The sequence below is a fragment of the Parasteatoda tepidariorum genome, chromosome X1, assembly GCF_043381705.1.
Source record: "Parasteatoda tepidariorum isolate YZ-2023 chromosome X1, CAS_Ptep_4.0, whole genome shotgun sequence".
In the NCBI taxonomy this organism is placed as follows: domain Eukaryota; kingdom Metazoa; phylum Arthropoda; class Arachnida; order Araneae; family Theridiidae; genus Parasteatoda; species Parasteatoda tepidariorum.
The window spans coordinates 65,980,424-66,124,602 of NC_092214.1; the positions used below are offsets into that span (position 1 = coordinate 65,980,424).

Genomic DNA, 144,179 nt, shown 5'->3' on the forward strand with positions numbered 1-144,179 from the left:
TCCTTTCCCCTTGTTATATTATGTTTATTAAAAATATTGGGAAAAGAAATAATTAACAGTCATCTAACTCCAGGACTGGATTACCCACCAGGCCAGACTAGGCCATGGCCTGGGGCCCCCAATGATTAGGGGTCCCCTTAAAAAAATTTTTTTGAAAATAAATTTTAAAAAATTAAGAAAAAACAATGATTTAAAAAAAATCAATTTCAAATATATATTAATAAAATACGATAATTTCTTTCAGTTCTAATTTAACAAAATAAAGTAAAATTTAATTTATTATTATTTACTTCAATTTTAAATATGCTTTTTTAAATGAAAAGATATATAAATACTTTTATATTTGAATAAATAAAAAATATACGAGAAAAAAAATTTAAGCTAAGGGCCCCTAAAATCTGAATGGCCTAGGGCCCCGCGTACGCTTAATCTGGCCCTGTCTTAACTCCTATCATCACAGTGCGCTATTTAAACTAAACTAAATCAAAAAGCATGGTAGAGTATAAAAGCTATTAAAACTCTATTTGATAAAGGGCAATGCCTTCAAAGTCTGAACAACATCATCAAAGAAATGGCGAAGTTAATCATTATTCTGATGAAAAGTAAAGAAATTTTACGGCGATTCTTCATAAAAGGAAAATATGACATGGAAACCATTTTTCTTTTAAAATTTACTTTTCAGCGTTGTATTTTTACTAAGTGTGGGTAATAAATACTATAATTTTGAGATCAGAATTTTTTGGAAACCGTTACTATAGCAAACAGAAAGATCATCAAATAAGTGACTTACAATTTTGTTGTTAATTCTCGTTTCTTTTTTTCTTTTTTAATATTTTTTTAATCAGAAATGTCTACCATGCAAATATGTTTCTTTTTCAAGATTTTTTTTTTTAGCGTAACTTTAGTGTGTCTAAACGGCAAATCAAGTTTTTTTTTTTTTAATGTTTTTATGCTGTTTGCGAATAAAATAGTGGAGCGACAGTATAATTCTAACATGACTGAGACACAACTTGCAAGTTAAAATGTGACATTTGTCTTCAAGAAAGAGAGAGAGAGAAAGGTACATCTCCCAAAATCACTTAAAAGTTGAAATTTACAAATAAATAATGCGAAAAAAATTATTTTGTAAGTCATGTGGAAGGTGTTATTGAGCGCCTAAGTTGGAAAGATGATTAGTCACCTTGTTTATAATTAATGATACGATTGGTAGCACCGTGAACTGGGCATACTTTGGTAACTCCTTGAAAATGAGTTTGGGAGACAGAAAACAGTCATTTATTGCCCTTTGAGAGCTCTGTAAGAAATCAGGGTTGTTATGGCAATATTGAGGCTCACATTTTTAAATTTAGTGATAGTTTATCAGTGTGAAAATAATTAATCTGTAAAACGAATATTGAGTAAGCAAGCAGTAACTATGATCTGCGAAGCGCATAGTAATAGTTAAATTTCCAAATTATTTCTATTTGTGATTTATATACTAACCATTCATTAGAACGATATGATTTACGAACTTTCTTTTACTATTTTGTTAGTCAATGCCATGATTCACAGGAAAACTGAGATTTTACTTGGGTCACCACTCACTAATTGTGCATGAAGGCTTCTAAGTATTTAAATATAATATTTACAGCCACCTTGTTTTTACTTTTGCAGAGTACTAATGTGTAAAAATACTGTGGTCAATACACTTTCCCTCCCCCAACCATTGATAATTACCAGAGTAATCACTGTTGTTTAGAGAATAAAGGCATACAGATTAGCAGTTTGTGATCTACTAACAGTTAAAATTTACCTAAAATATACTAAACAAAAATTCTTCGTAGACTGACGAAGTATCTTAATTCGTCGAAATCTCAAAGTTATTGGAATGTATTATTTTTGTTTAAAAAACCCATTAAAAGAAACTATTATATGCAAAATTAGTATTAAAAAGTCATTCTTTTAGGAAAATAATTTGCTTTAAAAACTATGATAGTTAAATTTGATCCTTTCATCATTAATTCATGGTATCATATGCTAAGTAAACAGTTCGTTTTAACATTAGTTTTCCCGCTAAAAAGTTATTTATACTAGAACAATTTGAAAAAGAAAACTAAAAACTATAATTTTAAAGATCTAACTGTAATGAGTATGATGTTTTGAAAAGAAGAGTAAGGGAAGTGATACACTTCACGCTTTTTTAAAAAAATGTAGTAAAGAAAGTCCGTAGAACAAATACGAAACTTTAGAGAGAAATTATCTCCACACTGTGACCTCCTCTGTGAAGACTCGGTCACAGACTTCAAGTCATAATTACAACAAGTAATTTTATGAATGTAATAATAAAGTAATAAAGATTAATAAAAATATGTAATTATAATTCATATTTAAAGTCTACGTTCCTATTTATTTCGCCTCAAGCTGACTACTTCATCAGATTGTCTTTTATCTAACTCCGGACAAGCCATGACTGCTGCGCATTTGGACACGTACTCTGCACTTAAAGACTTTGACTGTATTGTTAAGAAGTACTGGAGAGCTAGAAGCGTAATGATCTGATAGTCAATGACTGGCATTTGTTTAATAATAATATTTTAAGTTTAAATATATTTTATAAAATAATAATAAATAAAAAACTGTTCTCAAGTTTATTTTTGTTATTTTTACCCCAGCTGAGGTCACATTTATAAGAAGTTGACACTTTAAAAGTAGTTTTTAACAGGGGCAAAAATCAACCTGGTTACCGGATTAACTTTGGCCACCATGGCAATGGTTTGGCTCATTTACTGAATGGCTCGTTCACTGAAAGAAAAAGCAATGGAAATTTGTTTATACGCCACAGACCAATTCTTTAAGCCAAGTTAAATCAAGAATTTTTTTTTTCTCTCTAAATTAAGATTTTCTTACTAAAAATTTAAAAGTAACAGAAGTAACTTTAGATGACTATAATATAAATGGGTAGGTTTCAAAAGGTGGTGGTATAACACAGATCTTAACTTTAAACTCTGATAACACTGAAGTTTAAATTTAATTCAGAATTAAATTTTTTGAGTTCATTTATAGTTCAGTTTAATGATTTGATTCAAATTATTGCAAAAGTTTTCTATATATACCTTAAAATTAAACCCAAAGGCCCAATGTTAACTAAGCCAAAGTAACAACATTTTTTTATGTATATATTTTCAAATAAAAATATAAAGTTTGAATAGGACGGTCACTCGAATAATATTCTTAACAAATTGCAAACGATAAGTTATATTTTTTTGTGAGAAGAATTTTAAAGTATTTTGTTACTTTTTTAAGAAATATTTCTGCAAAAAAATGCCATTTTCCTTCACTTGAAATACAGCAGGGTAGTCCAAATCATGTAACGTACGCAATGACGATAGTTTTTTCATAAATTTATTAGGTAATCTGATATCCTAAAATTTAATAAAAAGAGTTACTATAGTGCTAATTTTATTCAAATGGATATGTATTGCATAAGTAGAGAATATTTAGTGCATATAATACAAACATCTATGGAATTCAAAATTAGCTGCTGTTAATGTTCTTACCTTTTGAGAAGTAGTCAAATGTTAATACAGTGTGTCCCACTGAAATAATGACATCTTAATTTTAAGCCATAATTGGACCCAAAGAAAACCAATGAGAATGAAGCATATATATTACGATTATCTATACTTAATACATATTTCCAAGGAGAAACTCACTTCCGGCTTTACCTCGACGGGAAAAAATTGCATGAGTAAAAAGTGAGCCGCCGAAATAAAACTACTTCTGGTTTGAGCGAAAATATCCGCCATTTATGAGTTAAAATATATGATGTTGCATACCATTTACCGATCCCTGAAAGGCATTATTATCAATATTATTTCAGATTTCAATGTTGGCAGCTTTAATTTTGCAACAGATTGAAGTTGTTTCTGTTTTGTATAAACAGCCATACTGAGGATATTCCCTCAGGTTTTCTTGAGGCTCGAGGTCATGGGACCCGACTAGTAACCTATAATCGAAAAACCATACCCAAGGAAAGTTTGCTACGTGGAGTCGTAAAACTACTAGAAAATCCAACAATTTTATCTGCATAAGATGGAGAGCATTGTTGAACCAGGATTCAACATGCTGTAATTTGGAGATAATTTATATTTCTCTTTTCATCCAATGTTTTTTTTTTTTACATATCGTACAAACAATTTACGATTTAAAAAAGTTAAATATTATCCCATGTTGAAAGCTATAAAAAAGAAAGTATATATATATAGATATGTATATATTACAATGCTGTATAATATACATTCGTAATACATTATTTTGTATTACAAATGTACATTATACAGCAAGGATGATGCTCATTAATTGCGTGGGAAGACTTCAACTATGATGGTAAGTTTGACATAGCTCCTTCCCAGGTCACCAATCCTTAAAAAATTCTAGAAACCCTATTAGTGCCATTTGCAAAGAGAATTGGCGGCCCAACTCAGATTCATAAACTGTTTCAAAAAAATGATTGGCCTGCCCATTCCCCTGACCTAAATACACAAGAAAACGTGGGGAAGGGGTGACCGCAATCCTCAGTAGAGCTGTATGTACCAAAAAGGAGCAGTTTTAGTCCTTGGAAGAGTAAAAAGCAGACATTACTGAAGCCTAGGATAATAATGTTGCAAGTGCCCTCCAGGGTTTAGTAAATGGTATGCAACATCTTATATTTCAAGTTATGTATAAACGTGGCGAATGTTTCGGTTATAATCACACTTATATAATCGAGTAGATTTATTTAGACAATTCAATTTTTTTAAGTATAGCAGAAAGTGAGTTACTCCTTGTGAATATGTATTTGTATATAGACTTTCTTAATATACCTGTAAGGTTTTCATTGTTTTTATTTGCGCTCAGTTCATAAAATAAAGGTGGCTTTCTTTCTAAGGAACACACTGTAGTAAATACTTTCTCCACCACTTGTAATTTTTGTTTTCACCCAGTTCTCTGTTAATTTAAGTTTAAAATTGTCTGTAACCCAATTAATAAGCATATACTATCCCTGAAAATGATGTTAAATAATAATAATGCTGCAAATGAAACTACCAAAAACAGACGCATGCTTTATTCTCGTTGTCTAGCTCTATTTTCTTATTTAGCACCAAGCTTACCTATTCTTAATTTGGATATATTAATTATGTTTAACAACATGCATTTAAGCCGATTTGAGTCGAATGGACTCCTGAAAAGTAAGTGCCCAGAACTCCTTAAGTTAAGTTGTTGATCCACTCCTGAATATTAGGAATAAAAGCTTCAACTTTCGTTGATTTATACATTTCATTTTTCTAGAATTAAAAAGACGCAAGAAACTGATTTATAAACTTATGTCAATTTCAGATACATATTTAGAAGTTCAAAATTCTTTTACGCATGAATTTCTTGTTGAGGTACCCCAACAATAATGATTACTAAACAATTTCCCTTTGAGACTCCAGGTTACACCCTAAACTGAACCTATACAGAATTCTACTGAAATCTAATACAGACCATATATTATGAAGGCCCAAAGAATAAGTAAAAATTGAATTTGCTGATTTAAAAAAAAAAAAATCGATATTGTCCTAAAATATTATTTTTAATTGTTTGCCTTGAAATTAAAAAAAAAATAATAAATGACACTAAGAAGAAAAAAAAATACTCAACTTTATACATAAAATGCCTACTTTAATCCACAGTGGGTCCCTGACTCTTTTTTTTCGCAAGATACCTCTTTCAAAATGATTGGAAGCGATTTTTTTTCCACCTAAGAAATTTATTTCTAGAAATTTAAGATTTCCATATTTTTCTCACCCTGTATATTTGGAACCATTCTGGGTAACTGAATATGTCTAGACATGGTAATCAGTGCTTTTTCTTTTTTTCAATTCTATAACTGCTATTTCATTTAATAGACCAAAATACACACGGAATTCCAAATGGAGGTAGAATATATATTTTTTTTTCATAAAAAGAATCAATGTGAATAAAATATTGGTAGTAGGTTTTGAAAACTCTTAAGGATAATTGAAATTCGCAAACTTATTTAATTTTATAGTCTTAATATGTGAACATAATAATACACTGGTATTATAATTTATTTTTTTTACAATTAATGAAGTTGGAAATTGCAATATTGCTCTATTAAGGATTGTACAAATTCAGTATTTTTTTAAATATCCTTTATATTTAAGAAAAAATAGCTATTTAACGAAATACATAGCTTTTTCTCTGTCTGAACATATAAATACGTAATATTTTTAAGACATAAAAAGCATCATGCAATATCGCTTTCAAACGGTAAAATAATTCTGATGATTTTTTTTTAAAAAATATTTTTAAAATCCATGACAAACAATGAAGTTGCTTTTGATATCAGGAAAAAACGTTCCCATTTAATAGCTATTTTTTTTAGCGTAATCTGTTGGTTTAAATTTAACGATTTATAAAGAGTATATGTTTGAAAGCAAAATGTACAAATAAATAGACAATTTGTAGCCTTAAATAAAAATTATTATTATTTATCACAAACTATATATTTTTATTATACATGTGTGGTAAATAATATCAATGTTTTTTTTAAATGATTCTTAGTGGACATTTTGTCGGAGATGATAGGTTTTGTTGGGAACGTTTTTTCATGGACTCAATCAACGAAGAGTTAGGAAAATGTGGAAAATTAAATTAGTAAACTGACTTTTAGGCAGTGACTAAAACACCGGTGGACAAAATTAGGAGATGGAAAACGTTTTCCCAAATAACTCGAAAAAAAACTTGAGAGAAATAAACAGCTTTAATTGTCTGGCAAAAATGCGTAGAAAACAACAACTAAAATGCAATTCAGCATTACAAACAAATTAACTAATAAATTATTTCACTATTAGCCGTTTAGCATCAGTAATGGTCAAACTATTAGCCTTTTAGCATCAGTAATGGTCATGAGTCCAGAGAAATCCAATATTCAGATTTAAATGGCAGTGAAAATGTGGCTAACATGGTGTGACACACAGCAAGCGCAACGAGTAACCATGTAGTTAAGAAGTGAATTTAAGAGTGCTAGTGGAAGTCACTGACCGGTGACTGAGCGGTAGCGTTTCGCGCTGTCGTGCCACAGGTCCCTGGTTCGATCCTCGGGCCGGGCAAGGTTGACTCAGCCTTTCATCCCTTCTGTAAGTAGATAAATGAGTACTAAGCATGCTTGGGAACTAAACACTGGGGGGTTCCGCGTTCGGCTGACCACCTGACCGGAACAACTACTCCTTCACCCCAAAGCCCAAGAAAACTGAGATGGGCACAGTAGGCCTTGGCCCTCTATGAGCTGTCGCGCCACTGAGTTTAGTTTTTAGTGGAAGTCACTTCCACTTTTCCTTAAGAGCAGTTTTTTACTCTTGAATGATTCTGGGAGGAGGCTGACGTAGTGCAACTGTCCTCCCAAGAGCATTCCAAGTAAGTTCAATAGGATTAAGGTCAGGAGATCTGGCTGATCAATCCATTCGAAAAATATCCTCCCTTTCCAGACAGTCATTAACCAGCCGGACCCTATATGCTCTTGCACTGCCGTCCAGAACAATGAGCTGAGGGCCAGTAGCACCCCTGAAAATTCCCACGTAGGGCTCTAGGATCTCTTGCCTATAACTCTCCGCATTTAGTGAACCATTGTTAAACACATGGTGCGGAGTGCGGGTATCTTGCATGATCCCTGCCCAAATCATCACTCCTTTACCACCATATATGTCCCTTTCCATGATATTGCTAGGATGGTATCTGGTTCTATGTTCCCTCCATATACGAAGACTAGCTGAGAATCAGACAGTAGACTGAATCTGGACTCATCTGTGAAGAGGACACTTGCCCATAGAAGCTGTTTCCAATGTTGATGTTGTATGCATTATTTTAAACGCTCTAGTGCTTGGCTGCAAGTACCAAATACCGATCATCATTCACCGTTGTGGTTCTCGGAAAATCTTGTCTTGGTTTTCTGGAAACAGTCCCACTTACTTCATGCCTACCGACGGTTCTCCACTTATACCGCCATCTAAGCGATGTGTTCTCACATAACATACAGCAAGACTATTCAAGAGAGGTAATAAAAGAAAACTACTGCAATGTAGAGTGGAATTAGCTGAGCAGCACTTTTATACCTCCTACTGGCGTAGAACCGCTCACACGAATACGAAAACCTATCTCAACGTCACCAGCTTTACAATGACATTATATGGCACCCAAATACGCCAATTTTGTATAATGTTTTAACAGAAATGTGGGTAAATCTCTAAATTTTGTCCAACAATGTATTTTTGATAGTAAATGTTTGAAAAATGTACAGATAAAACAAAATATTTTAAATGACTTTCAAATAGAGAAATGAGTTTTATAGAAAAGTTTTTGAAGAATATGTAAGTAAAATGAAATATTCAAATCACCCGTCAATTGATGAGGTAATTTTGAAGAGTGCTTGAAGATAGGTGATTTTAATTTTGATAAAGAGTGTTAGAAGAATGCGCAAATAAAACAAAATATTCAAACTAACGTTAATTTTGATTAAGAGTATTTGAAGTTTGTGTAGTAAAAACAAAATACTGGCTGTTGTATATTTTACAGTTACGGATAACTGAAAATCTAAGTTTTGAGTTAAAAAGAGAAAATATTATGATTTGAAAAGTAAAAAAAAATCTTAGATGTCAATTAAAAATGATTTTTATGTTAACAAAACAGTTTGTATTTTGTTAATGTAATAGGGTAAATATTTTTTTATTTTTGAAATTGTAAATGAGAACAATGGAAACATTTTTGAGCCATCACTGAAGAAATGCACAGGGAAATCGCGAAAAACATAAAAGGCTTTGCCTGAAAAAGAACACAATAATATCACATACATATTACCGTACTTTCATACAGTTTAATTTGTTTTTATCAAAGACCACATAATTGTTATTGCCTATAAGTCCAAGAATGGAACTGATATGTTTGCAGGTGGTTTTAAAATACGAGTTAGAAAAAGAAACAAAGGAATTTGAATAGCATTTCTTTTCTTTAATTTCAAGTTAATGGTTCGGATTAGAGAATACTAAAATGTGACCACCATTTAAGACTGGTATCTTTAAAAACATTGTAAAACATAACATAAACAACATATAATATATAAATAACTATAAAAGTAATAAAATGCATGATAATTAAATATACATCATTTACAAGTAGGCTGATGCTACCCAGAGCAATAAATACGACAATCACAAGAATAATTTAAAACATATAGTTGCAGAAACTGAAACAAATACATAAAAAAATAGACATGGAATAAAATGACTAGTATTAATCAAGTTTACAACAAAACTTTCTACGCCATATTTTGAAGCTCTTAAATATAGTAGTAAAATTAAAACAAGCTCAAAATGACTAGAAATAAATTATGGAAAACGAATAGTTGTTTTAAACAAATTATCAGAGGTACCCACACTACATTTGCACTTATTATGCACTTTTGGCGCTTTATTAAGAGAAAACGCCATCATGTTCTTAAATGGAATTAAATTGTTCACAGCAATTGAACAACACACATTTAAGGTAGTCTTCATCAACTTTTCTAGACAGTTTATTAATATATTTTTTAAAAAAATAATGGAATTTAATATTGAACAAATTATTATTTTTCTGATACTAGGAATGGCTATTGCTACATTGTTTATAAAGCTTGACATGGTACATTAATATGTCTATAACTATATTGCTCAAGTTCTTTGTTTAGATGCCGCGTTTTCTTTATAAAAAAAAAAAGAAACTTTGAGAGTAATACGACTGAGTTGATTAAAAGAAGGGGATATTGTGCTTTTTTTATTAACACATTCGTATGAACATAAATCAACTTACCAAAAATGTAAAATTTTATTCAAGTTAGCAAGATTATTTATAAGATGGGTATGATAAATTAAGCTATGTACGATAAGATACTTGCTTAATTTGTAAAGTTACCTGTTCTACATTAGAATCAAATTCTTAAATAATGTGCTAAAATTGTTCTTAAAATATCAAAAAAACATACACCTTATTTAAATAAAATGATAATCTTTTCTAATTAAAAACGCTAATTGTTAACATTATATAATGAGCATATCAGATGATTTATGTTGATACGTCTCACTCTTGTGAAATATATGAAATATTTTCAGAATTTCTCTCTCCCTCTAAGATTTTCATTAGATTCAACTAAGGAAATAAATAAAAAACTTTTTCCAGAAACTTTAGCGCTGTTTAGTTTCTGATATTTTCCTAGACATACAAGACTATAGCTATTGCTTTCAGGAAAGTATACAAATTTATTAATTATACTGTACATGCTAAAAATATTGTACATATAGAAAAAAAAATCCTATATTTTTCGAAATATTTCGTTCATATCAGTTCATATATTTTTCGAAAAAATAATAGTTTTTATTTATTGCTGTCTTAAAAGCAGTTAAATTCTCCAATTAATTCAAAAACTTGGTGTTGCTTTGTTGAATGATGATTTTGTAAGTCGGTCTCAGATAACGTTACTGACTTATGTAAAATACGATTGTTGGCGACCGGTATTAAAAACATTGTGCGATACAACACTTTAAAATACACATTTAAGGAATTTTACGTGTACTAGTAGTAAGTTAAGATGAAAATACACGTGATTTCCAAATTTTAAAAAAAAATATTCAAGTAGTCATATTACGACAAATTTGGTTGTATTAAATATTTTCAGTGTTGGTTAACAATGAAAAAAAAGTTTCAGGGTTTATAAGTTCTTTTCTGTTCTAAGATTTACTTTTTATTGTCACTGCTTCATACAAAATGTAACTAGTGCAACACCGTTGAACACAAAATGGAAAACAATGAAGAGTTTAAATTGCTATTCAGTATTTCGCATAAAGTCATAAAAAAAAATTCTTTTTTAGCACAACTATGCAAAAAGTATATTTAAGTTGAACAAACAAAAATATTTTTCAACATTTTTTACAGCAGTGTAAGTACCTCTTTTTTATATAAATTCTAAATACAAAAAAGTAAAATAAATAGAAATGAAATACAACTTCAAAACATGGTAAAAATTAACATTTAAAATAACACAGACAAACTAGGACCACCTGGTCGCGAAAATTACAACATCGAATTTCCAGATAAAAAAAAATCAGTAGAGAATTCTCCCCCATTTCATTTTAAAGATTTTTTTCAAATAAATAGTTCCCTTTCTTGTACTTCTCGTAAATACATATTTACCACAATTCATTCTGACAACATTTTGTTGATCAGAAAACACACGTTGACATATGTACATACAAAAAAATAAGTAAAAATGTGACAATCTTTTCATACAATTGAGCGAAATTCTACAAAATACTCGTTTGCCACGCTTGAAGTGTGAGGAGTTAAAAAAAGTTCTGCGGTGAATTTCCCTTTCTAAGCAACTCTTCTTGGCTTCTTATGTAATTCTTCACCATTTCTTAATGACATGTGCTTCGCAGATCATTCAAGAAAAAAATAACAACTATATATTAACTATTCGAATTATAGATTCTTAACCTAACTATTCGAGAAAAATGGCATTTATTATGGTTTTCATCTGGTTTTGATTTAATTAAAAATTCTGTAATTTTCTCGTTAATATAATTATCTATCTTCCTTGAAATTTTCACGATTATTCTTAATTCTTTTGTTATCTATGCTAATCTTGTAGATAGATTGCTGAATAGGATAATAAAAAAAAAGGAAACTGGAGACAAAAAAGCGCTAGATCTTTATCATATAGTTAAACAAATTTAGTTGATAAACAATAATTTCTCGCCTTTTGGAGAAATGATGTTTAATATTTTAAAAAATCATGAGCATAATTGCCAAATTAACAGTCTGTCAAAGCACACGTCTACATAAGGTGTCATTCAAAGTAATATATTTTTTTTGTGTTTTACAAAAGTAAGTAGATTGTCAAAGGCCTGTAGTGAATGGAAACCAAGAAAACAAATTTGTTTCTCACATTTACATATGTATAAACACAAATATTTACAATATGCATATACTTCTGTAAAAACTAGAAGCATAAAAAACTCTAGCTTGATATAGACAAAGCCTTTAGCGCAATGTGCACAAATTTCACATCTACGTTGACATTGAAGTGTACTTTGGGATTGCGCTAAATGTTACTCAACTTTCAACTATACAAAGATATATTGCTTTAGGGTGGTACCATTGAATTGTCAGAGTGCTCTTTTTTTTTCAACCGTAGTAGCCTACACGAAGAGTTTTTTAAACACCTTTTAACTATGCTTCTTCATAGGATTAACCGTTAAATAACATTCATGGAATTGCTTCTATTTAAACTTATGGTCGAGAACATTTATTACATTTAAGCAAATTAAAAACCTTATTTTTGCATCAAAATAAACTACTAGAATTAATTTTTTACTATAAATATTTATTATTAACATACGCATTTAAAAAGAAGGTGTCTTAAAAATATCCAATTCTACTAAAAACAAGTTTAAAATAATAATTTTACTATTTATTAGCTATTTTTAGAAAGTAAAATTAAAATTTTGAATATTTCAGCCATGTTTTGAGGTTAATTGATTTCAGAAATGATTGAATAATTCAGAAACGAAGTCTTTTTGAGGATAGTTAATACACAGTGGTTAATAAATTAACTCCAATTTATGAATAGAAATATGCGAAAAACATTTGTGTCAGCTGTTTTTAAGTCAGAATAGTGCGCGAGGACTTATGTACGGAATATATATTTAGAGACATATAAAAATATGTGGCTCTTTCTTTCCTTTTGACGATTTAGAGAGACTTCAATAGAAGCACTTCGTTCAAGTGCAAATACAAAGAATAGTGTCATAAATATCTACAAAATGTCTCATGCTTGAAAATGGATACAAGCCTCTATTTAGTGCTTGCAAAGTTTCTTATTTATCAAAAAAGGTTTTAACGTTAATGCTAGAAAGATAGCAAATAAACTTAGTTAAATGCCTTAAGCTATCAGTGAAATAATGTTTTTAAGGTTTCGCTTCACTTGATTCATTATCATATCTCTTTATTTTTGTACATTTAATAGAGTAAAAATAAAACAAAATAAAGTGAACTTAGTTCAAGTTAGATAAAAGCTTTTAAAAAACTCCATATTCTCGAAATTTTTGGGAATCTATTATATTATTGCTTACACTTTGGGTAAGAAATAAACGCTAGCAGTTACCATGATCTTTTCAACTGATCAACACATTTTAATTTTTGAAAATTTTGGCACATAGTGATATAGTTCAGTTCTGCTGTAACACTTCTTATGATCATTTCCTTCTGACTCGAAAATCTAACTTCTGTGCTTAAAGTCCCGTGCTTTGTCGTGTTTAAAAAAATAAAAATAATAACAATACAGCATAAAGAAACAATATTTGTTGATTAGGTTAATGCGTAATGATGAAGACTAGCTAACATATCACTTACGAATTTTTAAAAAAGATGATACAGGTTATGAAAAGATGATAGCGCATATTAAAAAAATGCAAATTTTAAAATAGAAAAATAAGTATGATGCAACAGAAAAGATCAATCCATTTTTCTATAAAAATATTTTTAAAATGATAAGCAATACATATTAAAACGACTTTTAACACAAAGTAATGACTACAATAATAGCTGCACAAATCTGAAATAAAATAATACATAAAAAATAAGCTCTAATAATAAACAGAATTGGTCTCTAACTGACACAATTTAAAAGCATTTCATAGTTTATGGATATGATAATTATGACAGTAGACAAATCGTTAAATCTTGTTTTTAAATGGCTAAGGAAAAGCATATTTTAACAGTATGAAATTTAGAGTTATCCAGGCACCTCATTTATAATTTTTAACTGTGAGAGTATATCTTTAGACAACAAAATCTATCACAGTCTATCAATTGACTAGATACTAATTTGTAACAAGAAATTAGGATAAATTATTTTGTAATAAAACATGGAATGTTTATCAATTATTTACTTTATCAAATAAATCACACACACTCTCTCTCTCATTAGCTCAAAAATAAATAACATTCTCAACTTTACATGGAATAAAAAAATACTGGAAAAGATTAATGTCATTTTTATTCCTAGTAAACACCACTTCTTATTTATAGTAAATTGTTTGATAGATTGTGAATTAATAATAAATAGTTAAGTTAATTTAAATATGATTGTGGCTGTTAAGTTTATTTTTTTTAAAGTTGTGTCTCAATTACGTTTCTTTTAATGCTAATTAAATAATTATATTAGTAAAAGCAAAGATACAATTGTATAACATAGGATATAAAATATTAAGGCTGTCACTTAAAGCTTGTAAAAATCATCTTTTCTTCAATCTGTCTTCTTACATAGATCTCTTAATCTTATCTTATCTCTTAATCTTATAAGTTGACTAAGAGCTCTCTGAAATCATGATTTCCGAGCGTTAAAGGGGGGTTTTTAGAGCAACTTAATACATTTAATAAAGTAAAAAGTAACCAGAAAATGGTCCAAAAGTAATCGTTATTGTTCTAACTAGGAAGCAAGTTTCGAACCTATTTATGAGTTTTTGAAATGAGAAGAGAACTGTTAAACTTCGTGGCATTAAAACAAAATGTAAATGGCTTTGAAAATATCCTTAAAATTTTGAAAAGTCTTTTAGAGGATTAAATAAATGCAAGCAAGATATTCAAAATTTCAAGCGAAATGCAGGTTGTCAGCACTCGTAATTTAAGACGTTGATATTAAACTGTAATTATATCGTAAAAGTGCGATTCTATAACGCTGATAAATCATGAAATTTACCAATTAAATAACACGTTTCGGTCGTGAATTTTTAAAATTTAGACTATATCTTTGACTTAAATAAAGCATGAAATTAAGTAGGATGGAATAAACATTCAAAATATTACTTCTTGCTTTGACAATCGATTACTGTTACAGAATGAAGTTAATATGTCATAAATGAAAAAGGGATTGAGTCAGTTAATTCACTGTGAAACAAGTCAATTAAATGGAAAATATTATCTGGTGAAGGTTTCTGAACACATCTTAAAAATTTTATTAAATGTACTTTTCAGAAAAATAGAAAGCTCATTTTTTTCACTATAAACAAAAAATAAATAAATAAATAAATCAAAGATAATTCAAATGAGTTTTTTGATGAGAGAAATGCTGTTAGTTTTGCTTTTATAAGTTTAGGTATCAACTGTCGTCCAGCGTGACGTCATCTATGGACGGCCGACTTTTAACTATAAACGCTGGAAAATCTAATATTGATGTATGTCCATTTGAATAATTTATTGCGATATCTTTACCATTTATTATTATCTATATTAGGCGGCAATTGTTAACAATTTACTAATTATATATCAGTTGTTGAAGAATTATTGCGAACGTTCTCTATTTGATACATTTTTCTTCCTCTATAGAACGGCACAATGACGTCATAACTCATGTATATTACAGCTAATTCCTAAAATATCTATCACACAGTCGAAGGCTCTTTATTCCATAATATTTGAGAACGTATTTACTTTACTATAGTGCCTCTTTTTAGTAAATACAGTTACTTTGCATAAATATATCCATTTTGAGAGCAATTTATATAAATTAATAACAGTAAGTAAAGTGAACAAGGTTAACAACGCTTTTAATAAAAAAGTAAATTTTTGTCAAATTTCAGCGAATTCATTAAAACTTAAAAGTACAGATTGTAAAAAATTGAATTTTGGAATGCATTAATATAAACCGGTCATTCGCGAGAAATTTTAGGATAAAGATTTAATTTTTTTTTGGCAAAGTGCACTAACCACCTTGCAAAAATGATAGTGTATCTTAGTTGATTATATACAATGTTATCACGAAGTGCTATTGTCTATTTTATTGCATAGTTCTTGTGAAAGCTGCAGCCATTCTGCAACGAGAATGCAAATAAGACCTTGTTCACTTTGACAGACACAGATGAGCAATGGTATGTTTAGGCTTAGCAACAAAGTGAACTTAGCCACATATACACATATGAATTTTCTACTTAGACTCCAGATGAGTCTAGGTTGTGCTTGGACAGGTGGAGTTCATCAACTCAATAAATAGAAAAGTCATCTTGTAAATTATACAAGATATTATTTCACAATGCTTTTTTCAATGCCAAAGAACTCTAAGGCACAAATTGAAAATTTCGATGTAGGCACCTATGAAGAATGCCAACAGAGTGAGTTTCAGACTTTACTACATCTTTTGTAAATTGACATTTTAAATCGAAAGTCTAATGTTGTTAAAACAGAGATAGTTTAACAGTATGTTAAAATTTATGTTTTATCGGTTTACTTCATTTTTTCTTTTTATAAATTCGCTAGTGAGATCCTACAAATTTATTCGTTATTCTGCACAGATCATGGCTATCGTAAATAAAAATCTAGTTGTTTACAAGAAGTAAATAAAAGTAATTCATTTAAAAGAATCCAAATAAATAATTATTTCCTACTGATAATGACTAATGAGTAACGTCTATGAATGAGCTAGAGCTACGTATAATTTTATATTTATGAAGAGTATAGGTTAGAACAACCTTTTTCTGCAAAAATATTGTATTTATAGCTATACACAAAAATAAAATTTGTTCTATCGAACAATCTTAAACTCAATTAATTGAATTTTGTACAAGAAAAATATACATGGAAGCTTTCTAATATTCAGTGGCTAGATAGTTTATAGTTAGAAATCTCTGATAAAAATAAAACTGAGCAAAAGTTTTCAATTTACAAGTTGGATGGCCTTTAGAGTTCTTTCGCTTAAACACTGATCATTGGTCGTACAATTTATTTCTGAAGCGAAATTGTCAGATCCATTTTCCTTAAAAGTTCATTCATACAAAAAAGAAATTCACCCAATATTTTTTTCACATACCCCGACAGCCAGCATTAAACCCCTTTGGTTACGAAGTTGTGACAATAGTTGTTAGAATAGTCGGTTTGCTGTCGGGACTCGTCGCGTCGCTGCTGTTATTGGTGGTTGAGCTATTCTTTGTAGCAGTTGGTGTATTGCCACATTTATCTACTTCTTCCTGCCATTTGTCCTGAGATCGTCGCCGAGCGTTCATGAAAAAATTACCCACAGTGCTGAGTTCTAGTCCTAATTGTTGAGAAATAGTAATTTGCATTTCTTTTGAAGGACGCTTTGTCTCTTTAAAGATCGCTTGTAATGTCCGCCTTTGAAGATCAGTAAAAACAAGTCGAGGCTTCTTAGGTGTATTTTGTGATTTAGCTTGTTGCTGGTCTTCTTTCCGCTTGCATGCTATAAGAAAAAAAAAGAACAACAAATTAGATGCGTAAAAGTATACAAATGTGTGAAAAAGAAAAGCAACTAGTGTTTTAGTTAACTCATTAGTGTTTTTAAACTCATTTTTACATTGACGTATTAATTTTCTTACAGCAAAAATCATGCCTGGCACATCTGATAATGAATCGAAATATAGAATAATGTTTTACGAAAAATAAAAACTGAGTGTAATTATTTGATTATTAAAGGGTACCATGGAGACTACTCGCTAGTAATCAAAAAATTATGTATAATTATATTTAATTCAAAATTTAAAATAATTTGAAAGGAAACCATATTTTTCTAATTGTCAACTGTGAACAATTACAGAACTGTTTTAAAACATAATTCAATCATTATTTTAATAAAAAAGAAACACAAGATTCAGAATATGTAGGCATTCAAATTGAGGTTTTAAAATACTACTTTCTGAGTTTTCACTCTTTTCGAAAAAAATTGTAGAATTATTTTAATGCATAATATTCTAGCTGCATACAGAATTGCTTTGATGCAAAAAGGTTTTATCTCTTCGAAAGAAAAAGGTAAAAAAAATGACATTTTACGGGGAGTGAAGAACAACGCCCAATCCGTGCTCTCTAATAAAGGTGTGATGAATAGGTTAAACATATTGAAAAGGCATTATGCAAAAATAGATGTCGGTGCTGTTGTCAAATTCTTTACCTTATAATAAAATATGGAAAGAAGAGCTGAACTGTTGATGCCTATTTTGAGCAAGATGTTTTCTTCCTTTTAACAATTTTGAAACTTCTTCTCACGTACTACTTTTTCCCCCTTAAGAATTTCAAATGATGTTATCGAAAGAATTAAGTAAATGTAATCAACTTTTAATAAACAGGGATGAGAGTAGTCAGAAAGTAAAAAAGAGGAAATCCAAAAAACAAAAAAAAGAAAGAAAAGAAGAAAAAAAATATATATACATATATATAGAAACAAAAATTTGNTCCCTGAATAAATTAGTAAATATTGTACAAAATTAAGAGAATATTTCATACAAATTCATGAATTTTAAGTCTGTAATAAGTAAGTTAAAAAACAAAAGTAAGTTAAGTTAAAAACAAAAAAACAAATTCGAAATTTGTATGCAAGCATCTCTTTCTGTTTAAGTAAAAGTCTGGAAGGGATGCACCTTTCTAAATGAGACATCAGTTAGCACTTTTATCCGCAATCAAATTTCGCAAATTAACAATATAGTCCACTATTGCTCCGGCAACCCCATTTTCGCGCAGTGTGATTCTTTTATTTAAACCTTGATCGTGTTTCTAAGTATCGATTTTATTATATTTAAAAAAAATTAACGAAAAAATAATAATTAACAATAGCCATAATAGGAAAAGTTTATCAGATAGCACTCACATCTTTATTAAACAAGATATTTGATCGGTTAAAACAAAAAGAGCTTGTATTTGAAATTATTTAACCACAGTTATACAGACAGCTAGCGTTTCTTAAGGGACTATTCTACTTAGAAATAATAGTTTGTGCTAAATATTAGTTTGTGACCCTTAATTTTTTCACTTCAGTTTTTACAAAGATTCTAAAAATACGTATAAAGAGCTGTTAATCAGAACACGCAGTATAAAACGCCTCAAAGCTTCACATGACCAAATACACAGCTACAACCAAAACTACAAAGATGTATTTTTGAATCTAATGTATGAAAGTTTTTTTTATGAGGCAATATGTTGGTAGTGCAAGACAGAAAAACTTAAAATGTATCCTTATACGGGATCAGACATTTTCAGTTCGCAAATAATTAAGTAAATTTTATCAATATTTTTAGTAGGTACCAGGATTAACTTGTTGGGTAATCACAAAAATGTTTATAATAATAGAATTTCTAGTTAAACATGATCATGATTTTAAGAACTTAAGCTTTTAGAAAATAACAGCTGTTTTAAAATTTCCTAAAAAGACAATACGGAGTTGTTTAAGACAGCGAGAAAGGTAAAAAAAACACGCAGAAAGCTACGTAAATAAGAATAACGCTAAGTTGTTTACCTTTTGCAAGCAAACTATAATAAAGGAGTAAATAAAATCAATATTATTGATTTTTACTCTCAAGTAAACTCATGTCACCACATTTGCCTATCACTATGGAATCTGCTGAACAAAACATTATTTCAAAATAAACAAATTAGTTTTCTCCCCACAAATTAGGTACTGGTTATGGTCAGGACTCCAAGAATTTGAAAAATGTAGGTAGACAGCAAAAATTTCTGGTAGCAAGTAAAAATAGGAAAAATATTGGCATTTCCCCGTTTCAATTTTTTCCCCCTGCCAAATTAGAAATTTTGTTGAATACATCCATGCATAAAAATCCAATGTTATAATTTCGAAACGCTATTACAAATGAATGAAATACTTATTACAACATAATAAAATATTATAAAATTTTTTGAAAGAAATTATTAAATATTGTGTTTTTACAATTAAATATGTATATCATCCGAGAATTTGTGATTACGCTTAATAAGGTCCATTATAGAGAAAGTGTTTGCAGAGGGTTTTTAAGGCAAAATTATAAATTGAGATGTAACTTAGTCAAAATTTCCTAGTTCGTGTAATCGAAGAATTTCGAAAAAAACATTTACATTCCAAATTTTTTTAATACGATATTATTACAAAACTCAGGATCAGAAATTTGAGGTATATGTGACAGTGCGAAGATAAGGAAAAACAGAATTTTTCTCCGATAATTGTTGAAAAAAAGGGCGAGAACGAGAAATAAAATATAGCAAGAGATCAACTCTGTCCGATTTTTCATATCATTGAAAGTTGTCTGAAAACAAAAACGGAAATTTCCGAATCCTAATTAACGTAGAATGGAGCAAAAGAAGGAAAATATCATCCGAGAAACTAGCAAACTCCAAAAACAGAAACTAGCAAAACAATTCTATAAGAGTAATGCTAAATTCATCTCTTTCAGGATTATTTTGCGAACCCTAATGTGTTTACTCTTTTTTTCAGTTTTTCAAGGAATTTAAAAATACATATTAAGGGTGGTCCTTACGGAACACCCTGTATAATTGTTAAGCAAAATGTTACAGACTACATGCAATCTATCACTCCCTTGATATTCCCAATCCTGCCTCTCTCAATAATAATTCGCCAGAATTTGCAGGAGTTTTTGTTTTTTGACCCATAATATGCATATTTTTGTACTTCAATTTAGACAAGGATTTATAAAATATATATTAAAGGTGACAATTATGGAAAAACCTGGCATAAATAGTTTGATATAAAATCTTGGCAGATTGATTAAAAAGAATCAGAAAGTAAATCTGAATTAAATAATGCAAACAGATGATTTATTTAAAAGGCTCATAAAAAGTAGGCATAAATAAATTCTTAAACTTAATGATTGCAGAAATATTGCAGGAACTATGAGATAAAAACATTTTCTTTCTATCATATTAAAATCTGGAAATTGATTAATGAAAAGTTAGTAAGGATCACTACTTATGTCTATTTTTATTTGGGAAATCATTTTTAATCATTTCTGTAGACTTAAATTCTACATATCTCTTAACACTATTTACAGAAAATATTTCATGCGTATAGTTGCATACCAGCCCCTTCTACACTGTTAGAATTTTCTTCCTAAAATTATGGTAAAATTACCGGCAGCAGTCTGTCTACCTAATTAATAGAAAGTTTACGGTAAAGCATATTTTTACCTTTAAGATTTTGAAACTGTTTATAACTAGTAAGGTAAAAAAACATGAATGCAAAACTATACGTTTTTTTAACCATTTACAACCAGCATGGATTCGAAACCATAAAAGAGAAATTTAGCTGGGTATGAAGATATATAAGCAGCTTTATAGTGCTGCCATCAATGTGTGAATGAGAGTAATAGCCCTAATTAAGGATTGCAGGACAGGTAACTTTTCACGTGTTGAAAATGGATGAATGAAAATGGAATTAAATAAACTGTTATTTAACTATTTTTTTCCAGAATTTTCTAACAGTGTAATTCATTCGTAGTTAACTGACATTTTATATAAATGTTTGAAAATAAAAGGTAATTTAGCGTGAAATATCACATTTTTTTAAACAGATTTGAACCATTTTTAAAAGACATGGCATATAAATTTATAATAGTTATGTTTGTCTTAATGATTTTCTGATGGTAAATTGATTATTGATGGAACAATTTATGAATTCTCAATATCAGTAGGTAACTGGGAAATTTATTACAAAAAATCCTAACATAAAACGTTATTTCTAAAAAAAGCAAGTTAGGTTTTACCTCTTTTTTAAGAGATTTTTTAAGGAGAGGATTTAATTTCAGTTCTACATAATATAAAGTCAATCAGGACTACATAATGAGAAACTTGTCGCACTCTCTTTTTAGTCTATAATTAAAAAATAGTATGAAATATATAATTTAAATTACCAAGAAGAAAAATCAACCTGATAATTTTATTTATGGTGTTAAAACAAAAATATCTCTTAAAATTCAGTTAAATATTTTCAAAAACATTTCTAGGAGTGGAATTCCGAGGGAAGTGACATCTGAAGAACTCATGATATCGAGCCTAAGAACATTTTTGGTAATACAAATTTGTTAAAGACTTTGTGCATAAAAGATGAAATTTGATTTATTATAAATCTTAAATCTATAAAAAATAAGAATGGATTCTTGATCCAATGAAAAAGAAATCCAATATCATTTCTTGTAATTTTGGTTTTCCTTACATGTTTTGTTTCCATAAATAATTATTTTATAATGTTGTTTACTATTGTTAATACATTCTAAGTTTAATCTGACGATTCAAACACTAAAGCATTGAGCTAGTTTGGATGCAGACGAAACATCCGCCACGTGCTCTTGTTATGGTTCAGCACCGATATTGATTTAAAAATCACTAGCTGACGTCATTCAAATGACTCGCATCAAAGTTTCTTAGCCCTTCGGCCCGCCTGGCTTGATTAAAACAACACTGTGAAAGAATTCACTTTTAGGCCAAAAAGTTTTAATGCAAATAAATGATCCCAGATCTTTTTCTTCATAAAAAATTGTCAGCACGCCATCAGTAAATTTTCAATAGAATAATTAATGTTATAGTTAAAATTCTAAACCGAGTTTCTAAATCTAATAACCTTCCATGGATTTAAGTGTTAAGGTGTCAAACTTTTATGATAGTTATTTAGTCTTCTCTAAAGATATAATATTATTTTTTTTAAATGAAAGTAATTTTTTAAGCCTTCTGCTTTATCGACGAAATTTTTTTTCTTCATATTTTGCTATCCATAGAAATGAAAATCTCCAAGCAACAATCTTTTGCAACTTCGACATATAGTACTATTATGATTATACAGGATATTTCGAAATCAGCACCTTTAAGATATATATAATTGTAGAATATTTAGAAAAATAAAGTAAAAAGTACACACAGTAGAGGTCACGAACTAGTAAACTAATATTATTAATTTTTAATGAGGAAAAACAAAAATAATATTAAAATTTAACAAACAGCTATCGTCAGTAATCGCAATCAAGTTAAGATTCATAATCATCAAAACCAGTATTTTTGCAGTAGTATAATGAAAGGTCGCCTACTGTTTCATCCTGCAAATAAACTGGTTTTGATAGTTTTGATCCTAGCTTTACTGTGATTACTAGTCATAATTCCTCAGATTTTGTTCACTTTTCCCCCTTATGAACAATATAAGGCAAATAACAAACATTCACGTAATAAGAGTGTTTCAGTTGAGCATATTAATGTTTATGAGAAAAATTATTTTCTAAAAATGTTATTATTATCGTATGAAAATGTTACACTGTAAAAACAATGCTATTTTGAAACCAAATCAAAATAATTATTAGATAACTTTATTCTTTTATAAGTTAGACTTAAGAAGAAAAAAAAGCCTTCCCTCCCTAAAAATGCTATAAGAATAACAATTGGAACAAAATAATAATAATAATAAATAAATAAAAAAACATACTGCAGAAAGGAAATAAGTTTGAAAATGATAATTTTAAACAAGTGACAACTTTTCGATGTCTTGAACGTATCCTTTTTTAAGTTACATTTAAAAATAAATTAATTGCTCACTATGAAACACTCCGGATCAAATTACGGTAAAAAATAACAGCACCATGAGTGCTGGATCTTTTTACCATAAAATAAATTTTTACCGGACCATGTTACGGAACAAAAACACTGATATACCCCAATTTTTACAGTAATAATTACAGTAAAATCACTGAATCACTCTAATTAAATAAATATTACTGTGAAAAATACGGATAATATTTTACGGTAAAAATAGATTTTACGCATGATGCACCCAAAGAGCCGGTACTTTATAACGTCATTTAATATGGAATTTTTTTCGGGGTAACATGTTATGTAGCCCGAATTCTGTATAAAACCCAAATAAATATGAAAGTTTTTTTTTCTATAAAAAAGAAGGAAAAAAAAAGAAAAGAAAAAAGATTAAAAAAAAAAGATTAAATTTATATTTTTCTTGAACTATATTAAATTTTAATTGCTTAAATTTAGACTATTATTACCATTTTGTTCACTAAATATAGGTTATTTAACTTCCTCTATTTTGTTCAGTCGATCCTGTTTTCGACCTTCTACCCCGGATTTTGACACTTTGACTCACACGTTTGGAGCGTCATAAATATTCAGTCTGAACTTCAAATGTTTAAAGTATACTGTAAAACAAATCTGGTTAAATTACTTATATAGTAACCATATTTCTGGTTAAAAAAATATAATATTGGGAATAAAACCAAAATTTAAGGTTTTTAAACCACTCATTTGGTAATTTTTCCGTTTGCATGACTGTTTACTGGAAATTCTAGTATGTTCAAAATTATAGTTCCTTATACACCTTTAGTAAAAATGCAAAACTGAAAAGTAAATACAACCGAAAAAATGATTTTTAGGTCATGTTCTAAAATATCATGATAAAATTACCAAATTTTATCACGTTTATTATCAAACAGCATGGAAACAAAACAATATTTTATTGCTAATTTTACCATAGTCATTACCATAGTCATTATTAGTCATTACCATAGCGTTTTGGTAAAATGTACAGTGCTTTTTGGTGTTTCCCTAGAGCCAGAGACAAGGTAAATAATATTATATTCAGGTATTTTTGACCATACTTTCATTTTCAGTGTATAATAATAATAATAATAATAAAATTTTTTTTAATACACTTCAATAAAAGCTTACAATATTCTTAATATATTCTAATATTTCAGTAATATTGTTTTTTAGAAAAATTCTTTTTATATAGGATTATATCTAAATAAGACAATAAACTTCAAAACATCACATGGAGTGAAAATGAAACCTAAGCTAATATGTTCTACCTAACTTGCATTAAAAATATACTTGAAACTGTTATACATAATTATTTATTATACATAAATCAAGATAAGAAAACTTACCCGGTTTCACTTAATTTATTTTTGTTTGAATAAATGCTAATACTGTTGTAGCCTCATTCCCAACCAAAGCAGTTTTATTTGAAAGTAATTAAACTTATCATCAAGAAAACTTCATGAATTGTCACTCACTAAATTAGATAATTTTTAGTACATAGTGAAATGTAATCAGAGGTTCCCAAATCGGTTTCGACGGAGCCCTAACTTTATAAATAAAGTTTAAAGTAACTGTGTACGTTATAACCTCGATAAAAGACTATACATATTTAAAATATTTAATTATGGGAATGAACATTTTTCATCTTTTTATCCTTAATAATCTTAAATTAGATTTTATGTCTGACAGCTAAATTTGCAATCCTTGCGCTATATGTAGTTTAGTAATGAATTTTTTTCTGATGTATATGCATAATTTCTGGAACATTTTACTAATTTAATTGAACCATTGACAACCTTACTTAATGACGACAATCTTATATAAATGAAACTTTTTTATAACTAAAAACGTATGACATAAAACAAGAGGCATTTCCTATTTGGAAGATTAAAACTAATTCAGTATATTTGAAATAAAACAATTCGTTAAAAATGTGTTGATGCGGAACTTCAGCACATTAATCTGTCTTATCATTTTAAGATAAGTGATATAATAGTGTAAAAATTAACTAACACAATATAAATAAATATTTTTAAATTAATAACTTATTTAAGATTTCTTTTATACAATAAATCAACACATTCAAATTTAGAAATTCTGATCTTAATTCCGTATTAAGCATTACATTTAAGATCAAAAGATAATTTACACATCACATCAACATTCTTAACTCCTAAAGATATTCCAATGGGTTTAATTAAGAAAGGGTATACGACAGATTTAGAACAAAAATGAAATTCCAGACTTCAACTGAGCACTGTTATGACAGAAAATTAAAAATTTTTGACAAGCTTTATAAAGAAGAGTTCCGCAATTTCATGTCGTCATGGCAACGCCACTGTAAAAAGGATGTGCGACTTCGCGCAACTGAAATTGTCCAAAGAGTGTTCATGAAATTGAGTCATAAATCTTGCAATTTTAGAAGTAATATTGCTCGAAAAGTCAAACCTTAAAGAAGGAGAAAAAAGATTGAATATTTGAAGTTAAGAACGCAAGCAACAATAGCCAGTTTCGGAAAATATCAAGCAAATTAAAAACTCAGTGATGTCAATCTCTGAGGAAAACTGTTAAATTAAAATTAAGCTGAATAATTAGTTTTTGAATTGAGATGATTACAAAGGATTGTTGAATCATTTAATTGTTACGTAAAATCAAAGTTTATAAATTTTGAGTTTCGATAAATTAAAATTCCAAAGCAAAAATTATATTCCTTATTATATAGTTTAATTAACGTGATATAGTTCTGAACTTCTTCAGTAAATATATAGTTCTGAAACAAATTAAGATTTACGCAAACTTTTAAAGAAACCACGTCTCTTGATTTAAGTACCAAAAATATAAATGTTCAAAAATTAAAATATCGATTTTTGTTTATTTATAAATAAGAAATAAACTAGAATATTGATTTAAAAATCTAATGTACTATACTAGTATTATCGAGAGAGTATTAAATTTTTTTCTTTAAAATCTAAAATGAAAGTCACGAGTGAATGCCAAAACTAAAAATAATGATTTGCCATAGTACTAAAAACTATTTTAAAACTGAACAATATAATAACTTGAATTCGTCATGGGCTATTTTAATAACAATAACTAATAATAAATTTTGATAAAGATTCGTCTCCATTACATAAAATTTTAAAATGGGATATCGAGCGCAACTATAAATAGGAACAGGACAAGTTTATTTATTTAACAATTGGAGAGAAACAAAGAAATGATTGTGAGCAATAAGTATTTCTGATTAGCAATATGTAAAACATTCTTCACAAAAATATTAGAATATTTCAACTTTAATTCTTATGATTATATTAAATTATAAACAAAGTAAAAAATAAAAAAAACCTAAAAATAAATAATAAGTAAGTAATGAAATAAATAACAATTCGCATTTGCTCTGATTAATTGCACCCTTTTGATTCAAAAAAATTTACTTATTATTTTCTCGAACAAAATTTATACTTTAAACCCAAGTATAAATATAAATAATATAGATCCAATTTCCTCATAATTTAATTAAATAAACTCAAACAAACGTAGTTCCATTAAAATGTAGCACTATTTAAGTAATTTTTTTCAACGATTTTTTTCAAAGAAGAACAAAAACGTGTCGCTGTCACGTGACATTTCCTCCCCCCAATTTATTATATGTAAAATACAGAGTAGACACAGAAAATATAAGTCTCAATACCATACCATAAAGCTTAATTTGAACTCATACACACACAAAAAAAAAAAAAAAAAAAAAAAAAAAAAAAAAAAATTATGTACCATATTGAAGGTAAACACATCCACCTTTAAGTCCAATTCTTCCCACAGTTTAAAATACGAGTCTGCGTAAGTACTGCTTGAATGTTTACGTAAAATGGTGACTCCTGTAACACGTTTTGTGCTCTGTAAATTGCTAAGAGTGAATCTGTAATTTCAGTTCAACGTCTCAAAGTGAGTTTCACTTAAAGTTTAATTGTGATACTCCATGAAGCTAAAACATCTACCGAAATCATCTAATTATATACGTTCCGCCGCAAAACATTAAAAAATTTTATATTTTTAAGAAAAACTCAGTTAGTTTACATACAATTAGATGCATGATTTGTTCTAATTAAACTGTTGAAATATGCCACTAAAACTGGGATCATTCTTTTATCGACACCCTGTATTCGGTCTTATTTAATGTGGCTAGGTATAGTTGATTCGGGTATGTAGCGGCATCTTTGTGTAATATTCTTATAAATCTTTAAGTATATGTAGAGGTTAATAGCTTTAAAATTTAATACTGTCAAACTAATCATGGCAAAGTTTTGGGATTTTAAGGGAATTATCTGTAACAATTGATACATTCATCATCTCTTCGAATGCTTTCTCATTTATTACGGTCATTCAATCATATATATATATATATATANGTTTAATAAATTCAATTTAGTAGATTTTTATCCACCACTATTTCTAAATAATTCGTAGGCTTATATAATCTACCACTTTATAGTAGTTATGTCATGGTATACCTTTTAAAAAGCAAGCAAAAATAGTCAAATATTTGCAAAATTTAGTTTGTAGTTATTTACCGTTTTTTTAAAAATTATTTTGGCGTGGCCGGAGCAGTTGGCATCTCTGTATATATATATATATAGTTATTACCTTGCATACCCTTTTTTTTAAATTTAAAGATATTAAAGAAAATTCTATACAATCTGGTCACACGTAAGACAAAGAAAAAAAAACAGTCCCTTTTATTTTATTGTAAAGTATTGCAATGAAGAGCAATACAAATTCTAGACAATACTTAATATTTAAAACATTCAGTATGTATGTATAGAGGAATATGCAACATACATAATCTTGGTCGATTTGCTTTTGCGTGTAAAACGGGGAATTTTATTCTTCGCCAGCCGAAGGTATCATCAAGATTTTAATATATAATATTGCTAATATTGAAATTGCATACCACTTATTTTAGTATAATTAATATTTCATATTAAGTAAAAAAATTTTTTTTATCTCATGCTTGTCTCAGGAAAATTAACGTTGTAAGTTTGAGTGTGAGGGACAAAATCAAAAAGTTGTATTTCAATTAATAATGAATTTGTCACGACACAAGTTTAGACCCTTCGAAAACATTTCTCTTTTAATAAAAAAATAATAACATTCGGTGATGATCTACTAAGTGATAATCTGTTAAGCTCTTTTAGTGATAATCTGTAAATAGTTTTAAAAGTAGCTGATAAGTCCAAAGATTCACCACGGCATGTTAGGTCTCGTCTAGAAAAGGAGTAAATGGTGAATCAAGGTTATCAACTTCAAAAGATAGCTACATACCTTCAGATCAATCTAATATTAGCATCTACATAATTTATTTCTTTGTTTAAGTTTTACCCTAATGATAATAACATAACATTTTCTAACATTTGAATCCCTTTTTAAGTAAAAAGATATTTTATTCTTTGAATGATCCCATCTCTTCTTTTTCTTTAATATCTCCCTTCCAACATGACACGCACTCCCAACTTCAAGTTAACTCTTTAAGCCATTAAAGCACGGTCAGCCATTGGGGTTTCTCCCATCTTTTCATATGTGGTAGAGCATTGTCCTAGTTTCTGATACTATTTGTATCCTGTCGGTAACCATGGCAACCTTCCACGCCTAGTGACCGCCCCTCTCCCATCTGGTGCTGAGCAAAAGACACTCAGGATAGCGTGTTAGTGGAGGTTCTAAATAAATTCACGCTCTTCTGACACTGAGAAATGCAGCAGCGTATATCATTCATTACTGAATTTTTGGAAAGGATCATTTTTAAGTCTTGCGGCAAAGAGTTAATTTCTAAGTTGCGGCCTTTATTAGTGTTAAGCAACACCTTCTTTCGCAATGTGCGATCATTCACGAATAAAATAGCGTTAGAAAAAGTGGATAGCATTTTCGGGTTTAATGATATGCGAGTTTATAAACATGGTACCTTGAAGTATGAAAAAGAAAGTTATTTAGCGACAGAACTACTGTATTATAAGCAGCAGCATGAAAACTGCAAGTATTACTAGATTATAATTATTAGATAAGTCGAATATAATTTAAGTATTATAATATAATGGTAGTACTTAAGCATGCTAAAAAATAAGCTTAAAAAAGAAAGAAAACCTTATTTAATGATAAAATATTTCCAGCTATACATTTTACGAGTATTAATAATAATTCCATTAAGCATGCACGTTTTCACGGTGTAAACATTCTTATTTTGCGCTTGTGATATGAGTTATAATATATTATGAATTTTAAAAGCAACCTTTGTATTGGTCTGTTTAATTTTTTTTTATATCTAAATAAAAAAAAAGGAAGCTATAGAATGCTGAAACATCGGTATAAAATATGAGCTTGGAATTCAGATTATGAAATCAAGATAATGAAAGATAATAAACATTAAAAAACAAAAGCTTTGAGTAAAAAAATAGATTTTGGTTCGACTTTAGTTCATATTTTCTTAATTACCCATAACGAATCTGAATTTTTTAATAATACTAAGTTATAATGGTTCACATATATTCATAATTAATCACATATAATCATATTATAAAATCATTCGTTACTCAACATAAAATTAGAAGACGATTTAAAAAGAAAATAATGATTTAATCATTTCTTAAATCAATTGAGCAACGTTTAAAATATCAAACTTATTCAATTTTAACAATAACAGAACCAGCTGTAAAATTATGAAAATTTATGCCTTTTCTTAGTTTGATTGAGAAAATTCGAAACTTTTTTGATTATTTTATCGAATACTATGTTCAAATATTTATTTTACAAGTAGTCTTTTGCGGGATGTTTACTTAAATAAGTGTAAGTCACTCTTGGAGTCAGACCCCCCATTTTAAGAACCCTTAGCTTATACATCTCAGCCAGAGTAATTTTTCAATTCCTGACATCTTAGTGATGTTTTATTATATGCTTTACATTGATGAAGCGGAAGAGCACTTTAACTATGAACAGTCTATCATTACAGATATTTGGTGCTAGTATTATAGTCTGTGTGAGTTTAAAAGAAAATACGAATTAATCAGGTACCTTCGGGGTTAATCGTTTTAAAGGATAAACGTTGCCGAAAAGAAAAAAACTTTTAATATTGTAAACATAAAACACAAAATCAACATTTAATGTTTTGGATTAGGTTGAATTGTAGGAATTGTTAAAACAAATAATAATAAACAAGGTTTTCTTCAATGACTGTAGTTAATATATATTTTTAGAAACTTTGGCAAAACTGAAAAACAAAAAAAAAGAAAACTCAATGGTCAAAGATTAGTATTTATTTATGCGACAGAAACGGTATCGAAATATAAAAATAAATCAATATTGAAGAAGACCTATATCAAAACGGAAAAAGTGGTGTGTACAAAATATCAAAACCAGTTTGGTTACCGGAAAAAAACAGATATGAGATGAAGACGAGTATTAGACAACTTCCACGTTTCAACCGTCAATCAAACAGGCTTGGATGTTTCGTACACCATCCTTCCTTAATACTAATTTGTCCGATTTCGATAGCGTTATTATTCCATCCATACCTCAACATCAATTTGTAACCCAAATTGCTGTACTTTTTTTATTTCATTTTGACAAGGAATCTAAAATTATATATTACGGATGATCATCACGGAAAACTGTTTTCTCATTTAAATTATATGAGCAGATTTTCCATGGAAAAAATATTTCCATGGTAAATGTCCAGCTAAGACAATAACAAATATAATAAATTACAGAAGACTAATTAATGCTTTTAAGTTAAGTTAAACAAGACAAAGAGACATATCAATAGATAGTAATAAAATACTAGATACAGGTAATTTACTGTTTCATTATTTATTTATTCATTTTTTCATTTTCTTATGAAAATGCTGGGTCATTGGACCAAAAACTTTAACTTTAGCCCACTAAAGAAACATTTTATTGACAAGCATTAAGTTCCGTAAAATAATAAAAAAATATAGAAATAAAAAAGTGACATTGAGAAAAAACAAGATAGTTAAAATATCAAATTAGGATATTGCAGAAATGGAAGGGGGTGCATAGTAATCTCAAAAGAACGCTGTTACGAAAATGTTTTGCAGACATAAAGGAGTACATCGGAGACTTCAGAAAATTATTTTTTTTTTTACTGAAGATATAATTGCTTTGGAAAAAAAAACTATCTTTCACTAAAGCACACGATTTGGAAAGCGAACATTATAGCTAAAGCTCAAAAGATTTTGATGAGATTACTAGAGATTAAGACGAACTAATATAAAGCCCCATACAGAGGGCTGTCACCAAAATGTAACCAAGCAAGATGGTCACTTAGAATGCTTTTAGTGTTATTTGTTATCAGTGTTGTGTTACTTGTTATTAAGGAGTTGGTGCTTTAACTTCACTATTTTGAAAGCTCTTTCTTTTATTTTCACATAAAAAGTGTAAATATTTCATTATATTTAAACAACAATTAGTAGTATAATTATTTGCTGCTGACCTCTCTATTACGTTCGATTGCCCCTTAAAATGATGTCTGCTTGTGTGCTTAAAATTGCTAATTAATACGTTTTAGATGCAAGACCACAAGTTTTTTAATAGTTTCATGCATTTCAAATATGTCATATTTTTCAACGTACTCGGTAGGCCATAAATTGATTGCATTTTTTAAATGTTAGGATTAGAATTTGAAGAGTACAGTGCGCAAAATAAAAGCGAAACACCAGAATCTAAAAATCGGTACTAGGATGCAATATTTAGTATTAAATATGATAATTAATTATAGCAGGCGGTAAATGAAGTCAAGAAATCAGACACTGAAATCATACTTTCTCGTAATAAACTTTTTTTTTTTTGGCCACAGATTCAGATTTTTGACCCTTAAAATACATAGGGTTGGCCGCAATCTGTAAAAAGTGGCTCAAATAGTTAAGCCAGAAAAGCGATCGGAGGCTTGGTATCCTTAAATACTAATTTCTATTTGTGTATTTCTCATTTCTTCTGGAAATATTTGAATCAAATTACTATTTCTCTGAATTATAAAACGTTTATCTAAAGATAATTCAATCGAAAAAAAAATTTTTTTTCTGTAAATGACAACAAAATTCTGAAAGAAATTGGTCAAATAGTGTCTGAACAAATAATTAAAATAGTCGTATTTCAAAAACTTGATTTTATTCGAGAGACATATTCAAAACATACCATTCTTTTTTTTCCATTTAATATAACATTGCTTAACAATATATAAAACTTTGTAAACTTCTTAATACAAAAATGTTTTTCATCATTATTAAGTTAAAAAATAAATAATGATAAAAAAAGTTTTTTTTATAAATTTTTTTTTTAAAGCATGGAGCTATCTTTGAATAAACGTGATAGACAATCATGTGCTTAACTTAGCCTTCCGAAATATGTAGTTCAGAACAAAATTAATTCATAAATGCAAATGGATAAATTTTGGTTTTTAGAACTTTTTACATAATGTGGGAGAATATTTTAGTGTATTTCTACACATTTTGGTCATGAAACAAAATTTATAAAACTTAAATATACGCCATAAGACAGTTTTAATGGTTACTTAAGGAATTTCTAGCTTGGTTTATAATTTTCCATTGCATTTAAAAAGTCTGACCATCTAGAGTAAAAACAAATACACTTTTGCGTGGACAATCTTTGAGAAGCCATTGAAATAAAAAAAATAAATCTTCAAAAACTGTTTCTTAAGTGAGAAAAATGTATAAAATTTTGTTCAACATACTGGACGCTGGGTCTTTGAAAGTTTAAATAAGGAATACTGATTATCTTGCTTACAACTGAAATTGAATTAAATTTACCAAGCATTTATAATAGTTAATATCTAAAAGAAATGAAGGTTTATTTTACACAATCAAATATATAACAAACTCATAGGCGAGAGTAGATTGGCTAATTTTTTGTTTTGTTTTTGTAATTTTTTCCTATCAATTTGTTTTAAATTTTATTATTTTTACTTTACTTACTTGGCATGAAAAAGTCATGAAAATTGGATTAGAAAATGCCTAGGGTAATAATAAAAAATAGAAACTAGGTCCTTTCAATCCCACCCATATGCTGAAGGTTATGAATGGTGATTATACACATCTACATTATCAGGTGATATATACATATGTGATATGTGATATATACACATCTACATAATCAGGGTAAAGGAGGTCCATTCATAACCATAGCAAGTGGGTCATTCAGACCCACCTATACTTCGTATATACTATATTAATACTTCTTATATATTAATTTGCAGGAAAAAAAATAATACTCAAACAAAACTTAACACTCATGAAAAAGGTTTTAGTTTTTGGGAGCAATACCCGACACTCATATTATGTCGGAATTTTTCGCTTTAAAAACAGCTGGCTTCTTCGAATAATTGAAAAACTCGCTTTAAAATGCTAATTTTCAATCTAAAACCGGAAAAGTCTCCAACTTTTTACTTTATCCCAGTTTCTAAGTAATAGCAGAATTTTTATTACAAATAAATAAATAATTTAGAGACCTGTAAAAGTAAACAATTCTTTTGGACTTCAATTCACACTTACATTAAAAACTCATACTTTTTCCAGGGCTCAAAATAATTACTGTGATTAAAGTTGCCCTTTGTGACAATAAATATTTCTTTATCAGTATAATTTTCTTGGTAATTCTTTAGAAACTCGACCGATGAATTTTTAACTAGCTAAAAAAGAAATGCTTTCACCTTCATTTTTATATTTTCTAAACATTTAACTTAACGTAATTGTATAAAATGCTTGAAATAATTTATTATTTTAAAAATACATATTTACAATGCATAAAACATATAATTAAGCATAATAATATTAATGAATATTACGAAAATTATTAGCTTAGTATTGGAATAGTTATTAACTTCGCCTTTCGTTGAGGTTGCATGTTAAATCCTCAAGAAAAGAAGATTTTATAAACAAAGGAATGATTAAAAACATTTAGCACCTTTGTGTAAATGTTTGATAAATAGAAAGATGAAAAATATTGTTCAAGACTGCCTGTAATCAACGTAAATAATTTACTCACAAATAGGATGTATTACAAAAGTGTTTGTAGTAAGCATTTGGAACTTAATAATAAACTAAACAAAACACTTAATTGAAAATGTTTTATTTAAATATAAAAAACACTTAGTTAGGAAATTATTTTGAAAACTAATATATTGTGTTTAACTTAACTACATAAATAACATTTAAATTGTTCCAAAATCGCATTCAATTTCAAAAATGTTTCACTAAATCTGATAAAAATGTTATTTTATTTTTAGATGGATTACAAATAATCAAATTTAACACAACTGTTGATTTTTTAGTAATATAAAAGAGAAATTATGTTAGGAAAAGTTTCTCGCAGTGTTTGTAATGCGATTTCGTAATGATACTTAGCTTCAATTTCTCAGGGTAAAAATAATAATTAATCTTTTACTCAATTCTTATATTAGAAAGAAAAAACAATGCCGGGGAAGTAAAACGGAGAAAGTCTAGACTTAAATTATTACTGTAATAGAAATGTCAAGTTGAAAAATGATAGTCGGAATCATGGAACATAATGTTCATATCCTAAAGATGATTATTTGAACAACAATTGTCGGAAAATCAAATCTAAATTTCTTAATTCTGTCATTTTCGCAATACTGCATTAAATCTTTCTCGGATAATTATAGTAGATCACAGATGAATATTTTTTCTAAAGTTTTTGTACTTGGATTTCACAAAGCCACAATTCAACGTTATGTCATTATCAGCATACTTAGAAAAAAGTTCCAATTGGAAAATCTGAAAGTTACGAAAGTAAAGACTTGAATTAATTATGTGCAAGATTAAATCAAATCATTTACTTTATCGAAAAATTAAAAAAAAAAAANATTCCTTCATGGTGTTGCATTTTCTACAAACAGCAGTTTACTTGGATTTCACAAAGCCACAATTCAACGTTATGTCATTATCAGCATACTTAGAAAAAAGTTCCAATTGAAAAATCTGTACGAAAGTAAAGACTTGAAAGACTTGATAAAGAGACGAATTACGAAAGTAAAGACTTGAATTAATTATGTGCAAGATTAAATCAAATCATTTACTTTATCGAAAAATTTAAAAAAAAATATATATATAAAAAATTGCAATAAATTAAAAAAATAATAATAAATAATATACTTTGATAATAATAAATAATGATATAATAATGAATAATAATAATAAATTTAAAAAAAGATTTTTATTTTTCTCGATAAAGATTATGAGAAAGAGAATTTTAATCAGGAAATTGATGCGTCTTTGAAATCTGTATGCACTGATGATGTTATGCTATATTCAATTTAAGTATCAAATTTACAAATCAAAAATACACTCGATTTATGAAAATCTTCAGAAATTTAATACTAAGTACTTAATCATATTTTACTATTTGCTGAAATAATACTTAAAACTGATATTTTATCAAAATTTCACAAAATAAAGAAACAGAATAATAATTTTAAAAAGAAGACGGAGTTAAGAAAGTTTGTGTCTCATTTATATTATTAGATGTGTCACTTAAGATTTAAAACCACATCCCTTAAACTGATTTCGTGAATATAGAACTTAAAATAATCAGAAATGTTTCTATTTACAAAGCTAGGTATTATGAGTATTAAACATAAAAGTTAAAAAGCAAAAAAGAAAAAAAAAATGCACATTACTACATAATGTCACAAGCAATATAGTCATCTTCACATATATTTTTGAGTCCATCTGGGAATTTTAATGGTCAAATTTGTAAATGATGTTACAATTTGTAATCATGAACCTAAATATTATATTTTCATTAAAAAAAAATATATTGTTCAGATTTAAGGGTTCGTATGCATAGTATTTTTTAGTACTTTAGTTTCAAAGCCACTCTTTTTTGCAACCACTCGTAAAATAATATTAAAATCGCACATTGGGGTGACTGTGTCCAAATTTCAGCACGTTATTTGGCATGAAATTGAGCATCACATATCGACGGTACTTTTCCTTTTTTTTTTTTATCATTTAACTTAATAATAAACATTAGAAATAACGAATACAAAAAAATGCATCCTGATTTCAAACCTGAATAGAGAGATTAAAAATTCAAACATCTCGTTTGATGCACGGATGTTTGCAAAACAAGTTTTGCAAATTAAAAAAAAAAATGTAAGCTTGAAGGAAAAATGAAAAAATTACAGTAAAAAAAAAGAATATGACAAAAAAGTAAACGTAGACATAAGTCATTTAAAAAGAAAAAAAATAGGACAAAAGTAAAAGTGGGTAAAAGTTTGAAGTGGTATAAGTTAACAGTTTGAAAGAAAAAAAAACATTTGTATTTTTTCTTAAGTTTTAGATTTTTTATTCGAAAAAAAAGTATCATATCTGAACTAAGATCAAACAAAATTTATGAAATCCCTTGCTCGACAAACAAAATCCCTCGAAAGAACTTCTTTTTTTCATTTACAATTGAATTATATAATATTTTGTCCACTTCTTTCTCAGCATTCAGCTTTCAAAGACGGTATATATATATATTTTTTATAATAAATAGAGTCGATATCTATGAATTATTTTCATTTTAAAGAAACAATGCAGCAAATTTCTAATCAGCTTTCAATCAAATAAAATTGTTATAATAAAACTTTTGCAATCTTTCATATTCTTCTCAAAAAATATATCCATTAAGTATTAATTTGTTTTTTTTTTACCTCTAAGACTAATAATTTTATAAACTATAATAAGGGTTAATTGATCTAATTCTTTTCTTTCATTTTTTACTACTCGTTTTATTCTATAGAATTTTTCTATCATCTGGACAGGATTATTTTCTTGGAGATGAATATATTTATTAACGCTTGTCAAGATTTTTAAAATGATTTTAATGAAAATCTTTATATAGAAACATGAAAAAAAAACTTATACACTTAAAAAACTAATTCATATAAAAATAAATGCAGATATTAAATACTTATGACACCTGTAAAGTTAATTTATTGAATTAAGAAAATTGAATGTGGTTTACCGGTTGTAAACTTTTTACTGATAAATCTGATTTGTTGGGTGGCTAATCAATCAGTCTGCTTTGCGTTTCAAATTTTTATTTCCAACGTAAACTGTTTTTGTGTTGTGCTTGTTATGATTTTATCTTTAACGGTTTATTTTATCTTTATAAAACAAAACAAAAAATCTAACGGTATGATATGAAATGCAAACTGAATCAGAATTTTCGTTAACACTCTTAATAATAATAATATTTTAATACTTTTTATAATCATACTTTTCATATTTCTTAATAATACTTAATATAGTGAGGCATGGGGAATTTCATAAAAAAGAAAGATTTGAGAATGATCAGTGAATAACAGATGTGCCACGATGATGCGGAATTTATTTTTTAAAAGTGATGCGATTTAACTGAGAAAAATGCCACATTACGTTTAGCTAAATGAATTTGTGTACAACATATTAATCACATCAAACATCAATTAAACTTTCAACATGACTTAACGACTTAAGTTTTTTCTTTCCCACCACTGTTTAGGAAGGTTTTTGTAGCGTTACTATAATGTTTTCTGCAGTTAAAGTTAAATTATTTTTTTTAAATAAAATGTTGCTTACATAACAATTTAAATTCGAACATTAAATTCTTTTTTAAGCTGAGATGTGTGAAATTAAATCACTTTTGAGTTATATCCCTCGTAATGTTTTAATAAAAAGGTATAAAACACACAATTTCAAATAAATAAAAAAAGCTGAGAAAATATTGAAATAAGAAATTAATTATTTTTACGGTCAACCACTTTGGGAAACATCGATGCAGAAAACGAAAATTAATTTATGATTTTTGAACTTTTTTAAAATAACTTTTAATGACGTAAAACTTAAAATCCATTTATAGATTAGGAATTTGCCCGGAATACTTAATGGAGGGAAATACCACAGATAAATGTATTAATGCAAGATACGTTGCTTCATATACTGTATGTTATCGCAATAAAAATTATCTAATAATATTAACAGATTTTTTCTTATTAATTTGGTTCAATCTGGGTAGAACTAGAAAAAGTTAATAATCCCACATTAAAAGCCCGTAATTGCTATCAACACATTTCAAAGATTTAAGCAATATCTACAGCTTCCGATTCCACAATCACTTAGTATTACTCGCATGTAGCTGATATTTGAATGCTTAACATACACCATTAAAGTAGGGGACTGATCAGGACCCGGGCCCCGCAAAGAATTTGTAAGGGAAGTTCGACATTGCAATTAAGAATCTAAAACATTGATGTAGTACTCTGAATTCGTTAACTGTATTGCATTTAAGTATAGTATCTAAATTCCAGCTCCCACCCTGGTCAACCTCTCGAAATATCGAAGAAAAATGACTTAAAAAACTTATATGGAACAATTTGTGATTCTACGACTACTTTCCAGCTTGATTATAAAAAGAATTTATTTATTTTATATAGAATTAATTGAAGTTTATTATAAATCTTCAAAAAGTATTTCACGACAGTAATATGTATATTATATATAATTCAGAAAAAGACATATTTCACTGATAGCACAAAAGCGTTTTATTGAACTTTTTATGTAAATCTGTCGATATAATCTGCGGATATAATTAGTACATAATCTGCGGATATAATTAGTACATAATCTGTTGACTTTAAAAAACTTCTTCAGGATCGTTACAAGTTCAATGGACAGGTTGATTTTGGCATCACTGCATCCAATTTTGAATTTAATTTTGTACACTAACGGGAATTACCAATTTTTTTATCATAAGTTCTTAAAAAAATATTCCTTTATTTCGTAGGCTTTTTTCTTTGTAAAACTCCAGCCAGCATACAGGCTTAGCGTAAATTAATAAAAAATTGTTGTGAATGTTCTTTAAATTCAAGAAAATCATTTATTTATGATATTTTTTAATGAAAAAGTTTATATAATAATGAAGAAATGAATATTAATGCATAGATATGCTTAATGGTCTAACATTTTTAACTATTGAATTAAATTTAAAATTTCAATATTTTTAAATGAACTGTTAATCCAAAGGTCCCCACACAACCACGAATGGTATGGTTTTAACAAATATTATGAGGGATGCCCCGAATAGTGATTTTGGCTTTTTTTAGTCCCCGAATAATTAATTTTCAATTAAAAAATATCATTTTATTTCTAATGGTAATACGCAAAATAAATCTGAAGTAATTTCGAACCATATAATAAAATATTTCATTTATTTAAATTAGAAAGCATATCAATAAAGAGACATGCATTTTGCGGCTTGTTCTTTTCATTATAATTTTTTACGTAGTTTTTAAACAGAGGCTTAACGTAGTAGTAATCTTAATAACTTAACTTAAACTTTATAGTTTTGAAATTATTATGAGCAGTAAAAATGCAAAACTTTTTTTTTTAGGAAAAACAAACTTTAAAACAGTTTCTTTCTTATTTACTTTTAATCATCTGTATAAGTTCAAACATAAATTTAAAAAAAAAACAACAAAAAATGGAGCAATCTTCAATTGAAAGGATTTTTATGTATTCATAAGACAAATCATACCAGATACTTTTTATTTCAGTTAAGTCATTAAGAGAAAAACGTTTTCTTCTTTTTCGTTAACTCTTTCAAGCTCAGTGTCCCCATACGTTATTCATACAGTTAGAATACGGATTAAGTGATAGTTATTCCAAAAATTCTTGCTTTTTTCTTTTTAAAAAAAAATAAAACTATGCTTTTATAGAATTTAAAAAGCGAGTTGATGCTGCATTTTTCATATAAGAGCAGATGATTTCATATAAGGGCCACCTATGAAAAGACTAGCCCAGAGTTCTCACTATGTCTCTGTACTTAAAGTCAAGCTTACAAATAGAAATTTCTCAATGGTTTTGTCCATTAAATCCAAAACCATCATCAGCTGATTGTTGAAACAGGTCTTTGGTTCTGTTTTTAAAAAAAATCATGTCACAAATGTATATAAATTAACAGATTCACATAAATATCATTTTTCTAATCGCTAAAAATTCAGGTAATCAGTTTTTGTCAAAACTGATAATTTCTCAGCCATTACATTTGTTTTGCTTTGTGCTGCATTCTCAAAAACGGTTTTATTTTAATATTTAATTAATTTATTTATTTGTACAACCATTTATTTTCATGAGAATTGCATTTTAAGAGGATCTGCAACTTAAAGCAATTTCGTTTACAGACATATATTTTAATCGTAAATTGAAGATTTTCGTGATCTTTTTCTTCTTTGTTTGGTTACATACTATCATTTAAAAAATACCATCATTTTTTAAATTTGAAAGACCACTTTTCGTGTCTTTCAATTGTTCTTCTGCAGTTTTTTTACAGTTAATAAAATAATTTATTTCGCATTAAGCACTTCAAAAAAAAAACACAAATAAGTAGCGAACCAGAATTGCTAAATAAACAACAGTACAGAACTATTTTTTATTAAATATGCTTAGTTGTCTAGAATCAATGGAAGGTTATATCTTCTCTTTTTAATTTTTCTGAAATTCAATACCTCTAATTTTTTACCCCAAATTTTTTATGAAATTTTTCAAAATTTTTGCGAAATAAAAAATAGAATTAATTGCTTAAGTATTAAGATAAAATAAAATATATGTTTAAAATTTTTTAATTACAAACCTAGTAGCAAAATCTCTGCATTGAACTACAGCACCATTGAAAGGTTTTAAGCTTTATCTACAGAGAGCAAGCAATAAAATATTTGTGTTCAATTGTCGTACTTTATAGGTTCGGAATTAGTCAAGAATGTCTAATATTTCAGCAAAGTACATTGTATATAACTGGACTACTAAAATAAAACAAAATGAAGCGTAATTATTACAGAGGCAGAAAGCGTACAAATTATGACGATGACAGACAAGCTGTAAATACAAACAGATGAATTTTTTTCAGTTTAACTTAAGTTTGTCAGAAATTTGTTTTAAAATGTTTTGCTGTTTGCCAATCTATAATAAATCTGCGGCGCTCGTCACAGTGCGCTAGTTCCAGGATTACAAAATTTCAAAGGACTTTGATATATATCTTGAATTTTGGTAAAGTGCGAATATAGAGAAAAATGAATCGGTAAAGAGGCTAAATACCAAATAAATACTTCCCTCGGTGCTTCTCTAAATATTACAAGAATAAAAAACAAACAACACACTTTTTGAAAGTCTCAGTCATAATTGTCATAATGTGCTAACACAATAAAAACCATCTTCAACGAAAGGCAATACAAATCAGGGTTCGCAAAGGTGGGCCCAGATCAAAAAAACCAGTGAGTTTTTTTCAGATTGGGGCCACTTAAAAAAAACTAGTCTTTACACCCACCAAGTTTTTATTTTTTTATTTCCAACCAATTTCTTTTCAATTATTAAACCAAATTATTCTTTGAAATAATCAACTTATTGTTGTATAAATTTAAATTAAGAGACTTTTTATACAAAATTATAATAAACGAATGAGCTAAATACGTTAAAAGGACTGATTAAAATACATCAACGGATACATATATTCAATATTTCAAAATGAATATGATTTTTAGACAAAGAATGTAGAAAAAAAATTTTCAGTTAAAAAAAATCTGCACTGAGTTTGTAAAAAGATTAGATCAAAACAGCTCCATTTTATAATAAGGTCTCTATTATAGACTGTATTTGTTTCCGTCTACTGTACCCTTTGCAAAAAAAATCCATATTTAAAGATAAAATTAGAATATTGAACCCAGATTTTGGAAGGAAAAAAAAACCCACCATAATTTAGAATACCAGTTGAAAGCCATAACACCTCATCTAATAATTTAATTATTCACTGCTTCTCCTATGACAACTGTAATAGAAAGAATATTTTCTGATTTTAGATTAGTTTAGTTAAAACTGTGAAATCTCTGAGAAACTAAATAGTTTTTGTCACATTTAAATAATTCATGAAATTGTCATGATACTTGAGATTAAATTTACATTTTACATTTAAAAGAGTACCAAAAATGAAGAATGATTAAAAGAGTACACTAATCTTAGTTTCGTTTGCTAATATTTTATTTGATAAAAATTTTGTCAATTACATAAGAAAGATTAAATTATGTAGTGAGCATATAATTATTTATTAATAAAACGTGAATGCATATTATTGTATATATTGGTTGTTCGTGATATGTTCATTAAAATCTGAAATTATATATTTGGAATGCTTAGAAAACAAATGCTTTTTTTTTTTTTTTAAATTTTCATTCATTTCAAAAGCGAAATAAAGATAAAAGTTGATAATAATTTGTGCTTTGTAATGCATGAAGAATTCATGCATTGAAAAATACAGATACGGGGTACTAGGCAATTGCGGATACCCGGTACAACTTTAATTCATAATATTGATATAATTTTAGTAAATAAAAAATCTATCCAAGACACTTTAAGTGGATGTTTTTTTTCTTTAGAAGTGTATAGAATTTTACATGTTTGTCCATTAACAGTTATAGTCCCCCACTTGCATTAAAAATTTCCTTAACATTTATAAAGAAACTTTTTTAGTTTTAAAATAAAAAATAAAGGAGCAGTTTAACAAACATATTATAAATTTATAAAAAAAAAAAATTAATTATTAATTCTTTGATTATAAACAATATGAAATGAAAGATATAACTTCCACAATTTTTTTATATTGAATTTCAATTATAACCTAACTTTTATGGCAACATCAAAGTGAGAAATTTTTTTAAACAAAAATTAGTTACTGATAGTCAAGTTAGAAAAACAATGTTTGCTTATTTTTGACACACCATAATTTAATGGCATTATAAAGCTTTTAACATTCAAAGTATTGACATTCAGATTATTGAAAGTAATTTTTTTCTTCATGCTGAAAAACGGTAAATAATATCCATCCAGCAGTCACAAAGAGTTGTTTTTCAAACTTAATTAAATTTATTTTCGTTAGATTTTGAAGAAGAGTAATTCTTCAGAATGAAAGTAATTTTTTTTACCGAAAAAAGATAAATTATTTTAAAACAGATCAATACTTCTTTATTTTTATTGCAATAAAGATCAATGTTCCTGTTAGAAATTTAAAAGGAATTAATTGAACTAACGTTTTATGAAAGTTAACCACTTAATTCAGCTAATGAGAAGCATTGAGCTAAGCAACATTGTGCCAAACTGTAAACACAGGCTTTGAACTAAATTAATTCCTTTTCAAGGTTTTGTGTAACTTGGTAGAAAAAAAACGGGTTTCATTATTTATCCTCAACATGCTTGCATAAAAATCTCATTCACAAGTTGTCAACGACTTCTGGACTTCAAGAGGGAAATAAAGGTTGTGTAAATTTTCAGCGATCTGAAATGTGTAGAATTGCTAGAAGCGTCGAACTTTAATAAGATATTTCAGGAAATTGCCAAATCTGTGCACCTCGGGCATTTAATCAGCTGTTACAAGGAAAGAATTCGTTATTTGAATTGCGAATGCTACTTTAAAATCTCAACTTTATCGGGGTTGACGACCCAGTCTAATAAATTTGACAAATTTATTAGTCTTATAAATGTGAAAGACTCAAACGTGTACACAGAGAAACATTTTAAAATTTTAGACATTAGAAAAGACATACAATTTTTCCTATTTAAATTATAATTTTTTGACCCCTAAATTGTTAGTCATAATGACTTCAAGTATCTTAAATTTATTCATTAAAAGCTGGAATTTTATAGCACTTTCCATCTTTACTTTATAGTTAAACAACAACTACAAATATCTATAAAGAAATAAAAAACTAATCTGTGGAAATGAAAATTAATGCAATTGTAATTAATTCATTAACTGGAAGTTGTTATCAGTTGGAAAATATTATAGCCCTTAATTTAAAGGAATTATCTATTGACAAATAAGAAAGTTCTAACAATTGTAATTATTTAAAGCTATATAGAAGAAATCACATTAAGAAAAATTTAAATATCTTGGTTTGGCTGCCAAAAAGTTGAAAAGTATCAAAAACGAATTATTTTTGTTTCGATGTAATCGTTAGTTAAAATATAGTAAAATGCTCCTATAACAGAGAGCTTAAAATAATCATGTACTTACAAATCAAGCACACAGTAAGGAGAATAGGAAATTAGTTCTAAAAATATTCAATTTTTCCAAAAAAACTCATTTTCACATAATTTTTAATAGTATTCTGAAAAATCTGAGACGAGTCAATAATGAGTTTATAGTGTATTATGATATTTATCGAACATAGTAAATTGCGACGTCGAAATAAAATAAAACATAAAGTTGCAGGAGACTAGTTCCAACTGAAGAATGCTAAATCTTACCAACCATTTTTGATGTAAGACTAATATATATTTATGCTTTATTCAGTAATTTATTAGTCAATCGTTAAAAACTAAATTGCATTGTTGAGAAATCAATAAAACAGTGAAATATTTATTCAGAGAAATAATTAGACTTTTTAGTTAAACTTAAATGCTAATTCATATAGTTATCGTATCGAGGCTTCAAAATATTAAACGTAATTATTTTAATAACAGTAAATAAGATTGAAATTTTGCATTGAATTAATAAATATTTCTTCACTTTTGGAATTATACAATAGCTATTTTGTCACAAAGAAGCCTGTATTAAAATGCAAAGAAACCTGTAATTAAAACGATGTAAAGTGACTTTTAATAAAATAAATTTCGTGTGTAAATCATACTTATTTAAATGTTTCTAACAAGAGGGTTGAAATGTGTGGGTGTGCATATATATAATACATATTTTTTTTACTATAATTTCCATGCAACGAAAAACGTTTATGACAAAAAATATTATTAGATGAAGACAAATTTGTTACATTGTCAAGTCTTTTCACTAACCAGTAATTTTTTGAAATGGCGGACCCAATTGGAATCCAAGGAATATTCATAGTCAAGGCTCTTGAAATACGGTCACCCGGTCGCCATTGGTGACAAAAATTTTGAGTGACGACAATAAGCTTAATTATTAAATTATGACCTAAAATTTTTTATACTTTAATATTTATATTAAAAAAATTGGCCAAAGAATTTAGCTCGGACGTTATTTTTTTGCCGTTCTCGCACATGTTTTCAACAAACACAGCACTATCGCGTATTTCTTATTCGCGTATTCGTGTTAAAAAAAACAAGAATTTTAAAAAATCATGTAGAAATTCATGGAAATAACTGTGAAATTGTGATCGAAAACCTTGAATCTACATGAAATTGGTGCAAAATCGAACTAACGTGATCGAAAATTGAAAAGTGATTACTCATATGTGCAATTAGAGATTCATGAGTCGTTATAGTTTCGTTTTAAAATTACTGAAAAGTTCATGGGTATAACCGAAAAAGTTATTAAAAAAGCATGAGTATTCACGACGAAATTGGCGCAAATCGAACGCTCGTGTCATAAAGTTATTCAAATGAGCGATTTGAAATTTACCTGCGTAATAATATCCGAATAAAGGTATCGGGATTTCAAAAACAATGTCTATTTTTTTTTTTACAATAATTTCTGTGTAACTACATGGATTACTCATACGCATGACTCGAAATCCTTGAGACGTATTAGTTCTGTATTAAAAATATCAGAATTTTAAAAATTATACAGAAATCCATAGTTATATGCTCCAAGCAAGTGGTTAGAAAAACAATGTGAATTCACGACAAAATCGGCACAATTCGAACGAGAGTATCAAAAAATCCTGACTCAAATGCGTTATTTAATGTATCATATAATACGTTCTTAAAAACAATCAGGATTTCAGAAAACCATGTAAAAACCAGTAACAATAATTGTTGAAAAACCACATGGATTTAGAAAATCGAACTTGTAAAGAGGTGATCAATTAAATGCGTTATTCCAAATTACCGTGGCGCATTCATTTCATATCGTAAGAAAAAAATGGAAAAAGGCTTTCAATTTTTAATTTTATTTTATCGAAATTATATGTAATAAGAAGAAAAATTTGTTTTTACCCACGGCAATAACGTTAGTTTTATGTGAGGTTCGTGACTTATGAATTTTCCTTAAAAAATTTTTGGGTCCCGCGAAGTCGGAAGTTTTGCCGAAGTAGCGTTTCAATTTATAAATTTGCATAAGAAAAAAACAATCCGTGTAATGAACTTTAATACGCGCAATTACAAATTACCAGATAATAGACACATTTAACAGTAAAAACATAATACTTTGAAATTACTTAGAATATTTATTATAAATTCTAAAAATTTGTATTATTTTGGAATTTCTATTTTTAAAAAATTAAAACATTTTATATTGTAATAAGTATTTCATGAATAATAAGCATTCCAAATATTTGGTTTTATGCATAGATGTATTCCACAAAATTTCAAGGAGGAAAGAAAAGCTAAAAACGGGGGAGGTACTAGCTACCTGAAATTTCTGCTGTCTACTAACATTTTTCATATGCATGGAGACCTTATGATATTTATCTTAATTGTTATACTGATGATATTTAAGCGATTGGATCTTTCCAAATAAAAAAGTTTATGCGTTTATGTATACACACTACACTTTAAAATCTGTGGTGTAATATCTCTCCGAATATGGTGTTGAATAACCCAAAAAATTGTGTTAAGGAACACTTTACTTCGGGTTAACACCAAATTGAGCGTTCATACAAGATTTAAAAGGTGTAATTTAACATTTCAACACCTGTAATTGAATAAGCTAACACCAAATTATCCCCCATTCAAACAAAACCAGAATTAATTTCCCTTCCAAAAATCCCGATTATAAGCAAGTCTTTTTTAACACCAGAAGTTACGTTTGCAATCGAGAGTTAATTGTTGTTAGTGAATAGTAGTTATTTAATTGAATAATTTGTTGTGACCTGTTAAAATAGGTATAAATTTTCTCAGTTGTGTAATAAGGATAATTATATTTTATTCTTTAAATCTCTATGTACTATTTTATCATAGATAATTTCTATTAGCTTCTGATCTGTTAAGCCTTGTTCGAGTTCGTCTTTATATTTTCTCTATGCTACACGCTAGTTTGATTAAGAAACAATTTTTAATTTTATGAATTAGTGCATATATCATTCTACATTAATGATCCTTACTTTATATATTGCATCTTGAAAATACATTTACTGACTTTTATGAGTATCTTAAAAATTATAAATATTAGATCTACTCAATGCATAAAAAAATGACAACAGCTACATAACACACCATGTAGTTTAATAGAACATGGTGAAGTGGAACACCACTTTGGTGTAAAGTAATTACCACCATTTTTGGTGTCAACATACAAAAAAATGTTTTACAGTGTAGTTATTCAATATACCCTTCATAAACGAAATTTTTTTGCAACGTCTCCTGATACCCCCAGGAGGGAAACCTAATGCTTAATTTAGTCAAATTAGCAGGCGTTCCATCCTCCCTGATAAAGCAAATCAAAGTAGAATTTATTTGAAATATATTATAAAAATAGACACTTGCTTTATAGTTATTGATTGCAGGAAAAAAGCATAAATATAAGAGTTCATTCAATTTTCAATAATAAAAAAAAATCATTTACACGAGTCACAAAAGTAACAGAAATGTTTGGAACACGTTTTACCACAAAAGTCAGAAATCCAGCAACGTGAGTAAGAGAACCTTTCTCCCACGATACTTTAGTGAGCAGTTACTTTCGGGTGGATCGATATATAAACAGATCGATATTCTCAGCTGTTAAGAAGTTTTCTTTCTCGCACTTCAAGGGCGAACCTATCGCCCCATTAAAGAAATGTTGATTTACTCTCTGTCGAATGTCCCCAACTCTTGATAGGAGTACCAAACCGTTTCCTTCCAATTTAGTTTTAGCATTTAAGTAGCACTTTAAAATCCACACTAATTTATTAGAAACGAGGACGAACTTTTCTTTAATTGTTTAGTATTATTTGATTGAATTTTAAACTCCTTTATTTTATTTATGCATGCGAAAAAGAAAAAAAAACATAGTTTAAAGTTAAATACTACTTATTTTAATAACTTTTAAGATATTTGAAAAATTTAGGCCAGCTTTGAAATTTAGTGAAATGTAGCATATAAAATTTTAATTTGTTATAGTACATGTAGTTTTTCATTTTCAAAGTAGGAAACAATTTCTTTACAAGATAAGAAAAAATTTTCTTATTTATTTTATAATAATAAAAGAAAGACTATTTATTTCAATAAGAAATAGGAAACATATACAGTCGATCACCAGAGTAAATATGCACCTGAAATGCATTCGTATGAGAACAACGTTTTCACTCCTAATAATTTCGCAGAAAAATTTTATTTTATGATTTATAATTACGAATTATTTTTTAAAAAAATGCAATTAAGCTTTCAGAAATTGTCTTATTTATTTTAGTGCAAAATTTCTAAATGCTATAATCTGCAGAAACAGATACAGGCTTTATTCTCTTTTGAATAACAGAATTTATTTATTTATTTATTTACTTTTTTTCATCGGAAAATAGGCATCTTTGAGAACTAGTACACATATATTATAAGACATTGCATGAATTGTATTGTATAAAAGTTGTATCATTGTATTAAAATGACATCATTTGACTAAACCATTACTTGCAGGGTGCTTCAAAATTCAACCAACAAATTCTCAGTGACATCAAGACTGACTATAGAACATAAGACCGCAATAGAAACCACGCTGAGGGGGTGAAAATAGCAAAAAATGCACGCAGGTTTCGATGTCAAGATGAAAAATAACTACGAAATATACAATAAACTTGCTAGTTACAAAGATATTTAATTTATAAATTATTACACTAGTTTTTCAATGTGGTGTCGTTGACGTCATTGCACAGTCTAAAAGGACGTAAAAACGATTCCCGAATTGGCTCGAAGATGGCAGGCGTGCTTTTGATGTTTTTTGAAATGACGACAATCCGTGCTATAAGTCCTTCCAGTGTATTCACAGATGTCGCATGAACTAGTGATTTAATGTGATTCCGTAGCATTAAGTCACACAAATTGAGATCAGCTGAACTTGAAAGCATGCTATGGCTTCTGCGCGAAGATTCTCAGCACTTAAATGCGTCTAGCATAGCGCTTAATTTAGGCATGACAAACCTCAACTTATTTTCATCTTCCGAGTCCACTAGTTTGATATCTCGCATACATTTTTTGCTATTTTCACCCTCTCTTTATGGTTAGCGATTCCAAAGGTAACTCTACGCTACTGTAAGTTTTCAGAGACTATCTTTTATCCTCCCTTTGAATTTGTTGGTCAATTTTTAGAACATCTTATATTACAGACAACATCTCAGCAGCCGAGTAATAACATGCATTCATAGAAGTTAAAAGTTTAAGTTATAGAGCTCTGAATTAAAGCGGTCAATGTTAAAAGAGGGTATGCTCTGCACTTACGAGGGGAAAAAAAAAGAAGAAAAAAAACTGTGTCAATTGTGGAAAGATTGTTTTAATTGCTTCCAAATTGTTGGATTCTCTTTTTTGGGCAGTCTAGAAAATTACCCGGTATTTGATATCAAGGAATGCGTATAGCTGTTGGAACTGTGCATTTTTGAAGCTAAGCACACACCCCCATTTAACATTGACAAAAAAAAAAGAAAAAAAAAGGAAAAAGTAATGAAGTAAGAATTATCATTTCATGTTAAAGGCAATAATTTTATTCCCCAAACAAATGTTTTGATACATTGTAAAAGTTGATTACAAATCATAAGTACATGTTATCCGTCAAGAATGTACAGAAATTGTTCATTCAGTCTCATTCCCTCCATCACTGTCTTCATTGAGATTTTGTGTAACTGAGTTAGCTTCTGCTTCAGTTTTTGGTCATCTCTGCAATATTGAATAGACATCTTAACCAACAACATAGTTCAAAAGGGTTCTCAGGTCATCTCTGTTAATGGGTACAAGTCTAGCTGGATAAACTTTAGAGTTGGCAGCTGGGGAACATCCTTTTTAGTTGCCGCCAAAGAGAATGTGGGATACCAAGCTGTTGATGTACTGCCTAGGAATCAATTTTCCAGAGACATCATGGCTGTAGGAAAAATCACGATTGCTGTATGAAAAGTCACGTGTCCTTTACATGTTTCGTCAATCTCATTATTTCAGTGGCATTGCTATGTAGAAAATACGCGTCGCGTGGTGTTAAAATATGAAGCGTCAAATAATAATATCAAAGTTAATAGATCTCATTTTGTCACAATTACGAAAACATAATATTGATAAGCCTTATTCTAGTAATAATTATTAACAATAATTATTGTAATCGATTATTGTACAATTATTGAAATCGATTCTCGATTCTCCATGACACACTGTTGCTATAGTTATACCAAGTCATTGTAGAAACGGGGCATGTGGTGCACATATCCTTTTTCAAAAATGAACAAAAACTACTGGGTGAAGTTACTCGAGAGGTAGCCGTGATACATGTCCCGTTCCAACTCTGAACATAGCAATTACCTGTACAGATTCCAAAATCAACAACAAACTTATTTTCAAAAAATGTTACATACCCCCTTTTAACATGACCGCTTCAATTATTTCAGCCAGTAAGCAAATGTTAGAATAAAATTCAAAACGTGTATTTACTCAATTTACCCAACAGAAAGTTAAGTTTTATAATACATTTCTTATCTAGACATACAGACTTATCTGGAACTTTTCCACATTTCTTATCTAGAACTTGTGAACCTAATAATTCTGTCAGGAGACTAGTCGGAAGTTAGGGATATTTATTTATTTCTTATGTAATTATGGAGGGGAAAAAATATAACGATTTATCATTTTTTATTTATTAATTTCAAAATGATAAAAATTATTTTTAATAAAAGAATTAAAAAGATTATATTACCTTAAACTAAACAATTTTACATCTAAAAATATATAAAATTCAGTGAATTTTGGATAGTTTTGGAGGTATAAAAAATCCTATGCTTAAATTTTCTTTATCTCTCAAGAACTACTTTTCGTCAAAAAATTAAATAATTTAAACGGGTGGATAAAATTTTAACTTACAGCTCATAACATTTTCAATCATAATGTTAACACTAGAAAGACTGAAATACCTATATTGCCCAAAAGCAGTCAAAATCATTGCATTGTGAAAGAATAATGTATAAAAAAATTTGTTTAAAATTAATTTTTAATATTTTTGATATTATTTTCAGTTATATAACAAGTTATTAGTAAATATCAACAATAAAAATAATTATAAAGTCACAAAATTCTAAGAAATTGCGTCATTAGATACATCCTTGCTCTTCTAATTGAAATTAAAAAGCAGCCAAAATTACTTCCTTGGGCAATCTGGTGTTAAATATAACAGCTAATAACTTGAAAATATAATTAGCAACTTATTATTAAAAAAAACATTATTTAATTTTGTTTGGCTAAAAGGGTTTCATAAATTGGTGCTAGATCAATTAGTTATAAAGATATGGTAAAATTAACAAATAAAATAATATGAAATAACAGAGACCAAACTTCAGACGTTTATCCTTATTAAGCTGTTTATTAGGATCATACGTTATTTAATTATAAGAAAAACATTAATAGTACTGGTAAATGGGTTTCATAAATTGGTGCAAAATCAATTAGCTTCAAAGATATGGCGAAATACGCAAAAAATAAACAAATAAAATAATATGAAATAATAGGGGCCAAATTTTCAACATTAATAACCTCTAAAATCACTAAATTTACCTCGTTATACGTGAAACATCCGAAATAATTTGCCGAATAATATTCAATCAAATTGCAAAATAAAAATAACATTTTGTTTTGCATCCACAGTCATTAACCAATCCAAAAGAAGAAAAGAGTAATTTTATTGAATTAACAAAAAGAAGATAGGATTTAATATTTTCAAGATTATTTATACATATTTAAAAAAAAAAATTAAAAATCATTACAATTCTCATTTAAAGTTAACGTTAATATACAAAATATTGTATTTTGCATCATAATTTGCTTATTTATTCTAATAGGGAGATTTTCGGATTTAATTTTTTTGTGTTCTATCAAAGATAATTGTTTCGCAGTCGACTTTGGAAGATAAAAAATCGAAGTGAACAACATTTTTTAGTTAAATACTTATAAAACATACTTATTTTGAATGTAACAATTTATAAAATTTAAATTTTTGTGAGTCATATCGAAAGAAAATAAGAGACAAAAACAAAACAAACTATAAAAAAAAATCTCAGAATATTAAAAGAAATTAAAATCAAAACAATAATAACGAAAAGAAAATACAAAAACAAATAAAATATAAACAAAACAAAATTTTAAATCATTTTTCGTTGCATCAATACTAAACAGCACTAATGCTATTCTCATTAGGGGGTGCCATCCCAACACCTCCTAGAATAAGGAAGGCCTCAGCACGGATCAAATTAGTAGTCCGATGTGACGAAGTTAACTGCGCAGTTGATAAAAAATAAGAAAGATGTCATTACGTTCGGGGTACTAAGCTGCGCAGTGGTTGAAAATACGAAATATGTCATTACGTTTGGACCACTAAAGGATATTTATGGTAACCCGTGCAGAGGCCTACTCTTTTCTAGGAGGTATTGGCCATCCCCTCTGCAGAGGATCAAAATTGTGATGGCATGTCTTCGGATCATCTTCAGGGATGTTTCCCAGACCGTCGCCAATAGCCCATTGTGCAGCTCTAGTGCGACGTAAAATGATCAAACAACAGCTATTCTCATTAAAGCACTTATCGTTAACATTTAGTTGTATAAGTTCTTCAGATCCACTATTATGTTCACTTAATAATTAGTTCTGTATTTTCATTATTTTAAAAACATTTTTAAAGAAAAAGCTTCATTTTTTATAATCGAACAACTAATATCATTGATCACTGATAATAAAAATTCTTATCAAATATTGAAGATTGTTACTTATCTAAGAAAAAAAAATCTATGTAAAGATATGTGAATAAAAATAAGCTAAAGCGGCCTTCTTTTCTAAAGACGCAAAGAAATATCATTAAAAATCTTCGTTGTGATAAAAAAAGCTATAGGACGAAAGTTATTTACATACAAATGTTTTATTTTCAAAATCTGGCAACAAGAGTTACGTCGTTATTAAATCCTAGTTTCCGAAAACACAATGCATATGAAAAATAATTTTCGGTTATACGAATCGGTTTCTAAGTTAAACGAAATACATACTTGAGAAATTATTGAATTTAAATTCAAGGCTGTTAAGAAGATTTCAGCTTTCAATTTGCTGTAAACAAGTTTTCAGTTATCAACGCATAACAATGACACAGTAAAATCTGTATCACAAAATTTGCATAGTTGAAAAACTTGGTATAATTTAAAATGTACTGATTTTATTGTAATCAAATATATTTTCGATGTTTTCATGCAAATTGTGTAGTAAAAACATATGAACAAGAATAATTTCAGAGCATATTGAGAGAAAGTTCACATGTATGGTAGAAATAAAATAAAAAGTTCTGAAGACAAAAGAAACACAAATTATTAATTTGCTAAAAACTTGAAGTGAAATGCAATCAAACTGGGAATTTCATCATTACTTACCCCAGCATACACATGTATAATTGAAATTATATTTTTCTTTTAATTGGTTGCTTGATGCAAATTTTACAAGATCAAAATGCCTTAAAATAAGTTCTAAAAAAACATGCGAATGTTGACAGACTACAAGTTTGAAGGAACGAGGTTCGAGCAAGGAGAACGGCGAGACAGAAATCACAAGTTCGAAAGACCACTAGGAGAGTGAAAAAGTCGAATGATTCAGAAAGGAAAGTTAGTTTTTATTCTCTGAAAAAATTAATTTTTTCCCCTTTCTTTCTTGGACTGTTTATTTCTTTATATTTAAGTTAATTTCGGACAATTAGAAATAAATTCTATATCCATCGTGTTTTTTTTCTTCTTTCATATGCCCACGAGATTGACACTCGTCATTCAGGTATCAGTAGGGCAGATTTGTTGGTCACTCTTTCAGGGTAACCCTATTAGGTGGGCCAACGTTGCTCCCACAGTAAGGACAGATAGTAGAGAATGAAAGAATATCCACGCCTTGTCCGGGATTCGAACTCGGGACCTTTCTGGTGTGAGGTCAGCTCCCTGACAATTACGCATCAGGTTGGCTTTGTATTTTTAACTACTCACTCAACTATTCCAGTAAATATAACTTTTGCAGCATATTGTAAGAAACAGCAATGGATGAATTTTTCATATTTCAGAAGTTAAATTTTCCGAAATTGATTTGATAAGTGGTCGCGCATACTGATTGCAAAATAAAATTTGAATTCTATGATATTTTGGATTGATATAACTTTATGTAATACTGAAATAACTTTATGTAATACTAAACTGCACAAAATTGAAATGTTCTAAGCAAATAGCGCATAAGCTAATTTTGCAAATATTTTTTTTATAAGATATAATAGTAGTATTTAATTTAAATGCGTAACTTAGAATTTTGAATGCATTATAGCATTCATTTCGTAAAGATCTGTCTACTCAGAATTTATTTGTCTGTGTAAAAACAAGAAAAAAAAAGGCATATATATTTCAACTCGTCACGGAATTTAAGACAAAAGTGCTTTTTTTTTTGTACATTTAAGTCTGAGCAGCAGTGTTAAAAATGTCAGTCATTTTTATATATATATTGTTTGCAGGCTAAAATAAAATGATTATTTTAGGTCTCTGCTGCTCCGATTACGGCCCATTATAAGTTAAATAAAATAAATTTCTTGCTTTTCTAGAAACATTCAAATATAGTTTCGATAAAAAAAGCTCGTTTTTGTAATAGAATACTTTATTTTCTAAAAATCTCAAATTAAAAGTTTCAGAGTAAAACATTTATTTTTTCTGCTCTTTTATTTTTCCATTGAAAAACAATAGTTTTAACATCATTAATTCTATTTTCGGGGGAAAATATTATATAGAATTACTAAAACTCAATACTTAGAATTACTGAAATAAGTATCTATTACTTTTGTAATTTTATCTCTATTTTTCAAAGAAAAAATCCACAGAGGGATTAATTATTTATATTTTGAACAATTTGAAAAAGTAAAGTTAACATTTTCTAAAGTAAGGAGTTCATGGAATATTTGTATTTACACAATAGGGAAAAAAGTTGCGATTGCGATAATTAAATAAATAAAATAAATCAGTGATGGGCATCATTCACGGAAATTTTATTCATGACTAAATTTAGTCAGAATAAGTTTATTCTGAACAATTTTTCATACACAAATTAATTTAGTCATTATTCATCATGCTAATTTTTGTATAATGATTGATGAATAAATTCTTTAGTCATGTCTAATTTTTCTTATTAAAATCTTGAATAACCAGCGAAAAATGCAAGCATTATGTCATTTTCATAGCAAGTTGCACGTCGATTACAGTATTCGATTACAAATGTAACTAATTATAGATAATGTTTGCTTAGAAGTCAACTCTTTGTAATGATCATAATTACACGTAATCACATCACAATAACAAATTATTATTATTTCTCATTACAAGCGGTTATGATTATTTATAATCATAATAAAAGTGATTACAGATAATCAGAACTACAAAAAAATCATGTCCTGGGATTGCAAGTCATCGTAACTACTTGTAATCATAAAGTAGGATTACAAGAAATCATAACTACAAGTTTTCATAATCTAACAATTACAGGTAATTTTAAATTCCAGTAATTGTGATATATGTGATTACTACACAATTAGATGTAATCATAATTTCAAGTGGGCATGCTTACATTGTAATAGGAATTGTAGGTCATTGAATACTTTTAAGACAATGTATAAATTGTATATGTAAATGAATTGTTTAGTTTACTATTGTTTGATTAAATGAAAACTTTTTAACATAGAATTACATACGAAAATACGAACATAAATACACGGATAAATTTATATTGTGACTACTTGTAATCACAATAAGAAACGATTATGAGGGATTATGATTGAGTAATAAAAATGTATGTTTACATGCAATCCTGTTTACATGTATAAGGAACTTTACCATAAAACTAAGTCAAGTATGAGTATTTATTTTTATGTTATTTTAACTTATTCCAACGTAACATTATTGTTTTATAAGTTCTTATACTTAGTTGTGTTAAAAAGAAATTTATAACAGTTTAGTTATTTAAGTTCATTTTAAAATTTGTTCTAATATCTATAAAAACACAATTTTTTATCGTTTTTGAAAGCAAACTGTAATCATATTTTTAATTCCTAAAGCCTCAAAAGCCTTTGAAGCCTCAAAAATATTACTAAAAACACTTAAAAGGAACAATTAAAACTGACAATTGATTTTAAATATCGTTTGATTTAGTCATTTAAATTGTTTGAGTCGTTATTAGTGGTAGTTATAATTAAAGTTTTGAAATTTAGATAGCTTACATAAATTGCATATATTGTAAATATATTTACATATACGTTGGAGCAGCGCCATCTGTAACTTTTGAGGAATGCGCATGCGCTCAATGAACCAGAGAAGGAGAATGTATGTAACCATCAACGAGAGAACATCTTCTCATTATCATAACTAAAAATAAAGTTGTTTGTTATTGTTTATCGAATCGTTTAATCAACATCCATCGAATTGACAACATGGTGCCTCCACATCCGGGACACTGAAATTTCGAGAAAAACATTATTCAGTCTAATAATCGAACCCCATCGCAACGTAAACCGAAACTTTTCATAGCGCAAACATGGATGCGCTTATGAGAAAACGTTCAACATTAAAAGGTAAGTGCACTCGACTTACAAATAATATTGAAAAACTATCATCCACAACATATGATAATGTCACTGTGCAAATTTATGCGGCGCAAGCTGACGAGCTGTGGTTAGAACTCATGAATATTCATGAAAATATAATGTGTACATGTGATGAAAAATGTATTCAAGAAAATGAAACGGAATTCAACATAATGGCGGACAAAATCGAAACATTAAAAATAAATATTGCGCATATGTTCAAAACAGAATCGAAATTAATGGAAAGCGAAAATAATAATAAAGAGTCAAATACTAACATCAAATTGCCGCGCCTTGATTTACCTACTTTTTCTGGTAATTTTTGTAACTGGATTTCATTTCGAGATATTTTTTTATCTACCGTTCATAATAATTCATCACTAAATAATGTTCAAAAACTGCAGTACTTAAAATTGTCTTTAAAGAGTGAAGCATTAACAATAATTCAAAATATTCAAATATCAGATGCAAACTATGCTAAAGCGTGGAAATTAATTAACGATCGCTATGAAAATAATGTAGAAATAATTTATTCTACTTTAGATAAGCTTTTTTCTCAGCCGAATGTGCAAGGGGAAAGCGCGCAAGGGTTGCGTAAATTAATAGATGTAACAAATCAATGCTTAGATGTGTTGGAAGTGATGAGTCAGCCCATAGACAAATGGGATACCATACTTATTTATTTTTTGCGTAAGAAATTGGATTCCGAATCTTTGAAGGAGTGGCATCTGTCACATAAAGATCGTTCACTCAGATCGTTTTCAGAATTTAAAGCCTTTTTGGAACTGCGTGCTTCTGCTTTAGCTTCGATTAATGTAAACAAACGAGTAATGCCTATTCAAAATAAATATAAATCGTTTAGTAAAAATGAAAATGTATCATCGCATTTAATGGTTCCTCAAATGTGTTTATTTTGTAAAGGACAACATCAAATTTATAAATGTGAGGATTTCATGAAACTTTCTTATAATCAGAAGAAAGATTTTCTTGTAAAAAATAAGATTTGTAAAAACTGTTTAAGGGGGAATCATGTTACATCAGCATGTATTAGTAGTGGTGGGTGTAAAAAATGTGGTCTAAAACACAACACATTATAGCATATCGATAAAAATCAAAATACAAATGTTAACGTTACATCGGATACGGTAGTTGAGCCCATAGTATCAACACACTGTTCTAATTCTAGAAATAGGCAAATTTTATTACCCACAGCTATAGTTCATGTTATTGATTCTAGTGGAAATTTTCAAAAATGCCGTGCTTTACTAGACAGCGCGTCACAATCGTCATTCATTAGTGAAGAATGTGTTCAAAATTTAAAATTAAACAGAAAAATTGTTAAATTACGCATTTCGGGCGTATCTAGAAAACAAACTGCTATGACAAATGGTTGTGTAACTGTAAATTTAATTTCATGTTGTAACAAAAAATCTGTACTGTCTGAATTACATATTTTGAAAAAGGTTACTTGTGATTTACCTCAGTGTTCAGTAGATACAAAAGCGTTAAATTGTTTTGATTCACTAAAATTGGCAGATCCAAATTATAATGTGTCGGGACGTACATACTTTTAGGTGCAGATTATTGTTCAGACATATTTGTTGGTAACTGTATCAAAGCACCTCATGGCTCAATCGCAGCACATGAAACGATATTTGGTTGGGTTATTTTTGGGGAAGAGACGGCATCTAAATCGATACAAGATGTTCACGTGCATCATAGTATTAGTGATATTGATTCTTCCTTGCAAAAATTCTGGCAAGTTGAAGAAGTTCCTAATTCTTGTAAGTGGACTAAAGACGAAATTCAGTGTGATAAACATTTTCAGGAAACTCATTCCCGAGATGACTCTGGTCGATATATTGTACACTTGCCATTTAAGCAAGACGCAAAACCTCTCGGTGAGTCAAGAGAAATCGCAATTAATCGCTTTAAGCAAATCGAACGCAAACTCTCTCGTCAAACAATCTTAATGCAGAGTTATTCAAAGTTTATGAGTGATTATTTGACATTAGGTCACATGGAAAATATTTCCCGACCATGAGTTAAATACTGCCATGGAATCTACGTATTACATTCCTCATCATTGCATAAAAAATGAATCAGATCTAAAATTTCGCGTAGTATTTGATGCTTCTGCAAAAACCACAAACAATATTTCATTAAACGATAATTTGTTAATTGGACCAACTATTCAGGATAATCTTTTTAATCTCGCATTAAGGTTTAGGGAAAGAAAAATCGCCCTTAAAGCAGACATTTCTAAAATGTATAGGCAGGTAAGAGTTGCTCCCAATGATTCTAATTTTCAGAGAATTGTTTGGAGAAATTCTCCTAATGAACCAATAAGCACTTATCGTCTGCTTACGGTGACATATGGAACAGCGGCAGCACCTTATTTAGCTACCAAATGCCTTCAACAATTAGTAAATGATGAAGGACATGCATTCCCTTTGGCTGCACAAGCAGTTATGAAGGATTTTTATGTAGATGATCTTATTTCAGGCGCAGAAACAATTGAAAGTACAATTCAGTTACAATCAGAAATCAATGCGTTATTAAAAACAGGTGGGTTTAAACTCAGAAAATGGGCTTCAAATGAACCACAAGTATTACAAAATTTGAGCGATGATTTGTTAGATTTAAGTCAATATCAGGTTCAGTCAGAAAAAACAATTAAAACGTTGGGTATATTGTGGGACCCTAAAAAAGATGTATTTTTCTTTAAATTATCAATTAATTCTAAGCATGCATATAATTCTAAACGTTCAGTTTTATCCATGTTATCCCAGTTATTCGATCCGTTGGGTTGGATTTCACCAGTAAATTTTAATCCAAACGTTATGGAAAGAAAGGTTAGAATGGGATGATCAGTTACCACCGCATCTAGAAAACATTTGGGAAAAATTCAAAAACAATTTGCACAAGTTAGAAGAAATAGAAATTCCTAGATATGTTTTAATCAATAACGCAGTAAAATATGAGTTACATGGATTCTCAGATGCGTCAAAAAAAGCGTACGCAGCTGTTATCTATGTGCGATCCATAAATAGCAATGGAGATATTCAGATAAATTTAATTACGTCAAAATCAAAGGTAGCTCCATTAAAAAAGTTAACGTTACCTAGATTAGAACTATGTGGAGCTCATCTGTTAGCAAAATTAATGTCAGTGTTAATTTCGGGTACAAATCTTTCTTTTAATGAAACGTTCTGCTGGTGTGATTCGACAATCGTTCTCGCGTGGCTGAATTCCCCTTCCAATAGATGGAAAACATTTATAGCAAATCGTGTCGCGCAAATTCATGAATTCATACCTAATGCGACTTGGCATTATGTGACAAGTTCAGATAACCCAGCAGATTGCGCTTCTCGAGGCATTGGCACAAGCGAACTTAAAACGCATAACCTTTGGTGGAACGGACCACCATTTCTGGATAAATACGAATACATTTTTCATGAACCCACATGTACTGAAGACAATCAGTTAGAAATCAAACGTGAAGAGAAGAAGTTAGCAAGTCTATTGACTCAAACGAAGGAAGGACCTCCAACATTTGGTCTCCTACAAAAGTTCTCCTCGCTATCGAAATTAAAACGAGTGACTGCTTACTGTTTTCGATTCAGTGCTGAGGTAGAAACTTTGCAAAAATCGAAACCGCTTTCAACGAAAAGCAAAATTCTATCGCTCAATCCAGTGTTACATGATGGATTACTAAAGGTGGGCGGTAGATTAAGACATGCGAACATTTCAGATGCACAAAAGCATCCGATTCTTTTACCTAAAGAACATTCCTTAACCAAATTAATCTTAACAGACATTCATTTAAATCACTTACACGCTGGTGCTCAATTAATGCAAGCATGCGTGAGACAGCAGTTCTGGATTATTTCAGCCAGATCAGCTATACGTAGCATCATAGCGAATTGCATGGTGTGCAAGCGTCATCGAGCTCAACGATTAACGCAACAAATGGGAGATTTACCAGCTTCACGCGTAAATCCCTCCCGACCATTCACACATTGCGGTGTGGACTATTGTGGACCTTTTTTGGTAAAAATTTCGAGAGCTACCAGAGCTAAATCGTCCAAAGCATATTTAGCTCTATTCATATGTTTTTCAACGAAAGCTGTGCACTTGGAACTTGTCAGCGATTTAACAACTAACTCTTTCATCGCAGCTCTTAAACGATTTATTGCTCGTCGAGGAAAATGCTCACATATATACAGTGACTGCGGCACTAACTTCATTGGAGCAAATCGTAAACTAAAAGCAGAAATTACAACGCTTCTTAAATCGTATGAGCACAATGACGAAGTGTCACATTATTTAAGTGAAAATGGAATCGAATGGCATTTTAACCCGGTAAATTCTCCACACATGGGAGGAATTTGGGAATCTAACATAAAATGTGTGAAACAACATCTTAAGAAAATCGTATCCAACGTAACACTAACTTTCGAGGAACTTTATACTGTATTCACACAAATTGAAGCGTGCTTAAATTCACGTCCAATATCACCGATGTCTAGCGATCCAAGTGATTTGACAGTATTAACTCCTGGACACTTTATAGCCGGTGGTCCTCTAACAGCTATACCTGAACCAGACTACAGCTCAACGAAGATGAACTGTCTTTCCAGATGGCAGTTAACTCAAAGAATCGTCCAACATTTTTGGAATCGTTGGCAGAAAGAGTATGTCCTTCAACGGCAGCAAACATCAAAATGGAAGCAAGCAAAGGAAAGCTTAATTATTGGTGGTCTTGTCCTCATTTCGGATGATAATCTTCCACCAACGAAATGGAAACTTGGTCGAGTGATCTCTGTGCATCCTGGACATGATGAAAAGGTTAGAGTCGTGGCATTAAAAACAGCTGAGGGCATGACATCAAGAGCTGTTACAAAACTTTGCAAACTTTGAACATTTGACTTTAAGTTCATTGATTCAATCAAGAAGTCCTGTATAAACTAATTTGTACTTATTAATTAATACGTTTTTTGTTCATTTCAGATTTTCTATGTTGTAATTTGAAAGCTCTTAAAGTTTTCAAGGTGGGCGGCATGGAGCAGCGCCATCTGTAACTTTTGAGGAATGCGCATGCGCTCAATGAACCAGAGAAGGATAATGTATGTAACCATCAACGAGAGAACATCTTCTCATTATCATAACTAAAAATAAAGTTGTTTGTTATTGTTTATCGAATCCTTTAATCAACATCCATCGAATTGACAACATACGTATAAACATACATTGGACTAACCTGTATGCACATATCTACAAAACATGAATGTCCAATATATGTATGCACATATGTTTAATGTATATATGCACATAATTACAATAAAAAATGCAGGTCGCATGTATGAAGGTACATTTGTACAATATATGCCTGTTGAATGTATGTATGTACAATATAGATATACCAAGGGTATGCATAATTGTACACACATACATTGTGCATACGTGAATACATACATTGAAAATAGTAATCACGATTACAAGTAATTAATTACAAAGCTATAATTGCCTGTAATCGATTACTCTAATCAAAGCCCAACTATTTAATGTACCTCTGTTCATATATATGGAGGTATGTTGTATGAGGTAACTAACATATATACATTGCTATTGCATAGTGCATTCGTAAGTACATTGTGTGAACATAGGAATTATGCATATGTCTTTGTACGTGTTTCGCATGTACGCATTTGTACGTATATTTTTACATACACACATATATATTTTATGTGTATGCGTACATTATGTACATACATATACTGCATATGCATCTGTACAGAGATACCTACGTTTGCTTACATACTTGCATAAATTTATGTACATGTGCACACATTGTGTGTACGACTTATGTATGCATGTACGCATAGTTTATGCATTATACGCACACTTGTACATACAATGTACGTAAGTTACACATATACTACGCCAGTGTTTCCCAAAGTGTGGTACGCGTACCCCCTGGGGTACGGGAACAGTTTAGCAAGGGTACGCGTTATTATGCGAAATATCTCGCAACAAACGAAAATTACAAAAAATTTTATTTAAAAACAAAGCTAGTCATGAAAATTTACGATTACGTATTTTTCTATTGGATATTTTCTGCAGAGTTAACAGTTAATAATTAGTGGTGTCAACAGCCAGTTGTGATTTTGACTTTTTGTGCAATTTTTTATAGTAAAAAATTCATTCATTTTTTTTTATTAGGGGTACTCAGCGTTACGAAAAATTTAGAAAGGGTACACAAAAGTCATAAGTTTGGGAAACACTGTACTACGCAATAATAATGTAAGTAAGCATTTAACTTTTTTTTTACTTTTTCATGCAAGCATTTATATACAGTGCTCGTTCGTGTATATATACGCATAAACATACAGCGTAGTTAAGTGTGCATATATGAACAACGTATTTTTGTATTCATGCAGTAAATATTTTTACTATTGTTCGTATTCGAGATTACTAGTAATTGTTAGATTATGATTGCTGGTGAAAATGACTGCTTATAATCGTACATATTGATTACATTGATTGCTTAAAATAAAAGATTTCGGTCATTTGTAACTATATACCAGTTATCGTGTCTTGTTGTGATTACAGGTAATCATAATAACTCTTTATCTGTAATTGTTACTTGTAATTTATAAAAATGATTACAAGTAGTTTATTTCTATGTACTTTTTATTTGTAGTTGTCACAATCGTAGTCAATTAGAGTATTCCGTGCCCATTTCTGTTGAGAAGTGAAATTATTCACTTATTCTTGACTAATGAATAAAGAACATTGATTGAAAATAATGAATGATTTATTCTTTATTCAAAATATTTCGGACTAATTAATAAATCTTTATTCATTATTCAGGAAGATTTTGAATAATTATTCATTATTCACTATTCTGAATGACGAATGCCCATCTCTGAAATAAATAAAATGAATTAAATTAAATTCACAGTTAACAGATAAAAAAAAACTATAATTCTCATTTTTTTTAATGCTAGGAGCATATAGTCATAGTTTATAAAATATACAGTTCGATAAAAAGAAAAAACAGCCTTTTATTATATAAACCATCGGAAAGCCAATTGATGCAAAATTGATTAATTTCATTTAGGTCTTCATATTAAATTAAATTTCATTTAGCGCTACTTTTAATTAAAAAATTAAGTATAATTTTCCTCGAAAAATAATCTTATTCTATAAGGATAATCCAAAAAATTTTTTTTTCACTATTTACTATTTTGTCAGAGATAAAAACTAAGAAGTTATCTTAACTAGATCAGACAAAGAAATACTAATTACCAAATTATGCTTTGTTGCATTTTTTTAAAAAAATAATACATTTTATTCACCTTTTCGTGTTTATCACGCACCTATTTGCACGGAGAACGGGACCCATTATGTACGCTTACATCCGGTCTTTAGTTAAGAAGCTTTCAGGATAAAAACGCAGAACTTTTTAATATGTGGTGGACCAAGTGCAAATGATAGTAAACGAAATATATTTCCTAAATGTGTTTATTGCCTTGGTGGTACATTCTAAGTCTAAGAAATCTTCAAATGGAAAAATTGTTCCAATTTCACTCAAATTTTCACTTGCGATTTGAAAAAGCCTCGATGGATGGATAGTAAACAGATTTTCAATAAATCGTAATTAATATTTTTCACATGCACTATTTAAATGATTTTAAAATTTTAGAACTCTAACCCCTCATTACAATCACAATAGCCGACAGTGAAAAGAATGGTAAAAGGATTGAAATGAATTTAAAGATACTCTCAAAATAAATAAATAAATAAAAATTATAAAACAATAGTAATGCGACATTGTTTAAAAAAAGATAATAATTAAATACAAATGAATTAAATACAATACTACATGAAATTAAATCTTTCGAGACAAAATCTAACAAATAAAGTAAAGAGCGGGGAATGATTTTCAGCAAAGCATCGCCGTATAAAAATAGAAAATATAATACGCTGATACTAACGGTAGCGTTAATATAACTTTAAATGATAGCAAATTTATCAGCAACTGTTAAATTCTGGATGTAATAATTGATTTACATTATTCAATTTGATAATTAAAAATTCTACAGTTAAATCAGTGTAGGTGTAGTTGCCTAGAGATGAATTTTTAAAATCGAGAAAATGACTGAAGCTCTTCTCTATTTACAAAGTCATCGTATTTATCACGAATACATATTCTGAATTTCATCGACACAAACTGTCTCATAGCAACAAGACTCTGTTTATCTGTTGACAGTTTGTCCATTATAATAAACGCAGTCTATTTCTTTAAAAGTAATATAGGCTGCATATTCGATTACGTTGATGCAATTCTTTTCTTTCCTCAGGACATGCAACTTAATTTAGATAGTATTTGCACGAAAGCGCACCGCACAAAATCTTTTTTATTTTTAAGTAAGGTGTTTATAAGGATTGCCTTGCGTGAAATAAAGATAGATTTTGCTCACTAAGAGGAGCCAATCTCAATATTTCAAATGGAAATGACTAGCACAAATTTTTATTGATGATGCTAATCGGAGAGAGTAACTATATGTTTCGAAGAATAATGTGGGAGAAAAACATTCTCATTTTATTTAGTTTTTCATTATTAATTTTTATTTATTTATTGAGTTGAATGCGTTTTTATGTGTAGTTAAATTCGAAGAATAACAATTCGGCGTAATATATTTTTCACAGATAAACAAAGTAAAAAAATAGGGTACATCCATGTAAAACTTTCGCCATTTCGAATGATTGGTAACTTTATAGTTAACGAAATGGATTGCATTGCGGTAGCAAAACTCGATCTAAGAATGACTTACTCTGTACAATTTTAATGCTTATTTTTGTGGTTAAAAGGTTTATATTAATTGTTCAACAAAAATCAAAGAAGAATCTTATTTATTTTATACATAATCATTGGACATTACTATAGTTATCGCGGGCCATAGCTCATTTAACTCAAAATTGCTATATTAATCTTTCTAATTAAATAATTAATTAAACATTGATGTAAAGCCAATAAAAATTACAAATATCTCAAAAGTAGCACCATCGTAACAAAAAAACTAGCTGATGTATCCTAATTGATTTTATAACCGTCGTTTAACAGCCGACCCACTTTTGAGTTTACGGCTACCAATGTTCAACGCTTTCGCCTTGCAATTTTGAACTCGATCCAGAAGACAAGGGAAATCCAGAATCAAGTATTGGGAGAAATTTTGCCTTCGTGGCTTTTTGATGGAACTAACCCGCATTTACGTTACACGGAGGGGGAAACCACGAAAACCTCCCTCAGTTACCCTGAAGGTAAGGGGACCGTATGCCACTGAGGATATTTTTCGTCAACACTTTGATCGGTGTGAGACGAGTGCGGAATTCGAATCAACCAGCCATCGCTGGGATTCGAACCCGGTTCACCTCATTGGAAGGCTAACGCTCTATCCCTTGAGCCGTTGACAGTCGACTCAATTTTTGGGTTTACGACTACTAATGTTCAACTCCGTAGCTTTGTAATTTTGAACCCAAGTACTGGAAGAAATTTGCCTTTGTGGAGGACTTTTTGATGGAACTAACCCTCATTTGCGTTACATGGAGAGGAAGAACCTCCTACGGTTAGCGTGACGACAAGGGGATTCTAACCTATGATCCATCTACCACTACCACCATTTTACGCCAGCACTGTACACATATATACATTTCCCCCTTCACTCCGAATTGGAGCATGGGACTTCTATCATAGCTTACCATCTCACTCTATTTGTGGCCAACCAATAACCTAATAAGTCCATCCAATGATCTCTTTATATCACAATCACAATGATTTATTTTATTTTATAACCAGCGTGGAACAGCTGGCCCAATTATGAGTTTACGACTATCATTGTTTAACTCCGCAGACTTGTTATTTTGTACCCGACCCAGAAGACAAGTGAACTCCTGAATCAAGCATTGGGGCAAACTAACCTTCGTGCGCATTCACGTTACATGGAGACGAAAAAATGGTGCGTAGCCAAGATTTTTCAACAAAAAATAAGCACCTTTTAAATACTGTTGAAGCACTCAAAAAATATTTTTAGTCACTTTCCGAAAAAGAAAAAAAACTCCTAATTAGGATCTGCGCAGTAATAAATTTTTTTTTCCTATTGTTTAAAGTTCTTAATTTATAAACATAAAATCAATAAAATTCAAAAACATTTTCAAAAACTTTACATAATCATGATAAAATAACTAATTTCTGTTAAATATTGCAGAGAAATTGTGAAAATCATGGATTTTTTGTAATTTAGAAAGACAATCGACACGGCAAAGAAAAATTCTCTTCTTAAAAGACAGAAAATTAAGCCCTTTTCAAAAACGCTACGCACCTGGGAAAACCTCGAAAACCTCCCATGTTTAGCCCCGAGTGCAAGGGTATTCTAACCCATGCTCTGTTTGCTACTGAGAATATTTTACGTCAGCACAGTGGTCGATGTGGTTAGAGCAGAATTTGTATCAACCAGCCACAGTTGGGATTCAAACCTGGGTTACCTCAATGAAAAAAAAAAAAAAAACGTTTACGCACTAACTAATAACTCGTTGATCTACAGTTAATTTAATGGAAAAAAAAATTCTAAGACTAATTAAATACGTATAATTGTAATTTAGTATTTTTCTAAATTTTTTTACTGATTCTTTTACTTAAAATAAATTAGTTGGAGCAATTACAAACAAAACACCATTAATCATTTAGTTCTAATGACGGGACTTTTACGTAACTACTGGCAATCTTTATGGGTCCAGGGGCCCCATAAGATATGGAAATTAATTTTGCGTCAGATATTATTTTCTACAACGCTACGTATTATGGAAGAAACAACAGTATTTTAGTTAAAAAAAAAAAAAAGATAACCAGCTCATGCTCTTTAATTCTAATTTTCTGTTTTTTCACTTTGTAGTAATAACGCTTTATATTACTCAATTAAAAATACTTGGTCCATCATTTATTGAAATGGTAATGAAGATTTTAGCATTTGAACCCACTGAGAACAGTGACCAAATGAACGTCAATTTTTTTTCTTCTTTTTTTTACTTTATGCTTGAGGAAGATTAAAATTCCAACCCCCCCCCCCTCCTTTTATTTATTTATTTTTTGAAACACGCTGACACTAGACGGGGATAGAGCATTCACCTCATAACGAGGCAACTCTAATTCGAATCCTTGTGATGGCTAATCCATTCAAACTATTCTCTCCGCTTGCACTGATCACAGCGTTGACGTAAAATATCATCAGGTGTAGATGGATTATGGGTTAGCATCCCTTTGCCGTAGGTTAAGCGTGATTAGTAGAGCCCGGATTTTGATGACCCAAAAAATCTCAATTAATGCCCTTAAAAAGTGCAAAAAATGCCCTTAAAAAGTGCGAAAAATGCCCTTAAAAATGCGAAAATTGCGCTAAAAATGCCTAATGACATGACTTAAATAAAGTAAAAATATTGAACTAAAGCAATGTTTTACTCTTTAAAATTATTATGAGTCATTTCAAAGAATATAAAGCAATGCAATACTTGTTCTACGTTCATTAAAGTTTGAAAAATATGTTTTATATCCTAAAATAACTAATAAAAGGAAAATATATTGACTCCAAAACATTTTCATTTTGTATTAAAACTTTAATGAATATAACAACTTCCATCTCATAATATTGCTAAACATCAGAATTACGTTGGATTATTAAATTTTTTTTTTTGATATTTCGAAATGTAAACGAGCGTTTCTTGTCTGAAAGTAAATTTTTATACCCGGAGAAGCTTCTTTAAACGTCTACTGATGTTATTGGTGCCTACATGAAAAAGACGGTCTTACTTACTGACAATTATTCTTCAATTTGAAAAGATGTTGCTTCACCTGTAATATATCCTAGAGATTTTCTTCATTGTTTGGAAGCCAGTGTAACAAAATAATAAAAATTGAAAAAAATTAACAAAAAATGCTTTAAAATGCAAAATACGCCAAAAAATTTAAAGAAAAATACCCTATAAATCTAAAAAAATGCTCCAAAGGACAAAGAATGTCCAAAAATGCAAAAAATGTAAAAAAAATGCAAAAGTCATCAAAATCCGGGCCTTAGTGATTAGGTTTTCTTGATATTGTATTCTCCGTGCAAAGCAAATGTGGGGTAAATCCATCAAAATAGACACCACGAAGATTGTTTGTCATAATACTTGATTAGGAGTTTCTTTGTCTTCTGGGTCAAATATCTTGTATAAGTAATTCAGCCGAAAATGCATAATGCATTATATAAATCTGTAAACTATAAAAAAAAAATATAAGAAAGAGTAATAAAAATTTTTTGGATCACCGGCTACCATGTTCACGAATTTTTTTATTTTTGCAATAAAAAATTATTTATAAAATAATATTCAATCTAATTATGTTAAAGGGGATTGAAAATATTCTTAAGCTTAAGCACTTAGTCAACATTTTCTAAGAAATTATATTCATAAGATAAAAAATTAAATTTAAAAATAAATAATAATAATAATAAAACTGTAGCAAGATAAAAAGAAAAAAAAATGTTTTATAATGAAAACTTTCAAGAATTGAAATTTAAAAAAACGAATGACAATATAATTAGAAAATTTCATTAATTTCAAATAATAATTAATAATTTTAATCATAAATTTTCTTAAAAAATAAAAGTATGGTACATTAACAGTTGCATACAGACATGAGTAAAAATGTTGAAATAAGTTTAAACAAAATATTATTTCGGTTCTAGGCAATTAACTACAAAAGAGAATAAAAATTAAGTCTTTTTTTCTTTATAATCAACATTCTCTAAGAAATTGTATTCATAATATAAAAAATTAAATTTTAAAATAATTAATAATTAAAGTGTAGTAGGATAAAAAGAAAAATAAATGTTTTATAATCAAAACTTTCCCGAATTGTAATAAAAAAACGAATGACATTATAACTAAAAAAAAAATTCGTTAATTTCGAACAGTAATTAATAATTTTAAAAAAATAATAAATTTTCTTAAAAAATAAAAGTTAAATACATAAACAGTAACATAAAAACATGAGTAAATGTTGAAATAAGTTAAAACAAAATATTATTTTGGTTCGAAGTAATTAAGTTACTACATAAGAGAATAAATATTAAGTATTTTTTCTTTGTAATATTTTCCCCAGATAAATAAAAGCGAATTAATAATATGAACGCAGAAAATTTCAAAATCTAGGCTTCCTAGGATTAAATTTATCTAGTTCGGGAATGTGAAAACTGAGAATATGTCTTCCCTAGATCTCTCCTTCCATCCTTTTCTTTAAATGTCATTCCCAAGACTTATGTTTGCGTAATTACGTCGAGAAATTATAAGAAGCTCACGAGGACTCTCAAAACCTACACCTACCAGATAGTTACTAGTCGGAGCCTGGGTGGGTCCGGTTGCCTAGCAACACATCTGACTCAGCTATAGAACGTGGAATCTTCTATTTCAAGGGAAGGGGGTATTTCTTTTCCCCGTTTTATTCCATGGAATGCAGTTTCGAAAATGAACCCCTTTAGTGCAATGGTACTTCTAGGAAGCTCACTTAGTGATGGATGTAAAATTATTTCAGGGATTCTCAAAACGGGAGTAAAAGGAGAGCGAACTAAAATTATTCCATTTTTGAGGAAAAATGAATGCATAAACAAATGTCTAAGAGAAGGAAAATTTGATTCAAAGAAATTTATTTTTAAATTAGTAGTTTTAATTTCAGACACGATGGAGTTAAATATTATTAGTTACTCGATTATAATTTTATACTTAAAAAAAGGCAAAATACATAATTATTATTTATCAATTTAATTTTTATAATTTAATTTAATGAATTCATTTTTAAGGAAAAATATTTCAAAAGTAAATATTTGTTTGATGCGTTAATTTAATTTATTAAGAGCGAATACCTTTAGAAATTTTTTTTCAAACATTCATTTTTAAGTATTAGAAGAATTTTGTTAAAACACTGTCTCTATAAAACACGAAAAATATATTATTTCGTTTTAAGAGTTAATATTTATTTGTTTGTTTCAAAAAAACTAGAAAAAGAAAAAGGATGATAACTTTAAGATAAACAAATTTTGACAGCTTACCTTCAAATCTACATATTCACTATATGAATGCAGTTAAGGCTAAATGTAGAATTGATGCTTTATTTTATTGACAATTATAACAACTAAACGCTCAATAGATAAAAAATTATTACAACAGCATTTTCTAAGCTACCACACCCGAAAAACATTAAAAAGAAAAAGAAATCAAATTTTATCCAATGTATGTTTTAAAATTTCATTTGCCTGGTGCGTTTTTTAATTTCTTTCTTTCCCTTTTTTTTGTTGTCAAAAATAGAAATTTTAAAGATTTTATTTTTGTAACAAGCAAAAAAAGAAACGATAGAATACTTATGTAAAAACAGATGTTGTTAATTGAAAAGTTATTAAATTAGAATGAATGGCCCTTGATTAGCTAGAAAAATAAAAACACAAAAAAAAAAAAAAAAAAAAAAAAAAAAAAAAAAAAAAAAAACACTCTGAAAAGACATAAGAAAAATCGTAACCAAAATTAGATGAACATGGAAAGGAAATGTTTTCTCTACATCCAGCAAAATTTTTGAAAATGTTATTTTAAAAACAGTGTTTCGCAACTAATGCTGCATTACTAAAAAGCAGGGTAGAACAATAAACGGTGTATTTTTTCTCTTCAAAGAACACACAAAACCAGGGGGGGGGAAAGAACGTAATAATTTTTTGAATAAAATTTCTTTTAAATATAACACATAAAAATTTTATCTTAAAAATAAAAAACTACGAAAAAAATCAATGGACTTTACTATTACTGTTTAACTGTACTTCCTCTAAATTATCCTATAATTTGGTTTAAACCTTGTGCACTGTCCCTTGTTTATAAAGAGCTGTGCGCCTAAACTGACATATACGTCAAGGTTTTTTTCTTTCTTTTTTAAATTTTGAATCAGAAAGTGCATAGTACATTAAAACATTATTACCACAAAAACAGTAATTATATTTAAAAGAAAAAAATTATATTAATTTAAAATCTTGATAAATAAAAGCATAATGCGATTCAGAATGCGATAGCTTAACGGATATCTTCAATAAAAAAAGAATGTTGTATACTAATGCAGAATTGAACAGTAATGAAAACATATAAAAATACCAAATGACGCGCTTTTCCTACATCGTGTTTTCCTAGTAACAGATCGATACCTCTTATTTATCTTGTTTTCAAGCTTTGTTTAGAATAGAATAAGTCGCTTACGAAAAAAAATCATTACATTTTAAAAAAGCACTAATAAAATATTTTCGATAACATATTTTGACGGTAGTTAAAATTGTGTAAGAAAAAAGAAACCTTCAATGCTTAGAGAGCTTTACAATTTGAGTTGTATCAAGTAGATGATTCCCAATATTTTTTGTTTCGTTATACAATAATATTGTTTAGTTTAAATGCATATAATAAAACTTTTAAAAAAAAGTAGAAAATATCTTAACTGTTGAAATGTGAAATTTTTAAAGAATCAGGGGGCAATTTTATGATAAATTAAGAAAAATAATTCAATCGATAAATCAAAATGGAAGATAAAAAACTATTTCTTTCTTGCAGTAAAATTTTGCATGATTATTCAAACAAATAATTTCTCTTGCATGATTCCATATTCAAAATCAAAAATTCTTAGCTTGTGACATTTGTCTTTCTTGGCCTAAAAATTAAAATAACTCTTTGCCTTTTTTTTCAGTACATTAATATTCCTTATATCATTTGAGAATATCAATAGAAAAATAACAATTAATCGAAGACTCATAAAAAAAAGAAAATATGAAAAACTTAAAAATAAAAAAAAGTAAAATAAATTAGTGAAAAGGAATATTTCACAACCAATCAAAACCTCAATTTGATCTAGTTTTTTTTTACACTTATTTTATAAAGACAGGTGGCTAAAAGTAGTATTTTTTTTTTTATAATTTTGTAAACTTACACTCATTTAATGTATTTGTAATTAAATAAAAATATCTAAAAAACTCTGTTTCTTCTTCTTTTTTCTACTGAAGGATTAAATTGAAGGCCTCAGAAACAGTATTTCCATTTTCAACGAGATGAAAGATTTTGAAAATAATGTAATATAACGTAGATTTTTTTTAAGAAGATGATGTTTTCAGTACATTAATATTCTTTTTCAGAAGATGATGTTTTTCAGTACATTAATATTCTTTATATCATTTGAGAATATCAATATAAAAATAACAATTAATCGAAGACTCATAAAAAAAAGAAAATATGAAAAACTTAAAAATAAAAAAAAGTAAAATAAATTAGTGAAAAAGAATATTTCACAACCAATCAAAACCTCAATTTGATCTAGTTTTTTTTACACTTATTTTATAAAGACAGGTGGCTAAAAGTAGTATATTTTTTTTATAATTTTGTAAACTTACACTCATTTAATGTATTTGTAATTAAATAAAAATATCTAAAAAACTCTGTTTCTTCTTCTTTTTTCTACTGAAGGATTAAATTGAAGGCCTCAGAAACAGTATTTCCATTTTCAACGAGATGAAAGATTTTGAAAATAATATAATATAACGTATATTTTTTTAAGAAGATGATGTCCTCAAATTCGTATTAAACAATGTAGAAAAATGAAACTTTATTTAAAGCAACGTTAAAGTGCTATAAGACAAAAGTATAAAATAAATGTCTTCCTGCATTGTAATTGGAGCAATTAACTCCTTAAGTCTAAAAACAAAAATCTTTATACACTAACCTGGCTCTGTATTGCATCTGAATATTGATCTATTGATATCTGTATTGATTGACACTGTAGTTGCATCTGAAATATATTGTATCCTATATTAAATGATGCAATATGCGTTTTCACTTGTACATAAACTACTTAGCTCTTAAAAAAAATTGTGGTAAGGTAGCGAGCTGCTACAAAAATATAACACTTTTTAAAGAAAAATAGCAATATTATCTGTTTGATTTAATGCATTAAAATCATAAAGAATATTAAAAAAATAATGTTTCGTTAACATTAAGTTTATAAATACCATATTATTTGATGCTATAGTTATGTTATCACAATGAAAATATTAGCAAAACTTTTATAAACTGCTATTGAAATTACAATTTTTGTGCATCTAATACGGTGTTAACAATAAAATTCTGATACGTTTAAGAGAAAAGCAATAATGATAACATGGTAAAATACGAATACTAACTAAACTTTGAAATCTTTTCGAAAAATGATTTTCAGAAAAAAATTAGAAAATATTAGATGTTTAGAAAATTTTTTAGTTTAATAAGTAGAAATAATTTTTACTGTTTGATAAATCAATTCGAAACATTTTCCAAAAAAAATAATGTAAAAACTCCTTAAATTTAACGCGAAATTAACTTTATATTAATAAGACAAGATGAAAAAATTTTGATTTTAAAATTAATTTTAACTAAGTTTAAAATTACTTAAATTTTTTTTTAGATTTTTAATTACATTTAAAAAAACACTATAGAGTAAAATTAGGAAGGAGGAGCATGATTCGTCCCTTCAAATTACTCCTAACTATCTAACTTAGTAGTGTCTACACTTATTTCCTGACCAATTTTTTTTTCATTTTAACAATAACAGTAATATAGCAATTATAATAGGAGAAGCCGTTTCTTAATTCCTCAAAACTAAATTTAATACAGCATCTTTAATTGAAAGGTAAAATAACTCAAAAGGAGAAGAGATTGAAAAAAATATATTTTGAAATATTTTCATGGTGATATTTGATAAACACTTAAATTATATACATAAAATAATACACATAAAGTAAAATAATACACATAAAATAATACATATAAAATAATCATAAAATAATACATGTAAAATAATCATAAAATAATACATATAAAATAATCATAAAATGATACATATAAAATGATATATATAAAATAAATAAAATTATAAAAAAATATATAAAATTAATCTTAAATGGTAATAATAAAAACTTTTACACCTTTTAAAAGCTTCTTATAATCTAAAAAAAGGCATGTTTAGAACAAAAAGCATCGATTTCAAATGAGCGAGCATTCATTCTGAAAAGCGGAGAAAGCAAGCTCAATTTTTCCGCGCTCCCGCTCACTTCTCATGAATATCTCAAAAGCTTCCTTTTAATTGATCCTTCCACTCAAGGTCAAGGTTGGGTGGCATTGATTTGTTTTCCTCTCGCACCCCCTCGTTGAAAGGAGACGGCGACCACGCCACATCATCAATAAATACCTTCCCCATGCCTCTATCAAAAAGCATAGCGAAACTTTGACAGAGTTCATTTCATTTACGATATGCTTAACGGGAGAGTATGAGTACCCATAGTAATATACCTATCAACATAACATATTAATCTAATTACATGCAACCTATTTTTGATACAGCATTTTCTGAAAAAGAAATCTTATTTATTCCAATCTCTCCTACATATAGGCGTAGAGTATAATAAAAATTATAAGGACAAAATGAAGAAATTGCTTTGCTTCATTTCGTACACTCCCAATTTATTAGATAAATTGCAGAAAAATATTTAACGATGTACTAGCACAATCATTTAATGAAACTCAAAAATTTTAAAGTAGTATTTGTTAGAGTTAAAAAAAAAAATTGTTTTTTTATGAAGAAAAAAAAAAGATGTTGTATAGCAAATTGCACTTAATTGTTTTACTTGTTACTTTGTGGGAAATGTTCCAGCAGTTATTAGATAGCCTTTTACATCCACAAAACATTATATATATATTTTCAAAATAAAGTTAAATTATTCTTAAACTATTCTTTAATATATTCCTTTATTTATTAAAATAATACACATAGATGAAGTAATGTAATCATTTTTAAGACAAACTTTTTGCAACCGTTTAAGTAATGTTTAGAACGTGTATCAATTTTATTAGTTGTAACAACTGTTAAAGCTTTTCTATTTTTCTTATTTCGTTCAAATATATTTGACAGTTTCGAGCAAACATTTAAAATTATTGATAATTGTTAAAAGTAAAAAATTTTCAATCGCTGCATATCACACTATATATCATGTATATGTGTCATATATATGTTCGCTATACATCATCATATTTCAGTAAACCATTCACTATTTGCTCTTTATCATAGTTGATAATAATAATAATGATTTACTTCTAACTCGAATAGGTTGAATTAGTTCATTAATTCATCATTTTTTATTATTTATTACAGTTTTGCAATATTTTGTAGACTGATACGAAAAGTAAAATTAACGAAACTTTGCTTTGTTCTATTTGAAATTTTTTTTAATGTAATACAACGTAATCCTTTCTTAAAACCTAGTCTTGACTTTTCAGGCTTAAAAAGTTTTAATTATCAGCCAAACACTTGATTAATTAAATTTAAAAGAAATAAGGAAATAAGTACTTAAAAAAGTTCTGTACAATTTTTGAGAACATTAATGGGTTCTGAAGGAAATTTAGCATAATATGTAATAAGTCATTGTTATTATTGATATCTTTGAAAATTCAGTCGTCTATTCAGAAATATTGTTTCCTAAAATCATCTTTTAAAAACGTATTTACACTGTAATTAGTTTGAGAGAATAGAGGGAAATAAAAAAAAGTGTTCATTATTATTCCATAGAAACATAAAGAGTAAGAATTGTGATTATTCTGGAAATAAAGCTGGACTTGAGCCATATGGGAATGAGTCAGCATATTCTCATGATTAGCTCAAGTGAACAAGATTTGCAGCAGCACAAACTGACATATACCCAACTATATATTTAAAATAAGAGTGAAATAGGAAACTGGAATGAATCTTTGAGTACATTTTGATTAATTAGCCAAATAATAATATACGCAGCCACACATTCAGTATACATTTAATACGAGAAATACAAATAGAAAAACTTCTAAATGTAATTCTATACGGGATAGCATATAATCACTTGAATATCTTATAGCATTATACAAAATTATGTAAATATATCAAACGCTTAAAATCCTGCACAAATATATATATATAAATAGAGATAGATAGATAAGCACACAGGATAAAATAATAAATATAAAGATTTGATTGGAAATATGTATTTGATAGAAGGAGAAATAGACTTAAATTACTGAGAATTTAAGGACTGATAAAGTTTTAATTTAAGTATGATTGTCAACCATAGCATTACATAATGGTAAAGCTTTTTAACTCTTTTAAACGGTTCATTAAAAGTATTATTGCAAACAGTTATTGGTATTTAAGACAAAGATTCAAGCTTTGAATATAAACAACCTTAAAATTAATTAAAAAAGAAATATGAAGAAACATAATTTTAAAAGACAGTTTTGCTACGGAATAATATCTATTATTTCTGTAAAAGTATCCATAGTCAGAAACAGTGAACTTTTTATTTTCTTTGTGTGATTAAGTTTTGGTCAATATTAAGATATACTAATTTCATTTGAATATTCTAAAACTACTTGTTTCTTAATCTTAGATTAGGGTATTTGTCCTACCTGTGGACGTGGAAGGGCAGGAGGAAGAAGAGGTGGGTTGCCGATCCAGTAACATTCGGGAAAAGGAGCCTCCTTCTGCAAGGGTAAGAGAAAACAAAAGAACACAAAATCACTACCAGGACAACCCAAAACTAAAAACAAGGATTACAACAAATGCAAAAATCATGCTGCTTGTGGACAATATAGGTTTAAATAAAAAGGTTAAATATAGCATACATAATGAACAAGGAAATAAATACATAGAAATAAAAAAATAGGATTTTTTTTAATGTGTAGGTATACATTAAATATCAGACAAACTTATAAATGATAGAAAACAAATTTTTATTTAAAAAAAAATATTCGAGCTAAAGATAAGCATTAAGAAACTGAACTTATAAGTTCTACAACAGAATTAAGTAACGAATTACATTTAAATATTAATTTTACCATTTTTGGCAATTGTTTCAAACAGATTATAAAATTAAGCAGTTTAAATAATTAGCTAAAAAAATAACGGATATAGTTGAAGCCTTTCATATATTAAAAAGGAGATTTAAATAACATTAGCATACACATTTTTAGCAAGATTAGCTTTAATATATTTTAGACAAAAAAGATTATTTCAGTATACATACACATTAACAAAATCCTTGAAGTAGATATCTTATATCTTTTAAAAAATATATTAATATAAAATTCCTTAAATGTTTTAGCTTGTGATGAACATTTTGTGTAGAATGATTAAAAGTTTATTAATGATAAAATAAAAATGAATACATAAAAATAGATAAAATACAAAATAATATGTCACATAAATTTCAAACGACAAGCATTGAATAAAAGGATTTAGCAATGAATAAAAATACATAAGCTGTGCCAAAAGCTATCTACATTATTGAATATACATGCAAAAAAATTTAAACATCAAGATAAAATAGCTACGCCTTTGAATGATATAAAAATATAGACCATTAAATATTTTTAGATTAATTATCAGGAAATTTCTTTCACATGAAAATTTTCAGTTTAGTTAACAGGACTGAGCGAAGAACTGATCTTATTCCTAAATTTTATAAATTCAAGCTCAGCATCATCATTACCCTTTTGAGCAAAATAAAGCAAAAGAGATAAAGGAAGGTAAATTGAAATTTGTAAAACAAAACAACCAATAAATTAAAAGAGAAAATAAAGAGCATGAGTTACAATATATTTAACAAAAAATTTTATTAAAATAATATATAAGCATTTATATAATATATTAAGCATTTAAATATATCTATTTAATTGAATTATTTATAAACAGAGGTGCTTTTAAAATTCGGCCAAAAGTTAGCTTACTATTATTTAGGCCGAAAACAATTAGACAATCATAAATATTAATAACAACCTGAAAAGACAAATAGAATTTCCCAACAAATTAATTATTATTTAAGAAAATTTAACTAAAATATTGTTTTGTTCCGTCTGAAACAATTCATATGAAAATTTAAAAAGTATTAAAATTAAAAACATGAGATCAAAATTCAAAAAAATTTTTTTTTTCTTCATAAGCATACAGAATAAAATAAATAAGTCTAAGGCTTTAAAAAATTTATAAAAGTATTATATTACTATTTCAATTAACTACAAATAATTACTGTTGCGCATTCAATCATTGTCCCTTAATTTAGTATTTGAAAAAAAAAAGAGGATCGAAAGCTTTCATTTCTACTCATACAAAACAAGATTTTTTTTCTCTTCATGATTTAAGCTTACTAGCAAAATTTTTATTTTTATTAAAGAATGAAATGATTTTAAAGTTAAGAAGTATGTAACTTATAGAAACTAAATATAACATAAAACTTGATTTTTTTGCTTTTTTATTATGAATTTGTTTGAGCTAACTGAGAAATTAATCCAAAGTTTTTCTGAAAACTTTTAGGACTATGTAGGCAAACTTAATTTTTGAATGAACTGAATAAATGAAAGATCTATTTTCATTAATTAAACAGAAGTGCTAAAAATTTTTTAACCTCTTTCAGTAATCAAATCTTGTATGATATCGCTTTCATTATAAAAAAATTCTATAATTAATCTACAAAATTTGGTGAATAAATGAAATAGTTTTAACAACTTTAAGGTAATACCTAAAGTACAAAAACCAAATTAACCTCATATAGCAAATAGCTATGAAAGCTATTTGCTATATGAGGCTAGCTATGAGGCTAGCTATATGAGAAAGCTATTTGCTATATATAGCTAGCTATGAAAATTAATACAATTAATAAAATGCTTCAAAAACTATTAAATATTTAACTGAGTATGATTAATATTTAGAACCTTAGGATAACTTCCATGCTCTTTGAAATTGAAAGGAAAGCAATTGAATAGATAGATTTATTTTAAAAAGCAAAGCTATACAATTATGAATGATTTTTATATAGATATATATATACATTTGTAAGAATAAGCGACTTTACATTTACTCTACTGAAATATTCTATTATTGAAGAAATGATAATTTAAGGACTAAAAATATATTGATAGTTTATTTTGAAAAAAAAAGTTTCTGCCTAAAAAGTTCTGCCGTTTAACATTACTCTGAAATTTATTGACTTTTGCAAGTTCAGTATAATATTTAATTATGAAATCAAAAAACTTTAAATAATGACTAAGTATCAAGTATAGGAATCAATTAAAAATGCATGCGTAAATAATTATTCAAACTGATTTAAGCTTATAAATTAAAGCTAGCCGGCCAGGTAGCCGAGTGGTTAGCGTGCCTGACTGCGAAGCCAATGGCTGCGGGTTCAAATCCCGGTCTGGGCATGGATGTTTCTCTCTCTGTTGTCTTCTGATGAGTGAATGTATAAATGTGGCCCACCCTATGAACGGGTATTTGTAGTAGTGTGGCGTGGGTAATGTTGCTCGCCTCCGTGACTTTGGTTCACAGGTGCCCACTGGGTAACGATAAATGAGCAACACTTCCGGCATCTTCTAAGGCGAAGAACGAAAGTTCAGTGTCAGCCGTTATTAAAAAAAAAAAATTTAAACTTTAATTGACTTAGTCACTTAGTTAGTAGACACAAAACGTGCTGATACGGATTCAATGAATTGTTCGATGATAGAGATACAAAAGATAAAACTAAATAAACTTTTCGAAATCTTAGAAAAATTATTTATATAAAAATAAGATGTTAGTACATAACATAAAGGAAAAATTATTTAAGCATTAAAGAACTTAACAATAAAGAAATTCATATCACGACTTAAAAAAGAATAATTGAAAATTTTTAAAAAGCTGAAAAACTTATAAGCAATTTTGTCTATAGCCATTCTGTATTTACTTATAATTAAAATATTTATAAGTTCAATTAAAACAATAATTTAGTTTGGTAATATTATATTTTACCAAAATGGGTTGAATCTTAGACGAAAATTTAATCAAAATAGTAACACACGAAATGCAAATATATACTAAGAAATTGAAATAAATTCAAATACTGTTTGGGTTGCTAAAGTTATGAAAAATATTTTACGAAAACATTACAATGAACAACACAACCTTGATAGCAAAACGTACGCAACTATGTATTTAATTTCTTCAACATAATTTATTACTTTACATAAAAAAAATAACTTGCTTGCTCTACATCATCTAAACTCCTAATGCAAAATAAAATAAAAGAACATCAAAAATCTTCACACCTATTATGATCAAGTACAATATAGCTGCCAACTTTTACGCATTTTGCGTAAGATTTTATTTTCATACTTAAGATGGTAGTAAAATGTATGCATTATGTTTATTTCTCAGATTTATAAATTTAATTTCAAATGATTTTGATCACCAATGCATATAAATAAACTAATATATATATATATATCAAGATCTAACAAACTAAATAATATTTTTCTGTATTTAACTGTAATTCAACTTCGATTTTACTACCACTTGGGAAAATCCTCCTCGAATAGATAAAAAGTTGGCAGGTATGTAATTTAAATGATAGATTTGAAAAATTAAAATAAACAAAAAATGCAGAACAAACACAAAAGCTAAGATAAAAAGCACAATATTGAAGCTAATGAATATTAAAAATACATTTAATAGCACACAGAAAGAATGAGAAGAAATACGAACGAGCAAAACACAGAGCATGCTATATATAATGATCAAAGGAGAGTTTACTAAAATGACACAAACATGCTTGAAAAGATTGAAAGATAATTTTCAGTTAAGAAATCTTGTTTAGTTTATAGTTAAAATATTTTTTAAAGTAGCTAACCAAAAACAGACATTCTAACGATGAAAACATTTTATTTAAAAGCAATGTAAGAAAACTTCAAAGATTTCCTATTTTAGAAATATATCTTAGCTTTAAAATATCAAACTCTATATTCTATGCATCAATTTCTGTAACATTTAATTTGTAAAAAGATAATAATTTTAAAACGGTAAAATATAATAACATTTTTGAGGATTTTATAATTTATTTAAATTATATTTAACTTTCTGAAAGTTCTTTAATAAGAAAGTAATCTAAAAATAAACTAAATGTCTTTAAGAAAGTATTGAGGTAAACTTCAGTTATATTTTAATGAACCGTTATTACTTAATTAATTGAAATTTATTGAAGTGCCACTTAAATGAAATTATTTTGAATATAAGAAAAACAACTAACATTCACAAAAATTCGATTTCTAAACTCAGATTAAACAAGCTATGTCTTTAAGAGATAACGCAGATAATTTAGATAACGCAGAGGGAAAAAATAGCAGGAAAAATTTCTATGGGGAAAAATGCATAGTTAGTTTCCATTATTTTAAGCAAATATATATTGATCTGTCTACATACCGAAAATAATAACAATATATGAGAATCCATAAAATATGAAAATTTCAGAAATTTTTTTTAAGGAAATGAAAAAAAAAATTAAGTAGAAAGATAAAGTTTATTCTTATATTTCTTAACATTTGCCATAACCATAATTCATAAATTTCCAAATTTCCAACTAAATTTTTCAACTCTCCCAAAGCTGTTTTTCTCCATTTTCGCTATTCACAGCCTCATTATTATAAATATTACTAGAAGTAACATAGCAGCAGATATGAATATTTTGCTGAAGGTCCCTGTTACTCAAAATTGAATTTTCAACTATTTAAGAACTTAATAACCAGTACTAAACATAATCACTAGACTCACATAAAAACTCATTACATATACTCACTTTTTATTTTATTTTGAGATTAATAAGGAAGTTAGAATAAAAGATAGAAAATAATATAGCTATATGAAAGCCTCATGGCGTATTTTAAATTTTATGATGCCAGCAAAATGGATATTTGTTAAAACTACCCAGGGCTAAACCTTATCTATTCTAATAATGAGTAAGCATAAAATACAGTTAAAGAAAATATACTCTAATAAAAATTGAACTGGAATTTTTCTCAACATAATAAGAAGTTTAATAAAATATTATTGAATTATATAAAACCAAAAAAAACAAATTTAACGGCGAATTCCTTGAAAATATAAAATACAAAAGCAGAAATGAAAACATTTGATTCCAACTCAGAAAGTACACAGTTTCAGCTATTCAATTTTCAAATAATTTTAAGAAGCGTGTGGTGGAACAGTTGACTAATAAAATTAATGCCAACTAATAACTAAGTTACATAATTATCCACCTAAGCGTGTTTTTTATGGATTGGCATACATTTTTTAATGGATTCAGCACGTTCGAATATAGATGGGTTGGTCAAATTTGGCAAAGATGACAGAAATAGTTTAATCTCATGAGTGGTTAGGATTTGAAGGTCGGTTTTTGTTCTGCTCTTCAGGTTATATCTCAGTATTAAATGTATCGATTCAGAAAACTTTTTTATACAGTTATATCATTGAGCTAAAGATAATTAAGAATTGGAAAATAATTTTAAATAAGTTTTTATCAAATCCAAATATCGAATTCCTTTATTTATATTTAAATTTTTCTTTATTTCAATTAATAAATAAGTTTTTAAATCATTTCTTTCTTAGTACAATATTGATTTCAAAATTAAGAAACAATATAAAAGTTTGTGATGTTATGAAATAGTACTTGAGAAAAAAAAATTTAAAAAAAAGGGGGGGAAGCAATTAGTTTTTTAAGCAAAAGACGCACATCTAGAAAATAACACATCCTATAGTAGTGCAAAAAATTTCCAACAACTGATTGAAAAATTTAATATTGAATTGAATATTGATTGAATATTTAATTAACAAACTTTTAGACTGATAATATATGTGGGTCTACAAGTTACAAAAGTTTATACTCAAGAAGTAATTGAATCGTTTACTTAATGACGGAGATGCGGTGAAGAAATTTGGTTTTTCTACAATTTTTGAGCAAACTGAATCTTAATACGCTTAAGAAAATATATGCTTTTTTTGTCGAATTTCGCAACATAATTCATAGCTAAAATTCATTTTACAGCAATAAAGAAGGAAACGTAGTGCTTTAAGAAGAAACCCAATCACTAGTTCTGTTGCAACTTCATTGCTCGAAAACCACAAGGCAACATACTGTAAAACATTTATTTAATTTATAGATTCATTACAGTTATTTTTTAATTTCGTAATTTGCCTATGCATAGTTCTTACTTTTATATTTGCTGTAATAAACTTTTGTAATAAAATGTATCATGCTGCCTCTCCCCTTATCCATAATTTACTTAAGAAATTACGCAATATTAATTTAGAAACATAGCAGTTAAATTTTTTTTCTGAAGCTGAGTGCAGTTACCTACCTACTCATACTGAAAATCTGAAAATTTAAAATCTTGTCTCCATAATTTGTATCTCCAGTTTTTTGTGTATTAATTCAAAAACTTAATTATAAATTTATTGTAATTTTTTCTTTCATATAAGGATAGTAAAATCTCTTTCATTTTTTAATAGTGACTATAAATGAAATTTTGACTAACTATAAATATAAATGAAAAAAAATGAGAAGTATGGCAAAAATGAGAAAAATTTTCCTTGCAATAAGGTATGTTTCTACACAATTCTATAAATAATTGAGGAGTAGGAGGGTAGCATTTAATTGAATACGAGAAATAAATAATATTAATAATTTCTAAATTACATAAATAATAAATAATTAATAAATAATTGACAAAAACCTAGACTAACTATCAAAAAATTATGCTTTTTCGCATAATTTTTTTTTCATCATGTGTTTTATATTATATATGGAACAACTTTTATGCTTTTAAAGTTTTCTTATTAAGTCTTGTTGAACATAAAATTACTAATCAGCTTTCTCTCTGATTCACATTATTTAATTATTCAGTTTCATATCAAAATTTGATATGAAACCATATCAAATTTTGTTTAATTAATAATTAAAATTAAGTCATATTATAATAGTCAATATAAAGTAGTCTATATAGTCAATATAAGTCATATTGTAAAGAATAAGTCAAATTTATTAAACAAAATGAAACAATCTTAACTTACGAACTCACCACTACTAGTTGTTTAGCTGTTTAAATTATTTAATAGTACTTTTTATATTATGAAGTATTTATACGTCATGAACTTTTATTAACAGAATATTCTTAATAGTCAAGGTAAAATAAAAACATTAAAGTAAAAAGATAGGTAAAAAAAACCTAATGTGTTAAATTATACAGAGTTTTTTAGTACATAACTTATTTATATACATTTATTCAATAATTATCATAGTTAATTATTTAACTGACTAGATGATTTTTAAGTGATCCACTATCGTTTACTTTTAGCATTGATATATGCCAGACTGTAAAGCTTAATCACGTGCATAAAAATCTTAAAAATATTGGCAAGCACGCATTTATTACTTTTTTTATATGTAAATTTAACAATTATTATTTATTTGAGTATTGATATTTGTATGTGAACATAATTCACCAATTGTAAAGTTTGGGATGTTAATTAGATAACGATAAAACAAACCCTTTTAAAACGGAATATATTATTATAAATATGAAATACTACTGTAAATATTAAAAATCATAATTTTCCACAATCCTACATTTTTTGAAAAATGCTTTGTATTTGAGGTNCGGCTTTTCTTGCTTATAAAGCGAAATTAGAAATTAAATAAATTATGAATTAAATTGGAAAATAAAGAAAACGGGAAAAGGGTCAATTTTTAAAAAGAAGGAAGGAAAAGTTAATAGGCAAAAGAAATAAAAAAGAAATTGGTATTTAAAAACATTTTTGAAGATACCAGAAAAACCTCACTTTAAAGACTGCCGAAACGAAAATCAAACGAAATTTAAAATCAATGTCAATAGGTTCTTTAATTTAAAATCCAAAAATAGGTCAAATTTTGAGTTTGAGTTAAAACAAGTGAAGATGGAACAAGAAAAAAATTATGCTTTTTCGCATAATTTTTTTTCATCATGTGTTTTATAACATATATAGAACAACTTTTATACTTTTAAAGTTTTCTTATCAAGTCTTGTTGAACATAAAATTACTAATCGGCTTTCTTTGTAATTCACATTATTAAATTAATCTAAATTATATTTATTAAAACAGTAATTCCTTTTGCACAGAAGCACTTTCATTAAGTAACAGCGTAATTAGCGGCATATTATTTAATCATAAAAAAATCAAAAGAGAAACATGAATTTTCCCAAATAAAAATCAATAAATCATCAAGACATAATTAATTGTGAGTCGAATGTTAAAAATAATATATGGAGATATAAATTTACATAAAATGAAAAGATAGTACTCATTATTTCAATTTCTTTTAAAAATGCAAAGATTATTCAAAATATAAAAAGGGAACCAAAAAGTTGGTTTGATGAAGAATGTAAAATATAGATAAAGAAAGAAAACTTAAGATAATAGACTATTAATACAAATAATATTAATCAGTTATAACAAGGAAAAACTAGCATTACATAAAATAAGTTTGACAAATAATAGGAGAAATTTTTTTTATTGAAGACAAAAACCTAGTTGGCACAGGAGACATTAATAGAATTAATTCAAAGTGAATTTTGATACAAAGATAAGTGTAAGAGATACTCTGGTCAAACAAGACTTAAATTCTTATTTATGATCAGACGGAGATATTTATTGGATACATTGCTAGAGTATTTCGAAAGCATTTTGAGCAAATGTGAAACTAATAGCATGGCTGAAATTAGGTATGCCGATCGTGAAATTCAAAATAATTGGAATATGATATCGTAGAGCTTTGGGCAATCGAAAAGGCCATAAAGTGATTACGAAATGGGATAACTCCTAAAGAAGATATGATTTGAACCTAAATGAATAAAGTACTGTAACTGAAAACTGTCCGAGGTAGGAGGGTAGCATTTAATTGAATACGAGAATTTAAGAAGAAAATGGGAACTAGAGAACGAATCAATTATACAAACAATACTTAAGAAAGAAAATATCTTTTCAAGCAGTAAAAGAATTTCTCAACAGAGTTAGAAAAGATTTACATGCCAATGATAATCGAATAGGCACTAACAAGTAAATACGTCTTTAAGGATTTCAGTTTTTAATGATTTAAAATGCAGTTTCATTTTTTTCAATTCTGGCCATACTGTTTTTCTGCTATAATAATTTAAAAAACTTAGAAATGTACACTTAACAAATTAATCACAGCAATTATGTAATAGACTAACATAATTACTTAGAGCATTCAACATATTATATTTGATACACGTTCCATGAAGTAATAGTTCCATGTAATAATATTCATGATTCTGTATGAAATTATTCTAACTATTTCTATTCATCATAATTCAATCATCATTAGAACTATTTCTAAAGAGTTATATCAGAATTAATAAATTGCTTTAATTATGCTCTTATACTAATAAAAAATGTTTAAAGTGTAAAGGAATAAAAGAAAACAACTTATACCGACCTATATCTCTATTTTATGTTTTTATTTTAACTACACATTTAAATTGTTCCGGAAAAAATATAATCTCTTATTATTCCTCTACTTTTCACTCCATGAGGCTAGGAATCAACTTCTTTCGAAATAACAATTTCATTTAAATTCTTACGGTGAATTAATATTTTACCTTTGACTGCGGGAAAAATTTAAGAGACAGCTTTTAATAGATTCCACTTAAGAGATATCTAGATATATTCAAATTTCACTGCTTATCTTACTCTTAATTTTAATGAAACTAAATCACACTCTAACACTATTTAAACAAAATAATTTACAAAAAAAATGATAAAAAATAATTTTCAAAGTGTAGTTATTGAGCAAAAAATAAGATGCAGCTTTGTTAAAAATGGCATTTTCTCAGACGCATAAAGATTTTGTAGCTTTTTTTCCTTGTTCAACGATAGAAGCAATTTAAAAACGATATACATTCTTTCAACAATTCGTTAAAAGTAATTTTCATGTAAAATTTATATAATCAAGTACATAAATTATAAATTCCTTCACACAATCATAACATAATTAAATTAGTGATTATACATTAATAACATAATGGATCGTACATACATTTTTAACATAGTGGATCGTAGTGAGTTTCACGTAGGGAGTTATAAGTATCAAAAATAGTAACTAATAAGTAATAACTAGTAAGCTATTAAGTAATACTAAATAAATATTAAAAATAGTAGCTAAAATAAATTCTTAAAATGTACAATAAATTACAAAGAAATGCGAAACACATTTGGTAATGTTTAAAGTGGCGAATATGTAATTAATATATTTCCAAAAAATTTTGGGTATGTAATTTTTTTTATTATTATTAGAAACGGGAGGATGAGATGAATAGTTAGTAAATTTTTAAGGATATTGAAATGATGTTCAAAAAAATTTCAAAGCAGTAATATTCATATAATCCCACATACTTGTGTTATAAGCTTGTCAAATAAAATAAAGATTTTTATTTACTCTACAGGGCAAAATCTTTGAAATCTGAACACAAAAATATTTTGAATTATGATATATTTTAACATTCTCATAATATAATAGCGTTTTAAATATTAAGAAAAAAAAAGCCGTGAATACTACCAATTTTAAAAAACAATTTTTTTATTTTATGTCTTTATTATTATTTTAAATTCATTCCCAAAGAAGATATTTTAGCATCCAAACATTTGTAATAATTATGGATGTAACGAATAGTAACTTGGCCAAGTTGCCGAATATTCGGCCAAAAAGATTGGCTGAATAGTAACATTTAATAAATATTATTGATGATTATTTATGAATATATAAATAAGTATAAATAGTTTTATATATAAATAAGTTTGGTCATTATTGAAAAATAGTCAAAACTTAGCTTTTTTATTGGTATGAGGTAATAGAAAAAAACTAATAAAATTTGAGATAAATGAAAAAAACTGAGTAACCGTAATAAGAAAAACTGAAGTGGTAAAGTTGGAAAAAAAAGAGAAATAGAAAAAATAATTTCCTATTAATTCTTAAAACAAAATTTTAATGCTAAAAATATTTTCAAGAAAAACTTTTTCCATACGAGTCTATCAGAAATGCTTTTAAAAATGCAATGCTATCATAAAAACGCCTATGAAAAAGATTATATATAAAAATAAAATAGAAAAAATAAAAATTGATCTTAATATTTGAAAGAAAATTTTGAAGTTAAACGTCTTAGTTTTTCAATTACCGTATTTTGAAGAAGAAAAAGGTGAAGAATATGTCGAATAGAAACCCTCTTAATTGCCCGCGTCATAATAAAAAAGTTTATAAAAACAAATGTTTTTAAAAAAGAAAAAGCTAGAAAGAAATCTAAACTTAAATTATTAATTTAAAAAAAATTTAAACGTTAAAAATCTCAATTTAACTTTTTCACATTGCCGTATTTATAGAAAAAAGTGGTCATACAAGATTAACGTTCATTAGAAACCTCTTGAAAAAGATTTTGTTTCATAATAAAAACGCTAATAAAAAGAAAAGTTAATAAGAAAAGTAAAAGATTACTCTTACTTCTGAAATGTAACTATAACGTTGAGAATTCCACTTTTTTAGGTTACTATTATTTGTCTTACCGTACAGGAAATAAATGACAATAAAAGAATTAAGTCTATAAAAAACGCTGTGTTAAAATGCTGCGCTATAATTAAAACAGAAGAACATCAAAAACAAAATTTAAAAAAATGTTTTGAAAAAAAATGACGAAATGGACTTGCCTGAATATAATTTAGAAAAATAAATCAGCAGTAAAAAAATTATGTTTCAGTACTATAAAGTAATCTAGTTTCAATTCCTCAGGTTTTACTTTTCCATTTGTCTTTCAGAACATAAATGAACTAGTTTCAGAACATGACAAATATATGTAAAAACCATTTCTAATAATGTATAGTAAAAAATACGATTTTAGATTTATTCTTTATTAAATCTTTTCAAATTCCTCACCCCCCCCCTAAAAAAAACTTTTTTTTTCGAAAAAATACTTTGCCAAATATTTCGTCTAACATTCGGCCGAATATCTTACTAAATATTCGATCAAAGAATATTTGGCAAAAGTGGTCGAATATTCGTGACATCCCTAGCAGTAATAATAATAATAATAATAAAACGGAAAAAAGTCGAACATTTAACCTTAAATCAAATCTAGCGTGAGGGCCCTTGATTATATTGCAAGGTTGACGTTACCAATTTTAGACATTAAATTCTGTGTAAAAATGTATTCTAAAAAAATAGTATAAACATGTTCTAGGTTGTAAATTAGTAATTTACCTGACACACAGAACATTTCAAATATGCATATTCATACTTAAAATACTTAACAAGGATACATGAAAAGATACAAATTATGCAAAATACTAAAATGATAAATGAATTGAACTATAAAATTTAAGATAACACAGCATCGCGTACGTAAAATCACTTGAGTATAAATTATAATGCAATAATTTATCTTTGGCCCTTTAAAAAATTCAGTAAAGCTATATTTTTTGACAAAAGAAAGAAAATGATCTTCAATTTAAAACATTCTTTTTCACGTTATCGCTGGGAAAATATAGCTTACGGAACTCAAATTGCACAGCTTCATGAAAATTAAATTGCATCTCAGTACACGAAAGATATAAAAATTGGTCGACAAAAGTACTATTATATCTTTCTTAGAGTATTAAAATACTTTAGCAAAACAATATTCAAGGGTAAATGTTACCAACATCGAAAGAATTATATTTATATATATTTATGAAAAAAGCATTTAAGGTGACATTACGTGATTGATTTAAGTTTTTTTTTTCTTTATAAAAAAATATTTTAACAGATTATCTTATCTTTTAGCTTGGATTATCTTTAAGCAGCTTAGAACTAGCTTATCTTTAAGCAGTTTGATACAGAAGTTATTCGATAAATTTAATACCAGCAAGTGCTGTACTCTGTGTCACAAAACTAAATTAGTGAAATAATTTTTGGTCGGAGAGGTTTCAAAAATCACAAATTTTAATAGCCAAAATCTCAACTAACAATAATATCGAAGTAGGCACTATGTTTTTCTTACATTTTACCTTATGCTAGAAAGGATTTGGATATAAAAATTATGTGATATGCAATTGACACTTCGGATACCTTCCTTGTCAATCCCAGGTCAGAGTAAAAGGGAGAGCTTGTGATACATCGCTTCGAGGCCTATGAGTCTCCAGAGAGTCCATAATGCCTAACGTGTCACATATTTATTCTAATTCGTATGAACGTTTATTTACGACATTCAATTTCTGAGGTACTTTCTTTCTCATCCTCATTCAATGTTTTCCGTAGGGTGATGTGCCCTGCTTGTCCTTTCTTCTTCATAAGTTAACTCTTTGGTTTATTTATAAGACTGCCCAACAATTTTTTATTGCAGCTTGTCCTACTTTTTTTTATTTTGATAGCCAAAATATACCAATCATATTTTTGTATTTTTTTCTCAAAAATCGCTATTCAATAGCTCTGATTAATGTTCCTTACAACGAAAATAAAATATGCTTTTCTTTATCAAGTATTTTCTTCGTTCGAAATTACAAAAAAAAAAAAAAAAAAAAAAAAAAAAAAAAAAAAAAGATTTATTGAAGAATTTTTAAAGAGCAAACTCCATAATTTATATCTTTTTTTAAATGGAAAGTAAGTATAATGGTTATATCTTTTTTGAAATGGAAAGTACCTAATTTTGAAATGGAAAGTAAGTATTTTTATCTGATAATATTATGTACTAAACTATTTTTCGAAATATATTGCAACCTATTATTTTTTTTAAAAGTGACAGCTGGCTGAAATGATATTTTAAATACTAACTACTAAGCTTAAGTAAATGAGTAAAAATTGTTTCTCTCACAATAGTTTTGCTTAAATATTATTTAATTCTTACCAAAATTATTTCAAATTTTTACGAAAAATCTTAACTTTTTTTTCCTAATCATAGATTTTATTAGGATTAAAATATTCAATTTTAAGTTTGCTTATAAATTACTCAGTAAATGAACTTAACGTACAAAATAATAATTGGAAAATATTAATGTCTAACTATTTTTTAAATTCATATAAATTAAATATTACAATGTAGGAAGATGTAATGTATTATAAAAATACAATCATAAATAAATAATTAAATAACATTTTAGAAATTTACTTTCAATTAAAAGTTTTCAAAATGCAGATTTTTGGAATACAGTTCTTCTATTCTCGTAAATATTCTTTAGCTTAGTTGTATTTTCCAAATTTATTAGCTGTTTTAGCTATAGAGTACAAATCCAATAATTTAAATTTTAAAAGTAGTCTCTATATTTTACATGTACAGAACTTGAAAAACTAAATTAAATTTATAAACTCTTTTGCGAATAACTTGTTTAAAAAAATATTAGCAAATAAATTTATCGAAAGAAACAAAAAAGCAATAAACTTAACACTTCTTTAAACACTTAGAAATTACTATTTTTAATTTCTTTTAAGACATTGTGCATCAATTTGTTTTTTTTTAACAAAATCTGAAACTTACGTTAAGGAAGGAGAGCATGTTTGGAATAATGCTTCGTGCATTAAAATTTAAAAAAAAAAAAAAAGAATGATTAATTGCTAGAAGAAAAGAAAACTTAAAAGATTAATATTAAATAAAGCTTTTATAAATGAAAATGAGGTAATTAGAATAATAATTGAAGACTTAATAGGTTACACAATACAAATAAATTCTATTTTCTCGATATTTACTCTTTTCCCGAATAACTCCTCCATATAATTATTTTTAACAATTCATATAACATTTTATGTAATTGTCTTAAATTATTTTGTTAAATAAACTGAGAAAAAAAAATTATGCCTTCTTTTTTATAAGAATGACACAAAAAAACCCTCATACAATAATTAAAACAATATAAGATATTTTTTTTCTTCAGTTTTTTGAAACTTAATTGAAGCTTAGAAGCTAACATTTGTTTACTTTTAATGTAAATGAAACTATACATAAACTTAAATAATAGACAAATACAAGCTCACAAATATTAATACTAAAATAAACATCAACAATAATTCCAAAATAAAATCATTATTTTTTAAAGAAATGAAAATATATCAATTGGAAGTCCATTACAAGAAAAAATATGTGGTTTAAAATGTTACATGTTTAAAAAAAAGAAAGAAAAGGTTCGTTTAAATAAACCTATCTGTTGATAAATACTTATTTCCTACAGTTTTTTCTTTCATGTGTAAGTTTCCCTCATATTTTCTGCATTCATAAAGAGTGATAAATTATGATTTAAATTGGTTGAAAAGCAGAAACCAATTTCCAGATAAAATTTAGATTTAGGAAAATAGGCTTCGTCGGATATAGTCCAGACTAAACAAAATTAATTTTAAGAAAAATAGAAAACTATATTTTCTTAGATTAATTCCGCCAGTAGTCAAAATTATGCTGCATTGATTTAATTTAACTATCACTGAAACAATTATTACAGCTTAATCAATCCATGACACATTACAATGCCTGAGTATTTTAAAATGCTACTGATTGATTAGATATTATCGTATAAAACAACTGTCATTTATTCACATTGAATCATAATAGCAGAAATTTCTGCGCTAATTTGCAGTCAATAATCATAAAAATAAAAATAAATACAAAAAGACAAAAAAAAAAGGAAAAAGTAATAAGAAAGAATGCTCACCAAAAAATATCTTCAAAAGTATTTGAGGGTAAAAATTAGCTAATATAATTATGTCAATTGCTTGATAGGTAAGTTAAAAGTATCATTAAAAAGAAATTAAAAAGTACAGAAGTATTTACTAGTAAATACTAAAGAATAAAAAAAACTTACAGTTACTTTAAAAGATAGACATCACGTTTCATTATTTAATTTGTGTTTTATTAACGTGTCAACAATAGACACTTGACAAAAATAATGGCAAAGTATAAAGAAGGAAAAAATTGAAATTATTGATTAAAATGTCATGTTTTGAAAAATAATTTAAAATTTTTTAAAAATTCACAAGAAATAATTGGTTTCATAAAATAGCATCGTTTTTGAGAGTTGATAAGAAATCCACTTCATATAGAACACCCAAATTTTATCATTTAAAAATATATTCATAATTTTTATCATCTAAAAATATATTCATAATTTTTATTTAGAAATGCAATTTATAAAGTGTTATTGAAAATCTTTTAAACTTAGCTGAACATGATGAAAAATTGTATATTAATAAACGTTACATACCTAGTTCGAAGCGACAATTTACTTTAGTTGTAGAAAGAGCAATATAATTGTCGTAATAATGCATTGTAATTCGGGCAGTTAAAGAAAAAACATTGCGCTGAGTGAATTTAAAATGATAATTATATACATAAATATAATCTAGCGATTAATACTTAATAAAAAACTTAATAAAATAATTACGGTTAGTAAATGATTTACAGAAGAATTCTTTTCTGCCAAACGACTCAAAATATAAACTGCAACAAAAGTCGTCTGCAATTCAGAGTATAAAAAATAAAATCAGTTCAAAATAGTTTCGGTTTGTATCCCACTGAAAACTCCCAACCGCGAAAGTAATTCTGCCCAATCAAAGTAAAAGAATGATTCATGGTCTCTCGAAAACAATGCAACTATTATTTCTTGTTTGATTAATTCAATTAATGAATATAAATTAAGAGTTTTTCTCTCCTCATTAACAAATAATTAATGTGGCATTTTCGTCTTTTATCTATGAAAAAATTATACGGAACTTGCAGCATTTAAAAAATGAACTAGATGATAAAGAGAAAAAAAATTAGAACTTCCGACGACTTTTTTCTTATTTTTATTTTGAGCAACCATTTTTACTTATTGGCAATGAATCGCATTTTCAAACATTCTAAATACTTAAAAGTTTAATTCTTTCAAGCATTCGTAAGAACATCTAAGTAAATTTTTTCACCTTTCAAACTTTTTTTATGAAATATTATAAATTAAATTTTTTATGTTATTTAGATAAAAGATGTTTCCTTTTTTTCACTCAATGAAATTTCTGACATTTTTATAAATTTATATCTTTTCTATCCAGAACTTCTCTTCGGAATTTTTCAATTCGGACTACAGATTTAAAAACAATACGTGATTTTAGAAATACAGTTTATACTCTTAGAAAACAATTATGATTTTCTAGATCAAGATCATTCAGATTTTCATCGAAGTGTACAGTAAAAAGAACTATGACTATGTACAGTAAAAAAAATATGAAGTCTTAAATTTACTTAAAAAATGTTAAATTGAACCTAAATTTTTAATTGTGTATTTATTATAAACATATAATAATTTCAATTTAGTAAAAAAAAATTTTTCATTTACGTATGAACAATCTGCTGACCATTTGGATGCGTTGACGTCGCGACATTTACATTTATTTATAAACCTTTTAAAGAGCTCGATGCCATCAAAAGTATTGAAATTAAGAATTAACTAGGCTGCTCATATTGCTAGAATAGATGAAAAAATCCAGCAAGAAAATGTTTACATCGAAGCCCTTCACTATTAGAAAATGAGGAAGGCCAAAACAACTATGGCTTTATTCTGTGGAATCTAAATTTAAACTGATTGGAGTAAAAGACTGGCAGGCCAGTCAAAGAATAAATTCTCCCAGCGAAATCTTCAACAGAAGGCCTTTTCCTGCTATGGGCTCTTGTGTAAAATATGATGATAAATAAAATTAGTTTGAGTATAATGTTGTGAGTTTCAATACAAAGAAATTTGAAATTAAAAGATTTGCATAGAATTAAGAAACCAAGTATTTTTTTTTATTGAAAAATATTAATAAGAAAATTTTCAGAAACAGAAACTTTTTAAGGAAGAAATTTATCCGTTTTAGATAATCAGTTTGATGCAACAAAATGCTATAAGATGTACTTTTTTTAAAAAAAAATATATGGTTTCGATTGACTTATTGTAAATACCTCATGTTTAGCCATGTCAAAGTTATTATAGCTTTAATGAACAACTTTTATCCATCATTATTATGTCCTTCCGTTCTAAATCTAACAACTTAATTTTATTTAATCATTCTTTCATTATTAGAAGAATTCATTTTTATTATTTATCTCGTTCTTTATTTTTATAAGTTAACTATAAATCCCTTATAAAATGTATCTCGACCAGGTACAACGAAGTGTTTTAAATTTATTGAGTTTATAATTTCTAAAATATTTTAAAATTTATTGAGTTTATAATTTCTAAAATATTTTCATCTGATTCTTTACTCATCAGCTTCTATTTCTGGTAAAATTTGCAAAAGATAATATAAAATTGACAGTTAAAAATGAAGATCAGAGGATATTAAGCTTATAAATATTTCAGTTTTGAAACACTAATAAAACAAAATATTTTTGACCTAATTTTAACCTCTCCTCCCTATTTAAAGTCATCGACAAAATATATATAAGTTAATTCCCATTTTTTTTAGTTGAAAAATACATAAAATAGTAGAAGAATGATTTCTTTTTTTAATTATATGACTTTAAAATGACACCCTTTTTTCAGTTACCTTAATGACTAATAAAAATGGCAAGTGAACATTTTTGTCTATAACAAAGTTTACAAGTGAGTTTTAATATTTGAGTTTTTTTACACAAAAAACTAAGAAAAATATTCATATCACATACTCACAACGTAGCAAACGAAATTTTTATTGACCAGCAAATTTCAAGGGAAATTCAGGACTGCAAAACCTGTTTCGCACTTAACAGTCGAGAATAAAATTTATAAAAGGAAAAAATAATCCGTGATATAATTAAAAAATCAAAGTGAAGAATAAATTTAAATTCGCCGCTGATGAGTAAATTAACTATTTTTTAATGAATCAGTTTAAAAGATTTAATTTGGAAAAACCTAGAACTATAAATAAATATACCAAACATAAAACTAATTTGTTTTACTTTTTTAATTATCATACCATTTATTACTTACTAAGACAATTACTTAGAAATTACTCACTAAGACAAATACTTTTTCCTTTATTTTATAAATTAATTGTGGTTAAATTTATAATTGTAGTTAAGAGCGCTTTTTTTTTAAATATTTGATAGTTATTCTATGCATCCAATAAGAAAACAATTATCATAAATTCGAATCATAAATCGAATACATAATACCAAACGATTAAAGTTTAATAACAAGATTTATGCTTATAGATGCTCCTAATTTAATATAAGATGGGAGAAGTGAGAAAAAATTACATAAAAAGGTTATTATTTTGTATTTAAAAAAGCGAAACTAAAACATGTGTAAGTGTATTCTTTGTATCTTTGTTTTAGACAAAATCTTTGTATAGTGGGAACTTATTTTGTTTAAGTAAAATATCTTCTTTGGTTTCAACCAATCAGAACAGACAGCTAAGCAATTACTACTGTTTTCATCGAAAAGTACAATAAAGTATATTAAATGAATATTTTCCTTAATTTTATTATTACGCAACTACAAGTTAAACTTGAACTGGAATTTTAAGATAATCAGATAAACATATATTTTAATGAAGTAAGTAACGATTAGGTTGAAGAAAAGAAGCAATTTATGCAGCTGAGTTAAGTATTAGAGAAAGAAGCTACTTATAAAAAACATTTACATAAAAACAACAATAAATAAAATTTAAAAAAAAGACAGCATCTCAAGTATTATTTGAAATAATAAACCTTGAATGAACAAAATAATAATAATAATAAGCAGAGAAAAGTAACCAATATTTAAAAAAATTTAGAATTTTGATAGTATTAGCAATAATTTAAATTATCTTAAGATAAATAAAATAAAAAATTTTGGTTGGGTAGATGAAATCATCCCAGTATCACCCCATCTAGCCAGATCCTAAAGATTGGGGGTTTGAAGAGCTTGGGGCAATATAGTGAAAAACCATATTTTTCCCACCACTGGCATTTTTGCATCAAGCTGTACATTAATATTTTTTCCAGATACATATTATGTACTTTATAGGTATTATGTATTTATAGAAAACAGAACCATACACAAAAGCTTCTGATTGCCTATATGTAAATTATAGTGTTTATATAGTCTTCTAAACAATTTGGAGATGTGGCATATCATTAAATTGCTTTCCCTATTACTGGATAAAATAATTTGATATTTTAAAGTCAGCCAATTAATTAGTTTCACATGATTAATAATAATATATAAAATTACATGGAAATATTTATCTCCTATAGCTGTACAAATTTTTTATGATAAATATTAATTTTATAAAATATTCATCTGCAAGGAAAACAAATTTCGAAGTATTATCATTAAATTCATCACAACATAATAATAATAATCCATCCATTCTTTCCTGAAGAAAAAGCAAAAAATAAAAAAAGTAAAAGCTAATTTTAAACTCAATAAATCAGTTAATACTTTATAATGAAATGTAATTCAATGAAATTGAAAATTATAGAGAAAAAGAAGAAAAATTCAAAAGAGAAAAAAAAAGAGCTGCGAAATAATAAAATTAATTTTTTCTCTTACAAAAATGGATTGTATTATAAAACTTAATATAGTTATGATTATAAAATTTTTGATCTAACTAGATCCTAAACCGATTTCATTTCTTTAGGAACTGATTTCATGAGTCAAATAAATAGTTTTTTTCATACTTAGAAATAAATTTTTTATAATTAAAAAATAACATTCAAAATTATATAAAAATATTTATTTCCCATCATTGTACAAGTTCTACAAAAAAATAATAATATAATAATAAATTAAATTAAAGGAAAAATTAATTATAAATGCTTTATCATTAAAATCATGACATTAAAAATTTAAAATTAATAAAAAAAAATATTCAAAATTATATGAAATATTCTATACATATAACGAGAAAGAAAGAAAATTCTAAATTAATAAATAATGAGTTATATATATATATATATATATTTTTTTTTGCAAATCAATCTGGTTAAACTAAACTACAAAAAAACAATTATTAACTAGATACAAAGCAAGTTCTAAATTATTAATCACTGATTTATATTTCAAACTAACCAATCTGGGTTAAACCAAACTTCAAAAAACAATTTTCAACTCAAAACATCAAATTAACTAAAAAATAGTATTAATTTTTTATAATTAAAAACTATATTAAAATTAATGTCTATCATTGTATAGATTATACTATTGTTGCAATTCTATTAACAACAATTATAATTATAATTGTTTCATAATTACAATTATAATTATAATTGATGTAATTCTATTAAGAACAATTTTATATAAATCACTTATTTATTGTATAAGTCTATTTGATCCTTATTCTTCCAATAGGAAAAGAAAAACAATCCAGTGATGAAAGTGTCAATAACTTGAATATTTACGTTTTCTACTTTATGTTTTATTTATCATCTACGGGTGGGATGAGGCAGTAGGCCATGAAAGAACGAAAGGGGGCACTGTATGCGCGCTTCTCTGCAATAAGACAAACCTTGTCAAAAAACCTGTTTTACAGTCTCTTTATGGCAAATCACGAAATTTAAATTATTTCAAAATTTATTTAGAATTTTAAATCATATTCCAAATAAAGTGCAGGAAAAACGATGTAAGGACGAATATATTTTTATTTTCATATGAAGACACTTATCATGAATAATATATAATATAAACAACAGATTTTTTTTTCTATTAGCATAATTTCAGAACAGAAATTTAATTTAAATAATTGACTTTAAATAAGTTCACCAATATTTTTCGACATGCGAGATATATTAACTACTTATATTTTTTAACCTCATTTCTTAATTTTACACTTTCACTTAATAAATCCTAATCAGATTAAAATACACCTTTAGTAAAAACACATATGGATTTATTTCAGTTTATCAGTCAGACTCTGGAATATTTATTAAGATTAGAAACAACCTATTGTAATGTAAATCTTCCCTATATAATTTATCTATACTGTTAAGAAAATGTATAAATATCTGTAAGCATTTTTTGTTAAAAGCATTAAATTTTAAACTAACATTTTTTAAAAGAAATTTCGAATTCATTAAAAATAAAAACAGAAATCCTTACAAGTAAAAACAAAATAATAAATTTATTAATAAATATTATGAACAAGTAATTGATTCTTTGATGTATACAGTGTAACGATACACGAACTGATCACGGCTATGCAGCGCCAAATTCACGATAAGAAAACCAAACAGTACAAGAAACTACAACTGATTCAAAAATAAAAGATAGAAGAACAAGAAAACAAACAAACAAAAAAGATGAAGAAGTCATTAAGGCACCTTTAGAATGTGGAATCTCTATTTACAAAAATAAGATAAACCCTTCAAGAATATGTAAAATTTGAACTAATATATTTATCATTAAAAATCTTTCAACGCAAAAGAGAAATGTAGATTATCTTAAATGTTATTTTTAATATTCTATTATTACGCATAGTGTTAAAATTTCTAAGTAACTAAAAATAGATTTATTTTTATAAACAAATTTATAACACTATAATTCTTTGTCAAAAGAAAAAAAAAGGAGAATGAATTTAATAGTTAATTCCACCTTCATTATTTATAAATTGGATAATTTTATGTATAAATAGATTTATGAAGTTTTATTCATTTGCCATGAAAAAGGGATAGATTCTAAACAGTTTTATTCATTGCTTGTAAAAACTAAGTTTATCTTAACAATATTTTAAAACTATATTTCATTTCCTAAATAATTTTATAATGCACTACCTATGGAAATTTATCTACACAGTTTTTAAACATAATTTATAGTTTATTATTCATTTTCTAAACAAACCTTACTTGTGAAAAATGTATTATAACTTTATCTTCATTCTGCTTGAAAATAGATTAATCTAAACAGTCAGCATTATATTTATAATCTTATCTACATTAGAAAATGATGCATTATAAATAGTACATTACCTGCTAATCTGAGAGCAGACATCCTTTGGAATTCAGGTTCTTCTAGCCATTTATACATCCTGCGAAAAGTTTCTCTTCCTGATTTTAGTTTACTCCAGGGTTTGGGATTCCGCAGTAAGTCTGAAAGAGTTCCCTGTGATCGACATAGCACCCTTTGGGCAAATATTGCTTGAGGGATACTATAACGTTTCAGTTCTGCACTTATCCTCTGTGCTAGTTCTTTTGTATTAATTTCTTCTACTTCGTCACCACTACTTTTAGCTGACGAAGGAGAAACAGCCGTTGCAACAAGTACAGTCTTATTGGGAATGGTCGTTATTACTTGGGGTTGTTGCTGAGTTTGAGGTTGCGCTTGCTGTTGTTGTTGTTGCTGCTGTTGTTGCGGCTGTGGTTGTTGCTGTGGCTGCTGCTGAACCACAGGAGTGGCTACAACTACCTGCTGTTGTCCCTGAGGTGTCGTACTCGAAATAGCAACAGCAGGTTGGACTGTCACATGTACAGGCACCGGTATAGCCGATGCCAAAGATAGGGCAACATTTAAAGCAGCTGATGGAGCTAAACTCACCACAGGAACAGTCATAGGGCCCGGAGAGGGCTTACTAGGTGGACTAGGTTCTTGTATTTGGGCAGGGGGCGGAGGACTGCTTGGGACATTAAGGCCATTAAGAGTTTGCATCATTGAGGTGGGAGTGTGCAACGCTGGACTTTGGGGTGAGCCAAGGTCCCTATGAGAGTAGGACTCAAACCCAGTGGGGCTGAGAGATTTTTCAGGAGTGTGTATTCCATTTTGTGAATATGGAGGTGAAGGTATGGACTGTGAACTAAGCCCATTGGCCGCGAGCATGGAAACGGCAGAGGCATGTGTTACTCCTAATGTTGGACTCATGTTCATAACACTCATAGTTCCCAGTTTGTCATACTGGAAGTTCAGTCCCATGTTGTTTTGCATGAGTGTAAAATTTCCGGTTACATTCCCGTGGTGAGCGTAGTGAGAAAATTTATCTGACATGGTCGAGATAGGAGGCAGTGGTTGTAGTGGCGTTAACGTAGCATAGCTAGAGGCAGTTGAAAATCCAGGACTCAATCTGCCATTTAAACTCGCATATGCTGGTCCTTCAGAAAGGGCCCTGAAATCGGCCGCTTCAATCATAGTACCGCTTACCTCTTCCGAGTCGGAACGGGAGAGAAGGTTAACAGAGGGCTCAACGTTGTCGTCAACCGCGTCTTCCTCGTCGTCCGAATCGGCAGCCCGCGCGACCACCGCTTCAAGAGGAGGTGTGCTGTTATCTTGTTCTACAGAGACAACAACCACCCGTGAGATTCGCTCGCGTCCCACCAACTCCGCCATATCCTCAGTCATTGAGTGGACACAACATTTGGACACTTTAGGACTTGCGAAGCACCGAAAAATTATCCACACCGCACACACCACAGACGCCAGCTTCTCATCGCCATATTTGCTATCGCTGTTCTGCATCTGCGCACTCATCCCCACGCAACCCTCTGCACATGCGCCGTCTTTCTTTTTTTATTATTATTATTACTTCTCCTCTTCTCCTTCACCCATTGTCCGCTGCTCCCCCACACAACCTCCCCTAGCTCTCGTTCACAGCAATACCTTTCCCTCTTTTCACGGGGTATGAAATAGATGTAGTTCACAACCCTCCCCCCTGCGATGCATTTCACTGGGGCACATTTTACTCTCTATGAAATAAAAACTGTGGGAAGTGTTTATCATAAATTATACCGATAGTGACGATCTATGGTAGTTTGTTTTTCTAACGCAGTGAAAAAGATAAGAGCTCTTGTTTACCAACGTTGTTTTCTTATTAATTTTTTTACTCAAATCAGCTGTGATAAAAGTGTGCTTTATTTGCGAATTAAACTATATCCTCTCATTTTCTTTACTTTAAAAGATTATCGGCGGATTCTAACTTAATTTTTATTAAATTTTACAGCAGTAGAATAATTTAATTCCGTTGTTTATTTTATATTTGTTTAAATACAACATGGAAATGATCAGTGTTGTCGAAACTAATTTGGGGAGAGGAGGATCGTGTAAGATAGTACTTTTTTAAAAATAATTATATCAAAATCAGTTATTATAAATTAAGTTTTCGTTTAGTCACTATTTCTTTCCATTAAATAGTCGAATGCTTTTACAAAAATTAAAAAATCTTCAATTTCCACACTAATAAAAATTTTTATAAATAAATTATACTATTTTTCTTCCCTTAAAATAGTCAAATTAATGCTTTCAAAAAATTGAAAAATCTTCAACTTTCATTATTGTAAAATAATTCTTTAAAAAATCTGAAAATAGCACCTATCAAGACACAATTACAAGAATGTATACATTCAATGCATACTAAAAACCAAACTGAAACATCATTAAGCTTTAAAATGTATTCTATTTCTCTGCATGTGGTCTTACATTTCAACCACGAAAACAGAGAATTTTTTTTTCTTTTAAATATATTGATTGTAAAAATAATAATTATAATTAAATATAAAAAAAATAATATGACATTCTAGAAAAAATATATCAAATATGATAAATTAGTATAGAAAAGTTTTGTTATCAAACATTTTTTTTCTTTTGTAAATATTGAGAAACTTATTATTTCAAATTAAAGGAATTGAGCAAAATACTAATTTAAGGAAAAATTTATAAAATAAAGGTTAATAAATGAATTACAAAAGAAAAGAATTTTTTTTAAACGACGAAAAATATAAAACTGATCTTCAATGCATGAAATAATATAAATTTAAAATAATTTTGGTTGGTATCTCACTGAGAACACCAAGCAGAGAAATTAATTCTATCCAATCAAACTAAAGAAATGATTCAAGTCTTCTTGAGCACAATGCGATTACAATTTCTTGTTCGATTTATAAAATTAAAGATAGTTTTTTTTTTTCTGATTTGAAAAAAAATCATTGCTCTTTGCTAAAAATTATTCAATATTTAAAAAAAAAAATTGAAATAATCCTTAAAAGCAAATATTTTTATAAGCAACGAATAATATTTTTTAAAATTCTATGTTTCAAATAAGGTTTAACATGAATGCTTCGTACTTATGAATGCAATGAGAAATTTCATTTGATAAAATAAGAAAATAAAACATAATTTAGATAATGAATAGGTTTATGCTAAATATATAGTACTCAAAACTAAGCAGTTTCTTTTCTTCTTTTTTTTTATTAACTTAGAAAAATACATTTTATGTTTTTAAAAGCGTAGTATAAATCTGTAGAAAAAAGGTGTGACCAGTCCTTAAAAGAACTTAATCTAAACTTTTCAAAGAAATGTATGTTGTCCTAACGCACGCATATCAAACAAGACACCACGAAAACTCTGCTAAGCATGACTATTTTTTAACAAATTTCTTCATACTTATTTCGAATTTCGCTTATTATTATATTCCAACGAAAGACTGAAATCATATACAGTGAACTCTCACTTATGCACCGGTGTACGGGGCCAAGAGAAAAAGCGCATAAGTGAAAGAGGCGCATAAGTGAAAAACTTCAAAATTCTAAAACGCAACGCAAATTGCAGCGACAACATGAATAAATATGTTTCTAAAGATTTAATGTTAATATTTATACTGTTTTGGTATTTACTATAATTATACAAAGAAAAAATTTAACATACTTTAATACAATTTATTTTCTTACAAAATAATCTTAATACATGTTTGTATTTGTTTTCGCCGACGTTATTCGAAAACAGTTTTTTCCAGTTCATATAAATGGGATAAGGGGGTGTTTCAAAAGCAAAATTAAATTGTAAATAGTCAGGAATAGTGTCTAAAGCTTTCAATACTGCTGTGTGATTTGGAGAAACTTTATCATCTCGTCAGTATCATCCACTACGTTCTCATCATTCACAAGTTTTAGTTAGATATAAATGAACAGTTCTTCACAAAAAATTTGAGTTTTATGGGAGGGGGTGAAACATATCACATGATAAATTTCTAAGAAAAATACTTGACGTCATAATATGCTGCACAATAAGTTGTTCAAGTATTTCCCTCACTAAACAGATCACCTCCTTTTATGTACTCATAATGTCCATCTGACTGCAAGTAAGTGATCGCGGTCTCTTTCATCTTTCGTATCCCAGGTGTCTTCTTTTTCTAGAAAACAGCATGGGGGTAAAACTAACCTCTGGACAAGAGGAATTGGTCATTTTCTGAAAGATGAATGGGCTTTCATTGTTGTTGGTGTAAAAGATTCAATTTTCACCCTATTCAAAATTTTAGAAAGAATCTCTTTCCAGAAACAGCAAAAATGAAAAGGTCACAGGGGGAAGCAAATTCAATAGGATCTAACAACATATATTTCTTTTTATCTGTAACAAGGATTGCTCATTTGCTTCATTTTCAATTTAAAACATTTTTTTTAAAAGAAAAAATATTTAAAGGATTAAAAAATTAAAATGCCAGCCAAAAATTTCGGCGCATAATTGAAAAATTTATTTTTAAAGCGACGCATAAACGAAGGATGTTTATCATTATTTTCCTATCTAATGTACTGGGACCTATAAAAATCGTCGTATAAATGAAAAAGGTGCATAAAAGAGGTGGTACATAAGTGAGAGATCACTGTATATAAATAAAATTACAAAATACACCTTAGAGACAATAAGTCAGTGAACATATTTTTTTTTTTTAAATTTGGTTTGAAAAGTGCACAAAAATAATCTTTTTTATTAAAGTAATATTAAACCCTTCTTTTAGAATGTTTAAAATTAATTATTTCATTTCATTTTTTTAAAGGTTCTCTTTTTTTTTTTCAATTTAATGCATGTCATAAAATCCTTAAAAACTTTATAATTTTTTTTTTTAAAAAAATACTTTGAATTCTCAGTAGCATTTTCGATAAGAAATTTTTACTTCCTATAAAATGTACAGAATCATAAGACTTAAACTTTAATGTATAACTAAGTAACTAAATAATTCGCTGAAATATAGAAAGCATGTAAACATCAAGCTCAATCGTCAGTTTTGGATCTTTCGTACGATTTCTAAACTCAAACAGTATTAATTGATGGTGATAATGTTTTAAATTCTAAAAATTTTAAAAAAGGCAAACTTTAAGGATTTATACCAAAAATAAATTCTTAAAGCACACTTTATCCAGACACAAATGCCGTATAATTCATATTCAGTTTTTTTAATTCTGCTTAAAGATCATTGATAAAATTTTTTAATATTTGAAAAATATAAAATCAAAGTTTGCACACAATGTGTGGAAGGGTTAAAGAATGCAGGGGAGAATACTAAGATTCAATAACCCGTTCTTTATTAGGTAAAATACCATAATTTATATACAAGCTGTGTAGTACATCACATTGGAACACATTAATGAAATGTACTCAATTTAATAAAATATTATGATAACTAATTTTTACTTATCTTTCGAAAAAGTGAAAGTTATGCACGGAAATCAGGTACTTTAACTTCAATTATTGAACATAACTTATTTACCAGCAATTGAACATAACTTATTTACCATTCACTTATCTTTTATTTCATTCTTTTCTACTGGAAACCTTGTTTCACCTTTCATTTTTCAGGCGCACTATTTTTTTCTGATTTCCAACAGTTAAGAAATATTTAATTCTGCTTATATTCCTCAAATAACAAGGGTAATACTTTGAGATAAACTGGATTTTGATTAAAAATGAAGATTAAAAATCACAAATAGTGGAATCTTTTGAAAACCTATACGCATTTCTGTATTACGTTGGTGATCTTTCATCAGCAGAACAAATGACAAGGTTGGCAAAACAGAATTCGACAGAGATTACGTCACAATAAAGACGTATGTCAAAACCTTACAGTAAAAAAGAAATGCATAACCAGTGTAAACTAAAAATTAGAAAATAATATGATTTACAAAAAAATTTAAAAAAATATGGGATGGTAGTAAAATTATTAATAATTAAATTTTGTTTTTTAGGATGTGGAAACTCTCCCAAAAATCTAGGTCGAAGAATGAAATACATTTATGAATTATATTAGGTGAGAAAAAATCGAACCATTTCCAGCAGTGTTTTGCAACAGATGAGCTGCGGAGTTTTTTATTCTTCATGTACACTGTAAAAAATTTTGGATCAAATTACGGTACAAACTATCGAATCTTTTGGGTGCATTATCCGTAAAATACAGTTTACCATAAAATCATTTTTATCATAAAATATTATATCGTAATTTTTACAGTAATTTGAGTGATTCAGTGTTTTTACTGTAATTATTACTGTAAAAATTGTAATTTATCAAATTTCTTTGTTCAGTGACATGTTTCAGTAAAAAATTATTTTACGATGAAAAGTACCGGCACTCTTAGTGACGTAACTTCTTACCGTAATTCGATTCAGAAATTTTTAATTTGCAGCTTTGATGTTCTTTGCGACGATATTTGAGTTCTCGTTCAGTTTGCCTTTGTAAGAAAGACAATATATTGACATAAAATTTTGTGAATTCTCTATTTTAGGTCAATAGGTTGTTTGAGGTTCAAGAAAGCAAAAATTACTTGTTTCGAACTTGATATATTTATATTTGGAATTCTAAAGACTTTTAAACGTCTTTTTAATGTAATTGATCTCAACTTTTAAAGAGTGAAACCAATTACATTGAAGCCATTGCCAAAGATTCCACCCAAGATCATCAATAAAATTATTAAAAAACTTCATGAATGTGTTCTAAATATGAATTCTAAGTATGAATTCTAAATATCAATAATAAAAAATTCTAAATATGAATACATAAAACTTTTTAAATATGAATATGTAAAATATGAAACAAGTATTTGAGTTGCTCTCTCGATTTTTCAAAAACCCAAATATCAAAAATTCTTCCGAGACACAAATTCCAAGTTACCTTTTCTCCCAATAACATGACTGCTTTCTCGAACCACAAACAGATAATTGATTGCTTCAAAAACTAGGAAATTTAACACATTTTATGTCAGAGTGGGCTTCCGTACATAAGACAAAAACGAGCTCTAAAATATCGTATCAAGGAATATGAAAATTACATTATGAATCAAAAACTCAACGGCTCATAGCTTTTCTATCGCAAAACACTGCTGGACAGAAGATTATATTTCGATTTCTCCTCACCATTCATAAATGTAAAATGCATTTTTATACGTTGACCAGGGCTTTTGGAAGCATTTCCACATCCTTAAACACTGTTATTAATGAACTTACTGCTCTACCATATTTTTAAAATATTTGGAAATCATTTTTTTTTTTTTTAATTTTCGTTTTCAATTTGATGTTGTTGCATATTAATTCTATATTTATCTCTTTAATGTAACGTATACTATTTGGAACTTTTAAATCAAATTCAATTCAAATGAATTCAAAGTAAAAAAAAAGTTTGAAAAAATGGTACATTAAGTTTCTTGCTTTTGTTACGGTAAAATTTTTGTGTTGGGATCCAAAACTGAACTTAAGAGGACGAAAAATGTCTTATTTAACTGTAAAGAATTACGAATCCAACTACGGTAATAAGTACTAGCATTTAGGGTGCCGGTACTTTTTACCCTAAAAGCCATTTTTACGGTAACATGTAACGGAACAAACAATTAGAGATCCAGGAATAATTACCATGAATTCGATGAATCGCCCTAATTAAATAAATATTACCGTAAAAATTACAGTACAATATTTAACGGTAAAAATTGATGTTACGGTGAAATGGATTTTACAAATGATGCACCCGAAGTGTGGGTACTTTATACCGTAATTTGATCTGGAATTTTTTACAGTGTAGGCTATAATTCCTTAATATACGATACCCCTATTGATGAACGCAACCAAAAACAATATAAGCAACCAAAACACGAGAAGTTAGAAGACAACAAGGAGAAAACAGTGTCAGGTGTTCGAAAATTTCCTTTGTTGAGTTTTTAAATTCAGCATTGAAGTATATTATTTTCATTCAAACGCAAGTAAATACTTAATTATGTTTCATATATTTGTTTTTACAGTAATATTTTCTATGAATAACCATGATCCAAGATTATAATAATTAGAACTTGCGTATTTAATGTTTTGGTACTATCTTGGTAATATCCCATAGCGGGATACTCTTGTTTTAGATTTAGTAAATTTCCTAAGTCATAAGGGACGTAATATTGAAAAAACTGGAATTTCGACTTAATTAATTAGGTTTTATAGCATCATAATTTTCTTAATTTAGTCTTTAAAAAAGTTATTAATCATAAAATATAAAAAAATGAATTATAAAAGTAGCATAGAATATAGAATAAAAATATAGTAATGTAGAATACATTTTAGTCGGAAAAATTACTGTATTTCACGTGTATATGAAAAATAAGAAATAATTCAAAAGATTTATTCCTATTTTATTCAAAATGTGGAGTTTTTTAACTACTTGGAATCCCAATTCTGATTGCAATCATTATTTTAAAAACATTCTCAGTTTTACTGAACTTATTACGCTTACTTATTTCTTCATTACTTTCAATGCATTTTAGAGTTTTGTAAATTTATCGAATCAATTAATTTCAATTGTAAGTTTTTTGTTGAAGTTGTAAGAAAAAAAATAGTTACACTACATGAAAGTTGAAACTGAAAAATACCAGCCTGGTTGTGATTTCTAGGGCAAATAGAATTCTGCTAATGTTGCACTCAAAAAAAAAAATTATTCTAAAGTTTTTTTTTTTCAATTAACAAAATTTTTAATGAAAACTTTAAATTAGGGAAGAAGGGGAAGGTGAGTTCAGCTTTCTAGTTCAACTATGAAACACCACCATGCAAATAAATAATTGTTCTCCAAGTTTTATGTTTCAAATCAGTTCTACCATAGGTATTGAGTCAAGCATACGAACATATTTTTAAAAAACATTAGCAATAAGTACATTATTGACAATAAACACTTCATGAAAGCGAAAAATAAATAAACCAAAATGTGGTCAGTGATCAAGAAAAAAATAAGAAAACTATACTTTATTGCACTGAATAGTTTTCCTGTGAAAAAATTTCCTGAATTTCAGAAATGGCAATAAGAAACCTCCGTTGCATTTTAATTTTAAGTGCACTGTAAAAAATTTCCAACCGAATTACTGTAAGTACCGGCACTCAAGAAGCCGGTACTTTTTGCCGTAAAATACATATTTACTACAACATGTCACGGAAAAAACATCTGATATATCGTAATCTTTAGAGTAATAATTACCGTAAAATCACGGAATAACTCTAATTAAATAAATACTACTGAAAAAATCACAATACACTATTATACGGTAAAAACTGGTTTGAAACGGTGAAAACGGATAATGCAACCAAAGTAGCGGTACTTTATATTGCACTTGGATACAGAATTCTTCGCTGTGAAATTAAATTATGAAAATACTTAAAATAAAGCATGCAAATTTTCTTTGAAAATACGATGTTTGCAAGAAATAAAAATATAACTGAAACTACTAAAAACAAAAATTAAAATGACGCTTGTAAATAGTAAATCAATACTTCAATTATTACTTAAAATTGAGTATTTTGTTTCAAATGCTTTACGTGAATAATATATACAAATTCGTTTGAAGCATTTAAACTTTACTAAACTACGGAACAGTAACTTAAAATAAAAATTCTTACTGCAAAATTCGATCATTATAGATAGTTTCTTTATGTTGTTATATCACGCAAAACTAAGTTTTGCTGTTATTTGAACCACTAGAATAATTATAGCAGCGTATTCCTTAAAATAGCTATTAGGTTTTTCGAAAGTAAAAAAGAGACAGTGTGACTTAAGAGTATTTTTTTTAAAGGGCAAATCAAGTAGATTTGGATTTGGATACGTGACATTTTTAATTTTCTTGAAATTTTCAGGATATGTTATGCAAAACTATTAAACACATAAATTTTTTCCTAAGTTTTTGAAGAGTGAAGATCTTCAAAAATTTTAAGGAAAACACATCGTTCAGAAGGAAAAAAGTGTGAGTAAGATATAAAGTCTAGAAGGAGAAAAGTTGTTTGGATTATTGAAATCAATGCACTACCTGGTGCATATTAAATATATATATATTTAAATAATGTATTTTAGACCCAAAATGAAAATCTGACGAAATAGCTTTTCAAGCCTTAAAATATAAGATCACTACAATTTTTATTTTCACGAAATTGTGGCATTTAGTTATATTGCTATTTTGTCTCCATTTTCTTTCAGAATTGGTTCAATTTAACCTAACAAACATTCATCGTAACCTAACACTAATGAATTACTGTTACAAATAAGAGTTGTAAAAATAGCATATTATTCGCAAAAAGCATAAGACTGAATCAAAATTTTTAAAAAACTTCATCTCCCCCTCCCCTGCTTTTATATCATAACATAGTATGAATATTTCAATTTCAGAATATTGTCGTAAAACTACGTCTTTAAATTAATATTTAAATTTTAAGTTAAATATTTAGTTCAGTTTTACTTAAACTTGTCTAAAAATTTAATTAAGAGTTAAAACAAATCTGCAAATTTGTCAAAAAATTTAACTGCATGCAGGGTAGACATAAAGGTGTTAGAAGCCCCTTAATACATCATATAATTAAAATTAGCTTACAGCTTGCAAAATGAAAAACTGACCACACTTAATAACTTTTGATCCTCATGATCGGATCTTCACGGTCTAGGACTCAATCTTAATGATTCGAGGGAATGACCTCAAATATGCTAATTAATTAATGCAGATGATATTTTAAGTTACGAAATCAGACACAAAAACGTACTTGAATAAACATGCCCTATTTTTCTCCCGACGGAATCGGATTTCTATCCCCCAAAATGTAGGGGGTAGCTGCAATCTGGGAAAAATGGTCCCAATAGTTCAGTCAGGAGAGTTGCCCATAGTTTGGACCCCTTAATTTTAATTTTACTTTTTACGTATTTTACCATATCTCAAGAAATTTTTAAGTGAATTGCACACAATTATAAAATTTGTTAAGCCAGAGATAATTCCATGCAATAATATAACTTTTGGTATGTATTTATTACTTTTTATAATTTTATATATTAATAGTCGAAAAAAGTTTGAATTGTAAGGTATATTATTTTTAAAATCATNTAAGGTTTTTTGTCAAAAAGTTTAACTGCATGTAGGGTAGACATAAAGGTGTTAGAAGCCACAAAATTAGCTTACAGCGTGCAAAATGAAAAACTGACCACACTTAATAACTTTTGATCCTCATGATCGGATCTTCACGGTCTAGGACTCAATCTTAATGATTCGAGGGAGTGACCTCAAATATGCTAATTAATTAATGCAGATGATATTTTAAGTTACGAAATCAGACATAAAAACGTACTTGAATAAACATACCTTATTTTTTTCCCGACGGAATCGGATTTCTAACCCCCAAAATGTAGGGGGTAGCTGCAATCTGGGAAAAATGGTCCCAATAGTTCGGTCAGGAGAGTTGCCCATAGTTTAGACCCCTTAATTTTAATTTTACTTTTTACGTATTTTACCATATCTCAAGAAATTTTTAAGTGAATTGCACACAATTATAAAATTTGTTAAGCCAGAGATAATTCCATGCAATAATATAACTTTTGGTATGTATTTATTACTTTTTATAATTTTATATATTAATAGTCGAAAAAAGTTTGAATTGTAAGGTATATTATTTTTAAAATCATTTTAAAGAATGTAATTTTAAATGCCAAAATACAAAATTTGAGCGAAATCGGTTGAATAGTTTCTGTGATATCGAATTTTGAAAAAGTCATAATTCTAAATTCAATATCCCAGGGACTGTTCAACCGATTTTGCTCAATTTTTTTTATTTTGCCATGTAAAAATGCATTCTTAAAAATTACATAAATAATTGTATACCTCACAGTTCAGAATTTTTTTCACTATCATAAGCTAATAAAAAATAGTAAATATTCTCTAAAAGTTTCTTTTGCATAGAATTATCTCTGGTTAAATGAATTTTATAATTGGAAGCAAATTTTTTTCAATTCGTTTGAAAAATTTCCAGATATCGCGAAATACGCAAATATTGAAATTAACATTCAGGAGTTCAAACGTAGGAAAGATCTCCTGTCCAAACTATTTGTAACATATTTCCTTGATTGCGGCTAACTCCTATATTTTGGGGGTCAGAAATCCGAACCAGTCGAAAAAAAGGTATGTTCATTCAGAGAAAAGACGTTTTAGTGCCTGATATCGTAACTTAAATTATCGTCTGCACTATTTAATTAACATAATTCAGATCATCACGTTGAACCCTTAAGAATGAATCCTAGAACGTGACGATCCGGTCATAAATCAAAATTTATTCAGGGTGGTCCGTTTATTTTTTGAGCCCTGTACACATTTTTTGCACACTCCACAGATTATACAATTTGAACAAACACAAAATGAAATATACATTTTTCTTATTGTCTGTAGGGAATGTCTGTTGTTGTAAGCCATTAAGGGAAGGGGCGCGATTGTTCCTGTTTTCCAGTGGCGCCATCTATGGCCAGGAATTCTACTTCTGCCACACCCATACGTCAAACCGGTTTATAGGGTGGACCCATTTAAAAGTCCGTTCATTCATCTACAGATCGTAAATTTGACCTGAACCAGAGAGCTATCAATCTCCAATTCAGTATGATATGATATGGGGACATGGAGGACTTTGCGACCTGACAGATTTAACGCGCATCAGTCACAATTCACGCCGGCGAGGATCACACTCACGACCTCTTGGACATGGACCGAACGCCGTACCAACCATGCTGTCCCAGCCACTCACATAGATGTTTATACTAAGACCAATAATGAAATCTAAAAGAAAGTTTTAACTTGAGGTAACATTAAAATAAAATCTTTTAATTGCAGAAATTGAAGCAAAAGTGTAATATTTAATGATCTGGTTTGGGCCCATTTAAAGTTTTTTCGAATTAAATTCATCAACATACCATCACTAATACTTTGCATATAAATGAAGCAACCAGAAAAAGTACCACAAAAATGTCTTTTTTATACATCAAATTTGGGGGGGGGGTAATTTAAAGTGTTTATTTATTTCATAAATTTTTATAAATGAAAAAAAAAAATTTTTTTTTTTCCTTTTCGTTTTATCTTTAATTTTTGTTACTTTTATACTGGTTCTCGTTCTTTGTATACTAACAATTTTTTCTCCATTTTTGTGGAAAATAATCTGCAGATGCTGTGATAATCTGCCGAACCCACTGACGTGCTAAAAGGTTTCTGCTGCGGTCTTATATTATGTCTGAAGAACCAAATTTTCCCCTCTGGGTGACCTTTGGGTTTAAATTAATTATGTAAGAAATTGAAACTGCTTACTCAGCTTAACATTCTCGCCGATTTTTTTTTCTCGCTTTTTTTTGCATCCCGCCCAGTACACCTCGTGTTATGGAGGTCTTAACACCTCTTCTATGTACACCCTGTAGTTTTTGTTGAGAGAATAATTTTTTGTTTGGTTTATTATTATTGATTGATTACAATGAAAACCATATTTTTTAAAGCATTTTATCATAAATTTGATTCTATTACTCAATTATTTATTATCACACGCAACCAAAACAGTAAATCATTATTTAAGAAAAAATTATAGTAATTAAAAGAAATTAATTGAAAGGAAACTGAAAATATAGTTGTCTGAACATAGAATTAAAGATATATTTCTCAGAATTACGTTCCAGAAATGAAGAATTCTACTCATTTATATTTTATAAATTTGTTCAATCCTCTAAACTTCTTCTTCCTCTTCTTTAACCGCACTACAGCCAAGTGAAGGCTAAGGCTTTCTCAGTCTGCTTCTTCCAGACAGTTCGACTTGTAGCTAGATTTCTCCATCTATTCACTCCCAATACTTTTAGATCCTTCTCCACACAGTATAATCACTAGAGCCCGGATTTTGATGACCTAAAAAATCTCAACTAATGCCCTTAAAAAGTGCAAAAAATGCTCTTAAAAAGGGCAAAAAATGCCCTTAAAAATGCAAAAATTGCTCAAAAAATGCCTTAAATAAAGTAAAAATATTGAATTAAAAAAATGTTTTGCTCTTTAAAATTATTATGAGTCATTTAAAAAATATAAAGCAATGCAATACTTGTTCTACGTTCATTAAAGTTTGAAAAATATGTTTTATATCCTAAAATAACAAAAAAAGGAAAATATATTGACACCAAAATATTTTTATTTTGTATAGAAACTTTAATGGATATAACAACTTCCATCTCATAATATTACTAAATATCAGAATTACATTGGATTATTAAATGTTTTTTGATAATTTGAAATGTAAACGAGCGTCTCTTGTCTGAAAGTAAATTTTCATTCCTGCAGAAGCTTCTTTCAACGTCTACTGATGTTATAGGTGCGTACTTGAAAAAGACGGTCTCACTTACTGACAATTCTTCTTCAATTTGAAAAGATTTTGCTTCACCTGTTAATATTCTATAGATTTTCTTCATTGTTTGGAAGCCAGTGTAATAATGAAAATTGATAAAAAATAATAAAAATTGGAAAAAATTAACAAAAAACTTTAAAAAATGCATTAAAATGCAAAATACGCCCCAAAATTTAAAGAAAAATGCCCTATAAATCTAAAAAAATGCTCTAAAATGCAAAAATGCAAAAAATGCAAAAAAATGCAATTGTCATCAAAATCCGGGCCTTAATAATCACCTTGTTGTCGGTCTCCCTCTCTTCCATGTACCCTCAATCTTTGAAAATGCTAGTTTTTTAGCTGGATCAGAACCTTCACGACGAAAAACATGTCCCAGCCATCTGATCTTGTGTGACTTAATAACTCTCAAAATACTTACTGCAACCTTGCGTGGGAACTTTTTTTTTTATTTTCACGAAAACGTTTGTATTAAAAACCTTTTTTCGATAAAGCAAAAGTATTGCAGTTTCAAACCTTTCATCCTAAAAGGAATAAAATTCATTTTAAAAAGTATTGTTACTTAGGTAAAATAGTCACTTATTTCCATAATGGCTGACGTCACACTAGCGATAGGATCAAATTGCATTGTCCATTAAAATTTCATGACAAGGTGGATGTTAGCTGAGCATACAAGACTTTGCGAAAAGAAACCTTATAATTTCCTAGATATAAGATTATTTTCACCTTAAGACTAGCTTTATCAGAGGATTTTTTCACGCTTGAAAACCCTAAGTCAACCTCGATTTAAGGTTTTTATATAGAAGTTTGTTTTCCAAGGTTTTGGATGAAGGTAATGAGCGTAGAATAAAGCAGATTGTCACAGATCTTGTTTTAAGGTTAGAAGGTTTACACGTAAACCACATTACAAACCTTTGTATGTTTTCATTGAAAGGATTTTGCTGAGTGAAAATAAACCTTATTTTGCTATCTGGGTAATCTATTTTCTTCTGCTTTTATCCTATTTTCTGCTATATATTTTCTGATATCTGTTTTCTGTCCCCAAGTCTCTCCGCCACACAAAATAATAGGTCTAATAAGCGTTTTATATAAACATACTTTAGAACTCATGGAGATAAATTTAGATTTGGTTCTTCAGTCCAAAGTAACACATATTAGTCATCAAAATTCGGTTTCTAATTTCTACTTTCAACTTTTTTTTATTGGTAATTAGAGAGCCCAGGCACTTAAATTGGGTGAATCCACTAAAGGTATAATTGCCAATCTTGAGTGATTGTATATCTTGTACTCTGGTGCTAACGACCATTTTAGTTTTCTCTTCGCTTATTTTTAATTCCAGAACTTTGGCAGCATTCTCAAGAGCCATAAACGTCTAAATTCTCTAAACTACTCTCTAAAAACAATTCAGAAAAATATGAGTTTTTGCATAACTAAATATTGCTGTCTGCAAATTGATATTAAGACAGTAACCATACACTTATTTACATTTTTTAAAATACACAAATTCCTGATGGCAACATTTGTTTACCATTGAAGACAGTTAAAAAAAAAATAGAAGCAGTTATTATGAATATTCTATATGCGATTAATAAAGCAGAGGTTTTCCAGCGCTAAATGTTATTTTTCCTATATCATGTCTGTTACCATAGTTGGTCGTGTAAAAATTATTTTTTTATTTATTCAACTGGATAATTTAGTTTAAGTTTCTAGTCTAAATTTATTTTAGAATTATTTGGCCGTCTGAATTTTTGTTTTGGTAAAAGACATGACAAACTTAGTAACAAGTATGACATCATTTAAAAGGGTTTCTCTTAAAAATTTTATTGGAAATACTATTAATAAGATTAAAGTAACATAGAAAATATATTTGTTTAGAATATGCAAAAATAATGGATAATATGGTAATAGACAAACTAAAAAATTAAAAAAAAATGAAAATTAATTTTTAAAAAAAAGATGAATTGCATGAAAAATTTTAAAGAAGAGCAAGCGTTAAATTATTTTTAAAATTTCATATTTTCATACAATGTATATTTTTTAAATCACCAAATACCAATGAATCTTAAAAAGGACTAATAAACATGCAGATTTAGCCTAATCGGTTTTCAGAAATTGAATTATCGTGTCTACAAATATGAAAACATTGCTTTAAGAAAAAAGTTTTTAAACTTATTTATACTTTAAGAATGTGTTGGCACGTGGGTTGTAAACTACGTGCATTAAAAAAAAAAAGAAAAAAAAGAAAAAGAGGAAGAAAAGAAAATTTATGCGCATTTTATTTTTTTAATAAATATGGAAATATTACGAATATTTCACAGCAGTTTGAAAATTATTTTATTCCATGCGTCTTTCCTATAATTTTTCTTAGTTTTAGAAACAAACTTTGTAATTTTTATTATATTTTGAGAAATGCTTTAGAAGAAGAGCCCTACGCCATTAACATCCACAGTTCTTTTATTGTTTGTTTTTTTGGAAAATTCGCCGCATGTTTCAGAATTGGCCACTTTCAAAAAGGCTACAACTGCCCACTGACTAATGGCAAAATTTCTTAAATTTAGAGCATATTCATGTCAAATAAGAGCTTGCAAAATAAGTCGTTACGACAAATAACGTCCGTTACGAATTTACATTTAATAAATTAGAGCGCTAAAAAACGATTAAAATAGAACTAATTCCGAAATATTTTGATTAAAATCCGTCCTCTCAGATCTTCGAGAAATTTAAAATTCAAAAACTTGAATGTAAGAAATAATTCACGAAAAAGCAAACTGTTACAAAAATGCAAGGGAGTGTCTTAAATGAAAGATTCCTTCAAAGTAAAATATATACAAGAGAAAAGACACGAAACGCAACTAAAGAGCTTTCTATGCTACAGGATAAATTAAAACCCTCGTTCTGTACGATGAATAGTTGAGCTGTGCAAGGCGTACTGAAATAATTATTCTAGGGTTTGGGGGGGGGGGAACNGGGGGGGGTACCAAAAGTGTAGCAGCTGGTTGCCATGGAAATAGAAGGGTAAGGAGAGGGTGGTAGTTGACAACCACACAAAGGAGAGGGAATAGCAGAAACGGGAAAGGACGCATTTTTTTTTATATATATTATTTTATGTCAGAATAAGTTTTATCAAAAGGTTGGTAGTTCAAAAATGAAGTGATGAGCTAGTTGATGGGGGGAAGGGGTAGGAAAACGTATCTAAACGACTAGAAAGAACATAAAAGCAACATTATTACAATTGCATAAATGTGTGATTCTCACTTAGTAAAATATAAAGCTTTTCAAAATATTTTCTAAACAACCTTTTTTGCAAGAATCGCAAATGTTCAATTTTGCGTTATTCAAATTATGAGCTTTGACTGGTGATTTCTGGAGAGTAGGTTTCAAAGAAGAAAAAAAACGAAAAAAAGTGTATTTGAAATGCTCTCAGGAATTATTTACTGGTTGAAATGTTACTTAATAAAAAATTTAATCTATGAAAGGATATTTTTTTTTGTTGTCCTTATCGATTTAAAATACTAAATAAATTTAAATCCTTAATTGGTGACGAACACAAATACTTCGTAGTTATTTGTGTAGCGACGTATAAGGTTTTAAAGACTTTTAATTTTTAATTCTAAAAGAGAAAGAAAAAAAAAATCTTTCTAATACACAACTTTTTTTTTTCTTTTTTAGTAAAATTTCTCTTAAATTGTTTTTGAGAAGTTTGATCGACACTTTTCCAAATTAAGATAAATTTTTGAAACACTGGAGAAAAAAAAATCAAATGTAACTTAGGGAGTATTAACGGGACCAAATCACCAAAGCTATTTATCAGAGAATAGTATTAAGAAATTTTAAAGTTGCAAAATAAATTTGAAGAATAGCTTTTAATATTTTTTTTTTGAAAGTTAAAAGGAGGAAAATTGTTTTGGGAACACATTTTTAAATACTTGGGGAAAGTTATACTTTAAAAAATTTTCTTTCGTGACGATATTTTTCTTCTTACTCTTATTGTACCTTCAACGTATAAAACTTAGCAGCAAAAAAAAAAAAAAAAAAAGTATATCTCTTTCTCTCTCTATATATATATAGTATATATAGATAGGCAAAACATAAATTGGATATTTGTATTCATTAGCCTACATATATTATTTATTAGCCTATATATATAAATAGGTGGCTAAAATAATAGTGCGGATTCTGTTAAATACAATACTTCAACATTTAAATCACGGCTTATAAATAAATTAAATCATATTAGCTTATAAAGCATGATGACTATTCCCCCCACTATCCAAACAATATGTGATGCAGCTCCAGTTTCAAAATAAATTTTAAAATGTTCATACCATGAGAAAAGGAAAAATGCATGCCACTCTAAATGAGAGGTTTTTTACAAAATTATAATTTTTTTTTGAAAAATAATATTTTCATTTGAAATAATGCTAACAATGAAATAATCGAGAGACTGGCATTGTATACAGAAACAATTAAAATTTTGCTCTTTATGTAAAAATTTTAAATTACTTTGTATGAATGAAATTTATACAATTTAAAATTATATAAAATTTTTAAATTGTATATGCATAATTCTTTTGGAAGTTTTTTTTTCTAAATTTTAAGAAAGGGATATCTCCATTAACATCGGGAGGAGGAATCACCATATAAGTTGCATAATATTAACATCTTTTTTTATTACTTAAAATGCACACAATTAAAAATGAATATTTGTAAAGAGCGAAGAGGAAAAAGATGTGTGCAAGTACCTTTATTATGACATTACATGGCGTGGCATAACATATTTCCGTGGCGTGGCATAACATATACTTAACCTATTATTCATATCAACTAATTAAATTTTCTTTGAACTAACATAATTTTGCGGACATCTTCAATATTTTTTTCAATTATTTGAACCACGGCATTGTCTTGAAAAGAAAAAAAAGATTTTATGAATCGGGAAAAAATGAATAAAGCAAAACATAAATTGGATATTTGTAGAGCAGCAGAATTTGACTCAATGTACAGAGCGCTAAATAAAAAACAGATCACCCTGGATAACTTTTGATCTAATGATCGGATCTTCACATTCTATGACTCAATCTTAAAGGCTCGAGGAGGGCACCCATAACCTACGCTAATTAAATAGTGCAGACGATATCTTAAGTTACAAAATCAGACACAAAAACGAAAAAAAACATACCTTTTTCTCGACGGATTCGAATTTCTGACCCCCAATAGCCGCAATCTGGGAAACATGGTCCCCATAGTTTGGTCAAGGGAGCGGTCCAAAATTTGGACCCCTTAACGAAAATTTCATTTTTTGCGTATTTCGCCATATCTCGAGAACCTCTTAAGCGAATTGGAAAATTTTTGCACACAATTATAAAATTCAGTTATCCAATGATAGTTCCTTGCAAAATGTAATTTTTAGTAGAGTTTTATTATTTTTTACTAAAAAAAGGTTTTAAAATTCTTGATTAGTAAGGTATGCAGTTCTTTACATAATTTTAAAGTATTTAATTTTACATGGCGAAATCCAAAATTTGAGCGAAATTGGTTGAATAGTTCCTAAGAAATTGAATTTTAAAAATACGGCTTCCTTATAATATGATTTCTCAGGAAGTATTCGACCGATTTCTCTCAAATTTTCTGAATTGCCCTGGAAAATTACGTTCTTCAAAATTATGTAAACATTTTATACTTTGCAATTCAAATTTCTTCCACTATTATTAAATAAAATAATAAAAAAATAATAAATATTTATTAAAAGCTATTTTTTGCATGGAATTATTTTTGGAAACCCGAATTTTATAATTGTGCGCAAAAGTTTTTCAATTTGCTTTAAAGGTTCTCAAAATATGGCGAAATGTGCAAAAAATAAAATTAACATTAAGAGGTCCAAACTTTGGACCACTCTCCTGCCCAAACTATGGGGATAATATTTCCCAGATTACGGCTACCCTCCATGTTTAGGCCGGGATAGCCTGACAGGTAAGGCACTGTTCCCATGTCCAAGAGTTCGTGGGTTCGATCCCCGCCGGCCGGAAGACTCCTCGTGTAGTAAATGGTGACTGATACACGTTAAATCTGTCGAGTCGCAATGTCCTCCATGCTCCCATCACAAATCAATACCTCTGGGGGTACTGATCCAGAAGTTTCCTTGTATTTCGGATTGGGTTCAAAATTGCAAGGCTACAGAGTTGAACATAGGTAGTCGTAAACCCAAAATTGGGACAGCTGTTCAACGACGGGGGGCGCTGGGCTCATGACCAAGAGTTCGTGGGTTCGATCCCAGGCTGACCGGAGACTCCCTGTGTAATAAATGGTGACTGATGCACGTTAAATCTGTCGAGTCGCAAAGTCTTCTATGTTCCCATAACAGATCAATTCCTCTGGGGGTACTGATCCAGGAGTTTCCTTGTCTTCTGGATTAGTTCAAAATTACAGGGTTACGGAGTTGAACATTAGTAGTCGTAAACCCAAAATAAGGTCGGCTGTTCAACGATGGATAAAATAAAAATAAAATACGAGTCATAATAGAGTCGTGATGGCTCAGGGAATAGAGCGTTCGCTTTCTAATGAGTTGAACCGGGTTCAAATCCCGGCGATGGCTGGTCGACACGAATTCCGCATCCGAGTTGCACCGATCACAGTGCTAACGTGAAATATCCTCAGTGGTAGATGGATTATGGGTTAGAGTCCCTTTGCCATCAAGATAACCGAGGGAGATTCTCGTGGTCTTCCTCTCAATGTAACTCAAATGCTGGTTAATTCCATCAAAAAGTCCTCAATGAAGGCAAAAATTTCTCGCAATACTTGATCTAAGAGTTCCCTTGTCTTCTGGATTGGGTTCAAAATTACAAGACTGCGTAGTTCAACATTAGTAGTCGTAGACACAAAAATTGGGTCAGCTGTTCAACAACGGTTATAAAATAAAATATAAAATACGAGAAATAGGCCGTGGTAACTCAGGGGATAGAGCGCTCGTCTCCCAATGAGGTGATGGCTGGTTAATTCGAATGCTGACGTAAAATATTCTCAGTGGTAGATGGATCATGCGTTAGCGTCCCCTTGCCGTCAGTCTAACGGTATAAGGTTTTTGTAGTTTTTCTCACCATGCAACGAAAATGAGGGTTAGTTCCACCAAAAAGTCCTCCATGAAGGCAAATTTCTCCCAATATTTGATCCAGGAGTTCCCTTGCCTTCTGGATTGGGTTCAAAATTGCAAATCTACGGAGTTGAACACATTTAGTCGTAAACCCAAAATTGGGTCGGCTGTTCAACGACGGTTATAAAATAAAATAAACTACGAGTAATAAAGAATCATGGTGTTTAGAAATAAATATTTAATAAACGAAATGATGTCGAAATTTCCAGAATTCTCACTTTAGTAGTTAAATACTAAAATTATATTTTTTAAAAAAAGATTAAAATGGACTGCCTGAACAGCGTAACGATCATCTGGAACTCATTGTAAAAATATTTTATAATTTTTGTGCCGCGGAATTGCTTAGAACAAATATTATATAAAGAATAGGTTTAAAACTTCCAGAAAATATCCATGCTTGTTGAAAATTATGATGAAATTTTGTTTGAAAAAGAAATGATTCTAAGACTCGAAAAAGAAAATAGATTTTTGTAAGTGGCACTTCTGTGTCCCCCTCCCCCCCAAAAAAGATTAAAACTACTGTTTAAAAAAGATATATCAGAATGCGCTTGAAAAAAAAGATATATCAGATTAATATGAAGCAAAGATGTATAATATTTGGTATTTTCTAGCTCCTACCTTTTGATAATTTATTAAATTTATGTCCTCATATAAACTAATATCATATAGCTGATATTTTTAATAATTTTTTGCAACGCGGGAATGTTTTGAAAACAATATTTAATTGAAAAAAAATTAGTATCGAAATTGCAGGGAATGCCCACCTCCTGCTGAGTACTGCATGAGTAATCCCGTATGTTCACGCACGTAAATTCTGCGCAGCGCAGCTAATACGGAACAATCGTGGTTCTCTACAATGCTAATCTGGAATTCACGTATTGTGCGCAAAAAAATAAACGGACCATCCTGAATATCTATTGATCTAATGGTCGAATTTTCACATCCTGGAACTCAATCTTACTGATTCAAGGAGATGACTTCAAATATGCTGATCAATTAGTGCAAACGATATTTTAAGCTTCGAAATGAAGCACAAAAATGGACTTTCTCTGAATAAACATGCCTTTTTTTCGACGAATTCGGACTTCCGACTCCCAAATTATAAAGTGTAGTAGTCGTAATCTGGGAAATATGGCCCCAATAGTTTGGCCAGGAGAGCGGTTTTAGTTGTTGCGTATTTCACCATACCTCGAGAAATGTTTGAACGACTTGAAAATTTTTCTCACACAATAATAAAATTCGTTTAGCATAATTCTATGCAAAAAATAACTTTTAGTATATATTTATTATTTTATTTAATAATTGTCAAAAAAACTTTTTTGAATCGTTAGGTACACATCTTTTGACATCAGTTCAAAGAATATAGTTTTTCATGGCAAAATATAAAATTTGAGAGAAATCGAATTTCAAAAAGTCGTATTTTTAAAATTTCATTAATATATAAAATTCAGATTATGTGATGTTCATAAATTTTTAAGGGAAAAAAAAATAAAGTTTTATGTTGGTATTTGATAATTATCGACCATTTGTAATTATCGGGGTTATTACACCTTGCTTGAAAGTTAATGCTAAATACAAGCTTGGCCCAAGGATAGAAGTCTCAAATTTAATTTCGACTACATATTCTTAATCAGATAACGAAGGAAACTAACAAATTCATTTCGATATTTTCTTATTATTGGGGAAATTTGGAGTTAATTGAACTAGGTTGATAGTTATAATAGATCGATAGTTAAACATCATGTTCCCACGAATTACAGCCATGTGTTTGACGCAGCATAACCTATTTCGGCATTCGTGCCATTAAACAGCGTCCAAGTTCTACCACTCCGATTTGCAATTAAAATTTTAATGCCGAAGATTTAGAGCGATACTGTCTAAGGCAACAGGGATAAACGGAGGTACGCGAAATTGTGAGTTCGTGCAAGGACAGGGCAATAAGGAACCGTGAAGCGGTCAGTTCGTGCAGGAGACCAGTAGAGTAAAATGTAAGAAAGTATTGAATTAATCAGATTGTGTCGTAACTAATTCTGGCCTACACTTAGAAGCTCTTTAAAAAAAAAAAAAAAAATGCGCCCAGAATTGTTTTAAAATTAAGATAATATTAAAGAATAGGTGTCGGAATTTTCAGAATCATATTAATTATTCCGGTAGACACTTTGATGAATTTTTTTTTTTTTTTTTTTTTTTTTTTTTTTTTTTTTTGTATTGCGGGATAGTTTTGAATAAATGATATTATCAAAAGATAGGTGTCAAATTTCTCGAAAAGTAGTACCAAGAAGAGCAAGTATAAATTGCAACCTCATAGTGGGAATACTTTTTTTTTGAAGTTTTAAAATTATAAAGCAAATTTGTAGAAAGGAAACACAAACTCTTTTTAAAAGTTCTAAGACTGAAAAATAGTTTTATTTTGGGGGATTTTTTAATATTTAAAGGAGGTATTTTTTTCTCAGTAAGGGGTATTTTTTCTCAGTGAAAATTTCTCTTCAAATCTCTGTATCTCAGAGGGGACTAATATAAGATTAGCTTTACGGTTCAAAAAAGAAAAAAATATTTCTCATATCAATTATCTTATAAAGCCTTTCAATATTCTTTTCTAACCGGCGTTGGACAGCCCACCCATTTTTGTGCTTACGGCTTAAAAATTTCGAACCCATACCAAGCTTATAAATTTAAACTCATCTCAGAAAATAAGGGAACAACAAGATCAAGTATTGGGAAAAACTAGCCTTTGTGGAAGACTTTTGATGGAACTAACCACAAATGTGTTACACGGAGAGGAAAACCACGAAAATCTCCCACGGTTAGCAAGGGAATTCGAAACCCAAGATCCGTATCACTGAGAATACTTCACGTCAGCATTGTAGTTGTAAGCAATGAGGTCGAGCAGAACTCGACTCGACCATCCATCAGCAGGATTCGAACTTGGGTTACCTCAGTGGAAGGCAGTCACTCTAACCATTGAGCCACTGCAGCTCCTTGAATTGTATTTGTCATTCGGTGCTGTAAAAAATTTTGGTGTATAGTTGCATAAATTTCTAACTAGAATTTTTTCTGAGCATGCAGTCACATTTTTTGTTTACTTTTTCACCGCTATAATTCTATTCATTTACTGAAACATACATATTTTAATGCACATTGGAATCAGTTTTGGTTTTATTGCAAAGATATATCGTTTAAAAAACAAGTCCATTTTTAGTAATATAATCACGCTAGTTCCTTCAAACAATTGTTATTTTGTCAATTTTATATAATTTTTCGCACGATTATTACAGCTCTGTTCTTAAAAATGTATTTAGTTTACTTCAACACCAAAAATTGTGGTAACTACACACTAAATTTTTTTACAATGTATAGAATGCTTAGATATTATATACAATATGCTTAAAAACGGCTAGGTAAAGAATAGAATAAATTTGACGTTTTTTATTTTGCCTAAAAAGTCAGGCATTCTCTAGAATGCTAGATTTTCATACCTTTCGGATAACATATACATTAATTTAGGATTTATATATAAAATTGAACTGAGATATCCTCACTAATAATAAAAATAATTCGCGAGAAACCATTATTATTACTGCTTAATATCTCATAGGACAGATAAACGAATGTGTCTAATTTATGATCCATTCATACAGATCGTAAAATAAGAAATAAATGTGGAATATCTGCTCCAAAAATAAGCTAAACGTGAAAGTAATGAAAATATAACGATGATTTTTTTTAGATGGGTAGAATGGGGTCAATATGACGATAATATAGTTTATTTTATTAGTATTGGTAAAGAATAAATTCAGGAAAAAAATTTAGCTAACTTCCTAAAATATTTTAAATTATCATTTGCATGTACTATAATTATATATTATTAGTAAATCTTTAAATTTCTTTGACAAGTTTGAATTTCAGAAATGACTAAATTTAAAAAATAAATGAATAATCGGTTGAGAAGGAATTTTTATTTATTTATTTTTGTTTTAAATTGGTTGTTATTCAAGCAATTTTCTTAAAACGTTTCACAATCTTAATAATCGAAAGAAATTTTGATTTATGTTTCTATATTTTTCTCTTCCGCTTATTTGTCATTAAAACTATTCAGAAAATATATTTCTAAAACTGTGTCTAGTTAGCAAATCTGTACATAAAAAAAAAAAAAAAATTTTTTTTAAAAATAAATCCTTTTTCTATCTTCTTAATAACCTACTTCACTTTTTCTGAAACATTTTATCTGATCCTTACCTGTTACTTGGGAGTATATTATATTTTGCTACCAAGATATGAGTCCGTATCAAAATATCTACTAGTTAGGTTTTGGGGGTCTGCAGACAGTTACCGTAACTATTACACGTACCACAACTAGAAAACCCCTCCTAAGGATTAAGATTAGACTGTAAGAATCAGTCACAAGTTTCAGAATGATTACCTCACTAGAAAGAGGATGTGAGTATGATCGAACAAACTTTAAATTAACAGTGAAGATACATGAATTATCACTTCAGCGTTATAAATAACGGTGCTAAATGTACAGCTTAGCTTTACCAAAACCGATCAAGTAAAATGAAAATTCTGAAAGATTGTGCTATTTTCAATCAATACTATGAACAGCCAACCATATTAAACACCGTGGTGTTAGTGGTGAGAAAATTAAAGGGGTTTCCAGGTCTGATTTATTTGAACACTAATAAAGCCTAGAATTTACGACATCATACCAACTTTCAAAAGTTTTGATTTTAACGAGGTTATTTCTTTATAAAGTAGTATTTTAACCAAAAACCGTATATTTCCGAATGTAAGCCCATTCGTATATAAGCTGTGAGAATAATTTTTCTTTGAAAATTTACCCAAAATTCAAATCCTATATATAAGCTGGGGTAAGACAAGTTATCTTCGTCGGTAAAATTTCAACTTCCCTTTTAGATTATCAAGCCATTTCAGTTTATTTGTCTTTGTTCAGAAATAAAAACCTATTGATATATTGATTGAGGAATTGAAACAAGTTATTAAATCCATTGACTTAAATGAAAAACATTGAAGTTTGTAGACTCTCAATTATTTCAGCTTTAGAAATTAATTCCAGGCAATTTATTTTTCTTTATTAATTTAAAATCAAAAGCTAGGGAAATAAAGAAATCAATTACCGCTTACGAAATGCGAGTTTAATGATTTTGTGGACTGTATTTAGAAAATTTTCGAAATGAAATTATTACACATTATTTACAATCTATTATTTTTCCTATTAATTTTTTCCTCCTTTTTATTTCCTATTCATTTTGATTAGGTATATATAAAATAAAAAATTTTCGGGCGAACTTGAATTTTGAGTTTCACTTATATAAATACAGAGCTGCCAACTACCACGGTTTTGCGAAATATTTTATAGAATGGCAGACAATCAAAAACAAAAGCTTCGCCACGAGAGAGTTGGAACAAAGTGGCTTTTTATATAAACTTTTGAATCATTTACATATAGTGGGTGTGAAAAATAATTTTAAATCAAATTTACAAAACAAAGAATAACACATTTAAAACATAAACTTTGCTACTACTAGATAAAAAATTTCCCCAAAAGCGTAGAAAGTTGGCAGCCCTGGTTTAAACATATTATACTTTTTATCCATTGGGTAAATACCTAACCTGCACAATTTTGCAGGTTCGATCGTAAAGGGAAAAAGATATCTCTATTCTCATAAGTAGATTTACATAAATCTGTCAATTGTATAATAATAAATAATTTTATAATATTTAACTTCTGTTCATTTCGGTTTTGTTGAAGCTAGTTCCAATTCATATTCATTTTTTCTCTGCCCTTTGTGCATCTTTAATCAGCAAACTAATTTTATTTTAAGAAATATTCCTAGACGATGCGAAAATTTTTCGCGTATCTGAATACCAAAAATGGTGGTAAGTACTTTGCATCAAAGTGGTGTTTCACTAAAAGTTCTACTACACCAAAAGCAAGGATAATTCTTGGTGTAGAGAAACACCTAGCATGTTCTTTTACACTACTTGGTGTAAAGTAATCGCAACCATGTTTGTTATTTAGTAAGAATAAAATTTATTATCATGATTACACACTTTCAGAAGCTGATTTTAGCAAGACTGTTTTAAGTTCTTATTGTTAGTTTTCTTCCATCTGTTGACTTTTTTCTATATTTTTAAGCCCATTGTTGTTTCCTGAATGGATAAAAAAAAGGCCTCCAAGCTTTTTTTTTATAAAAGTATAGTTGTAAGTTTAAAAGCCTGTAACAATCATTGGAGGATACCTTTCCCATTTGAATTTGTTAGTTGAACATCAATCATTACATGATCTTTCCGGGTAAATTATTTTAATCTAAAAAGGCTGAAACACTAAAAATACTTAAGAAAAATAATTACACTTTTATTTTCTAATTAATGTTTCGAACAATATAAGTACATTTATTTTAGCCTTTTCTTACCCCCTCTCTAACTTAAATATTAGCCAATTGCTGAATTCTTAATGCTGGTTTTAGTTACCCCATATTGAAGGGTAACTTAATGTTTTTTGGTCTTTAACATATATGTTTCATAAAGTTTTTCATAGGATCAATGTGGGAAAATATCTATTAAGAGTGGTTATTATGGACCACCTTGCATATAATTTATATACAGGGTGTTCCATAATCACTACCTTTAGTTGTTACACAATGCATAAATCTAGATTATAAAATTATGTTTAATTTAGTGATAATGTGAGTTTTTGTTATTTATTTTGATGGAAAACGAAAATGAGTAACTAAATTTGTTGACTAAATTGTAAAACATTGTATTTTGTTTACTTTTAATTATTTCAGCTGTTAAAATTGATTCCAGGCTTTTAATTTTTTTTTGTTAATTTAAAATCAAAAGTTTGGGAAATAAAGAAATAAATTTCTGCTTATAACACAGGAGTTCAATGATTTTGCGGTCAAAATTTAGAAGATTTTCAAAATGGATTTGAACTTATTATTCATTATTTGCAATCTGTTTTTTTTCTTATTATCTCAAAACTTTGTTTTTGATTAGATATTAAATAAAAACTTGAACTTTAAGCTTCACTTATATAAATACATGGCTGCCAACTACAACATGTTTGTGAAATATTTTATAGAATGGTAGACAATAAAAAAAAATCTTTCCACATTTTGCCAACATTTTAAAAAATTTTCCCCAAGAGAACTGATCAAAATGGTTTTTTATATGCATTTTCGAATAATCACAAATAGTGGTGCGGAAGGCCGGGATAGCCTGGTTGGTAGGGTACTGGGCCCATGTCCAAGAGTTCGATCCCTGCCGACAGAAGACTCCCTGTGTAGTAAATGGTGACTGATACACGTTAAATCTGTCGAGTTGCAAAGTCCTCCATGTTTCCATAACAAATCAATACCTCTGGGGGTACTGATCCAGGAGTTTCCTTGTCTTCTGGATTGGTTCAAAATTACAAGGCTACGGAGTTGAAGATTAGTAGTTGTAAACCCAAAATTGGGTCGGCTGTTCAGTGACGGATTTAAAATAAAATATAGTGGCGTGGAAAACAATTTTAAATCAAATTACTAAACTAAGAATCACCCATTAAAATGTAAAATTTGCTACCACTAGAAAAAGTTTGTCCACAAAGAGTAGAAAGATGGCAGCCCTGTAAATAGAGACAAACCTAATACATTTTCTAATATATAATTGATTAATAGAAAACTAGTTTGTTATTTTCCTATAGTGATTTTTTGAAACTGCAATGTTTTTGAACAGATAAAGCTTTTGTTCCATAAATTTTTATAGTGTACCCATGATATGATAATTTATGTTTAATGCTACAAATATATGTTAATGACAAAAAATTCATGTTACTTACATTTTCTCAGAATATTTTAATTTGGAAATATTTATATATTTTAAACATACAAGTGTACAATTTGATGCATTGAAAATATTTTGGAATATAAACCTACGGTTAGCTTGAAGGACAATATACAAAACAGTGACAAGAAGAACATTACAAAAGTATTAAATAATTAGTACAGTTGTGATATTTTGCTTAATCTTTGAGCAAGTTTCAGTCTTATTGGAAACATTTAAAAATGCATCATTTTTAATTTTACAATAAAGCATAAAACAAACAGAAATATCTAAAAAATATTAGTTTACATTAAAAACTGAAATTATTCAGGATAAAATTGAGTTTTTTAAAAATTTGATATTCTAGAAATACAGAAATAAACTATTATAAAAAAAGAGAATTTGAAAAATTCAAATGTTAGACATAGGCACAATTATAATGTATGAAAACAGTTTTATTTTCTAAAATCTTCTTGTAAGAAAACTACAATATCAAAATTTAAAAATGTATGAAAAAAATATAAATATCATTATTTTGATAAAGAATCGTAGAAGAAATAAACATAATTTATTTATTAAAATAAAAAAGTTTTCATGGAATACCTCATATAAAACAACAGAGGAAAAACTGGCAATGTGACCATTTTAAGATTTGGTGAATTTTTACTTTAATGATCAACTTCAGGGGGGATGAGCCAGTGTTTTTTTAATCATTTCTAATATTATGTTATTTTTAGTTATACCATATTATTCGAATATTTTTTATATATTATCAATCCAAATAAAAATAAATAAAATTGATTTCTTTAAGAATTACTTAAAAATTTTTATTCTGCAAAGCATCCATACATCTTAAGAAATGAGGTAAATTATAGAATGAATTGTAACTTGTTACTTAGTTTTAACATTAAACTTTTTAGAAGAAAAACAGGTATGCATATTTTGTAAGCTAAGCATATCAGTTATTCTTAGCAAATAATTTCTTAAAATAACAACAAACAAAAACTTATTTGCAGTAAGGAAACATTATATTTCAGAGTTTAATTTATTTAGTCATATTTACCAACCTTATTATTACAAAAACCTACAATAGTGTCCCGTCTGGCCAACTTACAAGAAAGTTTAGATAATTTAAATATTATTTTACCAATTTAGAAAAAATTTTAATACATAATATAGAAACTTTTTTGAAAAATTCTCTTTTAGTCACTCTATGAAAGAATTAGAACTGTATTTAATAACAATCTTAGACGAATTTAACATGTCAATAAAAGATATACAAGATAGACAGGTGGTCAGGGAACAAAGATTTTAATTCTCTTTAATTTTAAAAATTATAATTGGTTCTTGAAAATATGAGTCAATTTGCTTGGTCTCACTGTATAAGAGTACATGTACAAGAAATTAGGCTTCATGTTTGGAATTTTTTTTATTAAAAAAGAAAAAAAATTTCTAAGTGGCCACAAAACAACAAAGCAATACAAAGAAGTGAATATACAGCAAAATTTAGACATCCTTAAAATTCCTAATCCCACTTATTTGTAAGATAAGCTATGTACAATAAAGGAATCACCTTCATAACTTTTGAACGGATTTTCATTCTGCAAAGTGCTAAGGCAATTACTCAAGGAAATCTCTATTACATGTATCAGTTAACTAAAACCAAGGCAGAATATGCTTATTTTGCAGAAAAACACTATTTTTCTGAAGAAACATAATAATTTTTTATTGCAGTCGATTTAGTGCGCAAAAATAACCCTTGGAACTAAATTTCATAAATTTCTGATTAGTAAAAAGGCCAGAAAGATAAATGAAATATTGACTTAAAAAGTAGAATGTTGCCAATATTTGGCATTAATAGCATCAATTTAGGAAGCATGCTGTTTTCAAGTAATTTGTTGCATAAGCTTATTATTTTGTATAGTGAAGTAAATGTTACCCCAAATAAAAAATAAATAAAAAGTGGTAGCAATATTTTCCACATTATTCATTGTGAAAATTTGTCAACCCATGTGTAAAAATTCACCATAAAATATTTATAATAAAAACCTTCATGCATATAAAGAATTGTGCACATTCTTGTTTTATAATTTAAAGTGTTCACTTAGTTTAAATGTAAACATATAACCACTGTTATAATGGAAGCATTCTTTAAAGTATTATATAACACTTTTATACATGGAGCATCTTCAGTATTGAAATTTGTGAGTTAATGTGCAACATACAATTGGAATTTATTTTAACCCTTAAATGTGGCATTTATTTCGAGCAAAGGTGAATTAAAATATTTTGAAATTGAAGTTGATATAATCAAAAGAAACTCATTTAGCTTATTAGATAAAATTAATTTTATCAAATAAGCTAAGGCACCAATTTTATTCAAACGTACTTCATCAAAGCTGAAGTTATTAACGGATGGAAACCAAATTAAAAATGGTAAAATAGTCTATCATGAACTTTTAAAATTGGTGGTAAGTATACTTACCATGCCCTTAGAAAGGCTTGTTACATATTTTGACTAAAAAAAAAAAAAATAGTTTATTAATGTGAGTTTAGTTTTGATGGGTGCTTTTCCTATATTTTTCTTCATTTAATTTATTTTGAGAATAATATAAATTTCTATCTACAGAAGTTTAAATAACTCATAAGCCTCTTAAAAAGTGCTAATTTTAAATTTAAGACATTAATAATAAAAAACTTGATATCTGATTTGCTGATGTTTATTCAAATGGATATTAGATTTTTAAACTGCTTTCTAGTAAAAGTGGTAGATTCAGAATAATAATTGTTATTATTAATATTATAAATTCTTACCATACATAAAATTAGAGAAGTTTTTTATTATTTTTTTTTACGTGGAATGTGCACTAAATGAAAGCTAAAATGACAGTTGGCATTGTACTTTCAATAAATTTTTTTGAAGCATTAGCAAATTTTTTATAACCTTCAAAATTATTAAACATATTTAGAAGCAATTGAATATTGTACTTAAAAGATTTGAACTTCTTTTAATACAAAGAATGCATATAATTACTAATTTTTACACTCTTAGCAGATATTTGTCTACAGAAGATACTGTCTATAGAAGAGAAGATATTTGTCTACAGTATTTATGCAACTACATTTCGTAAATATGGCAGAAATTGATTTATTTTTGCACTCATTTATAAACATATTTATCAGATTATTTATATGTTTTATTAATTTATAAATTCTGAAGGATACAGTCCTTTCATCAACAAAAGTGACAGTCGACAGCTACATAGCAAAAAAAAAAGAATTTAGTTTTGTTAGAGAGTTTTCTTCAATATTTTATAAGCATTTAATCTAAAATACTAAAATAAAACGGCTGATCCTGAATTAAGAAGAATGTTATAGTAAAAATATAATTGTTCCACTTTTTAACTGTTTTCCCAGATCTATGTCATAATCATCTTAAACGTAATCCTCTTAAACGTAATCCTCCTCAAACCTAATCCTCCTTAAAAGCAGTAGCACTATAAAACGTTTTAATGGAAAATAAAATAAAAGCTTTCAATGAATGTGTTACTAGATTACTAATGAAGACGGTTGGAAGTAAATTCCAAAACTGTAACACTTAATTTAAAGAAAAGGAAAAATATTAAATTGAAAAAAGGTGACTATCAGTTTTCNCTTTAGGAAAAACGGTAGTTTCACAAAATACTTTATCTTAAAATTTTATTTTTGTATCCTTTAAGAAACGATAAATCCATATTTTTTACAATATTTTTGTGCGATTTTTAAATACAATTTTTTATTTTTCACAAATTATGTCTAAATTTTCACAAAATAGGTACCTTTCAGAAAAACCTAGACAGACCCCTGGAAGTAAATTCTAAAACTGTAACACTTAATTTAAAGAAAAGGAAAAATATTAAATTGAAAAAAGGTGACTATCAGTTTTCTATCGACAAAATTCTTAAAAATATCAGCCTTTCTTTATTTCATAGGAATAAATGATTAAAGAAAGGATTGATTCCTTCATTTATAGGTTAACTCAATTGACATATAATATAAAGTACTGCAATTATGCGTATGACGTATAATATGAAAAATCATTTCATCTCAAAATGGGGGGTAATTTCATTACCTTTCTATAATTTATTTTTTTAATTAGTTTTTAAGCACTTTTTTATTGATCAATTGATGTAAATTTAGGTTTTAAAAAATCAGAATACATAAAAATTTTTATATTTTACAATTTAAATTTTTTTCATTAAATTCATCAAAATTCTCTTTTATATAGCATTTTTGAGTTAAGGGCATATAACTTTTTCTGAAAGAATTATTGTTGCTTAACCAAAATCAAAATATGACCCATTAAAATAACAGAGTAACAAATTTTTGAACTGCCATAGCAGTAAAACTATAAAAGCCAGAAAACTTTATCTACCCCAATAATTTGGGTGTTTGATCAAATGAGCATGTTCTACCACAGTTACAGTTAACTGCTATTAAGAGATTTCTTTAAAATATTACCAAAGCACTTTGCAGAATAAAAATCCAACAAACCTTTCTAAAGTTATAAGGGTGATGGGTGTTTTGTTTTGCTGATTACAATAACAACAAATCTCAATCTTTTCTGTTGAAAAAGAAATAGAAACGTTTTTAACTACAAGCAAATTTAAACAGTAAATTGAATAGTTGCATTTTGATAGTAGTCCAAGGAAGTCCTTTTAATGGTCAGAGCTTTTTCCTTTTCCAAGCTGTTTCAAGAACTGATAGGAAATAAAACATTTTTTCAAAGCCAGCTTTAGTTGATCAACAATATTTTGAATTTTAATCCAAACTTAAGTTCAACTTCAGTTTTCAGCTAAAAAAGACGTGGAATAAAATAAATGTAAGTGAAATAACAATATAAAAAACAGTAAATTTTCTTTAACTTCTGTACTTTAGTTATTGAATGTGCAAAGTTTTAGTGTTTAAAATTGTGGTTATTGGATTCAGACATGAAATTCGATAAAGATTCTTAGAGTAAAAACGTAAATTTAAAATAACACAAATTTGAGCCATTAAATATGGAAGCAAATCTGAGAATTTTTTTTATTATTTCTTGTAAGCTGAACGGCATTATTCAGTTCTGCTAGCATTTATATAGTATCTCAGAATTTCTGCTGTGACAAGACTAAAATAAATGATATTTCTTATATGTATAAGCTAGCCAGATATATTTACAAGGTGGCCACAATCACTCAGAAAAAAGTTTTCTGATTTTTCCAAAGCAGTTTCATAAAAATTTTTTTCTGATTTTTAAAACAAAAACTAATTATATGATGAATTTTTCAAATCTGCATTTTTCAAAAACAGATTCATTACAAAACATTTTTATATGCTATTCAAGTAGATAATAAATGTTTTTCTTTTTTAATTATAGCAAGCATAGACAAACAACATATGAAAAAAGGATTCTGGTAAAGTGCAGCTATTCGTGATATATCAAAGTTGATTATAAAAGTAATTGCAAAGTAAGTGGTAAACACTGTGAAAAACATTTACAAGCAGTTAGCATAATTGTCAATTATAAAATACCGTTTTCTTAATAATGATGACTAATATTTTTGAAAGAGCAATATTAGGTATTGAATACTAAATTATCTTTTTTAAAAATATTTTCAAAAATTGATACAAACTGAAGCAAAATGGAATATAAAAAAAAAACGTTTACTAATTACCTACCAACAATAGGCTGAGATGGCTGGGCCATCTATGGAGAAGCCCTGAAAATAGCTCCATGAGAATAGTTACTTTTAAGAACCCCGAGGGGTCACGCCCCAGAGGCAGACACCCTACTAGATGGCTCAACGACATCAAAAATGATTTGAAAACCCTAAAGATTAGAAATTGGAAGGGAGTTGCCATGAATAGGAGGCTCTGATGTTTGTCAGCTGCTGAGGCAGCCATGGCCTGTAAGGGGCTGTTGCACTGACAAAGAAGAAGAACATTTAGTTATTTATCCTTGACTCTCCTGGTTTTTGGCCACACTGATTCATTTTAATTATGAAATAAATGAATTTAAACTCTGTAACTTTTAATTCATTTAGAGCAACTTTTTCAGAGATGTCTATTTCCAATCTCTCTGATTCTTCAGTACTTTTTATTGATTTTTGTGTTTTTTTCTCCCCTTAATTTTGAAATGAATATAGAAATGAACTGAGAGCTGTTCAATTTCTTTAATTAAGAAAACAAAAAAATAAAAAGAAAACTATGAAAACTGACAGATTAACAAAATCTTAATAAAAATAACTCATTAGCAGAAGAGCCACAAACTCCAAAAGGCATCTGTAGGTAATGGAGGCACTATCCCTCTTCAGAATCAATTAGTCTTAAAATTCTAAAGCTAGAATTTCATATACTAATGGTACTTTTGAACCTAAAATATATTATTATTTGGTAGGTTTAAAAACTTTTGAGACATTTGAAATTAAAAATGAAATGTAATACACAGTTATAACTGCCTTCTACTACAAGGCAAGCATGACGGATACTAAATGTAATCTTTTAATTTTATTAGTAATTCAGTTCATTTTACGTTAATTAAAGTAGTACACTAAACAATGTTTTGTTTATAGTTGTAGAAATTTATAACACTCAAAAGGTTTTGCCTGAAAGCTAAATTAAAAATCTTATGAAATCCAGTAAAAAATTTAAAGAAATTAGAAAGTTAATATAATTACTTAAATAATTCCAGTCATAAAAATAATCTTTTTGGGTTTAAAGTATATGCTAATTAATTAGTGCAGACGATATTTTAAGTTACAAAATCAGACACAAAATGCCCTTTCTCTGAATAAACAAAACCCTTTCTTTATGGATTCAAATTTCTGACCACCAGAATATAGGGGTGTAGCCGCAATTTGGGAAATATGGTTAGTCCATAGTTTGGACTGACCATATTTCCCAAACTGGTCCCTAGTTTGGACCCTTTCATGTTAATTTTACAGTTTGCCTATTTTGTCATATCTTGAGAACTTTTTCAGCGAATTGAAATTTTTTTGCATACAATAATAAAATTCATTTATCAGAATATAGTTCCACGCAAAATTTAACTTTCAGTAAATATCTACTATTTTTTATCATTTTATTTAACAGTAGTTGAAAAACTTTTGAATTGTAAAGTAAACAATTTTTTACAATGGCAAAACACAAAATTTCAGCAAAATTAGCTGAATAGTTGGTGAGAAATCGCGTTCTAAAAATATAACTCTATCAAAATTCAATTTCTCAGGAGCTTTTTAACCTATCTCGGTCAATTTTCGTATTTTTTCACCCAAAATTAAATTCTTTAAAAAATGATGTAAAAAATGTATTCCTCGCAATTCAAAAGTTTTTTGACTTTAATTAAATAAAATAATAAATATTTACTAAAGGTTATTTTGTGCATGGGAATATCTTTGGATAAACAGATTTTATAATTGTGTGCAAAATTTTTTCAATTCGATTAAAAAGTTTTTCAGATATGTTGAAATATGCAAAGAGTAAAATTAACATTAAGTCCAAATCCGTCGAAAAAAAAGTATTTTTATTCAGAGAAAGTAAGTTTTTGTGTCTGATTTCATAACTTAAAATATCGTCGGCAGTAATTAATCATTAAGATTGAGTCCTAGAGTGTGAAGATCTGATCCTAAGATCAAAAGTTATTCAGGGTGGCCATTTTTTATTTTGCCTACTACACATTACTATAAAAATAAATATTTAAGTTGAAATATAAATATATTACACCATCATTCAAATTGCATACAAAATTATTTTAGAATTATATACATTATTATAATGAAGAAATATAACAGTAAAATTTTACTCGTGAAAAATCATTATCACTTATCATTATAATTTATACACTATTTTACATGTTTATTTACAGTTAATTACACATATCATTACAATCATATCTAGATAATTTAAAAGCCATCAATATTAACTTTAGTTAATATGAAATAGGTTGAGTAATTAACTTAAAATGTTCCCAATTTGTATTAACAGGAGAACCTAAAATCTAACAGCAAAAAGAAGGGAGAAAATAATTTGTTTTGTAATTGAAAGAAAAAGAAATGTACATGGAATAGCTTAAATATAAAAATTACATATAAATGAATGCTTTTTACTATAATGAATAAAGCACTTAAACTAAAGCATATAAAATATTGCATTATCAGGTATATATAAATCACAGAAGAGAGCTAAAAGAAAGAAAATAAAATGTTTGTAATTAATTTAAAAACTCAAAACATATTATTATCCAAATGTTTTTATTTGTTTCCACAATAAAAACTTTAAATTTAACTTATCTTGCTACAAAGAAGCAACATGAAATCACATTTTGAATAAGATTCAAAACATCAAAATTATAATAAGCCTAATCTACACACACCAGGGTAGGACTTGAGGCTACATTTAAATTTTTGCAAAACATCATGGTTTCATTTATGGCACTGTTGGGAAACCTGCAAATTGTTTCAATCATCACTGAAGGAAAATTACAGTAATCACGACACATGAAACTTTTATAAGCCAAAAATAGCTTAGTTCTGCCATTATTTTTGGCTAATAAAATTTTTTTCACAGGATGTGCGTGGATTAGGGTTAGTAATAATTTGTTCATTATGCGTATAGTTAATACAACACAATAAGTGACTTATATTTTCAAGCTTTTTACAATTATATACTAAGCATTATTGTTTTGAAATAGTAGATTTATTGCTCAACTTTTTAAAATATATCAATGCATTAAATTTGTAATATAATTTTCAAATTAAGGGGTAGCAGTACAGAAGGTTGTCTAAAAAAATGTCTTTTAACTGAGTTTTAGGATTGTATATTTTATAAAAAGATAACTACAGAGGGCAAATTAAAGGTTTAATCACAGTTGTAATATTAATGGAGAGTTTAAGACAATAGAACAAATTTATGCAATATCTGCTATTTAATAAGATGGATATTAGAATTTCATTACAAATTTAATACTTGAATACTGAATAAGATTTTCATTCTCAACATTAAAAGTTCTACAGATTCATCAAATTTGAGCAAGTGAATGGTACAATTAAAATAAAAATTTTTACCCATGAGAATTTTAAATTCATAGTAAATATAACTTTTAAATAAAAAACATATAATATAAATTATAATATATAAATAAAAATATATTATATAAATTATCAATAACATAATACTGTAGAGAACCGATTATCCGGAACGATCGGGACCATCGCTATTCCGGATAACTGATTTTTCCGGTTTTTGGAATAGCTACAAAAAGCAGTTTTTTTTACTGTCAAACTCAACTAAAAAATATATATACATAATTAGAATAATTTAAAAAAACTCTTACTTCTTTTGACAGTGTAGGGAACTAATGATTATTTCTAAAATGATGGTTAACATCTTTTAAAAAAGAAAGAAGAATATTGAAATCTTCTGAGGAAATTTTTTTTTATAAAAATGGCGGGAAGATGTATTGAATTTCGTTCCGGTTTTCTGATTTCCGGATAAGAGGTACTGTACTGTATTACAATCAAATTCAGTACCTAAGACATTAAATGTAATGGATCATGTGTCATTGTCAACAATAAAAAATAAGATTTTTTTTTAAATCACTAACAATTCATACATTATAATTTCATCAATCAACAGGAGATTTATGCATGTTAACAAAAAGATTTATATTTTTTAAGTTCTACCACATCTTAAAAAAAAGAAAATTCTCATCAGTTCATAAAGCAAATTTATTTTTGTTTAACAAGTAATTTAACATCCTATTGAAGCAGTATTCATTCTCCAACAAGCAGCATGAAGAAACATTAGGAAACACTCATATTTCTATAATGTAATTTAAAATACAGGTGATTAGTAAAAAAAGGCTATCAGGCTATTATTATAAAATTAAAAAGCTATAAAAAGGATATAAAGGAGAATAATATTAAAAAACCCTTGATGTTATAAATTAAGCCTGACATAAATAAATTGTAAACAGAAGGAAATATCAGTGGGGTACGACAAAGCTCTTTAGTAAACGAAATAAAAAGAAAATTGGGATACATTAAAAGAACATTTTTTAATCAAAAGGAAACCATTAAATTAAATAATAAGATGCTTTACAAATAAACACTTCTAAATGCTTTATTAATACATTTTTTACAAACATTTCACCTAAAATTTCCATCAATGTAACCACTCAACTAAAATTTAATTTTAATACTTTATCTGTCAATAATAAAACTCAAATTAGGATAAACACTGGTTGTTTCAAGCAAAATTAACTGGTTTTCTCTTCCCAAGAGAATGTTTGCACAAACTTGCCAAATATCTCAACAATAAAAGGGGTAAAAATGCAAAATATTGATAAAAAAATGAATGATACTAGTAGGGCAAAAACTAAGCTTCACTGATGTTTGATTGAATATAAAGTCAATGGCACTAAAGCTAAAATCAGGTATATTATGTCAAACATTAACATTATATGCTAAATGTAAACTGATCAAATGATGTTATGGAAATCAGGTGTTGTGAAAAACAAAGAATTCTGTTAAAGTATATTATTTAAAAACAGCAGTTTTTATTTTTTCATTAGAAAAAATTCAGTTGAGTGATATTCGTGATGCTATTGGTTGCATCTCTGATGGGGATGAGAATTCAAAGAGAAAAGAAAGTTTTGAATTTGTGTTTGCTATTATCGAAACAATATTGACATATTCATTAAAGAAAATAAATAAGTGCCAAAACTTCATAACATGCCTAGTATGGTATTAGTTTGTTCCCATTGTTGGCGACAGAAGCGCTTTCTGAGGGAGAAAAAGGTGAAATTTCCCCTTCTCCTCCTCATAGCATAATTCAAAGAGAGAAGCAGAACCGATTTCCCCGAATTGCTGGCCGTAGATGTAGTGAGGAGAAAAAGCAAGGGTTGTGGTAATGGTATCTCGTGTTCATTTTGATTGTGTTGTAGAATAGGTGCACGTGTTGTTCTCTGTTGAACTATGGGAATTTTATATTAGATGTTTAGGATAGCTGTATTTTTCTCTTGATGAGACAGAAAACTAAATTTAATTAATCTTGGATTTTTGATGGAAAAAACAGATGAAAACGGAGACGAAATTAGTAGTTGGTGCAAACGATGTGATGATTATTCGGCCTTTTGTGTCATTTGCAACAGATTGTTAAGCGTTGCAAGCATGGGTTTTTACCAATTGAACTCATATGTGAGTGGGGACAAGCATAAGAAGAAGTTGATGAAAAGTAAATTAAATCAACTGACATTCGACGGAAGTTCTTCAATCTTAAAATTACCATGGTAATCGAAAGGAAGAATATGGGTACCATCAAATATAAAAGAGAAAGTGGCAAAATCTGAAATTTTATTAATGATGCATGCAATTAAGTGCAATTACCCATTTTAAAATTTGGGGGACTTAGTAGAGATTTGTGCCAAATCATTTGATGATTCAACAATAGCAAAAAATGTTACGGTCTCAGAAATAAAGCTGAGTACATAACAAAATTTGAACTTGCACCATATTTTAGAAGAAAAAAATGTTCCAATCTATTGGTTAGTCTTTTTTTACTCTACATTTTGACGAAACCACTAGACAATCTCAAATAGCAGCTGGATATTCATATTTCATATTAGTCTGAGAAATTTGAATGACTTATTACATCATATTGTGATTCAGAATTCGTTGGTCATTTAGAAGCTGTAAAGATATTTGATATTGTTATGAATTTCATTGATAGCTATAATTTGAGCAATCATAAATGCTTATTACTATGTTCATTAGATGACACAAGTGTTAATTTATGATTTTTGAAGAAATTCAACTGTCATTTAGATTCTTTGAATCATAATAATTTGATTGATATAAGAGCCTGTCCCTTACATATTATGAATAATGCTATAAAAAAAAGATTAAGTAAATTAGATTGACATGTAGAAGGTTTGATTGCGTTTTTCTTCTTCTTTTTTTTGTCTGCTGCCAGTAGAGGATTTTTATAATATTCAAGTTGATGTTTTATTTGGTAATGAAGCTGACAATAGAATTTTAAAACACATGAGCTATAGATGGCTAACTTTAGCACCTGCTTGTGAGAGATTTATTGAGCAATATCCAGCACTGAAAGAATACTGTTTAGAAAATCTTGTTAAGAGCAATGATGATTAAAAACTAGGTGAAAGATATCGTAATATCCATACATTTTTAAAAGATCTTATGACTTTCATATATTTACACTTTACTAGCTTTTTTGCTTTATGTTTTCTGCCTTATTAACTGTTATTGCAAAAACATACACCTTTAATCCATGTGCTATATTTCAAATAAAATGAACTTGCACGAAATATTATGTATTCTTATTGTGAGAAGTTGCTACATGGAAACTTGCAAGTATTTGAAAAATAAAGTACCCATTTCAAATGTATTTCAAATTCATTAAGAAACTTGCTATGCATTCACCCTGTATTGTATGATAAATTGTTTTTAAAAGTTGCAGTAAGTTGCTTAGTGCAACACTTAATTAAGATACCCAAAACTAACTACATTTATGATGCAATTAATGCAGAATCGAGAATGATGTTTGTGATAAATTTACAAATACTTATGATGATGATGATCAAGATATATGTAAATATTGGAATGATGTCATCAAAGTTAAAGTTGCTGCCAGCACTTGAAAATATCCAAATCTTAGTTTTTTTTTGCCAAATCTTGCTTCACTTTTATCATAATACAGTTCATAATCACTTTTATCATAATCACTTTTAACAGAAATACAGTTCCAGAGCGTGATTTTTCTATTAACAATACAATTATCACAGCAAACAAACCTTCTATTTCAGAAACCAGTATCTGCTCTATAAGGCTTCTTAAAGAACATATTACTGATATAAAACTATAGCAAGGATATTCAATTATCAAAAGATCTTATTGATAGTGTTAAAAAATCACATAGTGCATATGCTGCACATAAACAGGGTTCCCACTAAATTTTCGGAAAAAAAAATTCAAGGACTTTTCAATGACTTAAAATCAAATTATTCAAGGACCCATTCAGTACAGTTAATATACGTACTAAAGTACATGTCAACCAGATTTTATAATTACGTCAAAGCTGAAATTGTATATTTTCAAAGCACAATGCTTAATTGATAAAATAATAATATTAATAATAATTTAATTTATCAGCTACTAATGCAAATGGTTGATAGTTATATTGTTGCTTTAAATCACTTTGAAAAATTCCAATTGACATGGATACTAGCGAGCACATAAAAACTAGCATCAGTGAAACTTTTCATGAAAAATTTTATAAAGTAAATTAGAATTAATAAAAAATGATATTACATTAAACAAGCACACTAAACAATTGATAAAGTTTATGTAATTGTATGGTTATTAAAATATAAATACTTTTTTTAATATGCTAGATCCAAATTTTAGGTAACAGGAAATGTATGTAATTAGATAAAATATCGAAATATATCCTATTAGCACATCTGTTTCAATTTTAATAACACATTATCGATTTTGTTACTTCAGAATATCAGCAATGTATTTTGAACACAATAAAATCTAATGTAGAACAATATTTTACAGATAACTAACTAAGACTTACGAAGCTTTATTTTCTTTAAAATAGATCCATAAAATGCTAAGCATGATTTTCAAAATTTTATGAACA

The 144,179-nt window shown here is 28.1% G+C and overlaps 1 protein-coding gene and 1 long non-coding RNA gene across 6 annotated transcripts in view; both read right to left on the reverse strand.

Moving 5' to 3' along the window:
- Positions 1 to 9,006: 9,006 nt before the first annotated feature.
- On the reverse strand, positions 9,007 to 102,691 carry LOC107437115 (hepatocyte nuclear factor 6). Of its 4 annotated transcripts, none has more exons than XM_016049013.4 (4): positions 101,119 to 102,691; positions 77,788 to 77,862; positions 74,045 to 74,110; positions 9,007 to 17,299 (listed from the first exon to the last, which is right to left on the reverse strand). In XM_016049013.4, the coding sequence occupies exons 1-4, from the start codon at positions 102,605 to 102,607 to the stop codon at positions 16,941 to 16,943; spliced, it is 1,989 nt and encodes a 662-aa protein (XP_015904499.1). In that variant the 5' UTR covers positions 102,608 to 102,691; the 3' UTR covers positions 9,007 to 16,940. The 4 variants fall into 4 exon arrangements, with proteins under 4 accessions (XP_015904499.1, XP_071043913.1, XP_071043914.1 ...); XM_071187812.1 differs by lacking the exon at positions 9,007 to 17,299 and adding an exon at positions 50,082 to 50,478 and having other exon boundaries at positions 101,119 to 102,686; XM_071187813.1 differs by lacking the exon at positions 9,007 to 17,299 and adding an exon at positions 50,082 to 50,560 and having other exon boundaries at positions 101,119 to 102,686.
- A 31,923-nt stretch (positions 102,692 to 134,614) lies between these two features.
- LOC107437114 (uncharacterized) overlaps positions 134,615 to 144,179 on the reverse strand; it is a 29,685-nt gene continuing 20,120 nt past the window's right edge. For both annotated transcript variants that reach the window (XR_006225091.2, XR_006225090.2), the window contains exon 6: positions 134,615 to 135,327. This is a non-coding gene — a long non-coding RNA (uncharacterized lncRNA). The remainder of the gene's footprint in view (positions 135,328 to 144,179) is intronic.

Coding starts and splice junctions, on each gene's coding strand:
- LOC107437115 (XM_016049013.4), bottom strand. CDS start 102,607: ATGAGTGCGCAGATGCAGAACAGCGATAGCAAATATGGCGATGAGAAG. Junction 74,111..77,787: donor CTGCCCTTCCACGTCCACAG/GTAGGACAAATA, acceptor AATATATTTCAG/ATGCAACTACAGTGTCAATC. Junction 17,300..74,044: donor CAGATGCAATACAGAGCCAG/GTTAGTGTATAA, acceptor TTTTTCTTATAG/CATGCAAGCGGAAAGAAGAC.